This window comes from Lycium barbarum, chromosome 3 (genome assembly GCF_019175385.1).
Source record: "Lycium barbarum isolate Lr01 chromosome 3, ASM1917538v2, whole genome shotgun sequence".
NCBI lineage: Eukaryota > Viridiplantae > Streptophyta > Magnoliopsida > Solanales > Solanaceae > Lycium > Lycium barbarum.
Window position 1 is genome coordinate 144388583 of NC_083339.1, and position 144179 is coordinate 144532761.

Here is a 144179-nt window from a genome sequence, read left to right on the forward strand (position 1 = left end):
TTAAAATAGACTTACTATTCATCAATTTCAACTTGTACTTCCTTTAAGATTTAATTTATTGTTTACTTACATGTTTTACTGTTATTTGTATTGTGTTAGGAAGTTTGTGCCGATTAAGATGGACTTACGTGCTATGTGCGTGCCCAAAAATTAGTTTCATTATAAGTTCTAGTGTTTTTACTTTTTTCAATTGTGTCATAATAAGTGGTGTTTCACGTGAAATTTTATGTGTTAAATTAGCACAAATTTTTTATGGAGAAGGGTGGAAGGTTGGTCCTACTATTCTCCAAATTTCGAGCCATGCGCTAGCTTGCACTCGACGATTTATCGGTTATAAGAAACAAATTGCGGCAATGTTTCTGTCTTATGGATCAACTAACCAAATGCAACTTAATCCACTGGTTGTGAATTGTGTTAAAGAGTATTTTGTTTGATCTTTATTCTTAAAGAACTTAATAATCGAAAGGTTTTTTTTGGGGAAAAAACTGGAGAGAGGAAGGGAATTAAAGCTAAAATACTATCCTTAATTAGTTTTTAAAAAAAAAATCTCAGAACACCTCACTTTCCATGTAACATTATTTTGATTGCATATCCCATTACCTATCCCGATGTACTTGTATGTGTATAAAGCATTTGTTTCTTTCCAATTTAAGTATGCTGCCTATTTCAACTTATAACCTGACTTATTAGGGAAGTAGTCCGCCGAATCCCCGAGCAAACTATCCGAAAAACCACCTATTTTTTGTTGTCATCATCTATTTGTCAGAAGCGACGACACTTATTTCCATACCTCACTTCTGCTGTAAGTTCTCTTCTTTCTTGGGCGATCAAAATAATGTGGTTCACGAAGCGCCCTCAGAGTACTCACTTTAACTATAAGCCTCTTCTTTAGGAGTAATCAAGAACTTGTGTTGTAGGGTGCATAACATTTTATTTACTAGCTTCGTAAAGTGTGAGATCTATGAGACGAAGTGAAATTTTGAAAATGAAAACGAATAAATCTACAGCAAAGCTCTGTCTTGTCGTAGATCTCGCACTTTGTTTCTTCAAATTTAGATTAAAGAAAAAGATGCGACTTCATATTTATATGATGTTACGTGCTTGTCATTTGTAGGCCATTCTATGGAAGATTTATTAAAAGAAGAAGCTCTAGCAATCAATTACATTTAGAGAATTTAAATAGAGAAGAAAATTGCTCCATAAAAAAGAAGATAGTAAAGAGAAGTCACTTTCCAAAAACTAATGAAAGCTACTCATATTTACTTTTAAATTATGTGGTATATCAAAAGTGAGGAGCTGTTAACTTGAACAATATCTGATATATTAAAAAGGTTGCATCAGAAAAGGTTACACTAGTTCATTCGATTGTGTATAGCTACAAATTATAATAGTGATCGATGATCAAGTCGTTTAAATAGACTTGCTAATCATCATGTTTTACTATTATTTGTATTGTATTAAGAAGTTTGTGAAGATTGACATGGGCATACGTGCAATGTACATGCTCACTAGTTTCTTATTAAGTTCAAGTGCTTTACTTTTGTTGACACCCAATTTTGTCCCGCCTCTCTGCCAAAATACCTATTTTAAGCTTCTAATATTTTTTGGAAAATAAAAAAAATATACATTATGTTTACTATAATTATTAGCCTCTTATCAATACCGACACTTTATTATTCTATTATAATAATAATAATAATTATTATTATTATTATCATTATTATTATTATTACTATTTATTAATATTATTATAATTCACAGTTCTTATCATTTCGGCATTTTACCAGCTTACGCATTTATCTTTGCATAATTAAATAATAGTATTTATTTAGTGCGGATTTTCAAAGAAAAATAACATATATTATTACACGGCTATTATAACACCATATGATTTTATTACCCGAGTCTAATAATCACACATTTTTTTTTGGTATTAAGTAATATTTTGTCACCCTCGGTATATTCATTAATTAAAATGGGTCTCTTATTCAAATTTAGAAGTCAAACTATTTCTTGCACTCAGTCCGTATTTTGACTTACCGGACCCCAAATCAAAGTCCGATTAACTCCTAAATATTTTTGGACTAGTCCATATCTCTTATCTCAATTTTTAGAATAATTCGTGTTTTAATTTATTAGCCTATTCTCTTAATACCCGGTCTAAAAAATTGACACAGTCCACAAATGGACCGGGTCTGACTCGTTTTACTCAAAATAAGGGGAACCTTTTAGGGTTTCCCCTCATTTTTCTTCTTCCGCCTCATCACCTCCTCTCTCTCCCTTCCTCCACCGCCGCTTCCCCTCTCCACCGCTCTTCCATCACCGCCATCTACACCATCACACCCCACTACACCCATACCGCTATTTCTTTCTCCAACTCCACCACATCTGTCACCCCACTTCACTGTTCGCACCCATACCTCTGACACCTCCACTAACCCACGCCTCTCCCATACCGCTGCCATTTCCACTCACCTTGTCCCCCACCACATCACACCCCCACGCTCCTCTGTCACCCTCACGCCTCTGTCACCCCGCTCCTCTCTTTCCTTCTTCAATACAAAAACCATAAGAACCCTATAAATAGTGGGGGAGTGGGATCGAAAAGGGGAGGATTTTTTGGATTCAGGAAGCTCCCCAAGGATTGAAACCTTAAAATCGAGAAAACCCCCAAAAGAACGAAATCCTTGATTCTGAAAGTTTCCTAAATAACTGATTTTCGGTTCAAGGAATCCTTTGCAAAGTAATTTCTTTTAGCTGTCACAATATCCCGAAAACATCGAATCAAAAAAAAATATTTAAACAATTTTTTCGTCTACTCTGCGTTTGTCGCGAATTCGAGTCTCGCGGCATCAAATTTGAAGTGTTCGAGTGTAAATCGAAGACTCGCACCCACTTCGCTGCGCCCGAAGAAGGTAACCTTTTCTCTTTAAACCATTTTGCTCATAGTCTGGTCTACATATGTGTGTGCTCTGTTTGGCGTTTTAGAGGAACTCGTCTTAATTTGTCTTGTGTACTGATTTTATTTTTCCTGTTTATTATGTGTTTGTTAATGTTTGTGATTGATTGTTAAAATTAATGGCTAGTTTAGCATTGTTAGCAGCTTTAGCATTATAAGTCTGTTCTGTTTAGTTTAATATAGTGTCGTTTGCTTATATGTCAGTTTAGCTGCTATTGAATTATTATCTTAATGTAGTCCAGTTTTCAGTCTGGTGTTAATTTTGGTCGTTATGATTTGTCTTTAAATATGTTGTTAGCTCTTATGTGAGTTTGGATATCACTAAACCATGTGTTTATGGATGCTGTCTAGTACCTTATTTGAATGATGCTCATGTTTAATCCATTTTAGTCATGTATTCTCATGTGATCAGGTCATGCTTAAATGATAATTTCCTCACATGCCTACTAGTTTTGAGCCTAAGTTTGCCTGTACATTTAACTGTTGTCACTTGTTATACTACATGTTTGTTAGTATGTTTATTAGCTGATAGTTTCGTCTACCCTGTTTGGTACAATAGCATGCTTAAAGATCAGTTCGCTATGAGGTTCTCTCTTGCTCGACCCTTGTTTGAGTTTAAACCATTACAAAGGGGAACTCATTAATCCATGTATCTTGTATGCGATTAAGAGTATTTTTTTATTGCGCATGATACATGTCTACTGCTTTACATGAATTAAAACTGCTTGCATCTCACCATTAATAGACTTTAAAGTTAATACAGGTTTGTTTAGGACCTGTCTGAACTAGGACTTCGAATCATTTTGTGATAGTTTGTTGAATAAGATTTCACTAGTAGATGGCTAAATAATGGATTCTCTTCTTTTCCAAAAGGGTCAACATGGTTCTTTGAAACTGTTTGGATTGCCCTATGTTCAGTTAACTTGTTTGCATTACGTTTGATTAACTCCTGTAAAAAATGAGTTTCAAAATAAAGGATGAGACTAGGAAAAGGGTTAAGTTCAATAATGTTCTTGTTGTTTGATTTTCTCGGTATGATTTGGTCTTCTTAGTCCTAATTTCTCTTTTATTGTCATCTGGACACATCATTTAATTTAGATTGTTGTTGGATGTGGTTCCTAATTAGCTCGAACTGGATAACGACTCTAAATAAGCATGCTTATAGTCTTTTTTTTTTCCCTGAATCTGTTTGTTGGTATTTTTGTGTTTTTTTCCGAATCTATTTTGTAAGCATTCGTGAGGAAATTGCATTCCAGTTGTGTGTTATTAAAAGACAAAGTTGCTGACCCATTTTGATATTCTTCAGCAGTGTATTATCTAAATTAAAAGAACATCCCTCTTACATAAAAGGTTTTAAAATGTACCTCCAAGTTTAAAACAGATTTTTATCATATGATCTTTTAACAAAGGGTACAAGTTTCTTCGATTAGCAAATGTCGTGATTCTGATTTCATCGCTAGATATAACGGAAGTACGTTGTATCTTCTATACTTGTTCGAAATTTCATACGCTTTCACATCATAGGCATACATAGTATGTATACATAATTTACTGATTTGTTTCAAGTTTGCGTTTTATATGGTTAAACTTACTTATTGATCATGTATTAATCCTTTTCTTTCGTTTTTTTTTATGCATGACTATCGCGTACGAGTTCGCTCGGACTCGTCTCCTTCCACATTGGGCGTTGGGCCAAAAGCCCAGCATGATCTCTCTCTGTCCAGCCCCCTATCCGCAGTGAAAAAAATGAATTCTAGGCCAAGCCCAATAGACGTGAACAGCCCACAGCATGTTTAAAAAATGGGCTGAGCCCACTCCCATCAGCAGCCCAGATTACAGCAGTCTTAAAAATGGGCTGAGCCCATTTAACTTATTTACTCCTCTATTCTATCTTTTTGCATTTTAATTTGTATTATGCAACTAACTCTTTGCTTGTTCTGTTAATTTAGATAAACCTTAGCAGAATTAGTGGGTTAGTTGAATGGGACGGGTAGTTAATATTTCATTTTGTTAGAATACTTGATTTTTTTTTATAGCATACTCGGAGTAAAAGGAATCATATTTGGCTACTGTAGAATATCGCTTTGAGAAATGTCACTAATATGCAAACATGAACTCTAGTATATGTTATAAATAGCTCTTCAAGTTTGGAATCAACCATATATTTTTTAAATTAAGCATAGTTAATAAAGGGTAATGGAAAAGAGAAAGAAAACTCCATCTTGTCTAAACTGCAAAATCAATTCGTTTCAAGTATTAAAACGTCGCAACCTGCATTTTCTTCTGTTTATGTGCAAATTATTATATTTTGGCAAATTTATTTTAAATAACACTTTTTAAAGCCATAGCAATATTTATAAGATTATTTCTTTTAAATAGCATTATCATATTTTTAAAAGCATTAGTAACATACGTAAGTTTATTTCAAATAACCTTATCATTTAAAGCTTTAGAAATATTTACAAACCTTATTTTTAACAGCTTATATTTTCCTTTTAAAACGTTAGCCCTATTGCAAACCAATTTCTTAAAATCCAAATGCCACATTTACATCTTTAATTTTAATTAATTAACCTAAGTTTGGTCGGATAACCGTAAGTTAACGGATTCTAAAGGATGCCTAACCCCTTCCCTTTAGGATAATATAGAGCCCTTACCTAGAATCACACTGGTTAAGCAGACTATTAATTGAGGTTTAGTTTTAACTTTGCCTTAGTTAACATTTAGGTGTCCTAATTCACCGTTAAATTAATTAGGTGGCGACTCCTTAAATAAAATAAACAGGAATCACCAATATGTCATACTCCTTAAATCGAACCCGGTTAAAATGGGGTGTGACAACTTTTTCATTTGTTTCTTAATAAGTGATGTTTCACATGAAATTCTATATGCTAAATTACCACAACTTTTTTATGAAGAAGGGTAGAAAGGTGGTCCCATTATTCACCAAATTTCGAGCCATTCCAGTTGGCCCTCGACGATTTCTTGGTCATGAAAAAAATTACCGCAACGTTTTTGTCTTATTGATCAGCTAATCAAATACAACTTTTATCCACTCGTTGTGAATTGTGTTAAAGAGTATTTTATTGTATTAAGAAGTCTAAAAAAAACGCATTCTATTTTGGACTATCAGCTCCAAAAACAAATCATTTTGGCTCCGGACCCAGCAAAGAAAAGTCACTTCCAAAGATTATGAAAGCTACTCATATTTACATTTAAATTACGCGGTATATCAAAAAGTGAGGGAACTGTCAACCAGAATAATATCTGATTTATTAAAAAAAAAATTGCATCAGAGAAAGGTTATACCAATTCAGTTGATTATGTATAGCTACAAACTATAATAATGATCGACAATCAAGTTGTTTAAATAGACTTACTATTTATCCATATCAACTTGTACTTCCTTTTCGAATTTTAAATATTGATTACTTACATGTTTTACTATTATATGTATTGTATTACGAAGTTTGTGCAGATTGACATGGGACATACGTGCATCGCACGTGCCGAAAAATTAGTTTCATAATGAGTACTAATATTTTTACCTTTTCATTTTATTGCATAATAAGTGGTGTTTCACGTGCAATTCTATGTGCTGAATTACCACAACTTTTTTATGGAGAAGGATAGAAGGGCGGTCCCATTATTCTCCAAATTTTGTGCCATGCGCTAGCTGGCACTTGACGATTTATTGGTTATAAAAAAAAATTACGGCAACATTTCTGTCTTATGGATCGACTAATCAAATGCAACTTTTATCCACTGGTTGTGAATTGTGTTCAAGAGTATTTTGTTTTATCTTAATTCTTAAGGAACTTAATAACCGAAAAGCCCAATTTTTCTTCAGAAAAAACTGGAGAGATGAAGGGAATTAATGCTAAAATACTATCCTTAATTAGTTTTTTTTTTTTTTAAATTCAGAACACCTCACTTTTCATGTGACGTTATTTTGAATGCATATCTAAATGCCTATCCCAATGTACCTGTATGTGTATAAATCACCTGTTTCTTTCCAAATTAACTATGCTGCCTATTTCAACTTATAACCTAACTTATTAGGCAATTAGTCCGCCGAATACCCAAGCAAACCATCATGAAAACCACTTGTTTTTGCTGTCATCATCCATTTCTCAAAAGCGACGACATTGTTTGCATACCTCACATCTGCTATAAGTTCTCTTCTTTCATGGGCAATCAAAACAATGTGGTTCACGAAGCGCCCTCAGAGTACTCACTTAAAATATAAGCCTCTTCTTTAGGAGTAATCAAGAACTTGTGTTGTAGGGTTCATAACATTTATTTAATAGTTTCGTATAAGTGTGAGATCTATGAAAAGAAATTAAATTTTGAAATTGAAAAATAATAAATCTACAACAAAGCTCGATCTTGTCGTAGATCTCGCACTTTGCTTCTTCAAATTTAGATTAATGAAAAACAGGTGACTCCATAGTTATATGATGTTATGTGTTCGTCATCATTTAACTGGGAAAAATTCTCTATGTTGTAACATTTGTAAGCCATTCTATGGAAGATTTATCAAAAGAAGAAGTCTAGCAATCAATTACATTTAGAGAATTTAAATAGTGAAGAAAATTGCTCCATAAAAAAGGAGATAGTGAAGAAAAGTCACTTTCAAAAGACTAATGAAAGCCACTCTTATTTATATTTAAATTATGCGGTACATTAAAATGTGAGGGAATTATCAACCTTAATAATATCTGATATATTAAAAAGATCACATAAGAAAAAGGTTATACCAATTCATTTTATTGTGTGTAGTGATAAACTATAATAGTGATCGATGATCAAGTCATTTAAAATAGAGTTACTATTCATCAATTTCAAGTTGTACTTCCTTTAAGATTTAATTTATTGGTTACTTACATGTTTTACTGTTATTTGTATTGTGTTAGGAAGTTTGTGCCGATTAAGATGGACTTACGTGCTATGTACGTGCCCAAAAATTAGTTTCATTATAAGTTCTAGTGTTTTTACTTTTTTCATTTGTGTCATAATAAGTGGTGTTTCACTTGAAATTTTATGTGCTAAATTAGCACAAATTTTTTATGGAGAAGGGTGGAAGGGTGGTCCCACTATTCTCCAAATTTCGAGCCATGCGCTAGCTTGCACTCGACGATTTATCGGTTATAAGAAACAAATTGCGGCAATGTTTCTGTCTTATGGATCAACTAACCAAATGCAACTTAATCCACTGGTTGTGAATTGTGTTAAAGAATATTTTGTTTGATCTTTATTCTTAAAGAACTTAATAATCGAAAGGCGCAATTTTTTTTGGGGAAAAAACTAGAGAGAGGAAGGAAATTAAAGCTAAAATACTATCCTTAATTAGTTTTTAAAAAAAAAATCTCAGAACACCTCACTTTCCATGTAACATTATTTTGATTGCATATCCCAATACCTATCCCGATGTACTTGTATGTGTATAAAGCATTTGTTTCTTTCCAATTTAAGTATGCTGCCTATTTCAACTTATAACCTGACTTATTAGGGAAGTAGTCCGCCGAATCCCCGAGCAAACTATCCGAAAAACCACCTATTTTTTGTTGTCATCATCTATTTGTCAGAAGCGACGACACTTATTTCCATACCTCACTTCTGCTGTAAGTTCTCTTCTTTCTTGGGCGATCAAAATAATGTGGTTCACGAAGCGCCCTCAGAGTACTCACTTTAACTATAAGCCTCTTCTTTAGGAGTAATCAAGAACTTGTGTTGTAGGGTGCATAACATTTTATTTACTAGCTTCGTAAAGTGTGAGATCTATGAGACGAAGTGAAATTTTGAAAATGAAAACGAATAAATCTACAGCAAAGCTCTGTCTTGTCGTAGATCTCGCACTTTGTTTCTTCAAATTTAGATTAAAGAAAAAGATGCGACTTCATATTTATATGATGTTACGTGCTTGTCATCATTTAACCGGGAAAAATTCTGTAAGTTGTAACATTTGTAGGCCATTCTATGGAAGATTTATTAAAAGAAGAAGCTCTAGCAATCAATTACATTTAGAGAATTTAAATAGAGAAGAAAATTGCTCCATAAAAAAGAAGATAGTAAAGAGAAGTCACTTTCCAAAAACTAATGAAAGCTACTCATATTTACTTTTAAATTATGTGGTATATCAAAAGTGAGGAGCTGTTAACTTGAACAATATCTGATATATTAAAAAGGTTGCATCAGAAAAGGTTACACTAGTTCATTCGATTGTGTATAGCTACAAATTATAATAGTGATCGATGATCAAGTCGTTTAAATAGACTTGCTAATCATCATGTTTTACTATTATTTGTATTGTATTAAGAAGTTTGTGAAGATTGACATGGGCATACGTGCAATGTACATGCTCACTAGTTTCTTATTAAGTTCAAGTGCTTTACTTTTTCATTTGTTTCTTAATAAGTGATGTTTCACATGAAATTCTATATGCTAAATTACCACAACATTTTTATGAAGAAGGGTAGAAAGGTGGTCCCATTATTCACCAAATTTCGAGCCATTCCAGTTGGCCCTCGACGATTTCTTGGTCATGAAAAAAATTACCGCAACGTTTTTGTCTTATTGATCAGCTAATCAAATACAACTTTTATCCACTCGTTGTGAATTGTGTTAAAGAGTATTTTGTTTGATCCTTATTCTCAAAGAACTTAGTGAAATGTAATCGAAAGGCCCAATTTTTCTTGGGGAAAAATTGGAGGGAGGAAGAGAATTAAAGCAAACATAGTGTCTTTAATTAGTTTTAAGAAAATCTCCTAAAACATCTCACTTTCCATATGACATTATTTTGAATGCATATCCAAATACCTATCCCAAGGTACCTGTATATGTATAAAGCATTTGTTTCTTTCCAAATTATGTATGCTGCCTATTTCAACGTGTAACCTAACTTATTAGAGAATTAGTCCCTCAAATTCTCAAGCAAACTCTCCTGAAAACCACCTGTTTTTGCTGCCATCATCCATTTGTCAGAAGCGACGACACTTGTTTGCATACCTCACATCTGCTATAAGTTCTCTTCTTTCTTGGTGATCAAAAGAATGTGGTTCACGAAGCCCCCTTAGAGTACTCACTTAAAATATAAGCCTATTCTTTAGGAGTAATCAAGAATTTGTGTTGTAAGGTTCATAACATTTTATTTACTAGTTTCGTATAAGTGTGAGATCTATGAGAAGAGATTAAATTTTGAAATTGAAAAAGAATAAATCTACAACAAAGCTCGGTCTTGTCGTAGATCTCGCACTTTGCTTCTTCAAATTTAGATTAATGAAAAACAGGTGACTCCATATTTATATGATGTTATGTGTTTGTCATCATTTAACCGGGAAAAACTCTTTAAGTTGTAACATCTGTAAGTCATTCTACGGAAGATTGATTAAAAGAAGAAGCTCTAGCAATCAATTAGATTTAGAGAATTTAAATACTGAAGAAAATTGCTCCATAAATAAGAAGACAGTGAAGAGAAGTCACGTTTAAATTATGCGGTATATCAAAAAGTGAGAAGTTGTTAACAAGAATAATAAATGATATATTAAAAAGGTTGCAGCAAAAAAAGGTTATACCAATTCAGTTGATTGTGTATAGCTACCAACTATAATAGTGATCGACAATCAAGTCGTTTAAATAGATTTACTATTCATCAATTTCAATTTGTACTTCCCTTCCGAATTTTAAATTTGATTACTTACATGTTTTACTGTTATTTGTACTGTATTAAGAAGTTTGTGCCGATTGACATGAGACATACGTGCAGCACACGTGTCCAAAAACTAGTTTCGTAATAAGTTCTAGTGGTTTTACCTTTTCATTTTGGTTCATAATAAGTAGTATTTCACATAATCAAAAAGACCTTAATTTTCTAGGAGTGAGTAATTTTCTTAAAAGGTGTGCCCAACCTAAAACATCACTTATTACGAAATAGGAGTATGACTAATGATTTAAGCCATTTTGGTAACGATGAGTGCATGAGTAGCCCCGACTATTAACTAAGAGCAAAATTGTTCTATTTCACATGGTTAAAGTGCAAATTGGCTATTTGCCCTAGTTACTCCGACTATTAAATAAGAGCAAAATTGTTCCATTTCACATGGTTAAAGTGCAAATTGGCTATTTGCCCTTGTTTGGTCATACATAGAGGTCCATTAATTTTGATGGGTATAAAAGGGCTACTTGCATAACAATATAAGAGGTCCTTTTGTTACTGGTCAAAGTTATACATGTGTTAGTAATACAGGAATTAGTTATGCACGGATTAGTTATGGAGGGTTTAGTTATTTTGTTTTCTACCCTATATAAAATAATATATACATTGGCCTATAATTTATACATGCTTTAGTTGAGCACGATTGTAAACTAGTAACCAAACACCATATTTTGTGTGCTGCATTTTATACATACAGTAACAATTAAAATGCTACCAAACATGCTAATTTTAATACATGAATAATTCACTTCCTAATCAGTAACCAAAAAGACCCCTAAGGTCTTTAATGACACCAAAATCAAATGATGATATTTTTTTCTTCTATTTCCAATAACTGAGGAGCAAAATTAGCCAATTTTTATTTTATTAATGATGATTAACTGCCAAAATAATGTAAAAGCGTAATTCATACATTTATTATTCCATCCGTCCCCCTAGGCAAGAAGTTTACGAAGGAAAAAAAGAGTTTTGAGATTTGTAGTCTAATACAAACTTAAAATATTTTTGTGATCATGAATCATCTCATAAATTTAAATTATTTTTTAATATAGAAAAGTGATATTCTTTTTTGAATAAATTAAAAAGAAAAATGTGCCCCATATAACAATGAGTAATTTTTTTACGAATATGAAAAAGAGGGAAAAGGAAACCAAAAAAGATACTACAGTAACCAAAAAAAAAAAGGAAGTTGGTACTGGGTGCGTGGTCTCGTAACGACCTTTCGTGACACTGGCGCTTAAGATATCGGTGAAGTCATAGTTACACTCTCTAACTCCATCCAATGGGTTGCTACTGCAGAGCCGGTTCTTCATGGCTGACTACACCCAGGTTCATCACCAACGCCACCACTCATAACTTCCATCCTATATTCAACTTGTGCTTCCATCGTAACAACACCTCTTCCCCAACGGCTTCCTACAGCCGTCGATGGTACAACCCCGAACAGAGCCGTCGTTGTGGACCGGACACTGTCCGTCATTGGGTGGAAGGGGATTCTCTTCCTCCTGGCCCGCATCAGGGTCAGTGTTGCATGTTTGATTGTGTTTCTTGTAGGAAAAAAGTGTAAATATACCCCCTCAACTTTATAATTTAGAGCAGATATATCCCTCGTTAAAAAAAAAGTGCATATATATAACCATGTCGTTACATAAATGGCGCAAATATACCATTTTCGCTGACATTTTTTTTTTTAAGTTTCTGGTGAGATATTATGTTTTCCGGGCGCGTACCGAGCGGGTTGGATAAGTGAGAATATCGGGTGGGTGGATATATACGTTTTGTTTTTTGGTATATATGCACCACTTTTTAATGAGGGATATCTCTGCTCTAAATCGCAAAGTTGAGGGTATATTTGCACCTTTGTCCTTTTTTGTAACACTGGAGTTTGAATTAGTGTATGGAATATTGATGCAGCAGAAAGGTTTACGGTTGTTTCATATAACATATTGGGAGATAGGAATGTTTCCAATCATGGAGATCTATATAGAAATGTTGCCCCAACTTACTTAGATTGGGACCACCGTAGAAGAGTTATTTGTGACGAACTCCTCGGATTGAATCCTGATATAATTTGCCTGCAAGTAATTAACAATTTCCCCTTTGGATACTAGTACCTTTATATATGTCTAAGTTTTGGAGATGAAACTAATGAAGAATTTTATTCATATGATTGAATAGGAGGTGGACAAGTATTATGATCTACTAAACATTTTGGAGAAAGCTGGATATCTCGGTTCCTATAAGGTTACTTTACTCTATACCCGCCGTGGCCTCGACTAAATTACAATAAAAGGAAAATTGTAGTATTATTATTCATTATACGTCTGTCTCTTAGAAAAATATTCACTGTGTTACTTTGACTATGTAGAGGCGCACTGGCGGTTCTGTTGATGGCTGTGCTATGTTTTGGAAGGCTGAAAAGTAAGAGCAAGAAGTAAATGTTATACCTTCCAGTTAGTAGCTTGATACTTGTTTGGACTGAAATGAATACTTGCTCATGCCAGGTTTCTGTTGTTAGAGGGTGAAAGCATTGAATTTAGGCAGTATGGTCTTCGGGATAATGTCGCTCAACTCTCTGTTTTCGAGGTAGTAATTGTGAATTGCAAACTTCTCTTTTTATGTTCTGTAACCTCATCTAGCCTAATGGGATCAGTGGTGATGAAAGAATGCTCGAAATTTGGATAATAGGCAGGGTGGGTACAAACATGTAAAAGGAGATATGAGACTAAAAGAGAACCAAATTAAACTGAAAAAACTGGGAGAAACTGGGCAACAACCTAAATGTGAGCATTTAACTAGTACACAGTGATTAATCTAAAGATCATCGAGCTTCAGGTTCTTCAGAACATGCGTATGTGATGGACAATGGCTTAAATGACCTCTTATCTAAGACTTCCTGCTTGCATAAGCATAAATATGCAGATTACTTCTAGTAGGTCAAGCTCTGTACCAATAAAAACATCTGCAGGTAGTTGAGATCTGGAGCATTTGATTTAGCTGTTATTGGAAAGCATGTCTCTATTTATTCTGAACTGGATGTTTCTTCTGGTTTCCAGGGTGATTTGTCTGGACAATCACAGTTTTTCATAGTTTCATTCTTATTTAGTCATATCTGTTGCAATTTTGTATGTCTAACTTCGTCTGGTACAGACAGATGCGTGAAGCCCAGTCAAGGAGGCTCGTAGTTGGGAACATTCATGTGCTATATAATCCAAGCCGTGGAGATGTTAAGCTTGGTCAAGTAAGATCCAATATGCTGAGTTAACTCTCTATTTTTTGTATTACATAATTTGATAGACAACTGATTGTACATGTCAATTTACCTTGACAAGGTTTAACAGTTAGACAAAGAACATTAGTATTTCTTAGGGATGGAAATCTCCCTTTTGTGTTTTAACCCTAAACTGCTTGTTCCAATGCATGGTTTAGTATTGAAAAATACATTTGCTGCTGATTGTTATAAACACTAGAATTATTTGAAAGGCATACTTCAATGGATATCTGTCAGAAAATAATTCCTTTTATTATTATTTTGTAAATTTTATTAGACTGGAAATTAAATTTATCATCTGTTCGCATATTGGCTTTAAATCTCTGGGGGTTTCTGGATCAAATGGCTTTCAAATTGTCCGAAACTGGAACAGTACATCCTATTTGGTTATTAGAAAATTCAAGTGAAAATATAAATGGAAAATCAACTTATCAAATTGTTATTTCCCATAGCTCTTACTACTTAGGCACATGGATAGGGTATGTGTTATTCTTTTGGACTTCAAATCCTCTTTCCATCACCATACCAATTGACATCTGAACAGTCTCTCTTTGTAAAGAAAGAGATCTTCTCAATCGTTGTTCATGCTCCATGATAAAATATGTGTCCAATATTGTGGTAATAAGATTCTAGCTCTTGCTACAAAATGGGTGCTTTTCCTCTTCTGGTAGCATGCTTAACTTTAGACATAAATTGTTCAAATTCTTCCATTCAGATTCGCTTTCTTTCATCAAGGGCTCATATACTTTCAGAAAAGTGGGGCCATGTACCTATTGTGCTTGCAGGTGATTATAATAGCACTCCCCAGGTGCGAACCACTGAAATTTATCTTTATCAAGTATGTCATTGACTTCTATTTTCAAGACTAACTTGCTGAAACAATGGTTATTTGTTTATCCCTTGTGACAGAGTCCAATCTACAAATTCTTGACATCATCTGAGGTAATATGCCCGATCCCAATTCAGTATGCTTTATGCAATATTGAGTACTTACAAAAAAAAAAATATTAAGTACTTCTTAAGTCATATGAACTACATGTTTTTTGGTGGAGTTGTTTGCTTCTCAAAGGATTTATTTTTGATATTGCAGCTCAATCTCATGCTACATAACCGAAAAGAGTGACGATGCCATCCCTCCCAAGTTCTTGGTCTTAGAAGAGAAAAGGGAATTTTGTTTGTTCTAATGGACAGGTGAAGCAAAGATCTGTCAGTAATTTTGTCATTTGAAGGTCTATGCGCTCCTGTAAATCAGATAGCAAGAGTGTTCATAAAACCTAAGGGGGGGGGGGGGGGGGGGGGGGGTCATAAGTTGCTTCGGTTTGTGTTTTGTGAGAAAACAATGTGGTGTTTTCTAACAACGTGACGTCTTCTCTATATCCTCATTCTCAGTATCTCAACTTCACTATAATAGTATAATGTATGGTCAAACTCTTGATACTTAGTATATATCAAACTCGGAAACCAAAATTATTTATGGGCATAAGATTTTGTTACATTGACAGAGTAGAACAAAAATATAGGTATGAAGTAACTAGCCATTTACATAAGGCTTAAAAAAGTTAGGACTTACAAGTAACTCCTCTAACTGTTTATGTTGGTTGTTGCTGAATTTATTTTGGGTTCATCTATTGATGCCTTTCATAAATTGTCAAGTGTGTTTGATTCTTAATCCATAGATATTTGAGATTTCTGATGTCAACTGGTTTACTTGTGAGAAAACTATATTTGTATTACCATGTGATTCTGATGAAGATTTTTTGTTGTGTGCATGCAATTGACCTCAGATTTTTTAATTCTCGCTGGAGCGAAGAGGAGATGAATGTTGCGATTGGCGCCCCTAAATGCCACATAGCTATGCACCCTTTGAAATTAAATAGTTCTTATGCGATGGTGAAGGTACGACTTGTCCTTCCTATTCAGAGTTGATGTTTATTCCCTTGTATATTCCTCTTAGGCGGAAGCTACCTCTTCCTTTTTCTTAGGGATCTCTAATAACAAGGGATAACGGTGGTGAACCATTAGCCACATCTTACCACTCGAAGTTTCTGGGAACTGTTGATTATTTGTGGTACTACTGCTGTTGATTACAACTGCCACTTGTATTTTTCTGCTCACTTGATTGACGGCGTTAAGCACTAATAGTAAAATCCACCACATGCAGGTATTCTGATGGTCTTGCACCCACAAAAGTTTTAGATACTTTACCAATTAATGTCTTGAAGAAAACAGGTGGTCTTCCTTGCAAGGTATTGTTCTTCTGACGTAGTAGCTTGATGTTGTTAACAAGGACACGTTAGATTATGCCAAAGAGACGTTAATAAGGTTGTTAAAACATGAAGTATTGTGCCAGAAATAGATTCAACCCAATATATTGAAAAAAAGTATCAAGTTGATTTGGATTTGGGTCCTTGATAAAATAACCTGGTGCTTGATTGCACATTTGGGATAGATTTTTCCATCAAGAACCGTAGGCTCCCCAAATCTTGTCACAACATCTTTTCTATATGTTGAACCATTAAACTTTTATTTGGTATGCCGGATAAGAGCACTTCTTGATCTGATTATATTTGATATATTCCTTGAGATGATTTTTGCGTTGACTTCTTCTGTAAGCTAATTTTGATTTGAATTTCTGGGGCTGCAGAAATTGGGTAGTGATCACTTGTCTTTGGTTTCTGAGTTTGTGTTCTTGGAAGTTGAAGGCAAAAATGAAGCAACTGAAGACCGTGCTATCAGTTGAAGGTGACATCTGTTAATAGTGATGCACCGATCATCCATACAACAAACTCATCATCATCCTACAGTTCTATAGGACACAGGTTCAAGACAACATGGAAAACAAACTGGATGTTGCATATGCATTGTCAAAAAAAGTTACATGAATCAAGTTGAACGTAAGAAATGACAAAGTTTAGTTTGTGATTACTAAGCAGTTGCAATGTGCTATTCGCTGTTGAGTAGATTTATAGGATGAACTAGTTAATCAATCCGCGCTTCGCGCGGTCAGACATTTGTTTGTGTAAATTTAGTTGATAAAGATGGGAAAAAAAAGTTAAATATATATATATATATACACATATAATGCATTGCTTAGCATTTTATAATTTTATAAAGTTCTCGGATAATGTTTCTCTCAATTGGGGAATAGAAGTTACACTTACTTTATAGGGAAAAATTACGTAATATAAATTTTCTCATCTTCGCTTCGTTTTTAAATGTTGAAGTTCATAAATTAGGCATGTATTAAGTTTCTGCAATAAACCGAGTACCACTCTTCATCTTTGATCACCGTCTAAACACCCCTGTTCCGTCATTCAACCACCGACAATTCTTTTGCTAACAGATATACATAGCCACCGTCTGACCCCTAACTTATCTTTTACCACAATTTTTGAAAACTTCCCCGAGAAAAATAGGAAATCCCGCTTACAAAGCCCATATTGATAAGGTTTTAACCGCTACTCCAAGCTAATAAATAAGGAAAAGGGGAGAAGTGTGTAGTTTCAAAATTCTATCAAACGCAAAAACGCTTGTCTTATCAATTTCTTCATTCTCGGGTATCATATATAGAAAGACTTACATAATGTGTCACCAAAACGACGATGATGCTAGAGGTTGACACAGACTCTGTGCCAGCAACTGCAGTAATACAGAGTATGTAAGCGTACATTATCCGAAATTATTAGATGTAAAGCATTTGTAGAGACTTTTTAATTGTAGAATTACTATTTCAATAACTTAATGTACAAAACGGAAAAAAAAAATTTAATTTTTAATAGTTATTTTGTGCCCAGGCTTAACGCAGACCAAATGGTACTAGTAGATATATAGATTCATTTGTGTTCATACTACATACAAATGATTGTTGTACGTAGCGCATACATGATAGGGACTCCTGCTTGGGAGTTTGGACGTGTGAATATGTTTCATGGATCATCTGGTACCTTTAATGTCGTCCCAAGTTTAGGTCGGCATTGCAGTAGGAACATATGTTAAACACAAAACCAAGTTTGCAACATTGTGATCTCTAAATTTTCTTCCTAATGCGATGCTATCAAGACTTGGCTAACAGGATGAGAAGTATTTCTTCCTGGGTTTGCAATTTTGCATCTAGTTAGCTGGGTGGACAACAAGCCGACAAGTTACATCCAGTTCAAACGTGTTCGTCGATATAATGTTTTGTTCCTCTGTTATTCATTCCTAAGTCTATTACACCCTTTAAAAAAAAATGTTTTGTTCCTCTTAAATCTAAAATATCAAAAAGAGTATAATTTTTAGGGATGATTTCAGAAACTACCTCTCACGTTTCGCTCAATCACACTGACCTTCTTGTGGTTTATGATATTATGCTTACCTCCGTTATTTAATTTTTTTTGTAACCATTCTTTTTACCTATTTTAATTAATATAAAAGAATTATAACTTGACTAATTTACCCTTACTAATATACTCGTATGTTTAATTAATTTTATTTTTTAAAATTCACTTAATTTTACTACATTTTAATCTTAGAAGACATAGCTACATTCAAACTAGGGTTTTGATTGTCCAGTTATAAACATCTTTATATTAGAACGCTGCTTTGCTTCTAATTAAGAGTTTAAAAATCCTATTGTTGTTTAATTCCCTTGTGGGTAGCCAAAATTATCCCGGGATTATAATCCCGGAACTAATTTATCCCACTTCTTGGGATTATTTTATCCCATCTCCCAGATGAGATCAAATAATCCCAGGATAAGTGGGATATCCCACCCTAGGATAAGGCTTCATTTTGTACCGTGTTTGGTAGGAGAGATAAATTTATACCTCCTACCAAACACGATACAAAAAATTAGTGCTGGAATATTCCAGCCTATACCATGCACCAAACGACCGTAGTCTATTTGTACAAGCTTCCACTGATAATGCCCTCTTTGAACAAGTACCCTCTTGGGTACGTTGTTGTTGTTGAACAAGTACCCTCCTGAGAGTTTATGAGAATAAAATAGATCCGTTCCGTTTGTACACATTTTTATTTACATTCTTGCACCTTTTCTTGTTTGTGGGTTACGTTTCTTAAAACTTGGTTACAATCAGTTTCACTGTTAGTTCTTCGATTGGTATCAAGAACTTCACCAAGGGATTTAACTTTTTTGTTAAATATGATAACAACAACAACAACACACCCAATGTAGTCCCATAAATGGAATCTGGGGAGGGTAGGGTGTATACAGACTTCATCCCTACGTCAAACTATGAAAATAAGTAAAAAAAATCAAAATAAGGGAGGTCACTGTGATAGAGCAAAACCTGATGGGGTCTTTAAAATTATCCCAAATTTTTATACATGGATAATGTATTCCCGACTTTTATCTGACATGTATTCTATTGTCAATGTTCCTAATTACCCAAGGAAACTTTTTTAGAGATTTTCTTCCATACTGCCTGACCTATAAAAGGAAGCTTGAACTTTCAAGACAAGATGAAAGTAATTTTCAAAAAAAAAAAAAAAAATTGAAAAAAAGTTTATCATTTGGTGTTTGGTGTCAAAAGAAAATATTTTTCACCAAAAGGAGAAAGATTGAAAAATCTTCACATCTATTTCAATGTTTACTTTCTTACCACTGTTCCAAATCACTTATAAGTCATTATTATCAAATTTAAAGTTATAAGTTCCATCGAAACACTGTACAACAACAGCAACATACCCAACTTGATCCCATAAGATTAAAACACAATATGATTTTTTAATTTATTATCAATTTTTATAAAAAATAAATAAATAAAGATTTCCAGAACATCACTAGGAAACACCAGAACTTGCTAGTTGCGGGGGTACAGGTATAATTTATAGTAAGGTGGGGGTCCTCGTCAAAATGACAACAAACTCAGGGACTGCATTTGCAATATGAAGAACTTTTTAAATTTTTCGTACCTAGAATGGATATAAACACAAACGTGTAGTCAGCGACACGTCACCTCAATGAACTTTGAAAACGACTGAAATAAATCCTATCCAATCAAAAAATGCCAAGTTTGCAATTTAGGAACCACAAATCAACTTCCTCTGGACGGCAGGAATCGAGCGTGTTATAGCTTAGACCGACTTTCCTAATTCACCGACCTCGAACCCCCTTCTCTCTCATGTGCATTTTGGGAAATAACTTACAGTTTGATTAATTTCGTTTTTTCCAGGAGATATATATATATATATCGATTGAATCGGTTTCCATTATTATTTACCAAATCTAATCGAAGTTATCGTAACCGATGCAACGGCTTGTTGACCATACCCTCGCTGTCACCAAAGAGTAAGTTCTTCATCTCTCCTTGCTTTATTATTATGTGTATAAATATAAACATAATATAAGTTTAAATACACATGATGCACCTGATATAACTATATGGATGTGCATCTACATGCATACCTGTATGCGTATTCTCGTTTCAATTGGATTGAAATGGATAAGCGGAATGTATTGAAGGTTTTATATAGCTGATCCAAAACTGACATTGGATTGAGGCTTATTTGATTGATTGATTTGTAATTCTACAGTGAAGTGGTGATCAAATATACTATGTATAGCTTCTTTTTCCGGTTCAGATAATCACCCATTGCTTAAGAAAATAGAAAGTAGACTAATGGGTGGATTTGTTATTTGCCTTTTAGTCTGAGATTTGGCTTAATACATTGACAGCCCCTTAAACTTGTCAATAAATTTCATTTAGACACTTGAACTACGGCTTGTTCCAATTGAACACCTAAACATAGGATAAGACTTTCCTCTTAGGCACTTTTGGTTCAAAGCTAAGAAAAAACTTTGACGCGTATTCTCATGTGGGGCAGTGCGTAAATAAGTTAACCACTTAAAGTATGTCACATTCTTTAATTATATGCATTAGCCTCAGTAAGCCGTAAAATCTCAGACATTTTCCAATTGATGCTGATGTGTATAATTAAAGGAGGTGACATGTTTTATGTGGTTCGTTTAACTACCTAATAGACGTTTGAGAACTTGTGCAAAAGTTTTTCCAAAATTTGAATGGAAGTGTATAATAGGAATATTTTATTATGCGTTCAGGTGCTCAATTTGAACAAACCGTAGTTCAAGTGTCTAAATGAAACTTAATGGCAAGTTTAAGGGGCTGTCAAATGTATTAAGCCCTGAGATTTTGCGTTGGTGTAAAGTTGAGGTGAATGTGCAATTGAAGAAATAAGCATTTATGTTATATGTAAGCAGATGCGCTTGTGGAAGTGTACTGTACTCGTACTAAGTTTCTGTATAATATGAAATAAGTTGAATTAGAACAAATAGCCACAGGTGGATAGTTACATTAACAACTTATTACTATTAATTATGCTATGATCTTCTACATGAAGTATGTGCCAAAATAGTGACAAAACTGTAGTACTGGTTATCCAAGAAATAGAATTGTGATGACACGTATCTGGTTATTATAGTAGAAGGCAAATTAAAACAGGTTATTAGCCCCACCAGACATGATAGCATCAATCCATCATTTGCATAATAAATTCATGATGAACGAGTTTGAGGACATTATCGGATGGATTTAAAGGTTACACCTTCAAGAGAGGAATTGGCAATCGAAATTTATACAAAGGTAACCATATCAGATATGTGCGATAGAACACTGTGGAGGATGTTATTGGGAATAAAATGTTGCGCATTGGCGATGGCGACTACCCTTTATGTCTAAGTATCATGTTGAAGCTATTCCCAGAGTTTCATTTAAATCTCGAAGAAGTGAACTTGATGTGGCTTGTATTTCATTTAATGCTTATTAGCGTAAATGGATACTAGGTTAATCACTCACATGAAAAGACAATTATCATAATCGAGAGAAAAAGGGGGAGCTAGGCAAGATATTGTTCTTACCTCTAGTCAAGAAGATCGCCTTGGTGTATTCAAAGTGGTAGCTGTCTATCTCCTAAATGTTGACACTAAAAATGTTGTTATTCAAAGTAGATAGTTGTATTTATGATCTGGAATTCTGTGCTTGGTTATGCTCTTGCTTCCTTAGCTGGAAGGAGGAAAAAGTTGTGTCTATATGTATTCTTTGCCTGTAGCTGCTTGTGTTTTACTATTGATGCCATTTTTAAGGGTAATTTTTTAGCAAGAAGCAGGATCATGGAAGTCAAACCAATGTAAAAATTATTTTGCTGATAGATTCTGGAATAAACAGGAAATATTGCAAAAGTTCTCTTTTTCATTATAATGATTGGCGTAAGGGCATTGGTTGAGTGCATGGCAACATAATAAGCTCAATACCTATAGATACATTTCCTTCTTTTTGTTTTTAATGATATGAGATAAAGCACTCCCACTGCTTTACAAGTGAGAACTATTACTTTGGCGGATGGATTGGAATGAGCTCTGAAGTTATTATTCATAAAACTAGCTCATTCTCAGCTGTATCATCTCATTCCTATGTTGTAATGTCTATCCAGCTTGAAATCCTTAGGTAAATTTTTGTCTTAACTTCCTTCAGCAAGTTTTGTTATTGATCCGTCATTTAATGTTTCTGGTGCTTGTCAACATTTATTCAGGTCAGTTAAGACATTGACTTATGAGTCACTGAATAATGTTGTGAGATTGATTAATGGAGTGTCAGCAATATTATTGACGATATTGCCGGGGAAATCTTCTATTCTTGAAGGCATACATGGTTGGGAACTTCGTCCATCCTTTCGCGGACCTCGGCTTCCACAGTGGATGGAGAAGTGAGTTTTTATATTCTTTCCTATTTTACCCCTGTTTTGGCTTTTCAATTTTAGTGTATTTTTTTATAGTGCTATTGTATTAATATCTACCTTCTTGGTGATCACAGTGGCGCCTCATCTTTTAACCAGTTCATTCATGAGCTTTCTATTGATTCTGATACCTCGTCCTCGAGTGTAGATTATTCATCATCAGAAGAAGAAGAATATACTGATGAAACCATTTGTCCTCCATCTCCACTGTCACAAAGTTCTCGGGTATCTAGAGCTCGCAGTTTTTCAAGGCGGAACAGGCATTGGTTCAGATACATCATCTCATGGCTCCTATTCCCAATCAAATTTATGTTGGGCCTACCTTTGTTTATATATGCTTTGGGTAGGGGCAGTAGAGCCTGTCGGACATCTGAGAGTTTCCAGTCTTCCCATGTACAAGCTAGGAATAGACTACAGACACTCAGGGTTCAGGTTATCCAGCGTGCGACTGACAGAAGACGTGGTGTTGTTGAGGTTTGATATTTGCACATAGCATTACTCTTTATCCAGGTTTTTTTTTTTTTTGGGGGGGGTGGTTGGGGGATAGAAATTACCTGTTCCTGTACATGCTAGTCTATTTTTTGTTTTCTCCTCGGTTATAACTTTTTATTAAAATGACTTGGTCTTATTTTGTTACACGTAGGATCTCCATCTAGCAACTGAGATCACCATAGAGGCTGTTTTTGAATTTTTTCACAAGGCAGCACACTGTCTTCTTTCACCAATAGGCACCTTAAAGAAAGTGGTGAAGTGGTTCTCTTCTGACAACAGTGGTCATGGGGATGGTCCCCCTGTTGGTTCAGGTGTCTCTGTTCCTGTGGACACCCTTTCAGAGAATGATCCTACTCCTAGAGAACGGAAGATGGGCTTTCATTCCCTCAATACAGATGCTCGGACATGTCAAGATGTCATTACAGAGCTTGGGTGAGTATTTTTGCTTGCATGATACCTCTTCTAACATGTGGCATACACATTTTTCTTGTAAAGAAAATCTTGCATACACAGTTCAAGGGATTGGAAAAAGCCTTTGAAAGGCAACTAGTGAGAGGGATTACTTGCTAACGTATCCCTAAGGGCATATCGGGGCGCCAAATCAACTATTTCGTTTTTTGGAGCTCCTTCCAAAGAGGTTGGGATTAGACTTGCAATTGGATGTGTCCCGGTCAAATCGTTAACAACAGATCCCTGCAGACGTACTACTTTCGAAAGATTTCTGAAGTTCCCTTATTAGTCTGAGGATTTTCTCAAGTTTGGATCTAAAAAATATTTCACCAGGTTCTTTAGAGGTCTGTAAAGTGCTGGATAAGAATAGCATAATATGTGTTATAACTTATCCAGTGAGCCTAGAGACTGCTTATTTCCACCCTTTGTATGCATAACTAACGTGTATTGGTTTTCAAATAAAATTTAGAGCCTGTTTGGATGGGCTTAAAAAAAACAGCTTATAAGCCAAAAAAAAAATAAGTTGGACTACCCCAACTTATTTTTTTGGGCTTATAAACTGTTTTCAACAACTTATAAGCCAATCCAGACGGGCTCTTAGCATTCCAGTTATTCTCAGCGTGTGTCCCTTTCCTGTGTAGATACCCATATGAAGCTCTTCGTGTTGTTACTGATGATGGATATATTCTCCTTTTGGAGAGAATTCCAAGGTTTGGATTCCTTTACATCATCACCAAATCTTCATATCTGCAGCTTTAATGTGGATGCCCATTTATAGATGTTTCTTGATGTTTCTAACTTGATTTTGCAGACGTGATGCTCGGAAGGTTGTTTATCTACAACATGGGGTTTTTGATTCATCCATGGGGTGAGCCTCGCATCTCTTCTAACTCTTCAAAACCATTTTCCCTTTCTTATGTATAGTATTCAATTTGTTACATACTAGGGATACTGAGCCTCGCATCTCTGCTAGGTTTATAAGTTCTCACTACATAATATTATTGCTGAAATGACAGTCGATCGAGTAGAAGGACTTTGGAAGTACCTAACTATTGGTTCTATTCCAGTTGGTTGTCTAAGCGACACTTCCAATCTATGTCTTTTCCCCTTCACGGATTTCTCTAAATAGATCTAACTATGACATGCATATGTGCTAATTAGTTCACTATGGAGTTGGGATAAAGGACTAGAATTATGGAATGTTGTCAGCAAGGGAATTCAGTACTGGGATTTTCTCAACTTAAATACTCATAATGTCAATAATTTGTCACGCAACGGTGTGCCCTAGTGGTGAATGTTGTGGGAGGAGAAACATGAGGTCTTAGGTTCAAATTCCCCGCTAGGTGATTTCTTGGCATCTGCGAGCCTTGGTTGCCATAGTTAATGTGGTAACTATGATGGTGGGAGGTAGTAGGTACCCGGTGGAATAGTTGAGGTGCGTGCAAGCTGGCCCACATACCACCATCATAAAACAATAATGTCAAAATTGCATTGTAATCTTGAAAGCGGGATAACTTGTTACTATGACTGGATTACCTTCTGGGTGAAGCCAAGTAGTTTCAAGATACTCAATTACCTGGAGATGGTCTATTTTTTATATGGGCATTGATATAGGTGTAGAACTGGTACAGGCTATCAAGTTAGATCGTCTGAGGATGAGATAGACATCTGTCTTTCATTGAGACTTAGGTCTTTCCGTTCTTAGTTCTTATTTCTCCCAAGTCCTATCTTGCTTAAATATCGTCAGATCAGTCCTGACTTTCAATTTTGTCGTTAAGATTTACTGCGATGATCTAATTGTCGATTGCATCATTATTTATTCCATGGTTATTGATTTACAGTTGGGTATCGAATGGAGTTGTTGGTTCCCCAGCATTTGCAGCCTATGATCAAGGTTTGCCCTTTATACTTTTTGGTCTATAATGTATAGGGTGTGCACATACGATAAAAGTATAATTTGCCCTCAGATAGTTTTGTAGTATTCATACTTCACTTTCTTGATTACAGGATATGATGTTTTCCTAGGAAATTTCAGGGGATTGGTCTCGAGAGAGCACATTGACAAGAATATATCCTCACGTCAGTAAGTGCATTACTTCATGCAGCTCTCACCATGTCTCAAATGTCATTTCACCTACTTTTGGAAAGAAAATAGTAAAGTTCTTTATATTTTATGTATTTGGTGATTGCTGAATTCCTATCAAGTTACTTTAATAACTGAATGTGGCATGTTCATGCAGGTACTGGAAGTACTCTATAAATGAGCATGGGACACAAGATATACCTGCAATGATAGCGATGATCCACAAAACAAAAGTTACTGAATTGAAAAATAGCCAAAAAGCTGTGGAGGGAGAGAACGACAATGATCAGCCTTACAAACTTTGTGCAATTTGCCATAGTTTGGGAGGAGCTGCTATTCTAATGTACATCCTAACACGTCAACTTGAGGAAAAGCCCCATAGGCTATCAAGATTAATCTTATTATCACCTGCTGGCTTTCATCATGATTCCAATCCTGTATTCACAGTGATGGAATACTTGTTCCTACTAATGTCTCCTCTGCTTGCCCCCTTTGTGCCAGCTTTCTATATACCCACTCGGTTTTTCCGCATGCTGTTTAACAAGTTGGCCCGGGACTTCCATAACTTACCAGCAGTTGGAGGCCTTGTGCAAACTCTCATAAGTTATTTGGTTGGTGGAGACAGTTCAAATTGGGTTGGAGTCTTGGGGTTGCCACACTACAATATGAATGATATGCCAGCTGTTTCGTTCCGCGTGGCTCTTCATTTGGCACAGATCAAGCACACTAGGAAGTTTATAATGTTTGACTATGGCAGTGCAGCTGCGAACATGGAAGCTTATGGTTCTCCTCGGCCTTTAGATTTGGGGGAGTACTATTTCCTTATTGATATTCCTGTTGATCTTGTTGCTGGGCGAAAGGACAAGATCATCAGGCCATCTATGGTAAGGAAACATTATAAGTTGATGAAGGATGCAGGTGTGGAGGTGTCATATAATGAGTTTGAGTATGCTCATTTAGATTTTACATTTTCCCATCATGAAGAACTATTGGCGTATGTTATGTCTCGATTAATTTTAGTAGGTGCTTCTATGAAGCAGCAACCTGATCAGAAATCGTTGAAGATTAGGAGAAAAGAGGGGCAAGCCAGCAGCAGCTGTTAAAGTGTAGCACTAATGAGAGCCTGACACGTTTAATAGCTTGGATGTTCCTTGTAATACATGTATGCCACTTATACAGAAAAAATATAGAGAAGGCTGAATCAGGATAGGGTTTGTTACAATCCGAAATCCCATTCCAAGGGAATAGGATAGTTGTTGTGTCCTAGAATGTTTGATATGGTTTTTGTGTATACTGACTGTATATTGTAACTTGTAAAGGTGTAGCATTGGTTTCTCAAGACTCGTTCATTCCCTCTCCCTCTTCCTTGACCCTCCCCAGAATATATATTTTGATCACTATTTCCTTTTTGAGATGCCTGATATTTGCTATCCTTATCGCAATGTAACCATGCCAATTTTCGTGTATAGATTGATATGTTTGTATTGTTGTGTGCCTTTTTTCTTAGAGCTGAGGCAGTGTTTTATGTTTGTGTGAATCCTCATCTGCTGTATTGCAGCTGTTCTAGCCAAAAACACCGAGAACTAGCCAAAAACACCAAGAACTATTACGCTCAAAGGCAGCAGGCTATCGTATAATTGTATACTGAAGTGAGCTTTCTACCCTATAATAGAATGAGAAATGAGAAGAATGCAATGGATGACTATGAATTCATGCTAGTACTATACGAAAAGATGCACACCTTTCATAGGACAGAAATGCGTGAGCTTTCAGGAATGAATCGTTTTTGTTTTTGGATGTTCTTATAATACCAATTAATACCACAATTAAAATGCATAGCAATCACTTCATTGAGTAATGTTTTGATAGATTATTATGAGCTGAGTATATATTTAGTGGTCAGTAAAAGTGTGTATTTTGTTTCAAAGTACCTTGCAAGAGCGGTCAATTATTTGAGCCTGAAGTAACTGCACGGGCTGATGTTAAATTTTGCCCTTCAACGTCGAAATTATGCCTAGCGGGGCTTAAGTTCTTTAAGAGAGCTGGCATAACTTGTGGATATATGATGTATAACTTATGCCTCTCTAGGCATAAGTTCAATTTTGAAGGGCAAAAGTTAAAGACCAGCCCATTTGAAAGACAAACTTTAGTATTTCGATCTGAACACAACTTTTTGATACTTTTTTTTTATCCTGTCCAACTGCAGCTTGATTGCCACCAACTGCTACAACTTTGTTTATCTGGCGGTATTTCTGAGCCAAGGTGCATGATCTTATACTTTAGTACTCTATTTTCTTCCTTCTCGTTCACTGCTTGTAATTCCTTGCGGAGATCTTTAAATGCCTCAAAGACATTTGATTTGCCAATATCAGCATGATCCCGTTGGCGATCGTTTTGTTTCAATTCAAGAAAATTTTCAATATGTTTTCTATACTTGTGGAGCCATAGGAATATGGTTTTCCACTTGGTTAAATGAGCACTGCTACAACTTTGTTTATCTGGCGGTATTTCTGAGCCAAGGTGCATGATCTTATACTTTAGTACTCTATTTTCTTCCTTCTCGTTCACTGCTTGTAATTCCTTGCGGAGATCTTTAAATGCCTCAAAGACATTTGATTTGCCAATATCAGCATGATCCCGTTGGTGATCGTTTTGTTTCAATTCAAGAATTTTTTCAATATGTTTTCTATACTTGTGGAGCCATAGGAATATGGTTTTCCACTTGGTTAAATGAGCAGAACACCAACATCTGCACCGGTTAGAGTTGAAAGCTCATCCGCTTTTTTGAACAAGCTCTTTTTTCTTTTCGAGAAAAAAATAATGGGTGCTCTCTCAGACTCAATCAACTTCATTTCAGTCTTTTGCCTGCCCTTGCCCATCCTTTTTTCCATTGCAAAAGCAAGTAAATAAAGAATGAAATAAGAAGATGTTCTGGCCAATTAAGCCTGAGCAATTTTAAGATTAAGGTCTGTGTAATTTATAACTGGTGTGCAAGTCTATTTGTCACGTGTATTGTCACATTCATTTAATGTTTTCATGTTATTTGAATCTATTACTAGGTTACCATGAATCCCAACGAAATTATCTTCTTATTTATTCTGCTACAATTGCAAAGTAATAAAGCCGAATTGGATCTAAAACAAATTGAAAATAATAATGCTTTTAATCTATTCACATATATAATGTTAATTTATTTACAAATAAATTATAGCATTGTTATTTTTCATTTGTCTTTAGATTCAATTCGACTTAATTACTTTGCAATTGCAGTGAAATAACTAAGAAGATAATTTCGTTGGGATTCATGGTAATCTCGTTATAGATTCACATAACATGAAAACGTTAAATGAACGTGACAAATAGACTTGCACATCAGCTATACATTACAGAGGCATTCCTCTCAAAATTGCTCTGGCTTATTCAGCCAAAACATCTTCTTCTTTATTTATTTGCTTTTGCAATGGAAAGAAGGACGGGCAAGGGTAGGCAAAAGATAGAAATGAAGTTGATAGAGTCTTAGAAAGCATGTATTGTTGCTTTCTCGAAAAGAAGAAAGAGCCTGTTAAAGAAAGCGGATGAACTTTCAACTCAAACCGGTGCGGATGTTGGTGTTCTGCTCATTTAACCAAGTGGAAACCATATTCTTACGGCTCCACAAGTATAGAAAACATAATTGAAAAATTTCTTAAATTGAAACGATCGCAACACGATCATGCTGATCTGGCAAATCAAATGTCTTTGAGGCATTTGAAGATCTCCGCAAGGAATTACAGGCAGCGAACGAGAAGGAAGAAAATAGAGTACTAAAGTATAAGATCATGCACCCTGGCTTAGAAATACCATAACTTGTAGCAGTTGGTGGCAATCAAACTGCAGTCGGACAAGATTAAAAAAAATTATCAAAAAGTTGTGCTCAGACCAAGCTACTGAAGTTTGATTTAATTGTTTGTCCCTGATCCAGAGGAAGCGTTCTTGAACTCATAATTATCTTTACGATTGTAATTGGATTTCTTAAGGTTGAGTTGTGATGTCCAAACGGCTTGTGATTTGTATAGTATAGTTTTTTATTTGTTTGCTAAGTTGTGTTTTGTGATCCCGGGCTGCTAGCAATTTTATTGCAACTGATTCCTCTGTTTTCTAGTAATTTTATTGCAACTGATTCCTCTGTTTTCTTATTGTATTATGGATTGAATTGATTCCTCTATTTGTTGAAGGTGCTGTTAATGTATTCAGATTCTTGTGATCGTTCAGAAGTCCCAATGTTAATACGAGAACTAGCACTAGATAAATTTATTGGGTTGAAATAATTTTTGTTCTGACCAATAGAATACCTGTCTAGTTATAGTATAGTGCCTTCACTTGGTATTGCTTGGTAACTAGAAAGGTTGAAGTAATTTTGATGCTGAACCAAGAAATCCATTTCTAGTCTTTTATTTGACAACAGTTTCCTGTGGCTTGTTATTAGAACTGTGAATTTAAGATGGATGGAGACATAGAAGGCTGCGCAAGAGAATATATATAAACTTTCTTTATCCCTATTCCTTTGTAAAGTACCTCTTTTTAAAGTGAATACCATACATGTCGGTTTTTAAGGGTACAATATTTTGTGAGTTGAAATTTATGCATTCTGTGAAGTTAGTGTAGAGATATTAGTTATGCGGAGATTGTAATGCATGGATTATTTATGACTCAATTAATTATAAAGGAATTGTTATACAGTGATTAATAATGTAGAGATTGATATTCATGAATTACTTACTTTAAAGAAGCACCTTTGTCTTTAAATAGTAATTACTCACATATTTGTATTCGTATTCTTATTCCACAGTCTATTCCACGGTCTATTCAGCATAAAATAATACTAACAATCAATGGATATCGGATAAACTCATATTCCACCATCGAACCTCGCCGAAGATGGAACCATGAAAGAATACTAATGAGTGCACAAGAGTTTTCTTTAATCCATCACGTCCACATTGTTCATTAGTTCAATAAAAGGTTTCAATTGATTTACCGATCTAGACAACACAAAGAATCATCAAACATTAAAGATGGAAAAATGGAAAAAACTGTCTTAATAAAACACAAGAACTCCATAAACTTCTTTTTTGTGGTTTAAAACCTTAGATAATTGGACGACCGAAGACTAATAACAAAGTTAACAATTGACCAAATTAAAAGGCTCGTTAGTTGGTATAGTCTTCTCTAAACACAGTTCCAAATTCAAGAAATATAATTATCACTGGCACAATAATTTTGCGTTTAAGTCAAACTTGAGTAGCTCGGCCTAAACACCACTTTTTGTTACCTTTTTAATTTTGTCTAAATGCAACTTGATTGCCACCAACTACTGCAACCTATGTTTATCTGGCCGTATTTTTTGAGCTATGGTGCTTGGAGACGGCATCCGACATAGGTTGTCTTATAAGACAGACTTTTAGTTATGCCTTAAAGCAACCTATGTTGGATCCGGCATAACTTTAGTTATGCCTTAAGGCAACCTATGCCGCATAAGACAGATTTTTCCCAAAGCTTTACCTTGCGATTTTTTTTTTAATTTTTGACCTAGCAGGGATTGAAATTCAAAATCTCGGGATATTTTCGGCCACTTTTTTAAGAGAAGGATAAAAATTAAAGACCAGCAATTTGAGGGTCGAAAATTAAAGACCACTTCGAAAGAACGATAATCCGCGCAAAAAAATGTCATTTTTTTGCGCGGATTGCCCTTCTTTTGGGGTGGTCTTTAAATTTTGCCCCTCATATTTGTGATCTTTAAGTTTTGCCCTTTGCTTGAAAAGGTGGGCGAATACATGAAGTTCTAGGTTCGAACCCCCGCTCAGGCATAAAATAAAAAAATAATTTCATCAGGCAGGACTGGGGGAGTGTATGTCGGATCCAGCATACAATCTTTAAGGAAAAGATAAAGTTATGCCGGATCCGGCATAACTAAAAGTCTGCCCCATAAGGCAGAATTTTTCCTAAGACATAGTTTAGTTATGCCTTATGGGGCAGAATTTTAGTTAAGGCATAACAAAATTATGCCCCATAAGGCAAGAACTTTTCTTAAGGCATAGACTTTGCCTTATAAGGGAAAGGATAAAAATGGTCCCTTAACTATGATAGTAGGTTCAAAATAGTCCCTTAACTATGCACTTAACGGTTTTAGTCCTTTAAGTTTGTTACAAGTTAACAAAAACGGTCCCTTAACTATGAGAGTAGGTTCAAAATAGTCCCTTAACTATGCACTTAACGGTTTTGGTCCTTTAAGTTTGCCATAAGTTGACAGTTTTAGTCTCGACAAAATATTCATCGAACTCTATTTGTTAGATTTGACGAGAACTATGAAAAAAAGGGAAAAATTAGTGAGAACTTTAGATCGGTCAAATAACTCGGGACAAAACCGACGGACGTTAGTCGGTTATAGGATGGACTTCTGCGCATTTTTCCTCAAAAATAACCGATGGACTTCCGTTGGTTTTCGTAAAAAACAATAAAAATTAAAAAAAAAAAATAGTGTCCCTCGATTTTATCCATCGGTTTCCGTCCATCATTTTTTTCGCTTGTTTTTGGTAGTGACAACTTTTTTAGTTTCTGCTATTTCTAAAGTCTAGTGGATTTTATTTAGTCGATGGATTCCCTCAGTTTTAATCGATAGAATTCGTCGGTCTTTGTGTTTCGAGACATCATTTTCTGACATTATCAAACCGTTAAGTGCATACTTAAGAGACTATTTTTAACCAACCCTCATAGTTAAGGGACCATTTTGTCAACTTATGGCAAATTTAAAGGACCAAAACCGTTAAGTGCATAGTTAAGGGACTATTTTGAACCTACTCTCATAGTTAAGGGACCGTTTTTGTTAACTTGTAACAAACTTAAAGGACTAAAACCGTTAAGTGCATAGTTAAGGGACTATTTTGAACCTACTATCATAGTTAAGGGACCATTTTTATTAAAGGACAAAAATGGTCCCTTAACTATGATAGTAGGGTCAAAATAGTCCCTTAACTATGCACTTAACGGTTTTAGTCCTTTAAGTTTGTTACAAGTTAACAAAAACGGTCCCTTAACTATGAGAGTAGGTTCAAAATAGTCCCTTAACTATGCACTTAACGGTTTTGGTCCTTTAAGTTTGCCATAAGTTGACAAAATGGTCCCTTAACTATGAGGGTTGGTTAAAAATAGTCCCTTAAGTATGCACTTAACGGTTTGATAATGTCAGAAAATGATGTCTCGAAACACAAAGACCGACGGACTCTATCGATTAAAACTGAGGGAATCCATCGACTAAATAAAATACATTAGACTTTAGAAATAAATTAGAAATAGCAGAAACTAAAAAAGTTGTCACTACCAAAAACAAGCGAAAAAAATGATGGATGATGGATAAAATCGAGGGACACTATTTTTTTTTTTAATTTTTATTGTTTTTTACGAAAACCAACGGAAGTCCATCGATTATTTTTGAGGAAAAATGTGCAGAAGTCCATCCTATAACGAACTATAGTCCGTTGGTTTTGTCCTGAGTTATTTGACCGATCTAGAGTTCTCACTAATTTTTTCCTTTTTTTCATAGTTCTCGTCAAATCTAACAAACAGAGTTCGATGAATATTTTATCGAGACTAAAACTGTCAACTTATGATAAACTTAAAAGACCAAAACCGTTAAGTGCATAGTTAAGAGACTATTTTGAACTTACTTTCATAGTTAAGGGATCATTTTTATTAACTTGTAACAAACTTAAAGGACTAAAACCGTTAAGTGTATAGTTGAAGCAGTATTTTGAACCTAGGGATCATTTTTGTCCTTTTCTCCATCAGATTGCGTCAATCTCCTGAGAATTGGGATTCGGGAAACAAAGGGAAGACAAAACAGAGAAAGCAATGAAATCGCCAAGATGGGGTTATGTTCGAATAATATCAGGAACTATTTTTGGAGGCATTCTTGGTTTCTATCTTATGCATCGTGCTGAACTCAAATACAAGGTTTGCGATCTTCTTCTTCTTCTATGTTTAATTGCTTACGCTAAACGCTATTAATTTGTATAAATTACTGTTATATGATTGTAGGAGATGTGGAATGAGAGATTGAATAAGTATGAAGAGGAGCTCAAAATGAAACAAAGTATGGAGACGCATACCCCCACTGAGTTATCTGGAGATTCTCTTGCGAGATAGGTACTTTTTAACATCGACCTGCTATTTTTTTTCATTTTGTTGATTATGATTAGGGAATTAAATCCAGACTAGACACTACAATATGTAGAGTGGAATAGCATGAATTGCTGGTATGGAATTGAATTCCAAGAATTTGGGGTGACTTTTTGTGTCCATCTAATGTCTTGTGCGTAATAGTTTATGTTTATGCTGGTAGTTCAGTGAGTTTAGTAGATATCTGAGCCGATGGTCATAGAACTCGAGGTTTATTTAGAGTTTGTTCATGCTAAATTGTTGACAATTGTGAACTATACAGCAGCGTACCTAGGATTTTTGAGTCGTGGAGGCTCAATTGACCTTAATCTAAAATTACTTTTGAAAATTGGGCGGGGGGAGTGTTAGCCAGCCAAGAACACTCACGGTCATAAGATGAAGTTGTGGAAATGAGGATGCTGCGGTGGATGTGTGGGCATACTATGAGAGATAGGATTAGAAATGAAGATATTCGGGATAAGGTGGAAGTGGCCTCGATGGAGGACAAGATATGGGACGCGAGGCTGAGATGGTTCGGGCAGGTGAAGAGGAGATGCGCGGACGTCCCAGTGCGGAGGTGTGAGAGATTCACTATGGATGGTTTCAGGGGAGGTATGGGTAGGCCGAAAAAGTATTGGGGAAAGGTGATTAGATAGGACATGGCGCAGTTGCAGCTTACCAAGGACATGACCTTAGATAAAAGCTTGTGGAGGACACGGATAAGGGTAGAAGGTTAGTGGGTAGTAGAGTGTTGTCTGGTTTATCCTTCCTAACTCGTAGTTTTAGTATTTCTCCTGTAGTTTCTTGTCCTTTGACTTTTGTTCTCTTGTTCTTCGTTTATCATACAATTTTGTTGCAATTAATGTTCCTTTTACCTTTTTGACTTGCTTTGATATTGCTTTATCTTAAGCCTAGGGTCTTGAGTAGTGGAGGAGAAGGTTATACATTAGTAATTATTCCTGTTTCCTCCTAAAACAGTTTTTTAACCACCTTCTCCCTACACTAGAAGCTTCAAGTATGTCATGAAAATGAAACAATTTATATATACACACAAAAATTATACATACCTTATTTATGTAGCATAATTTTCTAAGTAACTTAGATACACAAATCTACAGACACTTGAAGAATGCAACTTAGATACACAAATCTCAGATAGATTACTTTGGGGCAACACCAAGCAAGGGGTCTACACTGTGAAAGAAAGTTACAAGATTGGGTGTGCCCAGAATGGCATCCTTGAAGACTTTCCCTGGAAACATATTTAGAGGACAAGACAAGCTCTTAGGGTCTCCTGTTTTACCTGGACAACCCTTCATAAGGCTTGCCTTACTCAAGACAATCTCAGGAAAAGGGGCATCATTCTCATCAATAGATGTTTTTTCTGCAAACAAGACAATGAGAGTGTCAATCATCTTTTTTTGCATTGCCCCATAACAGCTAACATATGGCATTTCTTCTTCTCTTTGTTTGGCCTCCAATGGGTGATGCCCTTTTCCATCAAAGATGCTTATGTTAGCTGGATATGCTGGAGAGTTGACAAGACCATCAAAAGGATCTAGAGGATGATCCCAGCAGCAATCTTTTGGAGTATTTGGAAAGAGAGAAACTGCAGATGTTTTGATGGAATATCAACTTCCATAAGTTTCATTAAGGCTAGATGTTTAGTTACTCTTTTCAGTTGGCACTTTTTCTCCCCTGTAGACAGTGTGGATAATTTTTTGGATTTTGTTAGCTCTCTAACTCTAGCATAGTAGGGTCTTAGGGGATGTCTTTTTGGATCTTTTGACTGGTTTACAGATTTTTACTCAGCTAGCTTCATGTTAATTCTTGTTTGAAGCAGCTCTATGCTTAGTTGTAACCTCTGCATCTTCTTGATGGCATTCTAATACATTTTAATTACTTCACCAAAAAATTTTCTAAGTAATTAGGATTCAATTGAACCCTTTCATGCAATGTAGCTCCGTCCCTGCTTGCAACAGTTCCATACCAATGTCTCCAAAATCTGCAGAAACATGTAACTCCTATTTAAAGATACACATATCAATGGCACCCAAGAGTGTGGTCTAGTGGTCAATGAAGTGGGTTAGAGCACCATGAGGTCTTAGGTTCAATTCCCAGCAGAGACAAAACACTGGGTGATTTCTTCCCATATGTTCTAGCTTTGGTAGACAGAGTTACCTGGTACCTGTTGCTGGTGGGAGGTGGCAGGTATCAGGTATCCCGTGGAATTAGTTGAAGTCCGCGCAAGCTGACTTGGACACCACGGTTATATGTATTTAAAGAAAAAAAAAAGATACTCGTTTCAATGTTCCAATAGTTATTTGCTAAAGTCCTGCTGATGATGAAATTTTTACAAGAGATCTTTCCTTAAAACTGAAGTGATTAATCAATTACTGAGCAGGCATGAGCCTACTGTACCAATGATCCAGCAATAACTCAGAGGGAGAAGGTTTTCCTTGCTTCTTAATGTTCTCATCATTTTACACTACGTTCTTTGTTCATGCAATTTTTTCCATACCTTTGATTGTCCAAATCTTATTCTTTTTTCCTTCTGCTGCTCGGTCCATTTCACTTGCATCGGCGTTATATAAACTTTTAGGTTCCGGCGACCAGCTAAAGGCACACATTGGTCCAATCACTTAATATCATTATTTACTAGTACTAAATAGCTCTTGTATATGGAGATGTTAAGGCTTACTCTTAGTCAATCAAGCGAAAGGCACATCGGTCCAATCACTTAATATCATTGTTTACTAGTACTAAATATGTCTTGTATATGGAGATGTTGAGGCCTACTCTTAGTCAATCAAGCGAAATGTGGATAGATTAGTAGGTACAATGTATTCGTTTCTCTCTTAAAATGCTTCACTGTGCTATTATTACATATAATTTTGTTTCAACTAATATAGTTGATGCATGTAAATTTTTCTTATGAGACATAGCCATACCGTCTTTCCATCCCTCGAATTGTACATTCTGCTCTTTTGGTTTATATTAAGATCCAGGAAAAGAAAAGCTTTTTGGCCTCATGTTTACAAGTCCAGATCACTTCAACCTCATTGTCAGTCTCATTGTCTAACATTATGTATTAGTCAGACATACCATCCACATAAACACCCCTTCTTTTATTTGCAACTAATGAGATGTTTCTTACATCATATCTTTAGGGGCATTTCCAAAAAGGTTGCAACTTAAATTTAGACTGAAGATATCAATTGATTCAAGTTCATTTTTTTTTAGGATTCAAGTTTCATAATTTTACCCTTAAATGTGTGGTGTTCATCTAATATGATTACTTCCTGTTGGCTCTTCTGGATGAGCTCTACTTTATTGAAGGATAGAAATATACTGCACATTTTCATGGTATAAACCAACGATCTATTTGTGTTTTAAGTAACTGGGACAGGAAGGAGTTGAGGTAGTAGAAATTGGAAAAGAGGAGGATGATAATAAATCAGGAGTCCGGATATTGATAAAAACTTCATTTAATGAAGAAAGTGAATGTAAAGAAAGGTCCCTTCCACATTCCTGTGGCTTCTTTTATCTTGCTTCTCGAAATTATTTCTGTGGTTTTTCATGGAATTCATCTCCTTTTCGATTACCCAAGCATGTAGGACCATTGGATTGATCACTTGTGTCTGTAAATCTAATCCAAACGCAGTGGAGTGTATGCTAGATATCTCCATCTAAATCATTTTTTCCAGCTAGAGATTGCTTATAAAGAAAGCTGAGGGCATTTGCTTTTAGCTTGCCCTACCTGTGGCTTCTAATTTGATTTCCTCTTTCTGGGGCTTGTATCCAAGATCATTTACTAGCTTCAAATCGTTAGTTGCAGTTACCTGTCTTTGTTATTGATTAATGCCAATGACATGTGCAGATGGAATTCTTTGTGTAATTCTTCAAAGCCGTGATCCGGGTTTCAACCTCAACTGCTGTTTCATATGTCCAAGGAGGTAGACAGGGAAAAGGCTAGAGATAGTTGCTGTTATCATGTGAAGAGATGATCGTAGAAGAAAAACCCCCACAGGAATGTAGTTTTGCGAATTATATTATTTAAATCAGATCTTTGGAGAGGAAAATGGCCTTCACCTTATTTCACAGACGGCCCCCCCCCCCCCCCCCCCCCCCAAATTTTTTTTTTTTTGCCCGTGGATTGGCTTGAATTTAAGTGATAAGTTCAGTTTAAGCTTTTCTGCTTTGGTAATTATTGATTCAAATTTTCGGTTTTTATTTTCTTTGATATGGGCCGGAGATGAGTTTATATGGAGTAACATGGTTAGCGATAATTTATACAGCCGATTCCAACTTGAGGCTGAGTATTATTATTGTTGTTGTACTTCCTTTTTGATATGGTTTGACTAGACCTTTTTCAACAGACGCGAATTTTAACCCAGTGATCTCATCAGTGTGTTCTTCAAATATACTTTCTTGATAACCTAATGATTTTCAATAAAAGAACCGCACAAATCATGTTTCTCAAATAATGCAAATTAGACATTCAGTTTTCTCGCGCTCATTTCAAATCATTGTTGAACACCAGGAAAGCTGTCTCTCTTTATGTGGAAGAAATAGTTGAAGATAACCTTTTTACAATTACCCTTTCTTAGATGTAACAATCAGGACTGGTGGATGGACGTAATTATCATTTATTTTTTTTTTTTAACTCTTATTCAATTTCACGTCTCAGTCAACAAATAGACATTGTTAGCAATTTTGTAATAGCAAAACGAATCACAAAAGCTTTATCCCCATGGCCATATCTATCCTACGCTTTTTATAATTACGGCGTATATGTTATCTATTTTTACTTTACCAAATACTCAGAATGAACTAACAAATATTGTTTTTAGGAAAAATGCTGCTCTCCGTCTCATTATGCGATGATGTTTAACTGGACACAGAGTTTAAGAAAAAAGTTTTTTTTTTAAAATATGGTCTAAGATAAGCTGTAGATATTTATGGGTTGTAAATCATCTAACTAAGGGAAATTTGGGCATTTTCAAGTTAATTTTTTTTTTAATTTTTACCGAGCTCGTCGCACAGGGCTTGCCTAGTGCGGGTTACCTCTCCTGTGTGGTTTGCGAGTTATTGCACAGGAGCTGGGTTTACCCTATGCGCATCCAAAGGGTAGCCGCTGCGGGTTCCCATGTCATCAAAAAAAAAAGTTAAATTTTTATGAAATGTAAAAAAAAAATGTCATGATTCTTGGGACTCATTAAAAGTGAAAGAGTGTAACTTAAATTGGGACGGAGAGAGTAGGTAAATATTTTTCATACAAAACAGTTTCTTCCATACTAAAACAATAATAACATACATATATGCGGGCCAAATTCTGTTTATTACTGGATTCCATAAACAATAAATACTAATTATATTTGGGTAATTACACTTTAAATTCGTGACACAAAAGGGGGAACGAAGTGCAACTTGACATTTAGTAAAGGGACAAAGTGTCCTAACTAAAATGTTTGAGGGAGTCGAATTTTGAATTCTCGAAAAATCGAGCACCCTTTACTTAATGCTTCATCTACGTGATCTCTTAAAACGGCGGGAAGTTTACAGAGCTTCCATAAAACACACACACACAAAAAAAAAAAAAAAAAAGGAGTTCGAATTGAAACAATGGAGGACTCAGGTGCAATTTTGTGTCAGATCTCTTTACTCAAGGATATGCTTGATCAGGTGCATTCGCACACTTCTATCCTATTCACTGTGTGTTTAAATACATGCTCTCTTTCTCAATTTATGTGATACTTTTCGTTTTCCGAGATTCAAACTTTATAAACTTCATAGATTTTGAAGTTAAAACTTGAAACTTGAAAACTTTTGAAGTTATGTTTGGACTTGCATTTTACTTGAAATTTTTTTGAAATTTTACGAGTGAAAGTGAAATTTCTTTCAAAATCTGGTCTGAGCCTCCATTTTTTGGAACTTGAAAATATTTTGAAGATAAATTTCTCAAAATATGATCAAATTTCATGGCCAAACCTATACGTGAACATAAATTTTCAAAATCTATGGCCAAACGCTAGCTTTTTTTTCACCAAATTTATATGAGAAAAGTTGTAACTCATCGGTAGTAATTTTCATGTAATTTTCAAATATACAAACATTAACCTTTAAATATTGAGTTAATCTAATATACAATTTAGCTTCAAAGTTTAGTCAAATTGAATCTAGAAAAGCGAAAAATATAACATAAATTGGGACCGAGGGAGTATGTTTCTCTGAGTTATCGTGTGTAGGTGAATCTCATGGTTCAAATTAGTTGGAATTTTGGATTTCCTTCAGGTAAACGAAGAAATTGAAGCGAATATTCAGGCTACGAGAGAGATTGAATCGCAAATAGAGAAGTGTAGGGAAATTGAAAGCTCACTGGCTGCACGAGAATCAGAACTGACGAGAACCGCTTATACACTTCAATTTGAAATTGTTGGATTGATGAGAGTTCATGGTATTAGTAGCTTTACATAGCATTCTGTTTGTTCTAATTTTTTGAGTGTTAATTCGTTCTTCGGGTTCTGTCAAATGCTTTCTTAATTTAAGATTTTTACTTATATATCTTAATGCGATGATCTAGATTTCCTCAATCACTATGAATGCCAAAATAATTTACTGGTAATTCCAATCCGTCAGTTGTTTTGGGTTATAACAAATAATGGAACATTTAAGTAGTGGTTTGACTTACAACAGATAGTTGAAAAATTCATTGTTTTTTTCAAATTGGTTGTATTCATGGAGTGGTTAGATTTAACTCTTGAGTAACTCATGGTTATAAAATAGTTAAAGCTCTTCCAAATTGGATTTACTCATGGAGTGATTTGATTTATACTGGAGTAACTCGTGGTTATACATAGTTCTAGAGGCTACTATGGTCTCTTCTCATAATTTTCTTGTACAGGGACCAGTGCTGTCATTGGTTTTCTAATTTCCTCTGCTGTTCTTTTAATTGTTTTTTAGCTGATTCAGTGACCTCTCTCGAACATTTGGAGGAAAAGATATGTAATCTAAGAAGGAGGCGTGATGAGATACTTGAGAGAATGAATAACAGAAGGTGCTGATCATAAACTATGTGATACTTCGTGTGTGAACTGCTCAACGATATTTAATAAGGAAGCTTCTTTCTGTTTGCAAATTCTACTTAAAAGTTAATTGTTAGTTAACTTTAGTGTTAACATTTGCAGGGATGAATTTGTGGCTTCGTGCCTAGCTTTTCAAAATGAAGTTGCTGGTAAAGATAATGATGCAGTATGCACTTTGCTCGCAGAGAAAGAGCTGCTTCAGAATGAAATTCATAGTTTGAACAAGAAAAATAAGGCTTTGGAAAGCTCAACAACAGCTTTTGTGGAAGAGGTTCTTGAAGATCTTCAGCAAACTAACTCTGGTAATTTTGTCTTGCTGTTATATACCTTTCCATCTTCCTTCTATCTAGTGTTTCTCACCTTTCTTATTGTTCAGTATCCTTTATTGGTGATATAACGTTCAATAGCTCTGTATGCGAGAGGTAGTTGCATAATAATTTAGTACTATATCATTTTCTTCTTCGTACATGTAGTCTTTCCAGAAGTTTCTTGAGAATCATCTCTTTCTTGTATCCTTATTGGCCAACATTGATGTGGTTTTCTAGCATAATTTCAATCACGTGTTATCTGCAGAAATGATATATCCTTATTTCATACCTTTATTAAAATGACACTTCTTTGTCATTTTAAAAAGTTAATAGAAACTTGTATACAAAGAGCTATGTTTTTTAAATGTTAACAAATATCTGGTTGAGAAGATAGTATATGAGAAAAATGGTGGATTAGTTTGGAACGAGTACACGTTTTCTTTGATATTGTTCCCTATTGGTTTTGACTGCCTTTTCCTTTCTCCACATTTTGAGCTATTATTACATAATTTTGACAAATTGATACTTAATGTCTACCAAGCTCTTTTCCCTTTTCATCTAGGCTTCTATTATACGTATGACCAACTTGAACTATCATTGCTCTATTTATCAGCAACTCTACCAGTAATTTAGATTTTGTACTGGTTAAAAGATACAACAGTTGATGCTTCATTTCAAAGTTTTTGGTTGTTCTAAATTGGAATCTGATGTGAATCGCAGCTTTAGACGTTGAAATAAGATGTGGCAATATTGAGAATGAGAAATTGCTCAAGGATATTGCTGAATTAAAGAGGACTTTGTCGGCATTTATGTTGACAGGATTGCAAGAAATGGTAATCTACCTCTGCTTTTCTTTCAACCTTTCATTTAGTAGTGCCATCTCTGACTCTGTCTTTCCACATCTTCAGCAGGTATCTGGAGTTGGTAATGTTTTTCCAGCCGCTGACCAGTGATTGATGTTCATGTTACTTGTGTGCTGAAGTTACAGGTACATGAATCTGTCAACCGGTTAGTTCAAATTATTCCAAGACTCCATGCTTTTAGCTCCAAAGTGAAATGTGACATAAGACAATGCCATGATGCATTTTCTGACTCTTTTAGTTTAGAGTGTTCAAAGTAATTAAGTAAAGCAGGTCAACATGTAAAAGATTCAGCGAACAGTTTAGTGTGGAGTACAAATCTGATTCTCATTGATGTGTTCTTTTGCACGATATATATACAGGCAATGTAAAATTTACTCAGGTGACCACATCAGTAACATATGTCTGCACATCAGCAGCACATAGTAAATATCTCAAAAGGTCATTCAATTACGAGAAATTATGTAGCAAAGTTATTTAACTTATTTTTTTATCAATAGAATCACTCAACTTAAGATTTTTCTCTTATAAAATTACTCAACCAACTTTGTCAAAAAAAAAAAAGGGAAAAGGGCTAAATATACCCCTGTACTATGAGAAAAGGTTTAAATATTCCCCTCGTTATACCTTAGGTGCAAATATACCCCTACCGGTATACTATTGGATCAGATATACCCCTTCTTTAAATTTGTTCAAGGTGGACATCTAATTCTATGTGACACTAACATTTGATGAGTTGGATATCACGTGGCATGCCACCTCAACGCCCCTAACCCATTTTACCCCCTCCCCTTTATTTGTTCTTCCATGCTAAAATTTTCTTCCCCTCTGCCACCATCACTTTGCTGTTTTTCTATGCATTCGGTGATTATGTTCACTGAATAAAAAATTATAATAACTCAAAAGCAAATCTTTTTGGAATTTTGTTTTCCCTATTAATCAAGACGGGATCTATGGTCTTGCTTTTCTGCTGTTAATTTAATGCTATGGGTGGAACTGAAATCTCGTTTTGGGTTATTGTAAGAACTAAAGGATTGAAGGTTGAAGTTGGAAGAGTCTAATGTGCAAGCCAAAGCCCTTCCAAAATAAACAATTACTAGTTATTGGTATTTAGTGGTCTCTTGTAATGAAGTGTCATGAAATGTGGTGCAACAAGCAAAAGAAGTAGCACAATTCTGTTGAGAAGTTAGAAATTATTATTTTTACAATTTAGTCCCTAATTTAAATTAATTTTTATTTAAGTTCTCTGAAAGTTCTAGAATGTGTTAAACATATAAAAGCCTCTGTAAATCATAGCTATCTCCCTCTCTTCTTCGCTTCTTTCTCTAATTTCTCTCTTAATGAGCTCACCGGAGCTCTTCATATCGTTACAAATGGTATCAGAGCCGACGATTCTCGGCTTACATTCTGCTGCGATGACCGATTCCGTGTTTAGAAATAATGAGCCACATCCGTTTGCCTATCACTATTCGAATGACGTTCTTAGTTGTGTTGAGTTTAGTGACGGTTCTATCCGAACTCCATCTACAACAGACTTTCTCCTTGAGGCCCTCAGATTGCTGCGAGAACAACGTTGAAGACTGGACCAGATGCTAGCACCGACAGAATCCAAAGAGAATCAGCAAATGAGCAACGACACTGATGTTGTTGAAGATCATTTTCCTAAATCTAAAAGAGTGGACAAACTAGATAAAGAAGAACCATTTTCAGAGGGTCATGGTGCTGAAATTGCTGCACCATATGCTACCACTGTTAATTACACCAGCGAACATAATGTTCCCTCCTTGTTGGATTCGTTGGGACCTATTTGCCCTAATTTTGATGATGGAACACCACTAGAAAGTGATGTTGTAGAAGCTAACGAAAAGTTCGCCAACGAATAGGAAATGCTTGACCAAATTCTTCTGATATATGGAATCAATGCGACTAATTTGCAATGGGATGATGGTGAAGACGATGTTGATTCTAATGAATGCGCACTGGTTGGAATTAAAGAAAAGAATAAAGGAAACTCAGTAGAGGATCAAGTGTTTGATAAAAGTCTTCAAAGAAATGAATAGCTGTTCTTTGAAGGAAAAGTTCTGAACGAAGGACATGCTTCAAATGACGCTGATTATGCCAACATCGACAAGTTAGAAGAACCAAGCCAGCCACTTTTAGCAACGGTCAAATCTAGAGAAAGAGAGGACCAAAGAGAAATGGAGATTCAAGGTGCAAATGCTGCTCTTCATATTGTGGATCAGGTGTTCGACAAAATTTATGAGAAGGACAATGCTAAAATGCCAAATGAAAAGGAATCACTGTTTGATGGAGAAGCACCAATCGAAATCGAAGTTGAAGATGCTAAAACTTCAGAGAACAGTAGAGGCCAGGTGGTCGATAAATGTCCTCGTAAGGATGAAACTAATTTACCAGTATCCACCCTACTACTAGGTTCTGAAATTTCGGAGTTACAAATAACATCCCCTGCATTTTCTAATTGCAACAAAGACCAGGTGCTTCATAAATGTTACGGAGACAAAGTTGGATTTTCTGCTACTATAATGACATTGATTGATGGTGTTCTTACGAAAGCTCAAAATGAATTCAATTGTGAGAGTTATGTGTTAGCTGAACTCTGGCTATTTGAGGTAAGAGGAAGATTCTCTACTGTTATTAGTCACACCATGCAGAAGGAGTTGAGCGAAACTGAAGGACCTGATGTAATTACTCGCATGAGCTTCAAGAACAATGTGACAAGTTGGTTCATGACAAGCCTGGCTAGTCGAAAAGATGTATTTAAGGGTCCAAGTCTGCGAGAAATCTTTGAAGAAATGCCTGGTTTTATTCGATACGTTTGGGTCTTCCAACATGACTTCGGTATGTATAAAGGTAATTTGCTAATGGACAGGGCAATACTACTGGTGAACATGGACAGTAATTTTCTAGACACAGGGCAAGTAACTTTGTTACTGGTGAATGATTACTGCAAGGATTGTGGGGTTAAGGACTTCATTACTGATGTCGTAAGGTTTTGGATTCACTATCCAAATCTGAGAGGATTCTTTGAAGAACTGAAGAAGCAAAGCATAATGAATGGTGTTAATAGAGTTGCGTAGGCCAAAAGTTATTTTAGTTTAAATATTTGCGATTTGTTTGCCAATGGACAGAGAATAAATGTCAGTGGGTTATCCTGAGATGTTTTGGTCTGCAATGTTGTGATTGAAAAATGCAGTAAGTCTGGTAAAGTAAGGGATGTTCAGTTTGTTCTCAAGGAGGGGCCGCAGAGGATCACAGTAAGATGGAATGTAATTGTTGGTTATGCTTTCTATGGTTGTAGTTATTGTAATATGTTGCAGAGTATATCATTACCTGAAAATCTTAGTCTTTCACTCTATCACTCTCTATCTCTTATGTCCAGCTTATTTACTTTCATTTATCTGCGTTACTGGACCTTCCTTATCTCATTCTTTTATGGAGTCTCATTCTATTTCCCTCATCATTCTATTGTTATTATTTCCAGTTCTCCCTTCTACTCTCCCTATATTTCTCTATCTCTTTATTTTTCTGCCTCGCCATCATTTATCTCGGTATTTCTCCACACTCTTCTTCAGAAGTCACTCTTTTTGGCGAAAATTGTGGTTTGCGTATAAGCTCTTATTTTAGTGCATTGAAGGTATTTTGGTTGTTGGATAATGAGGACTTTCTCTCAAAAGTTTTGAAGGTCTTCACAGGAAGTGACAATTCATTGGCTAGGGCTACCCACAATACCATACCCAAGCCTTTGGTCCATACTGATAAGTTTAGCAAATGTGACAAGATTTTGAAAGCAGTGGAGGATGATGGTTTCACGTCTTGTCATAATCAGCAAGGGACAATTGCTTTTCATGCAAGTAGTGGTAGGGAGGATAAGGAATCAAATGACTATGAATTATATAAAATCATTGAGCACTACCACAAAGTCTACAAGATGGACATCTTTAGTTGAAGGGTATTGTATAGTTAGTGATCTGAATAAAGCTTCAGTGGAATTTGAAATAATGACTGAAAATGAAGAGTTTCCTTATGTTGGGTATGCTTTTGAACTGTTGGACTCTGACATGCTTATGGGTTGGTATTATTTCTCTGATATGAGAGCTGAAATGTTCAGCGGGAAGCTCCTCTTACAGAAATGTGGTTTGGTTGCCTGAGAATTCTCTGCCAGTTACCAATTTAATTTTCTTGTGAGGCACTTTGAAAAATCATTGGGAAGCACCTCGATGACACTCAAGTTAATAAGGGAATCCTCTATGACAAGTGGAGTACAACTATTTTCTTTGAACGAACATCAATATGTCAAAGTGGCAACCATTGCCTATGAATTAGAAGAGGAAATTACCGATGAATTTTATCCTGGTGGCAGCTCTTGGTTTGCTTATGGGGGCTTTACAATTGATCAAAGTCCAACAGGAAACATAGGATTACTCCTGGACACATGCTCAATTGTGCTAAAGGAAATTATTGGAGCGACACCATCTTTACTGTTAGAGGAGCTCTTGGGTATGATTTGCATCGCATACCTGCCACTTGAATGTTCAAAATCAAAAGGAAGGAAGAATAGGGAGTCATTCAAAATGCTAGAGGCCGCTGTCGAAGCAGCAATTTCTAATGCCAATATTGTTGAGATGAGTATTACTACTGTGACCAAGAATCTCACTCTTAATTGCTTTGGTGCAGTATTGAAGCCAACAAGAGCTATTTATGTGACCAAGCTGCTAAAGTATTTTCGCTTTCCTGTTGTCCGAATGATAATAAAGTCCTTGCCCTTGTTAATTTCTTACTTCAGCGTGTCCTCCTTAACTAGAAGTGCAATTCAAGCTTGCTTACTGGAAGGTGAAACTGCATGTGCTAAAATTAGTTATGGAGCATTTGCACCAGTGGTAATTTGCTATAATGCAGAACATAGCTACAAGTTAGAGCCAATTACTAAACAAAGGCCTGAAGCATTTTATAAGGAAAATGGTTCCTCCTCAAGGAAAGTTGCAGCACTCCTGCATAGACTTTTGAGGTTTCTAAGCTATGGAGCCTTCCATAATTGTCAAGAAGGATTGCTGGAACATTGCGGCAAAGTGCCATTGGCCTTACCCATTTCGAACTTCACATGTTCAACCTTGAGGACAAGGTTGTTTTAAGGGGGATGGATTGTCATGAAATGAGGTGCAACAAGCAAAAGAAGTAGCACAATTCGGTTGAGAAGTTAGGAATTGTTATTTTTACAGTTTAGTCCCTAATTTAGACTAGTTTTCATTTAAGTCCTCTAAAAGTTCTAGAATGTGTTAAACATATAAAACCTTCTGTAAATCAATCATAGCTATGAGATATGTTGAATGAAAAATATATTTATCTCTCTATCTCTTCTCTCTTTCTCCCTATCTCCCTCTCTTCTTCCCTTCTTTCTCTAATTTCTCTTTTGATGAGCTCACCGGAGCTCTTCGTATCGTTACATGAAGACAGAGAAATGTGTTGCTTTCATTGCTTTCTTGAGGTCTTCAATGGTGTTGTCCTCATTGCATTTTAATGGCACCTTCGCTAGAAGTGGTTGAGTGTCTTGTTGTGTGTATTTTTTCCGGTGACACTCATTTCAGGGATGGGTTGGTGGCGTCGAAGCCCGCCTTTGCATTTGAAGAAGATTGAATGGTTTTAGTAGGGAAAATGAATATGCTTTCACGGACAGGAAGTGGTGCATTTCTTACTTTTATTTTTAGTAATGCACGAACTGATGTGACTCTTTGGCTGTGATTTTAGGAGTTAAGGAAATTTTAGTGGCAGTAATGGTGGCAGTGGTGGTGGAGGGGAAGAAAAATTTAGAGTCGTGGAACAAATAGAGGGGAGGGGTAAAATGGGTTAGGGGCGCTGAGGTGGCATGTCATATGACATTCACCTCATCAAATGTTAGTGCCACGCAGGATTAGATGTGACACCTTGGACAAACTTAATGAGAAAGGGGTATATTTGATCCAATAGTATAACGTAGGGGTATGTTTAAACTCAAAATATAACGAGAGGTATATTTGACCCTTTTTGTAAAAAAAAAAAAAAAACTAACATGGTAAAATAAACAAATCTTTTATGCCATGTGGACATGGATCCAATAAATAAGTCAAAATTAAAGGAGGCCCATATCATAGACCCCACCCACCGACAAATCAAAATGGGTCTTCATTTAAACCCTTATTTCCTCTCTTCAGAATACATTTTAGCATCTTTGTTAGTCTTTCCAGTTTTACTAATATAGAGTTATGAATAAAAAATCTATTGATTACCTTTTCAAACATAATGTTTATTTGAGATATCCATTTGAAGATTCTATGTCGTGAAATATGTTTCACTCAAGATTCGAGATGTGAATTGATTTTCATGCATCAAGAGTACGAATGAACTAAGATTCTTCTTTTCTTTATATTAGGAGAAGATTTGAGTTTTTGTCCATAGATTAAACTAATAGTGATGCTCAGAATTAAAAATGAAATGTCTGTGATATTCTTAAGAAAGAGACTGGAAAAGATGGTATGGTTTTAATTATGTGCTATATAGTTTGTAATGATTAGTACTAGCCATAATGTTCGCATAAATTAAGAAAATAGGGGTGGTGGATGAGGAACCGGCTCCCCTCCAGTTCTCCTTCGGTCCAGCCCCCCATTTGATTGCTGACACGTGTCACTGGATGAAATTAATGGCTCAGATTCCTACATCCAAATATAACTCTAAACACACCCCTATAGTGAACTAAACCCAGTTTCTTTCTTCCTGCACTCTCACCAGACAAATGCCGATCGAAAAATTGGCAATATTATGCCCATGCTGAAAGAACGATGTATGAATCTTAAATTACCTTTTGCTATGTTCATGTAATCGTTAAAATTCTAAAGAAAACTCGTGTCACACTCCGAATCTGGGCCTAGACGTAGCACGACACGTGGTGTCTCGACCCAATATAAGTGCACAAATTAGTTGTCTTGGCCAAGTAAGTGCATCAATCAATGGTCTCGGCCAAGTATATGTATACATGAGACTGTGCCCTCGGGAAAAATACATATGTTCAATATTCATTAATTATTGTTAAGAAACTGAGATCACTGAAATAATGAACATTGTTAAACTGAGACATGTATTCAAGGACTAAATATGGGGTCTGAAGCCTTAACAGTTTCTATGCATGCTGAGTTTCTGGACTGAGACTCATCGGTATCAAATACGAGTCTATTTAGATTACCTTCTGAGTTTACAACATTCGAAATGAAAGTCATGAACGAATTACGGAGCTAGAGAATAGAAGTTCTGCAACTATTCAAGGAACTGAGCTTAACTATATTTCTGAAGCAATTCGTAACATTGTAAAAGAAACATAGCGTAGGGAGAACCATTAACATTCCCAAACATAGAAAGTTAGCCTCACATACCTTAATTCCAGCCTTTGAGCGTAATACAACGTTCATCAACCCTTTCAACCTTAATCTATAACAATACAAGTCAGAGGGATTCAATATTAATGAGAATCCTCATGTTTTGATCATCTTAGCATTTTATGAAACACTTTGTGGACATAAAGCTCCAGAACCTTCAGCAATGGTGTTTTTTCATCCAATTACCCAACCTCTTGCTTCTAGGTGATTTTACAATCTCAAATATATATAATTAACCTCATTCTCCATCACCCCTATGATTGCAACAAACTTAAGTCGACAACCCAAACCATGCAATAGTTCATACGTTTCTTACATACCTTAATCACTCCAAAACACTCAGAGAAGAATCCCAAAAATATGAACTTGAACCCTTGAGAAGGGTTTTCTTGAGAACCATAGGATTGTAGAGTAGAATCTTGTTAATAATCAGTATATGGGTGTTACTCCTTGTTAATATGACGGAATAATACTTGGGGTTTGAGGAAGAACCCACCTTAGGAGGTTTGGGGAAGTTCTAGGGTCTTTTCTTCTCAAAAAGTCGGCTAAAAACGAAGTGGAGTGAATAATTCTTGACAATTTCACGATATGCACTTATATAGCTGAGCACGACCTGCGAAACGCAAGCGTGACCTGCTGGACGCAGACCGAATGCAGATTGTGACAAAAGTATGATTTTTGGTGCTCAACCTGCGCTGCAGTCTGAACCTACGAAACGTAGGTTGTGCTGCAGGCCTGCAGCCTGTCGCAGGTTAGTAAAACGGTCATAACTTTTACTCACATGTCCGTCTGAGCTCCACCATACATCGTTGGAAAGGTATTTCAAAGGGCTACAACTTTCATGTTTTATGTTTTCTCAAATTCTCAACAAATTTTCACGAAATTGGGCTGGAACGCAGTCGTGCCATAGACTTAGCCGATTCTATCGAATCTTCAACACCTCATTATTCATCTTGATTCCGAAGCAATTGTTTCCACCCAAACTCATCTCAATAAGAATTCATATGGCTAAAATGTTACGTTAATACTCATTTAACACATTCACACCTAATCCAGATTTACGGAGTGTTACAACTCGACTCAAGTAAAATTGGCAATTGTATGCCCAATACTGAAAGAACAATGGATCATTTTTAGTTTGCCTTATTGCTTCTTTGGGCGTAATCACTAAAACTAGCATTAAATAAACTCGGGTCAGCCTTTTGTATATTTTGATGTGTTAATATTAGTGATTATCATTCATTAGCTGTTACAGTAGTTGTAGAGTGCACATAAATTACTAATTTTGGTCGGAGTTAAAGAGAACAGGAATTAAAGTGAATTGCGCATTAATTAACATTGTGCATAAGAAGAAGAAAAACATGGAGTGCACTCAGGGAAGAAGGGAATTGGGTTTAGTTCTGTGTGAAATATTGAATAATTAGAGAAAAATTGGAGCCATTAATTTCATTAAGTGACACGTGTCAGCAATCAAACGGGGGACCGGACACACTGGACCGATGAAGCACCGGAAGGGAGCCAAATCCGTTAGATGCTTTTGATTTGTGGGTAGGTGGGTTGGGTCTATGATATAAGTTTTTCTTTTAGTTTTGTTTTACATGTGAGATTCATGTTCATATGGCATAAAAGATTCATTTATGTCATGTCCATTTTTTGATGAAAAAGTTGACTGAGTGATTTTATAAGAGAAAAACTCTAAGTTGAGTGACTTTATTGATACAAAATTAAGTTCAATGACTTTGCTACATACTTCATAGTTGAGTGACCTTTTGAGATACTTACTCATAAGCAACACAATGGCACCAAATATTCTCCTGTACTATTAGAAATGATTTAAATATATCCCTCATTATACTTTCGGTCCAAGTTCCCCATTCATTGAATCATGGTTAATCGATATACTTTTTACCTTATTAAATTACTCAATTACGATAATTAATACTATTTAGTGTGAACATCCAAAGACACATGTAAGAAAATCTCAATTGAGTATAGAAATTATCCTCAAATATTCTGCAAGTATGCTATTCTAAATATTCTCGAATACTCCGCAAGTTATGCTATTCTAAATATCCTCGAATATTCCACAGGTTATGCCATTCAGAATAGACACTTTTACATTTAATCACACGTGTAAGAACATTCACGTTTTTTGTAGGTTACACTATTCATAAATAGGGCAGCTCAAGCCCTAATTATTATCAATTGAAGTGGAACTTTTATTTTTCGAATGAAATTGATCATCTTTGTGGATTTTAACTTCTTTCCTTTTGATGTGACGACCCAGAGTAAGAGCTGAAATATAGGGAGCAGCACGTTTAGCTAGCAATGTAGTACATTCCAGAGCTTTTAGAATTAGTTACGTATTTTAGCTCATTTCATTTCGACCCCTGTATTTCCTTTATTTTCTTTTTGCATTTTAGTCCCTTGTTCAGTTAGAAGGGGGTTATATGTAGCTCAATTGGCATTGAGCAAATCATCATTATGAAATATCAATCTTCTCTTTTCTTAGCTTAGTTTTCCTTAAATTTCCGCTTCTGTTAATCTCAGATTACATCACTTTTGTTCCTCGTTCATAAAAAAATTGATAGTCTTTGTGGATTTCATCGGTTGAAAATGGTTAAGAAGTACAAATAGTGACAAGATTTGCAGATTGAAATTTGATGATGAGGTTATAAAGGGAAGAAGTTCAAGTGAGGCGAAGTGGTATTTCAATAGCTTGTTCCTCATTCATGAGAAGTTGATCATCCACTCTTCAAATTTTGCATTTCTGTGTCACCTTTTTGTTCTTCTCGGTCATTTTCTTGCATGACCTCTTTTTGAGAAGCTTCAATAGCTTGTTCATCATTCATAAGAAATTGATCATCATCTTTGTGGATTTCAATTTCTTTCTATTGTTCTTAACTCATAAAAAATGATCATCCACAAATCTTTGTGGATTTCATTAGTTGAAATCTTTAGATGGTTTCATTCATCACCATCAAAAATTAGATCAAGCTCATTTAATATATATCGTTATATCATCATAATTATCCATCACTTTGCAATTAGCTAGCTAGAGGGTAAGAATTTAAGAATAAAAAATCAAACTTTTTCAACAAATAAAGGCTAATAAAATATTAATTTGAAAGTTTAGTGGTGTTTTTGCAAGGTTGTTCTTTTATACTCCCTCCAGATAAAAAAAAAAAAAATGTCCACTTAGCATTTTTTTAATCAAAAAGGGTGCTCACTTATCAAATTAAGAAATATATATATTTTTTTTTTAAATTTGCCCCTATTAAGCGTTACGTGATTAAATTTCAATACATATGTAATTATGGGCAGTATAGTCAATTATCTTTTTTTAACTAGAAATTAGCATTTTCTTAAGGGGTGTGCAAATGAATAAATAAACTTTTTTTTTTTACTCGAAAGGAGTAATTAATTTGGGCAATTTGCAGGATTGCCCTTCGTTGGAGGTGGTCTTTAATTTTTACCCCTCAAAATGGTGGTCTTTAAAATTTGCCCTTCAGGCAGAATTTACATAGGCAGATTTGTAAAAATTCTGCCTAGCGAAATTTTAGCTTGCGATTTTTTTTTTTTAGTTGAGCTGAGGTTCGAACCCACAACGTCAGGGCGTTAGGCGAAGGGCAATACTTAATGACCACCTATTTGAAGGACAAAAATTAAAAACCACCCCAAATTAAGGGCAATCCGCGCAAAAAAAAGATTATTAAAATAATCAAACCAAATGATTCAAAGACAAAAATGGAAGTAGTGGTTTTTCTATTTGTTTAAGCCAAACAATGGGCTGATTCAAAATCCATGTCCTTTTCTTTTCTTGAAATAAAACAAAACAAAACAAAAACCCTAGAAAATAACGCTCCCCTTTATTGCGGAAAAAAGGGGGAAAAATAAATAAAAAGAATTACATATAAAAAGGAAAAAACGTGGTTCAATCGAACTGTTCATCTACCTCGGCTAACACAAACCCTCACTGTCACAAATTACGAGAAAACATTGCTGTTTTGATTTTCAGGAATATTCCAACTTCATAGTATGCTTCAAGTGTTCCAAATTGCTCCAACGCCTTTGGTCTGATTAAACAGTACAGGTGCATATATTTTGACCTCTTATTGCCCTATTTACTGATAGTAGAGATAATTGGTAGTATATTTTATCCTACTGCAACTACATTGTACTTACTTTGGGTAACTTAGGAGAGGGCTCCATTTGCCCATTCTACTAGATTAGTAAAAGCTAAAAACATAGATTTATTTGTTACTGTCTCGTCTGAATTTATGTGATACTTTTCGCTTTTTGAGAGTCAATTTGACTAAATTTTGAAGCTAAATTGGATTAGATTAACTCAAAATTTTAAGATTAAAATTTATATATTTGAAAACTACATGAAAAATATTATAAGTTGTAACTTTTCTCATATCAATTTGGTGAAAAGATAATCTTAAAATATTGTTTAAAGTTCATGTAGTTTGAATCTCGGGAAGCGGAAAGTATCACAAAAACCGGGATAGAGGGAGTGTCAAAATTTGGCACTTGCTTAGAACTAAGAATTGGTTAAGCCACTAGGCGTTATCAATCTAAGGATTAGTATTAAATTGCATCAGGTGTTAAATCATACCTTGTGTATCTTGGATGGAATATATAAAAGGCATATGTATTTTTTAGAGATAGTTTCGGAGAACTCCTCTGAAGTTTTACACTATATCAAAATTTGGCACTTACTTCCCTTATTTTAATTTATTTGTAACAATTGCTTTAAACTATTAATCAACAAAATACCCATTGTGATCCCACAATTGCGGTATGGGGAGTGTGGGGTGTTCGCAGACTTTACCACTACCTTGTGTGAGGTGGATAGACTTATAAGCTATTTATCATTAATAAAAAATAATTTTAATCTTACCAATTTATCATTTATTTCACTCTTTTGATTAACTAAGCAAAATTACTTTAGAACAGAAAGAAAACGATTACCTTCCCTGTCGTTATCCTTCCTGTGCGAAGTTTTTACTCTCAACAACTTCGGACAACATCTTCATTCAAATCAATGTCATAATTCTAAATTTTATTATGCTTGTCAATTGTATGAGATTCATTGATATATTTAAATGTCTAAAGGCAAGTTAAACTACATAAAATTATCGATCAGTAGCTTGCTTTCTGTCTTTTCTAGTTTGAACTAAAGAAATTTGTTGATGTCATTTTAACTCTTTAGCATTAGTCAATGGCTGATGTTTGTTGCAAATTGCAACAGCTAGAAAAGTCTCAATTGATAAATGATAAGCCTTCAATTTATTGCTCTACAATCGGCGAATCCTATCACAATCCCATAATGGTACTCCCTCCATCCCAATTTATGTGGCCCCATTTGACTTGACACAAAGTTTAAGAAAGAAGGAAAGACTTTTGAAATTGTAGTCTAAAACAAACCTTGGACATTTGTGTGGCTATAAATCATTTCATTAAGGGTAAAAGAGGAATTTAAAGTCAAGCTGTTTGTAGTTATAGATAGGACAGAGGGATTACTATTCATTAAACTCTTCCATTAGTTTTAACTTTTTTGTGCATCAATCTATCCTCTCTCTGTCGCTTAATGTTGTTGATTTTTGTTTATTAGGCTCCGTGCTTGTCTTCTTTTACTTCTTGGTTCTGCTGCTTATTTTGATGGGTTCTGAGGTGGAGGTCATAAAGGAAAAACGTAGGAGTTGTATGCAATATGAAGGAGGGTGAATTTGAACAATTTCTCAACGGGAGCTAATTGAAGTTGATGAGAAAAAACTGCAGAGGAAAAATAACGATACGCTAGGTTTTAGTTTTCTTCTCTTCTAAAGAAATTCAATTATTAGTTAATTAAAAGAATACAGAAAAAGACAAATTGGTCATATTTTAATTATTTTGCATTAGCAATAATTAAGTTAGATAACCGTTAAAAAGAAGTCAAAAAGGGCGGTAAACGTAATATTGTAAACCACAAGGAAGGGTGGTGTTATAAACTCAATCTTGGAAGGAGGTCTATGAAATTATCCTTATTTTTTTTTGGAATAATCTAATTATAGGTCTCAAGTGAACACCATATAGGTCGGTTGTAAGGCAGCACAATATTATGTGATTGTAATGCATGCATTATGTGAATTTAGTGTTATTGATGATACAATTGCCGATATTACTTAAAGGAAATCTTGAAAGTAACAGCATAAATGAGATGTCAAAAAGGGAAGTAATTAGTTCAACAACTTCAATAAAGCTAATCAAGGTTAAAAAGTAGCAATAAATGTAACTAATTAGAGGTGTAAAATCATCTTATAAGGTTTTATTGAGCTAGAGTTCTAGAGATTTTTTCCTTGAATTACATTAGGACAGAATGTACGCATAAATGAAAAATAAAACTAGCTATTTGGCATGTTTAATTCTCATTCATAGTATAAAATTAACTTTATATATCTAAACAGATTAAAAGCACTGTTATTTTTCATTTGTCTTTAGAGACAGTTCGACATTCTTACTTTCCAATTGCAGTGAAATAAATAAGAAGACAGTTTTTGTTGGGATTTATGGTAATCTCGTAATAGATTCACATAATATGAAAACACCAAATAAACGTGACAATCAAACTCATAATATGAAAGCATTAAATGAATGGGACAATACACGTGACAAATGGACCTGCACACCCGCTATAAATTACACAGGTATTCCTCTCAAAATTGCTCAGGCTTATTCAGCCAAAACATCTTCTTATTTTCTTCATTATTTATTTGCTTTTGCAATGGAAAGAAGGACGGGCAACGGTAGGCAAAAGATTGAAATGAAGTTGATTGAGTCTGAGAAAGCACGCATTGTTTCTTTCTCGAAAAGGAAAAAGAACTTGTTCAAGAAAGCGAACGAGCTTTCAACTCGGACAGGTGCAAATGTTGGTGTTCTGCTCATTTCACCAAGTGGAAAACCATATTCCTATGCCTCCACAAGTATAGAAAACATAATTGAAAACTTTCTTGAATTGAAACTAAACGATCGGCAACGCGATCATGCTCATCAAGTTGAGTTACTCAATTTTGATTTAAATGTTGTACCCGAGCCAGATGAGGAGGAGAGTTCTTGAACTCATTAAGTCAGATTTTTCCTTTATGTCATCTTTAGTCTTTAATTATGCTTTATGTCGTCTAGATTGGTAAATCAATTAAACCTTTTATTGAACCAGTGAACAATGTAAAAGTGATGTATGAAAATACCCTCGTGCACTCAGCAGTGTTCTTTCTTGGTTCCATCTCCAACGAGGTTGGTGCATTTACATTTCACACCAAGGGCTAGCTTTTTGTGAGATGGTGGAATCTCTGTAATAAGAGTTTATCTAATATCTATTGATGGTTAGTATTATTTTTAGCAAAATAGAATGTGGAATAAGAATATGTGTATTAGAAATGTTGGTGTTAACTATTTAAAGACAAAAATGCTCCTTTAAAGTAAGTACGTCATGTATAACAATCTCTACATCATTATTAACCTGATAACAATCCCTTCATTATTAATTATCTCACAAACAATCCATGCAGTACAATCTCTCCATAACTAATATCTCTACTGTAGTGGAAGTTGTGGTTGCAGTAATGTATGACGCTACTGGTTAGCTAGGGGTGGCAAATTGGTAGTTTGGATTGAATTGGGCCGGTCAAATAAGGCTGAACCGGTAAGTGAGTCATTGTCCAACTCAACCCAAAAATTAGTTGGATTGAGATGGGTTGGGTCAAAATTGGCTAAACTTTGGGTCATAACGCAACCCCTCCAACTCTTACCAAGATCTAATATATATGTTTTCTTATAATTTTTATAATTACCAAGCAAAACTAATAATACTTCTTTCGTTCTTTATTATAGCTATACTATAACGTATCAAACAAAAAAAAGTTATTTTTTTAAATATTTGATAGTTTCTCATAGGTCAATTGATGCTACATACTTAAATCCAAATCAATCTCACTTTTAAATGGACTGAATTTGGGTAGGTCAAGATGGGCTGAGTAAATAAATATGTTGGTCATTAACTTACCCAAACTTGGACGGGTTGGGCAAATCATATTTTCATGGGATAGTTTTTTCACTCCTACCTGAAACATAAAGAGAAACCGTTCAATTGGATTAACATGAGCCGGGACTTCATCTTTGGTCTTTTGGTATGGTGGGGTATACTGGCGGACCTACATTGAGGTTACTGGGTGCTTGAGCAACTATTGTTATTTACCATACACTATATTTTTATGTTCAAAAGTAGTAATAATATACAAAAAATTTGATTCAGCACCCAACCTTAGAAAGTAGTTTTAGATTAAAGGCAGTTGAGCATCCCCAACTCAATAATCCTGTGTCCGCGGCTGGTGGAGTATTTCACATTTGCCAAACTAAATTTTTGTGGTTATATTTTGGTAGAACTGGATGTTATTTTTGGTTTTGGCAGGCTTAAGGAGCCTATAAAGATGTTGGTTTTTCTATGGTTTTATTTGGAAAAGGAAAATTATTTGTCTAGCTGGTTCTCTTGTATGTACCTCTATTTTTGCGGCCTTCAGTTTACCTAAAGACCTGCATATGGTCCTTTCTATTTGTGCATTACTTTGGTCTGGCTTTGGAATCTAGTTACTCATTTATCTAATGTGCTCTGTTACACTCATACAGTGCCAAGTGTCTATCAACTCAATCTTAATGATCAATAAGGAACCAAAAGTTAAAACAATACTTCAATCTACAGCTTTAACTAAATCCATACGCAACATACTAGCTTTGGATATCACTTATCAAGAAAAAGAAAAAATTTAGCTTTGGATATCTCAGTTCTCCTCTTTCAGATATTTGTATGATTTTGAGCCTACCACAATTTCAATCCTTATCTCTACGCTGATCTAGCTGTTGGAATTAAACAAATCTATTAAACTCTTCTTATTTAGGAAAGGTAACAGTGAAATTTATTAAACACTTTGTAGCTTCACATTAGTGTTATAGGGAATGTCACACTAAAGTGTTATAGAGGAAGCGGACTGCTTTGGCCTTTGCAGTTTGTAAAATTAGAAATGTTGGTCTAAACTTCATGGCTACTAATTAGTATTTGATATTTGTCACAGATGATTGTTATCGTTGTGGAGAAATGATCTTAGTGGAAAATTGTGTTATTATTTCTGAAGGCAACGAGGTCTCAGAGGCATCTAAAATGAGCAATTTAACTGGTGTAAAGACTGAAACCAATTTGCTAAATCAATCGGAAGTTGTTCTATGTCAAGATTTAAATGGAAGATTGAACGGGGATGGCTCTGCAGCTGTTTGTGATTATACTTGTCATAATGATGGACACTCTGGGGAGGTGTCACAACTTTCTGCAAGAGACTCAGACGGGATCTCCGGTTTGAACGCTGATCCAGCTGCTATAACTGTGAGGGAGCTGATATTAGTTTATTTTGTATATTCATTGATTTTGAAGGTGTGCATCTGATGATTGCTTACAGTAACTTTGTTGTCAACTTCAGAAAAGTGCTAAGCGCGAAAATGATATGACCTTGGAGGATATGTACAATGCTCGGTACAATTTTGAGGAGGAGGATGATGACAGTGACTGGGAACCATCAGAAAAGCAAATAGAAGTTCTGAAGTGGTTCTGTGTCAATTGTACAATGGTTAATGTCGAGGATGTTGGCAATTGTGAAGTAAGTTGTTTATCTTTTTGGCTATTCTCTTTGTGTTCGCCAGTCTCCTATTTTCTAATCTAAATAATTCTGAAGTTTTCACTTACTTTTGACATTCTATATTCCGTGGTTTATTTCTGGTATACTGCCTATGCAGATATGCGGAGAACATAGAGAATCTGGGATACTCAGGCATGGATTTTTTGCATCTCCATATCTGCCTGTAGAGGATGTCAACCAAGAGGAGTTGCCTGTAACTGAAAATTCTGAAGGTTGATAGTAATTTTTACTATAACAGGAGATAATATTTGGGCTTTTGATTGATTAAAAAATGACTTTCTCGTGCAATGAATTGTATCATGTATAATTGAAGTTTTATCCCATTATATGAAATATGCCCGTAGGAAAGGAATTGGCAACTGTTCTAGAATAGTCACAAGGAATCTAGCTGTGGATGACAATGAATCGATCATGTTAGCTGTGACATTAGTTTACTGGTGGAAAGAATAACGTTTGGAAGTTGAAATCCATTATGTATCTGCTATCTTATGGTTGAGCCCTCACCTTTTGTTTCGTCTCCTGCCCAATGCAGTACCCCTGTTTCTTGGTTCCATTTGATTTACCCTGTTTCCAGATATATTCATGGCAGCAAAAAAAGGTCAAAAATCTGGAAATGTAGAATAGAAGTCCAAAATGTAGCTTATATATTTATAACCTCCTATCCTGGAGTTTCGAAAGGCTAGAATAACGTAGTTGGTTCGCCCAAGTATATTTAAGTTTGGTATTCTCAATATATCTGATGACCCAGTAATTATGCTTGTTACACTAGCTTAGTGCTAATATTTATAAAAATTCTTATGTACCAATCAAAAACTTCCCCAGACCCACTTGTAGCACTATACTGGGTCTGTTGTTGTTATACCAATCAAATTTTTTTATATATTTGCTGACCTAAAGCAGATATGTATCTAACATTTGAAAAATATATAGTCATGTGGAAGCGAAAACCAAGGTCCATTGATAATGAATTAAGGAGAAGTGTGAACTGCGAAGGTAACAAGTAAAATTTTTAGCACATCTAGAAATCTATTAGAAAGTAGAAGTTCTGAATCAAATCTTTGGCCTTCGGGTGGTTGAATGACCTGAAGACTCGATTGCTGTCTCTTCGTGTTCAGTGGTAAACAGATGACATTTTATTTGTGATATTTGATCATTTTGATCTAGCAAATGTTATGAATTAGAAGTAATCCATGATCAGAGGGCTCTGAGTGAAGAGGAAATCCTAGCAAAAACTTCCTTACTGTTAGAATTTGAGGAAATTGCTAAATATGAAGAGGTGGAGAGGTAATTAGACACGACATGGCCTCGGTGGAAGACAAGATGCGAGTAGCGAGATTGAGATGGTTTGGGCATGTGAAGAGGAGAGACACAGATGCCCCAGTGCGGAGGTGTGAGAGGTTGGCCATGGATGGTTTCAGACGAGGTAGGGGTAGGCCGAAGAAGTATTGGGGAGAGGTAATTAGACACGACATGGCGCAGTTACAGCTTACTGAAGACATGACCTTAGATAGGAGGGTTTGGAGGACCCAGATTAGGGTAGAAGGCTAGTAGATAGTCTCGTTATCCTTTCTTATTAGTAGTCGCATTATCGCAGTATAATTTCTTGTGCTCTGATTTCTGTTATTATCTGTTATTTCCTGTGCTTTGATTATCTTATGTTATCTGTGTCGCTTGCGTTATTTCATTTCCATATCGCTTTGAATCTCTTAGCCTTATTTGACCTCTTTTTATGCTTTTTTATTGAGCCGAGGGTCTTTCGGAAATAGCCGTCCTACCTTGGTAAGAGTAAGGTCTGCGTACACTCTACCCTCCCCAGACCCCACGTTGTGGGATTTCACTGGGTTGTTGTTGTTGAAGAGGTGGCTTGGAGACAAAGATCAAGGGCTTTGTGGTTGAAGGAGGGGGACAAGAACACTAAGTTCTTTCATAATACTGCTAATTCCTAGAAGGTTTAGTAACACTGATGAGTTGAATGTTGATGGAGTGACTATCAAGAATCCTGAGGAGATTAAGAAGGAAATTGTCGACTTCTATCAGAATTTCTATACAGAAACTGAATCATGGAGACCAACTGGTGGTATTAGAGAAGGCCTCCGAATTTCAGAAGAAGACAATCAGATGCTACAAGGGGAGTTTGAAAATCAGGAAATATGGAATTGTGTTAAGTTATGTGCTGGAGACAAAGCTCCTGGACCTGATGGATATAACATGGCCTTTTTTATTCATTGCTGGGAAGTGGTAGGGGAGGAGGTGATTGTTGCAGTCAAGAATTTCCATGACAGGTGTTTCTTTGAGAAAAGTTTCAATGCCACATATGTGGCTTTGATCCCAAAGAAGGTGGGAGCCAGAGAATTGACAGATTTCAGACCTATTAGCCTCATAAGTAGCATTTACAAAATCATTTCCAAAGTGCTGACTGAAAGACATAAGAAGGTCATGCACAAATTAGTGGATAATCATCAAATGGCTTTCATCAAAGGTAGACAGATTATGGATGCTATCCCTATAGCAAATGAATGTGTGGATTCAAGAGTGAAGAGCAGTGTTCCAGGTGTCCTACGTAAATTGGATATTCAGAAAGCATATGACCATCTCAACTGGAATTTCCTTCTGAAAACACTGGCTAAAAGAGGTTTTGGGGCAAGATGGATCAGGTGGATAAAATTTTGCATCAGTTCAGTGAAATTTTCTATCCTCATCAATGGTTCTCCCACAGGTTTCTTCTCTTCTCAGAGAGGTTTAAGACAGGGTGATCCTTTGTCTCGTTTCCTGTTTATTATTGCTATGGAAGGCTTAAATGACATGCTAAGAACTGCTCAAGTTAATTTGTGGATTAAGGGTTTCAAAGTCTCAAACAGAGTGGGACAGATATGGAGATCACACATCTTCAATATGCTGATGACACACTGATTATTTGTGATGCTGATAGGGAGCAACTAAAGATACTGAGAGTGATCTTTATCCTGTTTGAAGCAGTCTCAGGTTTACACATTAACTGGAACAAAAGTTTCTTATGTCCTGTTAATGAGGTAACCAATCTCTCCTCTTTGATTGAGATTTTGGGGGGAAGAACTGAGAATTGCCAACAGTCTATTTAGGCGTGCCCCTTGGAGCTAAAAGTAGATCCATAGGTATTTGGAATGGGGTGGTGGAAAAATGCGAAAAAGAGAGGGAGACTAACACTGATCAATAGTGTTCGTGATGCTATGCCTACATACATGATGTCCCTTTTTCCCATTCCTAAGAGTGTTATTGAGAGGTTGGATGTCTTGAGAAGGAACTTCCTTTGGCAGGGGAACAGTGACACTAGGAAGTTTCATTTGGTTAAATGGGAGGCAATAATAGGGAGTAAAAAGGAAGGAGGATTGGGGGTTAGGAATCTAAAAGCACAGAACCAAAGCCTCATAATGAAATGGCTTTGGAGATATGCCTCCAATGAACAATCCTTGTGGAAAGAGGTGATAAATTTGAAATATGAAAGGGAAAACAACTGGACAACTAGGGTTGTGACAAGTACTTATGGAGTTAGTCTTTGGAGAGCAATCAGGAATCTTTGGCCTAAACTCAAGGAAAATTGCAGTTTAAAGATTGGAAATGGCATGAAGATATCCTTTTGGGAAGACAATTGGATAGGACAAGGTACCTTAAAATTTTTATTCCCAGATATTTACATTCTCAATCAGCAACAAAATGCTACAGTGGAAGAGGTATGGTCAAATCAGGGGTGGAATTTGAGTTTTAGATGACTCCTAAATGACTGGGAGATCCAGAGTTTAGCAGATTTCTGCAAGACCTTGGAGCTATATAAAGGTCCTGCAGATGTTGAAGATTGCCTATTCTGGCAGAATCACAACCAAGGCAAGTTTTCAATTAGGGAGGCCTGTAAGATGCTCAATATATTCAGGTACCAGATTGATCACTGGCCCTGGAAACTGATATGGAAGACAAAAATCCCTTACAAAGTGTCATGCTTTGTCTGGTTGCTAGCTAAGCAGGCAGTTCTGACCCAGGAGAATCTCATGAAAAGGGGTATCCACCTTTGTCCTAGATGCTTCTTTTGTGAAGAGGAGGCAGAAAATGTTTGGCACCTCTTCATTCACTGCAGGGTTACTTGCCAATTATGGAGATTATTTATCAATATGAAAGGGCTATCTTGGATTATGCCAGGGAGAATTGTCCAAGTTCTAGAGTTGTGGAATAGCTATGGCAGTTTCTCTAGCCACAAAGAGAGATGGAGAATTATACCAGCTTGCATCGGGTGGACTAGTTGGAAAGAAAGGAATCTCAGGTGTTTTGAAAACAAATATAATTCTATTCAGAAGATGAAGATAAACTGCTTAGCTTTATTCTATTTTTGGTGTAAACAGGAGTATATGGAAGATCTAGAATCATTCTTAGATGCCTTAGGTTCTATATAAGTTTTTGTTATCGGATTGAAGATCTTCTTCATACTCTTTGTAACTAGGGAGTTCTGTCAGTTTTTGTGACAGATCTGTTTTTGGATATAAATACAAGTGTTACCTTATCAAAACAAAAAACAAAAAAATGTTCGGTGGATGAACTGTCAGAGGTGATTTAATTGGATTGGTAGCTACTGCCTTTTTCATAATGCTTTTTATCGTATTTATCCTATGGTAGCTACTGCCTTTTTTTTCCAGCATGCTTTATCATGGCATTTTCGCTCTCGTTATCTTCATTTTCATACTGCTTTGATTTGCTTGTCTTTATCTAACCTTTTTGTCAAACTTTCTCTTGAGTCGAGGGTCTTTCGGAAACAGCCTCTCTACCTTCTAAGATAGAGGTACGGTCTGGGTACACTTTACCCTCCCCAGACCCCACATTGTGGGATTTCACTGGGTATGTTGTTGTAAAGTAAGGTCCCTAGGAATGTGAGCAGACATACCACTTCTAATTGTCTCTGACTTGTAAAACTCATTCTTGTTTCTTTTCCAATGGTGCACGTATCTCTTATTACCAGTTTGTACTATGTTTCTTTGTGTATTGCACGATATGGTTTACGCTCTTTCTCTTCTCATTTGTTTTGGCATAACTAGTATATTGATTCTTCTTCTGCTGTAGATTTGTGCAAGCAAAGTTCTTTATCATCCTCCACTGCTGTAGGGTTCGATGAGAGGATGTTGCTTCATGCAGAAGTATGGTGCTTCTTCAATTTATGATCTTCTGGGTTAATCTTTTATTGATTGTCCTTATGCCTTTTCTAGTCCTAGAGATGAGTTAAAGAGAAAAAGGATTGGATTATTGTTTTTGCATTTTGTTTTGGATATTAGTTATTGAATACCAGTTTCCTGTTATTGATAAAGGTTTAATTTATGGGTTATTTTTTTATTGAAAAGGTTGTAATGAAGTCTCATCCACATCCTGAGAGACCAGACCGCCTTCGAGCCATTGCAGCTAGCCTTGCTACAGAAGGTTTCTTCAGTTCTCTTTATCTCCAGGCCTTAGACAACATTACTGTGGTATAGCCTAGTATTGTCATATGGGCATCCACACTTTATGTGAAGTTGTAGAAATTTTAAGTGTTTTATACTGTCTAAAATCTATGATATCAGTTCGTTGAAAAATGATTTGTCTAGTCTTTTGTCGTTTCTTGACATGTAAGGTATATTCCCCGGGAAGTGCTATCCCATTCCTGCCAGAGAAATTACAAGGGAAGAACTCCAGATGGTGAGATGCTCTTAAATTCTAGTTGTTTAGTGGATAATTAGGTCTGCTCTGTGCTGTATACAGCATTACTTGAAATTCTGTACTATTGTGCCCTCTGAGACCAGTAGGTATTGCAGTCAGTGTAGATGCTAGACTTTTGCTCGCATATTTTATCAAAATTTCTAGATGCTTCTATTTTAAGGTGACTAGCTTATTATCTTTTTCAATTTAAAAGGTTGGTTAAGTGCCCCATCTTACCTTTAAGTGAAGAAAAGCCAAGACATGCATTTCTGAGCAGTAAAAAAAATTAAAAAAAAAAAGCCTAGACATTCATGGTAAAATTATGGCTTATTTGATCATTAGGGACTCCTAAAACACAAGTTTTCTTCGACGGTGAGACCCAACTATATTTAGTAGTATTATATACGAAAAACAGAGGAGGTTATATCCTTTACTTCTAGAAAAAAAATTAGATTTCTCATGTCTTAATTATTATATTTGGGTCTTTTAGGTCCACTCCGTGGAGAATATTGAAGCCGTTGATATCACTAGGCGTATGCTTGCCAGGTTTGAGAATATTGATTATTTACTTCACTTTTTTTATTTTTTTGATCAGGTATCATTTGCTTTTCATTCTTATTGGTTTTTGTTTAAAGGTAATTATTGTACTGGAAGTAGTCGAAGTACCCTCATGTAATAGACAAGCATATAAGTTCAGTATTTATCTTGATCAAGAGCTTTTTAACATGGCAGTTATTTTACACCTGATACATATGCAAATGAACATTCAGCATGTGCTGCAAGGCTTGCAGCAGGTTTATGTGCTGACCTTGCTTCAGCAATTTACTCTGGACGTGTCAAAAATGGTTTTGCTCTGGTAATAATTTGCATTTAAATCTCCATATAAGAAGGAAAACCACCCTGATATTTTCTTTGTAACAAATGAGTCAGGTTCGTCCTCCTGGACACCATGCTGGTGTGAAACAGGCCATGGGCTTCTGCCTCCACAACAATGCAGCAATTGCTGCATCAGCAGCTGAGGCTGCTGGTGCGAAGAAAGTGTTAATAGTCGATTGGGTAATCACCAGTGCTATATGTTTCCTCGATTGCATGAGCTTGCTGTTATCATGGGATATTCTCTTTTTTTTTTATTTTTTTGAGAATGGTAACAGGATATGATGGGATATTTAACAGATGTATTACACAAGAAATGCAAAAGTTGTGAACTAATTAGTAATTCCCGTTCTCATGTCTTGCAGGATGTTCATCATGGGAATGGCACACAGGAAATATTTGAGAGAAGCAAATCGGTAAGCAATGAATTGCTAAACTGAGTGTTTCATTATGATCAATCATTGTGCAGAACACTGAAATGGATCTTCGTATTGTAAGGGAACTCCTGGTTTTGCGTTTTGGCCCGTGTCATGTTTATTTCAGATTTAGGATATGTTTATGTTGCAGTATTTAGCCTTAGAGTTAAACAAACTCTACTGGAGATCCTCTTTTTTTCCTTTGATGCCGTCACTGTCCCAGTTTATGTACATATTTTATAAGAAAAATAGATTAAGAATTTTATATCTTTATATTTTTAATGAGAGCAGTAATCAGAGTACTATTGGAAATCCTGTAAAGTTAAATTATACGTAGAACATCTATATCATGGTCTATATTAGAATTATAAGAATTAGTATGAATTTACTTGGGAAAGTTGTATTTCCAAACATTTTGAGACATCCTAAAATGAGATTGTTTATCACACTACTTGCAAATTTGTTATTTATTTGGGAGAAATTGTTTACAACTGAACGCTGTGGTTCTATTACGGAGCAGGTTTTGTATATATCATTGCACAGACATGAGGATGGACGATTCTATCCTGGTACAGGAGCTGCTGATGAGGTACTCATTTATCATCTATATAACCCTTAATAGTGGTTTGGTAGGCTGAGATTTGATTCATTTTTGGCTCTTTCTGTTAAGGCCACCCATAAATCACGATTGTCTTGTGTTTCGTTTTGAAGTCAAAATTCATTGGAGATGCATTTAGATATCATAGTTTGTATTCCTTTTTCACAGGTCGGTTCTATGGGTGCAGAAGGATACTGTGTGAATATTCCTTGGAGTCGTGGAGGAGTGGGTGACAAGGATTACATTTTTGCATTTGAGCAAGTCGTGCTTCCTATAGGTAGGTATTTTATTTCTCTATGAAGGAACAAAGCTTACTAAAACGAAACTATGAAATAAACTAGTGGAAACAAAGTGAGCATACTTGGAAGCGGTGATTAAGTGAAGTGTTGTGCTCCCAAACAAATAAACTAGCTAGCCCCTGATTGCAGAGGAATTTGGTCATGCTGTTTTCCCTTTTCTATAGTTTACGACTGGGATGCCAAAAGCGAAGTCCTTACTTGCAGAAAAAGGACTCCATGAAAAACCAATGAATTTGTTCAGGACGTCTTTAGTTTACTTTTGTTTTAAAATAAAAAAATTGGTACTTATTGATAAAAGGAACCCCCTTGCACATTTTTCATTACACTTGGGTACTGATGTAATATGTGCCTTGTGAGCTCGTCTCAACGTATTTTATGTTGTGACGTTTCATCGCGAATTTACTAGGTTTATATTGGTTGTCAACATACTGCAACCTTCCGCTTTTAGTTGGGTTTGGGACCGGAAATGTGAGCAAGCTCACTCAGGCAGGAGGATGAATAAAATAAATTCTGTGACGAATGTTACATGAAAATGACACCACTATGCATTTTCTCACCTAATATGGAAAGAGAGAAACATAAAAACATTTGAAGGTTTGGAAGGACGAAATCCCCAGACCCCACTTGTGGGATTACACTGGGTATGTTATTGCTGTTGGAAGGACTAAATCATGTGATGCAGAACTCGCTTTTATTTCACTGATACTTTGGTGTAGAGAGGAAATACCATGTTGCATTGGTGGTTAGATTTTGGTGCTTAGTAATATACTTGTTGTATTGCACCTTTCTATTTCAAGTACATCTTGGTTTATATCAGTAAAATTATTTATCAAATTCTTGACCTTCTGTTTTGTTCATCAAATTCTTTTGTTATATTGTTCAACTGCGCTATGCATTATGCATGTAAAAAAAAAATTAGTGGTTGATTATTCTTAGCTCACCTTGATTGTTTGTGTTTATGAACTTATTTAGTTCTCTTTACAAAGAAGGAAAAAAACACAAAAAAAGAAGTGAACTCATCAACTTCTCTGTTTCCACCTTTGTGCAGCTTTGGACTTCAATCCAGACTTTATTATCATTTCAGCAGGATTTGATGCTGCTAGGGGTGATCCCCTTGGATGCTGTGATGTAAGGATTTCTTTATTATCAACTAGTTTAATGATGTACTTGTTTCTTTCTCTTGTATGTTGCCTGTGCTACTTTGTGTTACGTTTGGGGTCATCTTTGCAGGTAACTCCTGCTGGTTATGCATCAATGACTCAAATGTTGAGTGCATTGTCAGGTGGAAAATTGCTTGTTATTCTTGAGGGCGGGTCTGTGTCTTCTCTTTGCTCCTTTGTCTTGGCCATTAAATCACAACGAACTGGAGGTTTATATGTTTGCTTGTGTTTGAATGGCTATGTTTTGCAGCTACAATCTTCGTTCAATCTCATCATCAGCTACAGCAGTGATTAAGGTAAAACTTACCTCAATTACACAGAGGGAGTGGATGGTTGAGTAGGAAGAACTGATGAAAAGGGCATAAAGAACTAAAAAGAAGAACTTTCTGTGTCTCCTGTGTTCAAATTACAAAAAGGAAAAAGAACTTGCAGTGTCAGGAGTGTATTTTTAACAATTATGAGTATGGACAAATACGCAGGAGATTTTGGATTCAAGTACAAAAAGCCAAGACAGAATTATTTCCCCTCTGGTCCTACCTCACTTCTATCATGATTATCACTACTAAGTCTAGTGTGATGAATACTGTTACAAGTCTCAAAAAAAAAAAAAAAAGTCTAGTGTGATGAATCTTTCAACTGCTGACACTTATGCATGCATATTGCAATGGGTAGGCTTCTAGGTCAGACTAGGCGGCTTGATATTGTTGGTCTTCTTTTTAAGTTGCTTTGACCTATTTCTTGTTTCGTTTTCTCTAACAAATTGCTCTCTGCATCAAACACATTTGAAATCCTGGTTGAATAATGTAAGATTTACTTTCTTAGTTCTCAGTAGTCTTTTTGCTGTATGTATTTACACCTTCTTGGTGCAATTAATGAAATTTCACTTGTCAAAAAGAAAAGTTTACTTGTTCCTCTACCAAATGGGATTATCCACCCAGTTTCTTTTTCCAGTAAATAAACCTATAAGTTCTTAGTTTTTTTGGTAAAGAATAAACCTATAAGTTATTAATACGACCAGAACAATCAGTTCTTTGGATACTGTTAATGTTTCATAACTAGGAAATACGTCTCTTCGTGAAGTAAGCTTTTGTGGTATCAATTTTACGGAAATTTAGATTACATCTTTTTTTTTTTTGTAATGTTGCTTCTGACTAGAGTATTCAAGATCCTGAACATGGGTGATGCTGCATTCTTAGTATCAATGGTGGTGACATGGAAACTGTAGAACATTTTTGTTCTATAGTTTTATCCTTCAAACTGCTGGGTGTGCAGAAGTTTGATTGTTTTTTCTGATGTTGTCCTTTCTTTTCTAGGTATTGCTTGGTGAAAGTCCTGTGATTGACCTAGACAATAATGTACCTACCAAAGCTGGATTGCGAAGTGTTTTGGATGTTCTAAAGATTCAGATGAACTTCTGGCCTACGCTGGAGACAAACTTCACCAAATTGTATTCGAAATGGGGATCCTATGCTTTACAGGACACAAGTGAGTTTCTTGAATTTTCTTTGGAGGTCCCTATTTTATCTTCTGATTCTAGTTTGGACGATATTGCTTTATTCTCTCTTTTAACCTGTGGAGTTTCTCAAGTTGGTCCTTTCAATTCATGTCAACTATACAACTACTTTATAAATGTGCAACTAGTCAAAAGTTTCAGCTAAGTTTTGAGAAATATACAATGATTCTAAGAATCAGAAGCTGCACCATGACAATAGTGTACAAGAGGGTTTCATTTCAGCTTCACTGAAGTGGGGGCAAAAATCACCAGACTGTGAAGTTGACACCTAACTTCAAAAACTTTTTGAACATTGGGGATGATGAAAGATCCAAATCAACCCCAAATTGAGTTCCTTGGCACTTGGCAATAAAAAGATGATTCAGTGCTAGCTTCAGCTCTCTTACCTTTTGCAAGTTAGCTGATAAATTTTTAATGCTTGGATAATATATCTGTAGAATATTGATGCTCTACTGTTTATCTGTAGAATAAACAGTTAGCTTTTTATAAAGAAACCTTTATATGCTTTATTCTGCAATGATGTTGTTGAGGATTGGACTTCTGGTGTGTTGAACTATATCCTTGCTGGCACTGAATGCAGGAAAACAGAGTAAAAAAAGACGCAGGACTGGTGTACCAATATGGTGGAGATGGGGGCGAAAGAGTTTGTTATATCACGTACTGTCCAAGCAATTGCGTGCAAGATCCTGTTGTAATTACTCTTGTAGATGTTGATTCGTAAAATTCAGGCATTATGTCCAGACCATGCTCCTGTTTTGTTAACTGGCCTTACTGTTTCTTGTTCTTGTTTTGTTTAGTCATTGTACCTCGATCTAATCATTCCCTGGACGTACTCGGATAGTAGTTGCATTTTGCAGTGTTCTTATCTTAATATTGTCTAATTTTCTAATTCACCAACGTGAGTATGAGTGATTATTGGTTTAACAGAACCTGCAGCTATCAAACAAAGGAGTTGAAAAATGGGGAACTTGCCTTATCGATTCAAGGGTACTGCCGTTGCCATTTGGGAATTGAAATGCAGAAATAAAATACAATGTTATGAAAAATAAGTGTGGATGTCCACCACTCTAGAAATAAATTCTCACTTCCTCCATGATCTCAAATATAATGGTTCTTCCATTATCTTCCACCATCTTAATGGTTCTTTCATTATCTCATATATTGAATGACGTGTTTATTGTTACACTTTTGTATGCCTATATGTAGCACTATAAATAGAGGCATAAGTTTTCATATTGTATACACTTGAACACATTTGGATGAATAAGAAAGCTCTCATCTCTTGTCTCGCTTTATCTCTTTATTGTTCTTGCTTCATCTTTTGATATATTGTACTAACTCTTTTAGAATGATTTTACAACACGTTATCAGCACGAGTCTCTAACCTGTTAAGTTATGTAAAACAGTTTTATGACAATTATCAACCACAACTTGACAAGTTATCAGGCTATGTAATAGGTTGATTATTTATTAAATGTTTGGTTGTTTCCATTTCCCTGCCTGCTTGGCCCTTTGTCAACATTTTCACATTGAAAGATTTAGGATTTTTAAGTGGCAGTAGATTATATAATCTACGGAAAGAATTCTTTATCAATTATATATGTTTATTGATTTGTTGTCAATTACAAAGCTGATATTTTATTTAGTATACCTGGTAATATAAATATTAGTCTACTTATGAGTAAAAAAATTTTGTTGATAAATTTTCTCTCTATTTCGTTGATATAATTGAGACTGCTTATATAATATATGAGTAATAAGTATTTCTAATAATTGAGAGTGCATGAGTTACAATATTGATATCCAAAAGGATGCTATAACATCAAGATGATGAATAAATGCCAAATTAAGAGGTATGTTAATATCCACTATCTTCAATTAAATGTCTTTTACGTGTTAGTTTTCCAATCCAGAAAAATAAAGGCTAGTACTGACACCTTTTGATGTTTAATTTATTAATCTTGAAGTTTTATATTTTAATACAATTTGTGAACTTATGCGCATGACAATCTGTATAGATCTTTGTGTCTGGATAATCTTTCCTTCCGAAGAAATTATTGGTTAGTCTTCAAATAGTCAATTAGGATGTGTTAAATATTTTGTTCATTCAGTACAAATGTAAATGGTTATATATTTTATAATCTTTGTTTATGTTTATAATCATAAAGTGGTAATATTTTTAAAAGGTTCGAGATTGATCTCACTGTACTTTGGCCTAGTATGTCATTGGTTGAGGGTAAGACGGTGGATTCAAGTCCTACCGCACCATGAGGATAAGACATCGGGTTAAAGTCTCGGTGCACCATGATTATAAGATGTTTGGTTTGAGTCCGATCGATTTATGGCCTAACACGCCTTTATATGGATAAGACATTGGGTTTGAGTCCCGATGCACAATATTAATGATTTAGATGACTAAGGCAAAATAATATGTATTTGATGAAAAAAATCATAAAGGCCGTTCCACTAAGGGGAATGTGGTAGCAGTGCATAATAAGTCTAAAAGAAGACAAATGATTAAATATGTGAATGAATGTGGGCGTGCCAATGGACGGAAATAATAATAACCATCATTGTGATGATTATAAAAGGAAGAACATTATGGGTTCTCACAATGGTCCTAATAAAGGTGAAGGTAATTTTTGTCATCAATATGGTATGAAAGTTGGCTACGCGATTGTCGTGCGACCTAACTTGATGAAAATTTATAAATCCTCCGTCAAAGCAAAGGATACAATTTTAAAGTGATGTCGAGGTGGGTCTATGAACATGATAAAGACAATGGGCTTATACGAAAATTTATGAAGCACATATATATGACTATAGTCCATTCCTTGAACAGAATATTGTGACTTGTGATGAGCATCGTGAATGCTCGCCCATTTTGAAAGTGAAATGTGAATACATTATGGATAAGGACGTGCTCATGTATGGTTGGATAAATATCACAACTCTCCTCTACATGAGGTTCGAAAAAAATAAAGAAATTTTATATTGGCATAAACGGTCATTGATCACGTATTTTTAGTACGTCATAAATATTGTGGTATGCCTCATCTTGAATTGCTGAAGGGTAATAGCCAGAAATAAATCTTGCATATAAAGGTTTTGACCATGACCATAATGACAATTACTCTCTAAAAGGAGATGTTCACCAAATGGATGGTATTATGAACTATGTGGTAGTACATAATTAATTAGGAACTCTGGAAAAGCTAATATGTTATTATCCGGAGGAATGAAATTGTCCATAATATTGATGTTGTAGTAAGTCTCAAAAGAAACTTTTTAAGTTTCAAAGGCATTGGCCAAATATGAATTATATTGAGATTATGAATTATGAGAAGGTTTAATATCTTCATATTACTACAGCTATAGCGGGTAAACTAAATGTATGTGAAATGTTGCCTGTGTTTCCTCCGAATGTGTACCACATAAATACAAGCATGATGGAATCACATGCTACAGAAGTTGGCATGACCGGTTGACCATCCCGACTCAAATGTGATGCGAAAATAATTGAGAATTCATGTGGTTATATATTGAAGAAATAAAATATTCTTCAAGAATTCTCTTGTGCTGCTTGTTCTCATGATAACAAATTGGTTAATTTACTAGCTAATGTTGGTATTGTATCCCATGATTTTGGAACGTATAAAAGGTGATATATGTATGGGCCCAGTCACCTGCCATGTAGACCGGTTTACTATTATATGGTGTTGTGGTCACATGTGCATTTGGTATCAATTTATGATTTGGTTATTGCAAGATTGTTTGCTTAAATTATTAAATTAAGAGCACAGTTCCAAACTATGAAAATTATGTTGATATGCTGGTTTGTATCCAAGTTGGTTTAGCAGAAATTGTATGTCTCTATAGCTAAACAATTGGTTATGAGAACAAATCTCCCAAAAGAAAATTTGGTTTGAGATAGGTTATTTAATATGTAGTAGCACTTGTAAGCATCTAGCCAACAAGTTATAATAAGTTCCCCTATTATTGGTTCAGGATCAGGAACCAAATAATTCTCATCTAAGAGTTTGAATGTGCGTAAATGTATGATTTAATTGCTCCACCACAACGCACAAAGATGGGTCCCCAAATAAGGTTGGAAGGTAAATGTTAGATTTCCTAACATTAGGGGGAGGGATGATAGGTGGCTGAAAATAATGTATATTTAATGAATTATCATAGTTATGATCCTCGTTGAAAAGATAATTCAAGTTAACTGCCAGACGCATTTATTGACCCAAAAGACAATATTATATTCCAGCTGCAAATGCTCCAATTAGAACTAAAGTCCTTGAAGGACGTCTATGACGATAGACCAATCGGTTCCACGGATAAAACTCCTTGAAGAAGGAGAGGAGCAAATGATAAAGATGGTCATAATAATGAGGTAGGTGCTTTAAAAGAGCACCACGACATAAATACTTTATAAAATCTTGAGAAATGTTCAGGTACCTGAAATTGATGAAAAATGAAGAGATCTCGATAAATTATGTCACATTGGAACCGATATCAAATAACCGTCGACGGTATCTTTGAAATAATGTAGCGCTCAACATTATAATGGTGATGAGGATGTTGAATTCAAATCTGTCAAAGAATATGGACAGATATAATGATTGGTCAAATAAAATACGCAGTTCAAGTATATTTTGTTTCACTTCGAAAAGTGATGTTTTGGACCTATAGTCTAATGACCTCAAGGTATAATGTCAGTGGGGTACAAATGGATTCTTGTGCGAAAAGTAAAATGAGAAGTAAAAACCGTAAAAATAAAGTACGGCTTGTGCCTTGTGGCATAAAGATTTTTCGCAAAAGTCCTGACATTATTGTATGGAGACGTATGTATTCTCCTGTGATGGATGCAATGAGATTTCTTATTAGTCTGGCAATATATGAAAATTTTGAATGCGTATAATTCATTGTTGTCAATATGACTATATAGACAATGAAAGAAAATCCGTAGGGATTTAAATTGGTTTGAAGCATTTAAGGTTTACAAAAATAAAAGCTTCACAAATCTTTATATAGGTTAAAGCGATTCCATTGAGTACCCCCAATGATTGTGATGCCGCTAAATATAAATAAACATCATTTTGACCTAATGATAATGACGAGTATATTGTATTGCATACTGCAAAAGAAATTATTAATATAGATTTGTTTGTCCTAACAATTATTATCAAGGTTTTGTTGGTTATGTAAATGCAGAGCATTATTTGTATTATTACATGAAGCAAGTACTGATTTGCATGTGAGGATACTACCACACAAAGCAATTCAGGAATACGTGTCTGGCTGAGATCAATAATTCAATACATTTTGCAATAATATGATGTTTATTTGGAAATGAAGATTTCAATAATATTGTACGAAGCTTGCATAGCTCAATCGAAAGAAGGATATAACAAAGGAGACAAAATACAACACATTCCTCAAAGTTCTTTTCCAGACATGATCTTCAACAGGAAGGTGAAATAGGTTTTCAACAAATACGCTCGATTGATAAGTTGACGGACATGTTCAGTAAAGCATTGCTAATCTCGACATTTGAGAAGTTGATATACAAGATTTGGATGTGTTGTCTCCAAGAATTAAGTGATACTTTTATCAGGGGGAGTATAATACGCGCTGTACTCGTTTTCCCTTAGCTGAGGTTTTGTCCCATCGGATTTTCCTGGCAAGGTTTTTAATGAGGCAGCTAGCAATGCGTATTACGAGATATGTGTACTCTTTTTCCTTCACTAGGATTTTTTCCCACTGAGTTTTTCCTAATAAGGTTTTAACGAGACACATCATCTATTAAGACATGGACATACAAGGGGGAGTGTTATGAAAAATAAGTGTGGATGTCCATCACTCTAGAAATAAATTCCCACTTCCTCCATGATCTCAAATATAATGGTTCTTTCATTATCTTCCACCATTTTAATGGTTCTTCCATTATCTTCCACCATCTTAATAGTTCTTCCATTATCTCATATATTGAATGACATGTTTATTGTTACCCTTTTGTATGCCTATATGTAGCACTATAAATAGAGGCATAAGTTTTCATATTGTATACACTTGAACACATTTGGATGAATAAGAAAACTCTCATCTCTTGTCTCTTTTTATCTCTTTATTGTTCTTGCTTCATCTTTTGATATATTGTACTAACTCTTTTAGAATGATTTTACAACAAATGTCCAATTTTATGATGTAACAGAGCTAATGGCAAAAAATATCTATAGTAACGCGCTACCCCGTCATAAAAAAGAACTCTCGGAGGTTAAACGCTGACAGTAGAGAAAAAGTATATTCTAGAATTTCAAGAGAAGGTTCCTTTCTCTTCTTTATTCTCCACATAAACTTCATTTGTTCTTTTCCTCACAACCACGTGCCACTGTTCCCTATTGGTGGATCGGGACACTTGCCTCTATTCGTCGCTGCTTTAGTCCTCGAAACTAGAAAGAAGAAATCACAAAACTCTTCCTAAAATAATTTTTAATTATCTCTCTATTCTCTTTTATATTAGTTATTCGTCTTTATTAACATAGAAATACTTTTAAAGTTCGTATCCGGTCTTTCTTTTTTAGTTAGTCCAAAAAAGAATGACGTCTTTTTATATTTAATAATAATAATTTAATTTCGGAATAATTATTTTATTCTTAATGAGATATTTATTGACATATAAATATTTATGACTTATTTTAAGGGGGAATTTCAGTAATGTACAATTTGGCACACAAAATTACATTTGCATAGTCATATTTTTAAATTACAAACCTATGACCCAACAAATTATGGCCGCCGCTTGTATATAGAGCATTATACAATAATGTACAACTTTATACACTTACTGTAGACAATGTATAAACCTTGTATAAAAATGTATAATAACGTATAAGAGTTGTTTATACACACTTCTACAGTGTTATGCAGTGTTATACAAGTGTTTATACAGTATTAAAAGTGTAATATAATGTATGTGTTTTATACACACTTTACCCCTAAAAAAACACCAACATTAGAAAGAAATTTGGAAGGAAAAATAACATCTTGGAGCTTGATACGGGGGGAAGAGGAGTGGCTATCTCGGGTAATTATTTTTTTTAAAAAATGGGATGAAGGCAACAAAATGTACAAAAAAATACTATGGCCATTTCGGGTAAATACTTTAACCAAAATGCCATAGAGTGTTATTTTTCCTTATTTTAAACCACAAATTTCAACAGTCTTTATTTATTTCATAAATTCCGTACTAAGTAAAAATTCATCACATAAATTGAGACAAAGTAGTACTTTTTATAAATAGTTCAAAGGTTATTCCAATCATTTTAATATAAAAAGTGTATATTTATCACCTTTTTACGGAACACATAATTTACTTATTTATAAAATATCTTTTCAATCTGTATATTTTTCAGTGCTTAATATTTATCAACTACTTCTAATCAGAACGAGCACTACACTTTATTATGTAAAGAATTGATGAGCAATTGAACATCCCTTAAACATCCACAGACTAAACTCTAATATTTACAAATTTCTGAATCAGTCATAAAAAGAAAAGAAAAAGAACAATTGGAAGAACTTGAATACTTGAAACAACCCATAAGCCTTTCCAAAATTCAAAAGCATTTATGCTATAACTAATAACTCTATATAAATAATAAGAAGAAGAAAAATCCAGGAATGTGCACCATTCATTTTTTACTGATGGTGCATTGGTGGCTGTGGCGGCGGCATAGGATATGCAACTGGAAGTACATAAGGAGGATGATGATGGTGTCCATGAGGTAGCATAACCGGTGTTCCAACAGCTGATGCCATGTGACTAGGAGGTGCAGCGACAGGATGACCCATCGGAGCACCATACATGCCCATTCCGTGCATATTGGGCTGGGCCGCCCTGTGTTTAACAGAGGGCGGCCCAAGTGCAGCTGGATTTGATTGAATTGGGTTGACCTGTTGGCCTGTAATAGGAGGCTGATGAGTTGAAACATCTCCTCCATTGTTAATACTTGTAATGTCATGAATACTTGACCTTCTTCTATCTCGGTTCATGGAATTCAAACGAATAAAATATTTCTGAGCATGACTGGCCACTTGTGTTGGTGTTCGAGATATCACAAAATTACGCGAAATACTTCTCCAATCTCCTTTCCCAAATTTGTCTAAACCTAGCAAAAATAACCTGTAAACCAAACAAAGATATAGAATTCAGCCTCATGCATTAGATTAAAACTGTTTTTGGCTTAAAATTGAATGCTTCCTCTGTTCCAGATTATGTGATAATTTTCGTTTTTCGAGATTAAAACTATGGAATTCTGACTAATAACTTAAAATGTATTTTTCATCATATTGACACGAGAAAGATAATCCTGCATTAATTGTGCCGAGGGTCTATTCGGAAGCAGCCTCTCTACGTAAAGGTAGAAGTAAAGCCTGCGTACACTAGTAGGATTACACTGCATATGTTGTTGTTATTAACATGAGAAAGATTTGCATCTTATACTCCCTTCGTCCCAATTTATGTGAAATTGTTTAACTGGACACGAAATCTAAGAGAAAAATAAAATTTTTAAAATTTGTGGTCGAAAACAAGGCACAAAATTATTGTGACTAGCAATCACGGTGAAAATAAGAAGGGTAAAGTTAAATTATTACTACTATATATAAAAATATGTCATTTTTTTTTTTACTGAGTGTCACGTAAATTGAGACAGAATAAATAAGTAACTTTCGTGCCGTTTAACTCAGCCAAATTATCTTTCGAAACGCCAAAGTATCAGATAAATCAAGACTCAAGACAGGAAGTATTTAATTTACCTATGTTCTTCTTCAGTCCATGGTATGCCCTTTCGTCTTTCTTGTTCAGACCTTGAATTCCCTTTTCCACCATGGCCCCCAATTGGGTCATGGGTTGTACCCGAAAACCCATTTGAATAACCACAATTGACCCGCCTTCCCGCTGACCCGGAATAACCCAAATTACTTTCCTTATTTGATGAAGAAGCTTCTTCACCTTTATAATTAGGGATTGGAACTTGCCCTGCTTCAATTGCATTAACATCATCAACAAGTAACTGATAATGTCTTTTAAGTTCATCAATGTTTTTTGTAGGGACCATTGAAGCAAATTCTCCCCATTGTTGTTCAGTCCCTTCAATCCAGTGCACTGCAATTGCATTTTCAAAAGCTTTTTCTTCTTCTCTACTCCACAAAAGTAAATCTGAATTTGACATGTTTGTGTTAATTCACTTGTTTTATTGCTATGTTTGTGTTATTTTTTCTTTTTTCAAAGGGATAAAAAGAGAGTGAATGATAAGAAAAGGGGGTATCAATTATGTATTAATGGAGAAAGAGGACCACTTGTGTGAAGGGATGGGTTGATTTGTCACATTCATACAAAGTCATGCATTACAAAATTACAAAAAGTTAAAAGCCAATTGTATTCAACAATATTTTTTGGTTACTGTATTTTTCACTTAAGTTAAGAGTAGTCAATAGATAGGTATAGACTTTTGCTTAAAATTAGGAAGAAGAGAATTAAGAAGGAAACAAACTACTAAAAGATTATTATGCATAGAATTGATTAAGGATACTACTAACGATAAGGCCCCGTTTGTTAATAGAATTCTGTCCGTTAATTTTTATATATATATATATATTGTTTGATTATACATTAGATTTTTGATTGGTTTTGAAAATGAATTTTTCATGTTTGAAAAATTGATCAGTTTTTCAAGTGAAAAATCCTTTTCCACCTACAAAAATTCAATTTTTTTTCATAGTGAAATGCATATATACAAACAAACACAACTTCAATTTCCAAATACTACCATTTTTCAACTTCAATTTGAAAGCTCTTGTAAACGCCTAGTAAATTTCTACACACAAGGAAATTAATCAAAATCTTATAAATAACGAAATTAAGGAAAATAAAAAATAAAAGGAAATGAGATGAAGGATTCTATAAAGGAATCAGCTAAGAATATTAAGTAATCAAAATATTCTACATAAAAAAAAAAAAGGAAAATGAATACAAAATTCTACATAAAAAAGGAAAATGAATACAAAATTCTACATAAAAAGGGAAAATGAATGCAAAATTCTACATATAAGGAAATCAATGGAGGTCTTATATATAAGAAAATCAATCGAGATCTTATATACAAGGAAATTAATCTCGACCTATAAGTAGCTCGTGAAGACAAAAAGGTACTAGAAAAAAAAATTAAAGGAAAGTTTCCTTTCCAACACTTCCCCCTCCAACCACCAAACAAAATAAGGAAAGGTAGGGTTGAAAGTTACCAACTTTTGTCCAGCAGTAAAATCTTTCCTAGGTAGGAAATGGAAACTATCAATAAAATAATGATTAAGAGGGTGGAATAAAAAGATGAAACGTGGGAGTAAAAAATGGTACCTAATTTAGCAATCAAAGTGAAAAAGTGGCACCTTACTAGTAGTAATACAGTAGCAATGATTGAATGGGTGAATGGCGTTAAACGCAATAAGAGGCTCTTGTCTAACACTTCCCAATTTTGGGCCACGCACCATTGGCACTCGTGTCTCTTCTCCCTAGCTAGTGTTTTTAAACACAAGTTTTTTTCCTTTAGTTAAGTCTCTTGTTGTAACTTGTAAATTATAGAGTATTCAGTATTTTTTGAACGGACATGTTGATTTTTCTTTGCTTGTAATGTATGACATCAATGGTATCCGAGTGCACCTCTTCATGGGGATGATTAAAGTGCAACGAAATGCCTTATGGTAGCTAAAAGGGACCCAAAACTTTTTTAACCCAAAAAATAATTTTTGGAACCAAACTAATCCTTTAAAAAAAAAAAAAAAACTAAGCTTCATGCACAGAATCTGTGCGTGAAAGAGGGAGGGTACTTTTTTTTTTCCCTTCTTTTAAGCTATCAAAATCACTTTTTTCATACTTTGGGCAGAGATTAGTCATGTTTCAAAACTCCGAAATATCAATATTTTATATAAAACTTAATATATTTTTTGCGTACAATAACGTCGGCTCATTACATCAAGTATACCTAAACGTTTGGATCGTCGTTTTAGGGGTTGTAGAGTGCCCCGAAGTAAGTTTTGTTTGGTTGGAAACTTGTCATCTTTAGATCTAAGTGTCATATTTTATAAGGTTTTGATTTAAGTGTTTTGAAATAAAAATATTATATTAAAAAATAATTCATCCAATACGAGAGGTTCAATAAAGTTATAATATATCTCATTCAATGCTCCCACCAAGGTTTGATCCCATGTTGTTGGCATAAAAAAGAAGTACGTAAAAAAGAGAGGTTAAACCACCGAGCCAAATTGGTGAAAGCAACAAAGTAGACACTTTTTATTTTTTTATAATGTTCACTAATGCTATCTAACCCGTTTTCATAAATTGAATTTTGAACCTCGAAATTGACATTCAAAACATCATTACCACGGGATTAGTATCTCGAAATAGATTTTTTATCATTAGATTTTTACTAAAGAAGAATGAAATTTTTGCACAAATTTTGGGCAAAATTCAAATTGAATGGGATAACGAGCGTTTTTTGGAAAATCGGCTCGGCTTTCGGCGGTTTGTCCGCGTAGATCTGGAAAAAATACCCCAGATAAAAAAATTCACGTAAATCGGACATCCGAGCGCAAAGTTATGACCATTTAAAGTTTCGACAATTTACAACTAGTTTTCTACCTATGCTCCCGTCCTTTTTTTTATTTACGTGAGTGAAAGGCATATGTATACTTGATGTAATGAGAAAGGCATATGTATTATACTTGATGTAATGAGAAAGGCATATGTATACTTGATGTAATGAGCCGATATTATTGTATGCTAAAAAAAATATTAAGTTCTAGACAAAATATTTATATTCCGACGTTTTGAAACGTGACTAATCTTCGGTCAAAGTACGAAAAAAAACTTAAAGATAACAAGTTTCCAAACTTACTTCGAGGCACTTTACAACCCCTAAAACGACGATCCAAACATATATGTATACTTGATGTAATGAGCCGACATTATTTTACGCTAAAAAAAAATATGAAGTTCTATATAAAATATTTATATTTCGGTGTTTTGAAACGTGACTAATCTTCGGTCAAAGTACTGAAAAAAGCTTAATTTTGAGTTTGATTTCCAAAGAACAAAGATGACAAGTTTCTAAGCAAACAAAACTTATTTCGGGGCACTCTACAACCCCTAAAACGACGATCCAAACGTTTAGATATACTTGATGTAATGAGCCGACGTTATTGTATGCAAAAAAATATATTAAATTCTATATAAAATATTGATATTTCGGGGTTTTAAAACATGACTAATCTTTGCCCAAAGTATGAAAAAAAATGTAATTTTGATAGCTTAAAAAAAGGGGGGAAAAAAGTACCCCCTTACGCACAGATTATGTGTGTGAAGCCTAGTTTAATTCTTTTTTTTTTAAAGGGTTAGTTTGATTCTAAAAATTGTTTTTTTTAGTTAAAAAAGTTCCGGGCTCAGCTAAAAGTGGGAAGAAGTGGGATAGGAGTCACAATGTTAAATACATTAATTGCAAGTCATGAAGTTCTTCTAATTTCGCACCTAGCATGAATGTATGATAAAAGATCATAATCATATGATTAAATTTTTTTAATTTGGTTTAATTAGAATCGGACTTATTGAACCAAATTAAAGTTGTAGGTCCGATTCTTCTATTCTTCTTGTATAGAAATTGATGACCATACATTGTCATGATATTGATTGATTATACATCATCAATATCTTGATACTAAAGAAGAATACCTTTATAATTGATATGCATAGTTCAAAACTAAGTGAAATAAATCTATTTATCCCCACTTAACTATAAAACTTTATTCTACAACAAAGTTTGAACTCGTGACACCAAGAAGAGTTCAATACAATGCTTTAATTTTGTCCCAGTTGAAGCTGATTTATTAAAATTGAGTTGATTTTTCCCCAAATAATTGAATAATTTTATCTGTAAATACTGGATATTTTGTTCATGCATAAAAGATTTTCTTCCTTCAAAATCCTTTAAGTGGAGAGTCCAAAAGAATTATGTCAATACAGAAGACAGACACAAAGAAGCAAAATGTATCATACTCTAAGAAATGATGAAACGAAGACAAGGAGAATAAGGAGGAGAATAATGGCTATACATGGAATTCGAAAGACTTAACAGTTTTTGTCTACCTTTAGGAGTGTTGCTCAGGCAAAGCCACAAGGGAGTGGGGAAAGAAATTGAGTAACGATTTTTTTTCAAAATTTGTCACCTTTTGTCTTCAACCTCTTATTCATGTAACTACGTGGCTTTCTCTCCTTCTCTACTTCATGCCGAAGTATGCACATCTTGTCAATATGATGTGAATAAACATAAACAATCAAAAACGTCATAAGGAAAGAAAAAAAAGAGAGGAAAAGTTTGACTAAAAGTTGTGCCAACAAGTCTAGTTTATGTGGGAAACTTAGATATTACAAAATAATCATGCAGTTATACAGTTCCTTTTTCCTAGGAGGAAATTAATTTGAATTAGGATATTCCAATATGCAGCTGTGTCTTGAATGACTCTATACAACCTTTAATTGAAGGCAATACTCTCTGTCTCTGTCACATTTTGCTAAAAGTTTTCTTAAATGTACTTCCATCATTTTCATACGAAAAAGATGTAGGGTTGTTTGCTTGTAACTTTTATAGAATAATAATAGTAACTACACATAAATTCTACGTGAGTTCGGATCAATTATAGTCTTCACTGACAATATTTTTTCGTTTAAGCGTAAATGATGTTAAATCATCGTATCAAAACAATTAAAATGAAATATATTAATTATAATATGAATTAAAGTTACTCATATTTTTTCTGGTAATACAAATCTATGATAAGGTCAAAATACTCCTACAAAGCAATATGTGCAAAATCAACGTACTAACAAGATTAAAACCTATTCTCAATGAGTAGTAGATATCTAGTAATCTAACTATATGGATCTTTTTCTTCCATTCTACCCTATCTTTAGCTAATTTTTCATTGATTGCAGTACTGGTCTTTTAAGACAACTTTCTTCCGTATGATTTTAGATCTGTCTTGTCCTTTTTTTAACACCTCTCGCCATAGTGTCACCTCTATGGACAGGTGTATATATAGGCTGACACAAGATATGATCAAACCATCTCAAACAACCTTCTCTCATTTCATCCTTAATGTGTGCTACATGCACTTTCGGGCGGATGTAATATTGTATAACATTGCATGACAGCAAATTAGAAACTGTCACGGTTTATATTTATTTCAAGGATACGAGGCCAAAAGAAATTAAGGTAAATTAAGGAAAAAAGAAGTTATATATGTAAATCCGACGTCAGCCATAGATCATACACATGAATGATAATGATACCTAAATGACAAAGCCGATTTTTGCGTCTATTCATGACCTATCCAAGTCCGAGGCTCTTTGCCTCTCCTTCAAATACTCTCAAAGGGCAAAGGCTAATAAAATCTTGTGGCAGTTAAGAACTTATTATTGTTGTTGAAACGACAAAGTGTCTTTGTCATGCCATAATTTCACTTTCTTTGATAAGTTAAGTTGTCTCCTTGATATTTATAACAAGTCACAAGGACCGCAATACCAGCAGTCTTTTACCACAAGAAATTTCTGATTGCCATACTCATTCAATCAACTGTCATCCAAATATTATCTTTAATGGGATAAGGTTTATACAATTTTTTATCTTATTTAACTACTCTAAACATTTGGACTCTTTGAGTCCTAGATGGTTCACAGCAACAGGGCTGTTTCTGTCTTTTCATATTTGTAATGGACAGGCTAATCTGTAACTGAGCACAACTTTTGGGAATTCTTGATCAATAGAAAAACTGAATCAATAACTACCAGAACCAGAATATAATAATAGTACGTGGCGAATTGCAGCTTTGAAACTGCAGAAGGATGCTTGAGCCTTTACAGAAGAATCAACTGAGCTACAATTACAGATTTCAAGGAAACCAAATGACAAGAAAAGGGGAGGGTGATGTGCCGCAAAATTTAACCAATTAAAACACCCTTTGACTGTTTGACATGTTTTTATACAGGTTCTTCTTCCCTTGTTTCAATGAAATGATAACACTGACATTCCACTTACAACATGACTTGTCCAATCATGTGCTATAAGACATTGATGTCCTTGAGGGGAAACAGAAACCAAAGGGGGACCCCATCCTTAAAGAGAATTAAATTGAAAATGGAGATAAAACTGGAGTTTACAACAAAAGGGCTCATAACTTGTTTCTGTTATATCTAGACACCGCTTTCCCTTTCACTAGTAAGTTAAACAGACTTCTATTCATCCTGAAACATTATATAACAATCATTCTCTGGAAACATTCAAATACCAATTTAGAAGAACAATGTGATCTCAGCCCACCTGAACAGCTTCAACAGACAATGGTTCATTTGCCAAAGTTATCTGGAGGAAAGATAAAAATCATGTTCTCAATCAATTTATCTCATGAATGCGAAATAGAAATCTTGAGTCAAGCTATAACTGACCTTGCAGCACAACCATTGAGAGTCCAGCTCCTGCAGGAAATTGCAGTGGAGAAGAGGACATGACTGATTCTACATCTTCTAGCAGCATCCATAAAACTCTCAACTCAGCTGTCTGATTCTATCTTAGGTTTAAGCTCTTGTCATCTGATTGATTTAGAGGGAAGTTCACCATCTTCATGATTTCCTTGTACAAGTGCTGCCCTTTCAGGGTTCATTAGCATAAGCTGCTGCATGTCCTTTGGAAGGACATTGAACACCGCCTGAAGATCCCCTCTTAGTTTGCTGCTAGTGGCATCAGAACCTGCCTCGGTAGTGCTGGACTGCTGCAACAGAACATTGCCATCAAGAAAGATGTATTGTCATGCATAAATGCTAATTAACATAGAAAAAAGTGGTATATAAGTAGTCCCATGAAGGTAAAAGATGTGGAGCAGAAGAATAGATCACCACCTCAAGTTTGAAAAACTGTAAAAAGATCACATGCTGAAAATCTATATTTTTTATTTTTTATTTTCCAAGCCATCCACCCGGTCTTTCACTTCCCGTGGTGGTGGGGGGTTTGGCATGGACCCTAACATGTTTATTTTCGGCAAAAGAGACGTTACAGGTGGGAGGAGGACTTAAAGCCAATACCTTCATAACATATGAAACTTGATACACTGAAAAGATAAATCCTAAGGACCAACTAAATGCAATGATCAAGAATGGAATTTCGGGGACTCTCTCTTTACACAAGAAGATGAACATGTCATCCTGAGTAATTCTTAGAATAAAAAGCCCGTCTTTGTGCAAGAGAATGCCAGGTTAAGCATAGACATAATCCATGCTGAAAATCTATATAATATCGGTCAAGTCCTTTTCTTACATATTATTCGGTTACATTTTTTTAAAATAATTAATTCTGCCACATCGCTAACCAAATAAGTAAAATCAAAGCCAATAAACAGTGTACTTGTTGCAAAGATTAAATTGGAAAAAAGCCATCTTCAGCGAATATTATTCTAAAAATAATGGATAATGTGTGAGTATTTTCCAAAATTCTCAGCATGTTACAACTATAATTAACAATACTATCTCAGCTTAAAAAAATTGATACTCATGCTATGCCAAAAAATATGGTAATTGTGAATCTATCATTGGCCAAAGAAAAAAGGAAGGTGACAAGGAAATTGGATGTACAGCTAGAGTCTGCATTTATGCGTGCAGACAAATTTAAGATCTATCAGCAATACAACCGAAGCTAACATACTATTTACCTTTCACTTCTTTATTTCCTTTTCCTTTCCTCTATCAACTGACTCAGCTTATCAGGCCTGGAAGGCTTAAATGACAAAAGACTAAATAGAAGTTCATTTTAAATTGCTTAACTTCTAATAAATGCATGATTATTTTTCAGTAACTAAGATAAAGTAGAAGAGATTTATGATCGAGGAGAAATAACCCCCAAGTATAGGTAATAACAGTTTGCACAAAAGGTAGGATTTTTCTTCCTCTCTATTCCATAAAGGTAAGGTCTGGGTACATCTTACCCTCCCCAGACCCCACTTGTGGGATTACACCGGGTATGTTGTTGTTGTAAGATTTTTCTTGTTTAAGCGTGAAATGCAACAGCAAATAATTAGAAAATATGTCTTCACCCTCTATCCCATCTTAAAGATCTGCCAGGCTTGAGTTCTTTACAAGGTTAAACAACTAACTAAGTCCTTCCAAACCCTGTAAATACTCTCTTTAGATTTGTCAGTGCACAATCAAGCTGATCATGAAGCACTCTGTTATGCTAAGTTGGTTCCAGGAAAGGAAGGAGGAGGGTGAAGGAGAGAAATGACATGGTTTAATTCCCCAAGCTTGTTTCTGGTTGTTGATGTTTGCAAGGAACTGAGTAAGTGAAATATTTATATTATTCCTCCTTTCCGTCGCATTTTGTAAGAGTTGAAAAGTCGTCATGAACAGGTACCCAACCCCTTCACATTTAATTCCCCTCCTCTTTTACTCTCTTACCGAATAAAAAGAAACAACCTTTACCGCTCCACCTCCTCAAACCCCTCCTATTTTCATCTGAAGCAACACAGGATTGCCTACCACGATAACTTGTCCACTGGAGTTATATGGCCTTCCCTGTTTGAATGCTTCAAAATTTGTTTGCTTATACTAATCAACTTAATGCATGCTTTCATCTTTGTAATAGAATACTAAAAGATGCAAAAGATGCTACGACAGGATCAAAGTCATGCTTGAACATATTCTGCATTAACACTCAAATGGTATAGTAGGTTAAGAAATGACAAAGCCAGACACTGGTATTTACAGCTGAGTTATTTCTCCTCCTAGTTCAGCGACCAGTTCCATTACGGAATTATCAATCCACATGTTGCCTTTGTCATTTACATGGAGTTTTATCTACATAAATCAAATACGTCCATCATGGATGAACCCCTTCTCCCTCCTACAACCGAAAACTCTCACAGATGCTTACGCTTAAATCTTAACATGAATAAAATTGCTAAATTTACTCATACAGAAAGTGATGTTTCAGCCTAATATCAGTCAGCAAAAGATTAACTCAGAAAACAATGGTAGCAAAGCCTTCAGTCTCAGTATACAGAATTTAATATCTATTATATATTTTTTTTTTGAAACTGGTAAATTGTAATATCTATTATATATATATTATATTCAGTTGGACGATTGAGGAGAAAAATTTGACTGAGCAGTGATACCAAAAGCATATACTAGCCTCTAATTGCTTCTACATATAACAAGGACTTGCTATACTAGATTTGCCAATTTAAAAAAATGAACTAAGAAATAAAATAAACAGCACATCAAATTGAAAAAAAAAAAAAATTTAATGATTAAGACAGATAACTGTTGGTATTTTAAACAAAACGGATGGCTTTCTGTACTTGCCAATACATAATGAGAAGGGGAGAAATGCGCTGTAAATGGCAGAATAACTCCAGATATTTATCAGGTTTCATTTAATTCTTTTTTAGAAAAATCAATTCCTTTTGAGGTTTTGGGACGTTTCTGCCATCACATGCTTGTTCCAATTGGAACCACATACAAAGCTATGTCGCTTATTTCTACATTATTCCTTTATGGATCTCCGGAGCCCTGAGATGGGAAGGTGATTTATTATCCTTCATCTGTTCATTAACCGTTATGGAATTACTAAAGCTTCTTCACAGGCACACAAAAATAGATAAACAGATATAAACAAAAAGGAAGAAAAAAAAAACAAAGAAAAAAAACATCAAACAGGCATCATGGGAAAAAATTACGCGCCTTAAACGCAATGAGATATTTCAGAAAACAATGTGATAATGAAAAGTCATGTGTTAGAAAAGGAGTTTCCCATCAATGGTATATGGTAATAAAGAATCTATGTCTCTCTATAGAAACTAGAGATTTCAGTCTCTTTTTTTGGGGAGGGGGGTGATAAGCACATATTCTAGTCACTTAGGAAAGAATGCTCAAAGACCATCTCACGTCACTTATATTAACTCATGATCAAAGTTCCATTTTCTAGTTCAGTATATAGGCATTTCAATATTTCTGTATGCATCACTTAGAGGTGAAGAACTACTCAAAAGTTACTTTATTCTTTTCTTGATAAAAAATTACTCAAAAGTTAGACTACCCAAGAGAAGAAAATGGAACTGTCACCATAAGTTTAGGAAAGCACGTGCCTGCAGTTCTCCAAGAAGATGCCTTTCAATTGCATTGAAAGTATCAACTATCTCCAACTCAGACATTCTAGATATCAAATGTTGTATGTCGGCCCTCATTCTAGCTTGCCTCCACAGCCTATACTGTTCTTGTTCAGCAACAGCACGCTTTCGTTGAAACCAAGGCAAAAAGTTATGCCCTTTCAGAAACCGCCTGTACATACAGGTACAATCAATCATTTTATCTTGAGTCAGGCAATAATCCATTAATTACGTGTATAAAGTGTGCTAGTAAACATTGAAGAGAAAACCCCCAAGGGATCGTTTGGTTACTGGTTAGTTATGTATTAGTAATGCAAGGACTAGTTATGCAGGATTTAGTTATTCATGTACTCCCTCTGTCCCAAAAAGATTGTCCTCCTTTCCTTTTTAGTCTGTCCCAAAAAGATTGTCCCCTTTCTATATTTAGAAACAATTTAACTTTATAAGATGATTTACAGCCACACAAATATCTAAGGCTTGTTTTGGACCACACATTTCAAAAGTCTTCCTTTATTTCTTAAACTTTGTGCCAAGTCAAAAGAGGACGATCTTTTGGACGGAGGGAGTAATAGTTATTCCATCTTCTAGCCTGCATAAAATAATACATAGATTCCCTTATAACTTATATATGTATTAGTTATGCGGGATTGTAAACTGGTAAGAAAAAACCGTACTTAGTGTCAGGGGCAGATCTAGGTCCAAGTGAGGGTGTTCACCCGAACACCCTCGGCAAAAAATTACATTATATATATATATATAAAAGATATTTTGGTATATTTTATGTACATATGTAGATTTTGAATACCTTGAACACAAAAGTAGGGGTTGGTTCAGTCGTTTGGGGGGGGGGGGGGGGGGGGGGGGGAATTTATCTTGAGGTTCCAAATTCAAACCTCAGGCACAACTTTTTTATTTTCGAACCCCCTCAATGAAAATTCTAGATCCGCCGTGTGCTGAATTTTGCACACAATTTAATACATGAACAATTTACTTCCTAACCAGCAACCAAACGACCTGTAAGAGTTCAAAGATGAGCATGTGAGAAGAAAAACTGACCATTTTTTTACCTGTAAAAGTCCAGCCAGTTGGATTTCATCCTCTTCAACAGAAACTTCCCAGGACCCCTTGCAGATAAGCTAGTGAGGAAGTCCTCGGCATTAAATGTGGGTAGAGGAGGAGGATCAACATATGGGGAAGATCCTTCAGAAGGTGTTGTTGGTCTATAATATGGGCCAAATGGGGCCAAGAAGTTGGTTGTCAGCTCTAAGAAGTGCCGACGAAGTATGTCATTATTAACAACCGACATTGATTCCTCTACCCTGGGTGACATACCTGCATCAATTAGCCTATTCAAGATTGAAGTGTCTGGCTTTGTAACTGGACCATAACTACTCCACAAGGCTTCTTTGTGCTCAGTCATAAGGCAAAGGGGACCGTCTCTCCTCAACTTCATAGCATTCAAAAAATTGGATGGCGTAAACTTCTTCAAGGAAAGATTAGGAAGACTAAGTCCTTCAGGTCCGGCCGGAATTCTACCAGTTGAAGCTCTAGCAGAAAACGGAAGTCGAGCTGCGTTTATGGGAGGATTTCCAACCGACAAGACGTGTGGAATTCTTCGAAGGGATTTCAAGAAAAAGAGGTTTGTCACACCCAAAATCATTGGAGGAAAAGCAGCACCTTCTTGAAGGGAGTTTAAATGAGCAAAGTCGGGATCATGAATGGTAAAGTAAGGCCTGAAATCAATACTACAGAGAAGGGGAGCGACCAAACTAACCAAACCAGCAACAGCTTCACAGCACTGAGGTGGTGTTGGCGCTATAATAAGAATAGGTTCTCCAATAAGTAACAATTCCCATAACTTCCAAAGCTGCATTAAAAGCCCCCTAAATGTCCCAAAAAGATCCGCGTCATGGAAAAGACCTTGTGGAACTGATTGACTCGACGGAAGAAACGGGGCTATTGGAGAAGCCAACTCTTCAAAAAGCACTCCACAATCCAAAGGCATACAATGGGCAGGTGGCAAGTTCACCTTAAGAGTAGCATTTCCAATCGGAAGCTCCATTAACTGACCTGGTACAGGAGTAGGCCACACTGATACATAAGAAGCAATGAAATTAAGGGCTTTTTTCCCAATGTCAAAGTACAACGGCCCCATGATCTGCAACAAAGGTCTAAAGACACTAGAAAACGGGTTGTGAGAAAGAATTACCACTGACTTTTGCTCACCACCCCGTTTTAGCCTTTCATCGTGTCTCTGTCTATTAAACACAAACCCGTACAAATATCTTGAATTCGCCCCTGTTTGAATTTTACTCCTTTGTTTTAGCACCTTCTCACTGGCTGTCATATTATCTACTTCCACTATCTCGGATGAAGGCAGTTGAGGATTCCCCTGCCTCCGGACACGGAAGAAAAAGATACAATCATGAATACTCGATCGGTTATGATTCTGAGAAACCGAATCCGGAAATGAGCTAAACGCAACTTCAAGCTCCTCATTATGCGTTAGACAGCCCGACGGATAACATTCTTCAATGAGCTGTCCCTGTTCAAGATCAAACCTAATGATACAGAAGCCAACAACCCATTGTTGTAGAGATTTTTCATCTACTTTTAAATCAGCTTCTGATCTCACCGAAAATGATGGAGATCTGCTCATTTCCGGTTACTGCAAAAAACTACAACATCATCACTCAAAGAACACCTATTTTCAACATATCCATATAAACATTCGTCTTCTCGTGTCTCATCCAAATGTAGAAACTTGTACAACTACTTAAACCTGTAAAGTCAGACAGGAAACTAAACAAATAAATAACTTGAGGGTACATGTACTTGGCACAAAACTATAATGTAACAAACAGAAAGACGACTACTAGGACCATAAAGATCTAAAAAAAGATTATTGAAGACTTTCACTCCCGTAAAAATTCAAGAAACAATTACAATTCACAAAAACATGGGGTAATTGGGTTAAAAAACGAAGTAATAAATATTAAATCACAATGTATTCAATCCAAGAAGCATAGAATTAAAATATAAGAAATACCCATGGCGTCTTAAAATTGAAGAATCAACAGCAAAGAAACAAGGGATAATTATCACCTGAATTCAACAAAGATACATCTGCCCTGTAAATGGATCGAAAAAATGAGTAATAATAATTGAAAAAAAGAACAAGTGGGTGTCGATCCAATGTGCTTTGATATTTATCACCAAAGGGGTAAAAACAAAAACAGGAACAAGTGGGTCTATCTAAGAATTTGAATTTGCACAAATTATTAGTAGATTTTCGAATTGGGTTTTATATAGACAACAGAGGTCTCTATCATGTTTGGATTTTTCCCTTCTTTGTTTTTTCTATTTTCGGACCCAAAAACTCCTTTTTAGCTGGTCCAAATCTGACAATATAAGATAAATTCAATTTTTTAACAGGAGAAGCGCTCTTTTAGGAAGAAAATAAAAAGACTCTGCATATATAACTTAAAGAAAATGGTCAAGATTAATTAAAATTTAAAAAACCCTAGTTGTTTTCTTAAATGTTCTCTGATTTTCTCTAACCTTCAAAATGACAAAAAAAAAAAGTAATATTACTTCCTTAGTTTAATTTACATGAAATCTTTTCAATTTTAGGACATCCCAAAATATTGGCAAATTTAATTGATATTCTGTACGGCCTTTCACAAATTTGAAGAATTTAAACTGTTTTAACTATTCCGAGAAAAGAATTCTTTTAACTAATTAATAGTTGATGTAATTTTTTATTATTCTGTACGCCTTAACTATTCTATGTTGAGATGCTATTGTTCTTCAGAAAAAGCTCAAACTATGAACCAGAAATTTAAATTATTTACAAACTGGAACTACGGTTCTTCGCCATCTTTAGTTTAAGGGAAATCATAATGATTTTGTAAACAATTTCAATGACAACTTTTAAACAGAGATTAAGCATTCACAGTCGATTCACTTAATTTAATATTAAAACCTCACGCTCGATTTGCTTAATTATATTAAGCCCTCTCACTCGATTTGCTCAATTACTTTGTAAACTATTGACTGAATTGGTGCAGTTGAATGGTTTTATACCCATGGACTTTTTTTTTTCTAGGAAATTCCTAGAAAACCCGCAGCCGCTAAAAAAGGGTGTGTTGTGTAATCTGCTCACGATGCAATAGCTTGCAAATCACGCGAGAGACGTAAATCACATTAGACAAGATTGGTGCAACGAACTCTGACTGAGAAAGCTGCTGGTGAGAGGTATCATTCTCAAATCTCCTATGTTGAAAATCACTCTCCCAACCAGCTCTCGCGGGTTATACACATGGAATTGATAGTGGCCAAAATGTGACTGCGCGTCTGCTGTCAGCACGGGACAGTTAGCAACTAATTTTTTGGCGCACGTGAGCTGGGCAAAATTGTTTAAAACTTCTAAAGTGCCTTTTTGGGCATCGCTTAAGTAGCACAACATGAATAATCTGAATTGTAACTTATCCTATTGGGCACGAGACAGCTTAAAACAGGAAGCAATCTGGACGAACGTGAATAATCCGAATTGTAACTATATCCAGACATCGTTTCACTAAAAGGAAGCAATCTGATAGCCGTACACAACTTCAATATTGAAACCAAATATTACTTCAGATTTTCGAAGTCCACTAGACGATTGCTGAATAACCCAAAAAAACTCGGGAAACTATACTATTAACTAAATGAAAAAACCGAGAAAAAGTATATTATATTTACAGCTTCCTTCATTAGAAGGGACACATATTTACAAAGATTACGGTATTAGCATAGCAAGTGCACCCCAAATGTGTCCTACCTAATTTCGTTAGTTTAGTCAAAGCAAACTAACTGCCCAAAACTCTATAGAGCAACTATAAACTACCTTTCCATGTATCAACATCGGACATTTTGAAAGGGGACTAAAAAAGACAGAAATTTTATGGATTAACCTATACATCATATACAGGCAAGCGCTCCGCAATAGAGACACGGCAGATAGGGCATTTGTTACATCTCTCACAGCAAGAACTGCACCACATAAGAAAAGAATGAGCATATGTACTATTGGCAAGTAGCTAATATGCTTGCCCGTAATGGTAGAGAAAATTACCTGCATAGGACGCGATGCCTGCAAGGGAGTAGTACTGTGCTAATCTCTCCTTCAAAGCAAACCCTACATAAAACTTTTTCCTGCACAGTATTGAAAATTGTTGTAAGTTTAATGTGATGAACTATGCAAGTAGATCTCCTCACATAAACAATTGTAACATTTTGTACAGAAGAAAAAGTGAGATAATTCGACTTATCAAAAGAACTAAATGGTATGAAATCACACAACTACACCCACATCTCAAACAGCACTGTTATCTCATATCTCAAGCTAGACCAGTCAACGAAATCATAGTATTACATTTATCTATCTATTCATTTAGATTACCAGACATGAAATGTAAAATGTATTCTGAGATCTTCCAATAAGACATGAACTCCATGGGAGGTGAACTGTCGAGATAAATTGAAAAAATGTTGACGACATACAGCTCAAGGACTATGGCTATTTTCAAGTTAAACTTAAGCATCACAGCAACTCACTAGTCGCTACTGAGTGTAGTAGCTTTTGTTGCTGTTCTAACAACTTAAGGATTCCCATTAGCAAGTACTATTTCATGCAAGGGGCAGAAAAAGTTTATAGTTAAAATGTCACTTCAGCCATCAGTAACCTGTGTCAGTTTATCAGTCAAAAGTTCTATTTTCCCCTAGGAAGGCAGTGAAAGAAAACCCGTAATAGCAATAATAATAATCAGACATGAAGACGACAATATTTCTTATAGTCCAAGGGTAGATAGAAAAAAATAAGAAGAATATAAGAAGAAAGATGCAGACAAATTTAATTTCATAGCCTATTGGAGGTCTAGATAATTAACAAAAGAGAAAGATGCCACAGCCAGTAATATAATAAAGGAGAAAGTGCAACATATAGTCCATGCAATATACTAAAAATAGATGAAAGATCTTATCTCCTGCATCACAGAGTTGAGAAGGGGTAGGTGAAATTAAGAAGTTTACATTTTGAAGTCTTTCGTATTCCTGCTGGCTCAGTTTAGTAATTTCTGCTTGCTCACCCAGAGCAGCTTGAAGTTTCCAAACCTATGACAAAGCCAATCAAAAGACAATATTTAAAGAATTACAGAATGGGCAGAAAGTGATAGATCCCCAAAAGTGCAGAGAAAAAGCTAATGGCAAGAGCTGAATGCATTATATGAATAGAAAGCAACTTATGGTATGAACACAATATCAAAATTTTGTGGCATGTATGGTAAAAAGCAATATGATTGCAAGTTAACAGCAAGATTTATTATTACAAGAGTAACCGTTTTACAATAAAAAGCAAATAATCATCCAAAGAAAAGGGTATGGCCATGATACCAAATTTTTATGGCACTAACCCACCCCCACCCCCCCCACCCCCCCTCCCCCGCGCAAAAAAAAAACGATGAGATGTATTATTGCATAATGTGTTGGACAAATAAAAAGCAACTGTTCGTCCAACAGAACATATGAACACATACCAAATTTTTGTGGGCAAGTGTGGTCAGACGACAGGATTATGAGTAAACCTTCGAAGATATTAGCACAACAATGATACACACTGTATATATAGATTAGGCAGATAATTTCTTTGTTAATATAGGTATACCTGGCAGAGAATTATCAGATATCAGGAAATTATCATATAATTGATTTTAAAACATAAATTCAGGAAAGTTCATAAGCAAAGAAAACATGTACGATAAGCTTACCTCCTCAGCAAGATCCTTCTTGGGCATTTTCTTGACTATTTCAGGTGGATAACCACAAAAAGTATTATACCTGCAAAACAATAAGTAATTATTATAATGAAATAGAGTCTCATAATCCGCAGAAGTAATAGCACAGACTTCATTTCAGCCAAGTTCACTCCCAAATGATCAGGAATAGGTTGTTGAAGATTAAAGGATGAGATACACTGACAGGTGATTTCTTTGGGATTTGAGATTTAGAAGAATTGTAGAGAATTGGGAGATAGAGTTCCAAAACCTCATGAAATTACTCAAAAAGCAGAACATCAAAGTGTCAGACCACGAAACTTGGAACTGGAATGGAAGGGGAAGCGGAATTTCTCAGAGAAGTCCTACCATAGATTACTAAGAAAGGAGGAATAGTGTTCCAACAACAATATATATCCCAGAACTCCAAGAAAGGTATACTTTTTCACTTGCAAGGTGCAGCAAGGGGTAAGTTCAGGAAAAGAAAGATATAACATATATTAGCTGGTTTCACATGTCCAAACTCTCAGAAAAACACACAGACTACTTGTTGCATAGTAATTTTGAGGACAATGCTAAATTTGTTGGTAAGTGGTCAAAGCCACCAACAGCAGATGATGTAATGTTCAGCTGGGGAGGAAAGAACATGACGCGCTTATGGCATAGCCATTTGGCTTTTATTTGGCTGCGTTGGAGGGAAAGGACAGGAGGACCTTGAAGGATTTTAGTAGAACTTGGAGCACCCATGAGGTTCTTGTCAGTATAGATGATATGATATTATTTTATAGAGAACCATAGTCTTGTATATGTTTCTATAGTGTTTACCACTTGTATAGAAGTGTTTTCACCACGTTAATAGGATTGTTACAGAAACAAAAACAGATTTATCCTTTCTTCATAGAAATGAAAACAATGCAAAGAACTCAGGCAGATGAGAAGAGAAAAGAAACAGAAAAGGCCATTCTTACCCAGGAAATCCATCATGGAATAGTCGAGCCTGTTCCTCTCGACTTGATTCATCAATGGACCACCAACCAAGTAGCCTGCTTATTGAAAATACCAACACATACTAGCCATCACTTAATTGCAGTTTCAAGAATCACCATTCATGTGACAGTTAAAACTTACAAGTCATTGTGTCATCCATAATTTTATAATCCTTCATTTTGTATACTTCAATGTTTTACAGAAACGAAACCTGTAATAATTTATCTGCCTCATGTTGGTTCCTTATGACTTTACCTGGAACCTTGACGCATAAATGCAAAGCAGTCACGCACTCGTGAAGAAAAAACATGGTATCGTCCAACAGCAGCTCCACTTCGCAATAACAGAACAATTTTCTCAATAAATCTTAATGTAGCAAACAATACGCCAGCTCCTTGCAGTAGGAATATGGGTAAAAATAGAAGTGGAAGAGAAATGTGCCTCGCACCTTCAGGTGTTCCCTGAAATTCAGAAGCATGAATGTTAGAAGCATATGGAAGCATCCCCTCTGACCACTAGCTGGGCCGTAATTATATCTAGAGTAACTTACCTCCAGGTGCATACAGAGGAGAACTTGGAAAAATATAATTGGAATTTTCATTATGTGACCACCGAGGTCTGCAAGTCCACACATTCTACTCGGGGATTCTTCCTCTGAGGAAACCACTAAGCCACTATTCCAGTCAAGATATCTGATAGTAGTAGACGAAGAACTAGCTCCACGTGTCTCAGAACTTCTATGAATTGTTGGATTTGACCACTTAGTACAAACAAGAAACGCAAAGCACTCAGCAATACTGTCAAAACAGATGTTGGGCTTTGTTAGTTCTAGCCAAAGCCACTAATCAGAAGAAAGATGACTGAGAGCATCACACAAAAGAGTTACCCATAATTTATAAACAAGTCCCACCAGCCCAGAGAGCCAACATCGCCTGGAACAACAAAGAAATATTGTTAACATAGGTATTAGTGACATGGACAGGCAACAAAAGGCTTGCATACGCTAAAACCAGTCAAACACTGGATAACATTTAGGCTCGAAATAGAACTGTCCTTAAAGGAACACGAATTACAGGGTGTTTCAGTTTCTTTATTCCATTTCCATATTTCATCTACCAATGAAATAGTCATAGAAAGCAAATATCCAGAGACCTCTTTAGGCCACATTCTATCAGACCTAAAAGTTATCACATAAAAGCACTTTGTTCTAAAACACTGATCAATATTAATGCTTTGCTTTTCCTGAAGGAAATTTCTGCTATTCAGTATCCAGATAACGACGACAACAACATACCCAGAGTAGTCCCACGTGTGGGAGTATCCAGATACTATTAGGATAAGTTCTCAATGATGCAAAGAGAACCTGGTGGATTCAAAACTATTACTGGCCATAATTAAATGAAAATCATGAACTAGAACAAGTGTCTAGAATATCAAGGTACTGATCAGCCTAACATACAACAGAGGGTCTCACTTCACTTAATTGTTAAAAGGAACTTATTAAATTGCCTCCTGATATATTCATCAACTCATCCAACGATCCAATAGGATCAATTGCTGAGGCAGTTTAACCATCCCTCTTGCAGAAGTACAATGACCCAGCATATTTGAAAGAAAGAGCAATACTAATGCCCAGTGTTTATCCAATAGGATCAATTGCTGAGGCAGTTTGACCAATCCCTCTTGCAGAAGTACAATGACCCAGCATATTTGAAAGAAAGAGCAATACTAATGCCCAGTGTTATGAAAGGCACTCGCCTTACGCCAAAAGGCGTGAGGCGTGGCAAGGCGAGCCTGCCTCGCCATAGCCAGCTAAGGCGTGGCAGTTTCAGAAAGGTGAGGCAAGGCGAGCATGGCGAGGCGAATGCGTATGGCGGCCAAGGCGTCGCCTTTTGATTTTTTTTTTAAAAAAAGAGCTGCCTTTTTAAAAACATATTGAGAATAAAGAGTAAAATATTATTTCTAGGGTTTTATTTCATCATTTTTCCAGAGCAGCTGCGTCTCCTCCTTCTTCTTCTTTGGTTTCTTCTTCTTATTCCAACTTCCACCAGCAGCAGCAGAGCCACCTTCAGTTTCAGCCACTTTCAGGTAAGCTGCGTCTTCTTCTTCTTCTTCTTTTTCCTTCTTCCTTTTATTTCTTCTTTCTTTCCGGCCTCGCTGGCTTTTTCCGGCAGCAGATTAGCCTTTTCCAGGCAGATCTGACTTTCCGGCAGCCGGCCAGTGACCCAATTCCGGTAGTTTTTTTTTTTCATTTTTCATTAATTTTTGCCTCTTATTGTTATATAAACAGATTTCAATAATGACATCCCATTCCGATAGCAGAGATATATGGTGGAATTTTGGTAGAAAAGGTCCAACTCAGCATGAAGTTATATGTAATTTTTGTGAAAAAAGTAGCAAGGGTGGAATAACCCGGCACAAACAACATTTACTTGGTATCGGAACAAATTCTAAAGCTTGTAAAAGATGTCCGGAATCAGTTAAGGCGGAAATAAGAGCTTATATGGAACAAAAGAATGTGGCAAAAACCCAAATGAATTTCAATACATGTGTGGCTGATCATATGGATGATAGTGATGATGATATGGATGAAGTTAATGAAATGATGCCTCCTCCCTCCAAAACTCAAAAAAGGAAGACCGGGACGAAAGGTCCTATGAATCTTTATTATCCACAGAAGCCAAAGGAAGGGGCAGGTGACAGTTTGAGTAATGAAAGATCCCGGAAGCTTTTAAGGGATCGTGCTGTAGGTGCTTTTGCAAGATTGGTCTACGATGCAGGGCTCCCTTTTAATTGTGTCCAGTGTTGTCAAAGGCGCGGTTAAGCCCTGAAGTGAGGCTCAAAACATGTTGAGCGCTTCGCCTCGCTTTATGTGCGCTTCAGTGTCATCATCAAGGCTCTAAGACATACTTTTCCTTGCCAATGAGCCTCTCTTGAAGGGGTGACACTAGATAATTCATATTTAACTTTATCGTAATGTTTTTACAATTCCTTTGTCCGTATATTTTTTATTCATGCTTATTATTATTAGTCTTGGACTAAACATATATAGATTTGTATTTTTGCACCATTGCGCCTTTTTTCATTAAAGCCCACACTTTATTTGCGCTTTGCGCTTAAAGCCCCAGCTGATCGTAGAGCTTTTTTGCGCTTTTCGCTTTTGATAACACTGATTGTGTCAATGCCAAAAGTTTTAAAAAAGTCATTGACTACATAGGAGAATATGGCCCTAATATGAAGCCTCCAAGTGTACATGAGCTGAATGGACAATTATGAAAACAATACCAGGTGAAGGAAGAACATATTTTTGTTCAGATAACGTATGTAAAGCAAGCGTGAACACGAACGATGAAGATCTGTTGCACCCAACTGAATTTTTGAACAGCTTAAGATTCCCTGGCATCCCTACTCATGACATACACTTAAAGTAGGTACTCCAGTTATGCTTCTCAGAAATCTAAACCAAAGTGAAGGCCTATGTAATAGAACAAGATTGATCGTCATGCGTCTTGGTAAATGGTATGTCAGCACAAATATCATTTCTGGAAAGAACATTGGTTCAAGAGTAAAACTTTCAAGGTTTATTATGTCTCCAAGCGGACCTCAAATATTTAGCTTATTCAGGCTTCACCTTAAAGAAGTGTTAAGATGTCTTTGATAATTCAGCAACCAAACATTGAGAATCCTTCTTAGTTACTTTCTGCTAAAAATTATAGGTGCAACGTTCTCTTTTGTGACTTCACTTTCTGTATGACCTTGGCCTATATTTGAGTGTCTTTCAGTTTCTTCATTTACTCTATTTTTCTGATGATATCTACTTTAAGAACTAAAAAGAGGAAATGAGGAACTGTCATAGGCTTCTAGAAAAACTGACAAACAACCAAAAATGAATAGGAATTGTTTATTTTGCAAGCCCCTGCTTTCCCCCTAAACATGACTAAGGACATGTTGCACTGTAATCCTGTTACTCAAGGTAAACAAATATAATTCATCTACTCTTTGTCAGAATGAATACATATAACTTCCATGAATCCAATTGCACATCTGTATATTGTAGTCTCAACTGTCAAATAATAGATGATCTCTACGTCTAGGAAAGAGTACTGGAGGTGGAGAAATAAAAACATGGAGTGGAGATGCTTTAGGCTGTACCCCTCAAAGCAACAAACGTAAGTAAATAAATCCACAACAAGAGAGAGAGAGAGAGAGAGAGAGAGAGAGAGAGAGAGAGAGAGAGGTACATACCACACAACTTGAGAAGGGTGAACACTGTAGCAGCAACAAAGAAGACCATGGAGATTGCCACCCAAAAATGCTAGAAAGCATAAGATCGTCATTTAGTAACACCATCTTCTATATCCTCCACATTATTTAAAAACAAGAACAAAGGTTTTAAAGCTATAACCAAATTATTTTCCAATAGGTATCTATTTCTTTTTCTTTTTCTTTTTGATAAGTTATACTACCAAGTTACTTGTTTCAAAACCATAAAACTTTACACTGACACATCATAAAATCATTCAACCACAACCAAATCAATTACAAAATGCAATCATTGATAACAGTCCTCCAACTCAGAAGGCATGATCAAGTTTAACAAGCTCGCAGGTAACCTCTTTGAACAATCATTGTATTGAATTAGAGAACAAATACTCTCGGTCTCAAAAAGATAGTATTACTAACTTTTTTTTTTTATTATTCCAAAATGGAGCCCACTTATCTAAAAATGCAAATTTAAATATAGTTTATATGATAGCAAAAGATTTGAGGTACCATCTTTTGCTCCTTAAAAAAAAGAATTTTTTTATGAGAATACAACCTTCTTATTCAATACTTGAAGCACAGAAGAATTAAGAAATGGCCCTACATGTTCTCGAACAAATACTAAACAACTCAAATTAACTCTTTTCACGTAATCCTTGGGATAGAGGGAGAAGTTATGAAAAGGTAGAGTAGCTAATGAAAAAGATATCATCGAAACTTTGAAATAATAGAGAACAGTATTAGTTCCAGTTCCAAAAAAAAAAATAGAATAAAAATAGTTTATAGTTTAAATTACTGGAGGGAAATTTTTGCTTCAAAGAAAGAAGCTGAATCTTTTGCAATGAACAGAAGAGGACAGTATGTCCACTTTTGTGGAGGGATTAACAAACTACAGTATACTAATCTTCCAGTCACTTATAAGTATATGATCATTATTGGATCAGAGAAACAGATCAATATGGTAAGGTATTCCGGTATTTATTAAGATTAAGACCCCACTATCTTAGCTTCTTCATTTCTTATCCTTGTGACCAAGTGATGAATAATGCATACTCATAGTTAAGTGCAACGGCTAACGCTTAGGCGTCAACAAGCAGAAAAATAACAATGCAGTTACTGGTCAGTTATGTATTTGGTTAGTCTTCTCTAGAGAATTTTTCACAAAAAAGATTTTTATCTCCCGAGATTTCAATGTTACAAAGATCTTAATTCTCTATGTTGCATATTGATACGAAAGGGATAAAAACATAGGTTGGGTTACTATAGGTACAGATATGTCTCAAATGATTTCAACTATAGGTCGACTAGGATACATATCCTACACTAGGACAAATTAAATTGTAAGATGAATTCACAAAATCAAGAAATTCAAAATCAGAGAAATACGAATTCAGCTACGAAAACCTAAAGCATACTGTTACTGTATCTCCGAGGACAAATAAATGAACTTACAGGAAGTGTTTCCCATATTGCCTCATCATTCATGCTTTCTTCATCTCCAGGCAATAATGCCTTACACATTCTGCTCCAAAAGGTAAAAGGTACTTATCCACCAGTGAGACATGTCATATAACCGAAACGTGAATGTAGCATCCAAATCCCATGATTTTTGATAAGTAAATATGAGGAAGTGTATTACTATTTCCATTCCATTTATTGGTTATCCTTCTTTTCATTACTTTCCATACAACAGGTCATGCATGCACAAGGATTTAACAGCTAATATTGCAGAAAGCGGACTAAAGGGAAAGAAATATTAAAACTGATTAATATATTGAACAAATGACAAAATTCTACTTGGAGGCACAAGAAATGTTAACACTAACCCTATCAGAAGGCAAATGGTTCACTTGTGAAGCGATGATTTTCTAATTATCTTTAGAAATGGATGCTTATCAGTACACTTAATGTTTCGATGAAAAGCTATACAACAAAGGCTAGGTTCTAAGAGCAAGGGCATTTTGGAGATTCTTTAAAGAAATGTAGCACTACAAGAACCACGAGATTGTTTTTCATTGCAAAGCTTCATTGCAAAGCAATCAAACAAATAAGTCGAAATCACCAAAAACATGTCAGTACAGTACCTGAAATTGTCAATGAGAATAATTATTTCAAATGCTATCAAGGGGAGAAAGACAATTTTCAAATTCACAGCTGCAGAATGGTTGACTGCACAAAAACACAAGAAAAGAAGAGTAAGTAAAGGACAATTCAGGCTAACAAACTAATAGGAACCTAGACACACCACGAAACAGTACAATAAAACCGAGAAACAGGAAACTTGTAGACATCGTATTACAAGATATTGTAGAGTCTCTCTCCCTTTCTTACCATATATGCTCTCGAGATGTATACAGAGAAGTAGTTCAAATGCAATAAGCAAAGGTGTCGCAACAACAGCATGACATGGCGCCCACTATCCACAAGGAGGCAACAACAACAGTACATGGAATATAAAAGCAGAAGTGAAATTTGATTAGTAACTTTGTTTGGACAGACTTCCTTTTTCTTATCAAAATCAAAAAGTCTACTGCATAAAGTCATACATGGCGATCATGGGGAACTGATGGAGCGGGCAGGGAGAATCTTCCTCGGGCAACAACTGCATGAAACATCCATAGAGGGAAGAATATAATCCTGCATATCCAAAGTCATAGTGAGACATTTCCAAATCTAAACCTGGTAAAGGACTCTGTGATACAGATAAAGAACATCTCAGGGGCACTACACTATTTGCTCCTTTGTCTATAAAACAGATCTTTCGGTTTCTAATTGAAAAATTAGGTCCAATGTTATATATGTGCACCGTTTATCCTTGTCGCCTACTAAATGGCCGAGCCGCATAGGCTCAAGAGCATTAAGTTACTGAAAATTCTAATGTCTACATATGCCAAAGTTTATTCTTTACACGTATATACTTGAATGTTAGATCAAGTATTATTTTTTACACATATATATTAAATCTTAAACACCCTAAGCAAAATTCTTGGCTTAGTTGCTGTCCCTACTCCCTAGATTGCATAACGCAATTTCAAGGAAAGATTGAACCTTGGGGTTACCTGGCACAACAGTTTAAAATTAACAGACAAACAAAAAGAATGGTGTTCATTTGACCACTTCCATACGGGTACAACTATTATTTTAACGAAGGACAAAAATGTGATCTTTATATAGTAAAACAAACACTGATTAATTGAATCAGCCAAGGTCAAATCTGTTTATCAAAGTGCTTTCCGATTGCTCAAGACACCTCCCTTCAACCGAGGAACTAAACAAGTTCATTTTGTTCCATTTTTTAATAAAATAGTGAATGATATTCCATTAGTAATTAAAAAACGGGTGGAAGGGATCCGTACATGTGTTCAGGTTAATTAGAATGTGCAGATTGATCCAATTGAGAGTGCCGCGTAGAAGCCAGGTAAAATGACTATCAACAGACAAAAGCCTGTCATTATTATTATTTCACTTTTATGCTTCAATCAAGCCTATATACACATTTGATGATACCGATCAAGATGTTTTTTACAGGAACCAAATTAAGCTTATTTACACATATATATTGAATCTTAAACACCCTTAGCGAAATTCCTAGCTTCACTGTTGTCCCTACTCCCTAGATTGCATAACCCAATTTCAAGGAAAGATTGAACCTTGAGGTTACCTGGTACAACAGCTTAAACTTAACAGACAAACAAAGAGAAACATGTTCATTTGACTACTCATATAACCCAAAATTAAGCTTATTTATTACATACTAACCTATGAACAAATAAGTTCCCAAGAAAAAGAAAAAAAAAGATATTCAGACCAATATCAGCATCCAGGGAAATACAGGCACCAACAACATATCCAGTGTAATCCCACAAATGGGACCTGGGGAGAGTAGAGTGTACGCAGATCTTAATTCGGACAGACCCACGGCTCAAGTAAAGCAGAAACACAACAATTATGAAAACATACGTGGCAACAACAACAGGGAAATACAGGCATGAGAAACAATTACTATGATGACATTATTACTCAGAATATATAAATTAAATTAAAAATTAGAAAACTGACCACCAAGAGTAATCAACGAATTGATCGAGCTTGAGAACCAGTAAAACGGTAAAACACAAAAGTAAGATATGGGCTGAAAGTGTCTGCAAAGATTTACCCACTCTCCTCCAGCTCATTGTTTTTTCTTTCAGACACACACACACACACACTCTCTACTGATATACTGATCGCAGATATATATAATTATCTAGCTGTGTACGCAATATACGAAATGAATATTTAGGAAATTGAGTAAATTCAAAAGAGAAGATATTTATTTTAGGGTTTAGAGGAATTGAGAAATAGTAGAGACGACAGAGAATGTGGGAGTTGCGGGAAGGGAAAGGGGAAGTTTCATCTTAATTTGTCGGGGGCCATTAAAATATAACGTAGTAATAACAGTGTTTTAATTATTATATATTTAAGAGTGCAGTACAAGACAAAATCTTATCCTACTGGTAATTGAGTCAATCAATCAGTTCTTTTCCCCTTATCAATCATGCATTATATTTTCATCTCGGGTTTGATCAAGTTTGAAAGAAAAGTGATTTTTTTTTCTAAATAATAGAAACAAAAGATATTTTTAAGAATAAAAAAATTGTTAGGAGAAATGAGTTCTTGTAATAGCTTATATTTGTAAGGCATTTCCATTTAGAATGTTAGTAGTAATAAAATATTCTGTTATATAATTAGAGTAATATAAAACTAAGAAATATAGACAAAGAAGTAAAGAGGAGGAGAAGACTTTCTTTCTTATTTCAAGTATCTAATCCATGAGTCAAAAGTGCTCTATTTATAGCTACAAAGTACATCGTCGGAGGCAAGAATGAAGTTACATAATAATTAGATACATATGAATTCATGTATGTGATGTGTAAGAATTAAATGGACAGACACTTTAGTTCAGTGTATTCATAACACTCCCCCTTGGATGTCCATAGATAGTGTGACTCGTTAAAACCTTACTAGGAAAAAACCCAGTGGGAAAAATCTTTAGTGAAGGAAAAAGAGTACACACATCTTGTAATACGCATTGAGTGCTGCCTCATTAAAAACCTTAACAGCAAAACCCAATGGGACAAAATCACGGTAAAGAGAAAAAGAGTACGGCGCGTATTTATTCCCCCTGACTAAGATCAAAATTCAGATGTCGGAGTCTTCGCATTCCAATCTTGAATATGATCTTCTCAAGAGTTGAAGTTGGCAAAGATTTGGTGAACAAATCTGCGGGATTGTCACTTGAACAGATTTGTTGCACATCAATATCACCATTCTTCTAGAGATCATGTGTGAAAAATAACTTTGGTGAAATGTGTTTCATTCTATCTCCTTTTATGAAGCCTCTCTTTAATTAAGTTATGCATGTAGCATTGTCTTCATATAATATTTTGTGTATTTTTGTATCACACTTCAAGCCACATCTTTCTCCGATGAAATGTATCACTGATCTCAACCATACACATTCTCTACTTGCTTCATGAATAGCTATTATCTCAGCATGATTCGAAGCATGATTCGAAGAAGTAGCAACAATTGACTGCTTTGTAGATCGCCATGATATAGCAATACCTCCGCATGTAAACAAATAGTCTGTTTGAGATCGAGCTTTATGTGGATCAGATAAATAACCTGCATCTGCATAACCAACAAGATCTGTACTGCCATTGTTAGCATAAAACAGACCCATATCAATAGTCCCCTTTTAGATATCGCAGTATATGCTTAATTCCGTTCCAATGTCTCTGCGTAGGAGAAGAGTTATATCTTGCTAGCATATTAACAGAAAATGCTATGTCAGGTCTTGTAGCATTAGCAAGATACATAAGTGCATCAATCACACTAAGATATGGTACTTCAGGCCATTAAGCTCTTTATTTTCTTCTTGAGGTTAGAACGGATCTTTATTCACTTCAAGTGAGCGAACAACCATTGGAGTACTTAAAGGATGTGCATTGTCCATGTAAAATCGTTTTAAAACTTTTCGGTATAGGAAGATAGATGGATAAAGATCTCGTTTGCTAAATGCTCTATTTGCAAAATAAGACAAAGTTTTGCCTTTCAACGATCTTTCATTTCAAATTCTTTCTTTAAAATTCAATTGCCTTTTAGAGCTCTTTTGGAGTTCTAATGAGATTTATGTCATCAACATAAATAGCAAAATAGCAAGTATAACAAACTCTGATTTGGTTTTCTTAATAAACACACATGGACAAATGACATCGTTTATATAACCTTCATTTACCAAGTACTCACTAAGGCGATTGTACCATATGTGCCCTGATTTTTTTAGACCATATAATGATCTATGTAATCTGATTGAATACATTTCCCGAGACTTTTAACTAATTGCTTCAGGCATTTTAAATCCTTCGGGAATTTTCATATGAATTTCATCAAGTAAGCCATATAGGCTGTGACAACTTCCATCAGTATAAATAATGTGATATTTTTCTAATATCTGAACTGTTGGTCCAATAAACTTTACGTTTATTAAGATGCATCATATTACTTGATAATTATTTCTACGTCAACATGCTTTAAGAGATGTAGAATTTAGATCTTCACAACCTTATACAATATTGCGCACTATATTGTATCAAAATATCGTCGACAAGATATCATTTTGTATCGGTTCGCAATTCGACATAACTTATTGAGATCTCATTGCTTCATTATTTTCAGGTACCTGAACCTCTCATAAGGTTTCATGAGGTGTTATGTCGTAGGCTCTTCAAGAGCACATTGCCTCCTTATTATGATCATTTTGATCATTTGCTCCTTTCTTTTTTCAAAGATTATTACATTTGAAACTGATTGGTCTACCATGCTCCATGCATGCTGTAGAGTCTGTCCTTCAGGGACATTAGGAGCATTTTGCAGATGAAATATGAAATAGTTGGGTCAGTAAATGCTTCTAACATCTGACTTGAATTATCTGAGGATCATACTGATGATAATTCATAACATATTTCTTAGCAACATATTCTCTCCCCCTCATGTTAGAAAAACTAACACATATCCCCATTTTTTTTGAGAAATTCATCTGTGTGCATCATGGTATATCCATTAATTATATATCGCACATCAAAATCTATAAGATGAAAATATCTAGTTCCTGGCCCTGAACCAATTGTGAAGGGAGAATTTATCATAATTTATTGGTCTAAAGCATACAAGTGTCATTGTATGCAATATATCATATCTCAGATCAACATCTGAAGCTTTGTTCTTATAAGCAATGGTTTAGCTATATTATAGAGGCATCCAGTGCCAAACCAGCTTAGATATAAACCAGCACTATCAAGATGAATTGTCTTGATTACATATTCTAAAAATTGCGCTTCCAACTCAAATATTTTGAGCAAGCAACTTCGTAAATGTCAAAATGCCAGTTGACAATAAACATACATGTGATTGTCTCATAAATACATCTATTAACGCATCAAATTGTAGGTGAAGGAGCCCACATTCACCTTTTATATTTTTTAGAATTTAGGGAATTCAGTCTCAACATTAGCTAGTGTAATCGACTTATCATGAGAACAAACAACGCAAACAAATTCTTGAAGAATCTTCTAGCTCTTCAATATATTCCGAATAATCAGCACATCATATTTAAATCAGGATGGCCAAAATGGTCATATCGACTGATAAAATTATCTGTATTAGTAAACTTCAAGTTTACCATAACGAATGCTATTTCTTCTAATTTACTATTGCATGAGATTTATGTCAATAAACTTCTGATTTTATCATGGCATGTGATACCCTCATACTCGGGTAACTTTTCACATATGTCTTTCTTACCCATATTAACTTGGAGATATTCAATCTTCCAATCATTTATAGTCTCAATATGATAACCATCTTTATTGCAAATAAACTTCAGGTTTACTATTGTGTTCCGATCGTACCAATTACGATCTACGATGAATGGTATTACCATATATAACATCTTCAAGAGACTTCAATTTATTTATCATAATCAGATATTATTTGGACACTGTTGGTGTCATGACACTTGCAAATAAATAATTAGTTGTTCTGGAGCCTTTGATCATTAATTTCTATTACCAAATATTTCTTAAATACTTCTGGTACCATGAATGCAAATTTAGACACTACTGGTGTCACGAAATAAACATTGAATTCTAAAATTTAATATTACAAACATCTCCTTCAGGGAAATTCATCATTAACATATGAATATTTTGTATCTAAGCGTCAACCACATAATAATCACATCCTTCATAAAGAGATACATTAATTGTTATTTCCTTCAAGGAAATCAATAAAACTAACCATAATGTATCAATGTGATTATAGTAGAAACATTCTATTTTGCTTTCTTTTACCTTAAAGTGATACTTAATATAATTATTCGAGATGTTCCTAAGTACGACGGGTATGTGTTGCAATGATGTTTATACCACATCTATTCCCTTTGTTATTTTATCTTTCCAGGAGGTAACCTATGGTATAACTTCATTCTCTTCGGGAAATGAAACCTGATTGTTTGAATGTGCTTGACATACAACGTTCATCTATAGCTCATTATTTTGCTCAAGCACAAGAAATATTGCTTCAATATATTTCTCAGATATTTTCTTTTTGCTTCAGGAGTAATGTTTCTAAGTTTTACTACTTCAGGAGTAAAGTTTAAAGTTTTACCACTTCGGGATTAAAGTAATATTTTACTACTTCGAGAGTATATTTCAAAGTTCTACTACTCCAGGAGTAAATTTCAAAGTTTTATTACTTCAGAATAATATTTTACTACTTCGAGAGTATATTTCAAAGTTCTACTACTTCAGGAGTAAAGATAGAATATTTCTTCTCAATTATTCTACCTCTTCCGGAGATGAGTCGTGATAACTCCACAACCAAACGCATGTCCGTATATAAGCTTTACTAACTATTATCACATTCACTTCAGGGAATGGATCTATATTTTTAGCTTTTATCAAAATTTCTCATTCTTCGGGAATAGAATACAATCATTTGAACGTGCTTTAAGCATATCAAATTGTGATAGCTTAGAACCTTTTTTAAGATATTTTTACTTAGGGAGCAAATCGAGGCATACATATGATGTAGAGAATTGTTCTCTAACACATCGTCAATTGTAGCCACAACAATGCATAGGAAATATTGTCACTTCTGGTGATCATATATTTCTTGCAAACTCTCATTTAGCCATTAAGGGATATAAAATTAACATCACAATGACTCTTTATTGTTCTCCGGGAACAAATTTAAGGCATAAATAATCCAGAACTAATTAGGTTCCCGTGGATCCAAAGAACCCAACGAGTTGTACAATTAGTAGCAAACTCGTGATAGCCATATATACTCCTTGTGAGGCCGTCATCTCTATCATAAGCCATAACAAGCCTTCCAAAATGAATTTACAATAATAGAGAGACTTGCCTGCATCACTACAACCTTTTTATGAACAGTAGAGTAGTTCATCAATAATAAAATATAGTAAGCATTTGAAAATATTTTCACTTTAAGCGATCATAAGAATCAACCCTAATTAGTAATACCTTGAACGTATTGTCACTTAATTTTACAGTTATAAAGTTAAATGCTTAGTCCTAATTAATAAGACTTTATGAATATTTATTATCGATCTAATAGTCATATATTTCTTACAATTCTATAAGTAACATTTGCTAATGAAACGGACATGTATTTCATATTATTGCCTTTTGATATTTAATGAATATACAATCAAACCTCTCTATAACAGCATCGTTGGGTCCGAAATTTTTCAGTTGTTATAGAGAATGGTTGTTATACACCTATAACAGTATTAACATTTAAATAATACTTCGTTGTTATAGGCAAAAAATATGCATAAAATCCAATTTTCATTTTTAATAGTCAAATTCTAAGTTTAATTACACTTTGTACAACGAAGGAAAATTGTTTAATAATGAAAATATATATATATATTCATATGACATTTTTTGTCATAAATAGTGTATTAAATGATCAAATATTTGGTCAAAATCTATACACTTATTATTGGTAATTATAGATATTCTATTTTTATAAAGATGGTTAATTATTATATTACCAAAAAAAGAAGATAGCTATTATATGGGGGGTAATTTTACAAAGAGCGTTTTGTTATAAAGTTAGTTGTTACTGTTATAGGTGAAATTCTATTATAGAGAAGTAAAATATAACATAAAAAATCGGTTCCGAAAAAACTTGGTTGTTATAGAGAGGTGTTGTTATATGCTGTTATAGAGATGTGATGTTATATGCGGGTGCCGTTATAGAGAGGTCTGACTGTATATTTGATATTGATATTCAAATAAATGTGATGATCTTCACTCCCTTAATATGAATGACGAACAAGATGCAATTAATCGCCGACATTTACATTCACATGTTAATGAAAATTTTAGTCATGCATGAGTAGAGTCTTTTATCATAGAGAAAACTATTTTTCACACAAAGATTTCATGTGATCGTTAATTAAGCAGCTAATTCATTGGCTATTTAGCTACCGAATAAAATAATACATATGTAATCTCATATCGTAAACTGTCGTAGTTTACTTGTAATAAATAACTTTGACATTTTATGAATAATAAAATAACACCAAATGTGAGCGGTAATTTCCTTATATCGTACCACATATATTCAAACCCATAATAATGATCAAGGTAAGATTATTTAATGATAGGGATGTGGTTGTAATTATAAGACTAACGGCAATTAACCTATATCAAATTCATTTAAGCTTCTATAGCAACCACTGTCGTTAACATTATTTCGTGCTTATGTCTTGAGTATTCAAGATATAATTAAGTTCAAGGCTGACATAGTTGAATGTAATAAGAATGATAATTATGCATTCCAAGAACCAAATTAAAGTCAATCTTTTGGAAAACATACCTTGCTTGATGTTCGTAACACAAAAAAAAATGAAAATCATACTGAAACCTTCTCAGTTGATTAGAGTTTCGTGCTGATAACGTGTTATATAATTAGAGCAATATAAGACAAGAAATATAGACAAAGAAGTAAAGAGGAGGAGAAGACTTTCTTTCTTATTTCAAGTATCTAATCCATGAGCCAAAAGTGCTCTATTTATAGCTACAAAGTACATCGTCAGAGGCAAGAATGAAGTTACATAATAAATAGATACATATGAATTCAAGTAATTCATATATGTGATGTGTAAGAATTAAATAGACATACACTTTAATTCAGTGTATTCATAACATATTCATATTTGTTCTTGTATTGTTCTTACCTTTTATTATACTTTTGATTCGTTCTTATCCTTTGTCATTTTGCATGCAATTTCTTATTTTATTTTTTATGACAAGGCGACCCGCATACTGCTCGCACAAACACTCCTAAATCCATCTTGAGCCCTTTCTTCCACCTCTCCTCTCTGATCCTTGATCAAACTTGCCTTATTCAGGCGCTATGAAATGAGGGTCTTTTCTTTGCCTATCGTATGTATCGGCTTGGCTTCATCCTGAACCAAGGAGGCATTCTGGGGAGGCATGCGTGTTGGAAGGCCGACGACTACATACGTTGATGCTGCCCACAAACCATACAGGAGAGATAACCACACTAGGCAAGCTCCGTGCCACGAGCTCGACCCAGAAGGCAAATCCCCGGCTGTTGTATGCAGGGGTTTCGAACCTGAGACCTCCATTATATAAGCCTCATGCTCAACCAACTAAGCTACCCTTGCTGGTTAATTTCTTATTTGTATTTGTGATCGCCAAAGTTTAACTCGAAATGGGTGCACTCCACCTGTTCGAATCTTTCGAGAAAAGGTTAAAGTTACCACTAAAATTTTTGTCATTATTTAGAAGTAGGAAATTTGTCCACACTTCGTGCAAATTAGATTAATGAATTTTGTGTGTGCATATGTTTAACAACATTTAAATACATGAGTTTATGTTTGTACATTTAAGATATGCATATATAAGTATCCAACTTGTTTTTTTCTTTTGTTAAAGAGTAGAATATTGGTGCTTTTATAAAGTTCTCCTTAAATCAGCAAAGAGAATCAAAAACAACAAAATTACTTAAGTTTTGTGAAATATCTGCTATCTCTTCTTCCAACTGTAACAAATTACTAATCAACAGTATCCACAAACATCAAAATATTTTTCAAATCGGAAAGTATGTTCTCAAACATCCGTAGACAAAAAATTTCACTACTTTTCTAACTACTGCATATTGATCTACTTCAGGATAACTTAGAAACTCCTTGAAAAAGAGTAAAAAGTAGAAATTTATCCCCGGAATATGGTATAAATGAAATTTATCCCCGACATATGGTGTAAATGACATTATATATTATCGCGTCCCGAACCATGACCTGGGCGTAACACAACACTCGGTGCCTAATTGTATGTGACCGAGTGAACCTATAGGCTAGCTGAATCAACATGTGATATCAAAACATGCAATAATAAGGAAATAAGACTAACACATGATGATCTACTAAAAGTCTGACTGAAATGTATAAATGTGGAATTACTGGTTTAAGTTTAAAACATCTTAAATAAATGCCAACAAGGTTAACATATCAAGGTCTATTAATATTTGACTGCTGGACTATGTCTATGAAGCCTCCAACGAATACTAAAAAGATAACTGTCTAAAGTGGAAAGACCGAAAGCGGGATAACACCCTGGAGGAACTAGAGCTCACCAAGCAGCTGATATGAGCAAGTCCTAGCTAGCTAAATCGCCAACCTGCCCCCAAGAAATAACAAGGACGTCAGCACATTTGAATTGTACTGGTATGTAAAACAAACTGAAAGAAGGAACTGTAAGTATTGAAACTGAAACTGATAACTGAACTGAACGTATGAAGTAAAGATATGGATAATTCCTGTTTCTGAACGAAGAACCAGTCGTATAACTATAAATATAATCTATGGCCTATGGCCCAAATAATGTGCACAAAATTGTGGCCTCAGGCCTAAGCAATACGTATGCATAAATTGTGTCCTAGGGCCCAAAATACAGATACAGGTGTTCAACATTAAACAATTCATGTTACTGAGACTGAGATATAACTGATAGCATGATAACTATTTCTGATTATGGATTTTAAGCTAATAACTGATTATACACTGACTGAAACTCACGTGATGTCAATACACAAGTCCATAATGATTCCGTACTGAGTTCATGATATTCAAAATGATAACCATGAACGAATTATGAAACTATATCCCTAGAAGATAAAAGTTCTACAGTTATTCATGAAACTAGGGCTAAACTATATTCTGAGGCAATTTACTGATAAGTATGAAGAGCGAGGTGTAGGGAGAATCATGAACATCCTCTAACGTAGATAGTTAACCTCACATACCTGTATATGCTCTAAAACTTGTATCTATAAGTATAAACTTGAGAAGAATCCCCAAAAACTGTGTCTTAAACCTTGAACTTGGGTTTTCTTGAAAACCATAGGTTAAGAACAATGATTCCCTAATTAGGTTATGTAATCTTTTACTAGAATTGACTCGGAAGTGTTTGAGACGCTTACCTTAGAGCCTTGTATTGTTTGGAGAAGAGAAACTTCGTTCTAGGGATTAATGGATTATGAAAAACTAATTTTCTAGACTGAAGGGCCCAATTTATACTTTTTGTTGTCACCGTATATTGTCGGTTCACTTGACTTATGTTGACGGTTTGTCGTTGTGACCGTCCTTTCACAAAATTAGAAGAGTTTTCGAGGGTCTGCACTGGCTATGCAACTTAATGTTGCAAGTTGACGCGTCGTCAACATGTTGACGGGTCATCCTTACGCATTGACAGGCCGTCCTTGCGCATTGATGACCGTCTTTGCGCATCGGCTTGCACTGCAGGTGGTAAAATGGTCATAACTTCTAGCATAGGGCTCTGTTTTGGCTCTATAATATATCTTTGAAAAGGTGTTTCAAAGATCTAAAACTTTCATGTTTGAAGATTTCTCAAATTCCCAATGGATTTTCACAAAATCGGGCTGGAAGAAGGACCTATCAAAAACTCAGGCGATTCCATCGAATCTTAAGCACCTTATTATTAGCCACCTTGCGAGGATCATATCTCCTTGCTCCGATCTCCTATTGGCTTGATCCTTATATGCCTGGAAAGGTACTTCCACGTACCACAACTTTCATTAAGGAATCTTTTCAAAATTCTCAACTAATCGAGGGGTTATGGTAGCCCGAAGTAGGCCCCTCGGCCACTTTCGCAAAACGTTCAAACCTTCAAATTTCCTCTGAAACTCTAACGATACGGGTCTAAACTTTGTTGTAAGATACGGGGTGTTACATATATAACTTCTATTTTATCCAAAAGCACAAGAAACACACACTTTCCTACAAAAATAAAACTCACAAAAGTACATATAATTAACAACGGGAAACCAAAAAAAACCCTACCTTGAGAGCTTCTCTCTCCTGGTGACTAGAAAGCCCACCAGAGACAGGAGTTTTTTCGGCTGTTCATGGCCTCTCCGGCCAATAGACAACCTCCCACTGAGGTTGTACCCCCCAAACCTCCTTTAAATTACACGAATATTAAAAATCCCATGCACATTAATGATCCCAGGTTGCATACCAGTGCGTCACCATCAATTCCAACGAACTTGACTGCCCACAATTCGCATACAATTACTCCTCCACTTGATTTCTCGAAGCTGTTGCAGCCAACAAATCTTAATGCCAACAATGGGGGAAATACGAACAATGATACTATTGGTGGAAATATGAACAATTGCAATACTGCCCCTTTTATCCCAATTCCAATTAAGCCTATTGTTTATTTGCATGGTGAGCCAACTGTGCAATATAATATGGATGAAATAAATCAAATGATAATTCAAGAAGAATTAGAATATGTTGTCGTTGGGAAATTTAGTTATGGATGGCCAGAAATTCATGCATTGCGTACGTCCATACCGAAACAGTGTGAACTAAAAGGTGAGGCTAGGATTGGTGTTTTATGCAATAGACATGTTTCGATTAGGTGTACCTTGTTTGAAGATTACGTTACACTTCTCTCAAAACCAGCCTTTTATATTAAGGAAGCAAATTTGTTGTCACGACCCAACCCCATGGACCATGACTAGTGCCCGACCTGGACACTCGTATACGTACCTGTTAGATATAGTCAAACTGAATCTAAGAACAATATGAAAACTTGCAAAAGAACTCCAAGGTTCGTAACGTCATCATATATATATATATATATATATATATATATATATATATATATATCCAGATAAAATGTCTCCTGAGGAGTCACAACTAATCAAATCATAACATGACACGCAAGCCGATAAGGCTGCCAATACATATCGTCACCATACACAAGCCGACAAGGCTGCCATTATAGAAGAGCATATCCATAGCACATCGTATAGACACAGCTGAGCAAGCTTATACATAACTCATACATATGTATACAGACCTCTAAGAATATCGATAGTGAAATATGACGGGACAGGGCCCCGCCGTACCCCTGGGTAAACATATATAAATATATACATCATAAGATCTGTACCAAAAGTCTAGGCTCCGGAACAACGGAGCTCTCCAAGACAGCTGAGTAGAAGTCCTATGCTGAAGGGTCACCAAACCGACTATCTGTACCTGCGGGCATGAAATGCAGCCCCCCGAAGAAAGGGGGTCAGTACGGAATATGTACTGAGTATATAAAGCATGAAATACAATAAAGAGGATCATAACTGAAATAGAGATTACCAGAAACAAGTATGACTTTTAAAATATCAATACACTTGTCTTATGAAATGAAAATCATGCATATCAATATCATATATCATATCCGTCCCATTATAGGACTCGGTGAATAAGGTCTCCACATACCATCCTTGGCGCCATAATCACATCATCACACCATCACATCATCACACCATCATATCATCATATATATATATACACCGTACTCGGCCCTCTAGTGAGGGACTCGGTGAACAATGCAGTAAAACTGTGCACGAAAACATACCCGGCCCGGGACTTGGTGAAAGATATATTGAGGCATGCACGAGCAGAGTAGTGAGCAACCATATGCAAACTAAATTATATTTGAGACTCAATAGAATATTCAAACGAACTATCATTTGGAAATCAAGACATTAATCATATCAAGTATCCTTCGAATGTCACTACGGAACATATCAAATAGAACTTCAGGAATCATAGATACGTATCAAGACATAATAAAGAAAGTTCTGGGAATCAAGAACATTAGCCATCCTAGTGGCTCTAAGATTAGGAGCTTCTTTGGGGTCATATATATACGTCGTCTGTTTGTTTCATAAAGATCATGCCAAAAAGAAGGAAGGGTTAGCTTTACATACCTGTTATAGGTTAACCGTAACCAAGTTCGCTTCGTCGTCCCTTTAGCCTATTTAATATGAAAGTAACACTATCGTTAGTAAACTATACTTTCTAGCTTATAAATCTACAACCAATCATTTATAGGAATCATTCTTTAGTTCATATTTCCTTGATTAAGGTTTTGGTTAGTTAAGAACTTAACGGAAATCGGGAAGCATTTCCCCTATATAACTCGCCTAACCCGAACTTCCAATTAACCTCCTGTTATCACAGCAATATTAACAACGACAGTAATAGAAATATTCATATCATATCCTTACAATACATCCCATAAACAACTCAAACAACCCAATAACGTTTCTTAATCCTTTTCCAATCCAAATTATTAACAGTTAAGATCATATGCCAAACATATCAACATACGCTTTATATACGATACGTTATACACTTCTTTCTTCTAAATTTAGAAGCCATATCAACGTCAATACAATAACAACAAGAACAACAACATATGAACATAAGCCACACTTCTAGTCTTTCAACTCAACAATTCCATATAACAACTACAACTTTAGTTATCATAATTCCTTCACTTAATCCATGACAACAACAACAACAATACCAATTAAAATTAACCCATCCTTGCTAACTTAAAACCGTCCCATACACGGCTCAAACAAGGTTCCAACATCAACACACACAATTCTTGCAATTAATTCCACATTCACCAATTCATACGAAGACCAAATCACTTCTAAAACATGTTATGGAGAATTAAATCTTACCTCAACAAGCTTGAGTTGATCAAGAATCGCCTTGGCCGTGATTAATTATTTCTTGCTCCAATTGAACTTGAGAATTTAACAATTTAACTATGCAAAGGGAGCTGGCCGTGAGTTATTCACAAACTGCCATGGTCGTGAGCTTCATGAGCTCCCATGGCCATGGCCGAACCTTCTCCCCCTCTCTCTAGCTTAATTTCTCTCTCTCTCTCTAAGCCAATTTGATTGAAGAATAAATGAACTAAGTGACTAATCTTAGTCATCATTTGTAAATATATAGTTTGCTTATTGTGGTGACACGTGTCCATCCTTATGACATGTGTCCACTTTCATTCACGCCAATCAAATTCCGCCATGTGTTGTGGCGCCCACTTAGTGGTCTAATTAGCTTAACTAATCCTTAATCCCCATTTAATAATATAATCATGGTTAATTAATCCTTAATCTCCACTAATATTTCCACACCAATTAAATTTACAAGCAATCGTGCACTCATTAAAAATCGGGGATTAAAAGTTCTTGTCTCATATCCCAAAATAATCTCGTCCTTAACTTATGTCGATTAGCTTATGAATAATTCGACGTACAAAAATACGGGATATAACATTTGTATTATCCAATGCGCACGTTAAAGTGGGACCCATGGTTTTCCCCGGAAGAAGAAACAAGTATAGCAATAGCTTGGATTTCTTTTCCTACTTTGGCGCCTAATTATTTTGGAGAATCACAACTATTTTCTATGGCCTCTGTTGTGGGGAAGCCGTTGATAATTGATCTTGCTACAAAAAAATAAGACACGGCCTAGTTGTGCTCGTGTGAAAGTGGAGGTTGATTTGTTGAAATAGCATCCTAAGCGTGTTGCAATTTAAGTGGTTAACACTGCTACTGGTGAAATTAAAACAAGGTGGGTGAAAATCCAATACGATTATATGCCAAAATATTGTTTGGAGTGTTGTTTACAAGGGCATGACGTGGAAGGTTGTTGGAAAATTCACCCAGAGCTAATGCCAGAGAAGGAAGATGTAGAAGAGGTTGATGGAGCGAAAGGAAAGCAGGTTGCTAATCCTAATAATGCTACGGATGCTGGGCAAGGCAACACCAAGGGTAGAAATACTAATCCCAATGTTAACAAGTTCAATAATCATGCCATTAGGGTCTTACAAAGTGGGAAAGTTCTTGGCAACACTAAAGATTTATACAAATGGCAAAATTTCAAAGGTAAGAAGCAAAGAAATAACCCTGGAAATGGGCAACCTGTGAATGGATCAGATGCACAAGATGACATTGGAGGAGGGAAAGCTGCTACTACTCTTACTATTAATCAAGGAAAACAAGTTGCAAATGGTAATGGCGAGAAGAAAGATGCAGCACCCTGCAGTTGTGGATAAAAGAAAGGCTGGTACGGTCTCTAATAAAAGAAACAATGGTAAAGATGCACGAAAAGAATTAACTACTGGAAATTATAATTTTGGCGTTGTACAAACAACTAATAGTTTTGCAGCATTGGAAAAGGGTGAGTTTGATCAAGAAGAAATATTGGAAAATGCTAATGTTAATGAAGAGAAGCAGTTGTCTATAGCAAATTTCACTGGTGAAATTACTGTAAATGAGAAGACTGGATCAGATGATGTTGCAGACGATCAGGTGAAGGTTGTGGATATGGAGAATGATGCAGAGAAGCAGATGGTTGTAGCTGAGGTTGCAGTACCAGGTGTTCTAGTTACAGATGGGGTCAAGAGTGTCTCCAAGCCTCTTAATGTGAATGCATCAGTATACTCACCAAGGAAAAAGAAAAATTTTCCTATTACAACCAAAAAATGGGTGGAATCTTATTTTCCCAAAAAAGTAGTGAATCTTGTTAATACTAATGAAGCATATACGGAGGACCCTTCAACTACTCTTGCTAATAATGGCAATAGTGAGAGTAGAAAATTATGGAGTGACCAAGTGGAGGAAAGCAATGAAGAAGGTGAGGTTTCAGGAAAGAAAGATGATAATCAGGAATAGTTTAGTGAATCAGTCACTCCAGATGGTATTGAAATCATGTTTGGAAAGGATGCAGAAGAAGTAGCTGATAGTCAAGTACAAAAAAACTATTGATACTCAAGTTCCAAGTGAGAGTGTCAATGCAGTTTTACATGATGGTGGAGAAGGTCAAGAAATTGACAAGGTTGCTAAACCTGATACAAAGGCACAGGTTAATAAGTTTGATGGCAAGGTGGTAAAGTGCAATCAACCAGATATTGATTTACAGGAAACTTCAAGTACTGCTGTTAAGCAGGGTGAAACTTTTATGATAATGCCTGAAAATAAAAGCAGTTCCAAGAAACAAGAAAGTGCTACTAAACAAAGTCAAGCAGGTGGAAAGGAAAATGCAGTAAAACAGCAACAAAAGAATAAGGGAGATGCTAAAGCAACTGGTTCTAAACAGGTTGTGCAAACAAATGCACAAGCAAATCCTGGACAGTTGCAAGTGGCAGTGGCAGATGGGAATGATGGCAAGAATGATTTAGATGAAGAGTCTACTGCTCAGAATTTCCTTAATGCAGCCAGGGAGGGGGATTTATCTCCCAGATAAGTTGAAAAGTTATTGGCAGAAGGAGGAAACCTTACAAGGAAAACACAACATCTCAAGTTCCTGGGGTGCATACAAAGAGAACTGTATCTAAATCCCAATTGTAGTGATGATGGATGCACTAATTTGGAATATTAGATCAGTTAATACAAAAAAATCTTTTAAAAGGCTTTTGACAACGCATACAAAACACAGATTCTTTCTTATAGGCTTGATGGAGCCATTTCAACAAACTTATAAGTTGGAAAGTTACAGAAGGAGGTTGGGGCTAGAGACTGCTATCTGCAATGTTTTTGGCAAAATATGGGCCTTTATTGATGAGGAATATAAAGTTTCTGTGTTGATTGATAGTGTACAGCAGCTCACGTTGAAGTTGTTCAACTGGATCTTGATAGAGAGATGGTTGTCACACTAGTTTATGCTATGTGTGATAGAATTGAAAGAATTGAATTGTGGGACTCTTTGTACAATCTTGCTTCTGATATGACAACTCCATGGCTTGTAGGTGGTGACTTCAATGTTATCACTGATGAAGAAGAAAAGTATGGGGGGTTGCCAGTTTTATTGAATGAAGTAGAAGATTTCATACATTGTATACAAACCTGTAATCTCACAGATTTGTGGTATAAATGAAGTGTTTTCACTTGGTGGAATGGAAGAGGCGCAAATGATTGTATATTTAAGAGACTTGACAGGTGTTTGGGCAATTTTTCTTTTCAGCAGTTGTTTCCAGGATTGGAAATCACACATTTGATCAAGTTAGGATCAGATCATTCTCTTTTGCTGCTTGAGTGTAAACAGGAGGTTCAACAGTTTAAGAAGTCTTTCAAATTCTTAAACTTTTGGACTAAACATGATACTTTCTTGGATGTTGTGAAACAAAACTGGGTAATTGATATGGTTGCAAATTCTTTCATGACATTCAATGTGAAATTGAAGAATATGAAGAAAGTGTTGTCCAATTGGAGTAAAGCTACTTATGGTGATATTTTCCAGCAGATAACCAATCTTGAAGAAGTTATCAAGGCACATGAAGCACTTTTTGAAGCTAATCCTTCTTATGCCAATAGGGAGAAGCTTATGAAAGTGCAGGCTGATCTTACTAGGGTGTTATATCTGGAAGAAGAGTTTTGGATACAGAAAGGAGGCATGAGTTGGTTTCAAGATGGTGATAAGAACTCAAAATTCTTCCATGCATATGTGAATGGCAGAAGAAAGAGGTTGCAGTTGAAGAGAATTCAAAACAGTTCTGGCCAGTGGATTGATAATGAGCAGGATATGGCAGATGAGGTAGTCAGGTTTTTCCAGGCTCAATTTCATGAAACTGTGGTTCCAACACAGCTTGATATCTTGAAACATGTTCCTTCCATGATTAGTCATGAGCAGAATCAAGAACTTGTTGCAGTTCCTACTAAGGAAGAGGTGAAGCAGGCTATTTTTGGTTTAAATAGTGCAAGTGCAGATGGTCCTAATGGTTTTACAGGCCTGTTCTTCCAAACATGCTGGGATATTATTGGTGATGATATTTTCAACATGGTTTGAGACTTCTTCAGAGGTTTTGAATTTCCAAGGTACATTACTCATACTAATTTGGTGTTGTTGCCAAAGAAGAAGGATGTTCAGACTTTTAGTGACATGAGGCCTATTAGTTTGAGTAACTTTGTGAACAAGGTGTTCTCTAGAGTAGTGCATGAGAGGACGGTGCATTTGTTGCCTGATTTGATTTCACAAAATCAAGCAGGATTTGTAAGGGGTGGAAGCATTGTGGAGAACATCTTATTGACTCAGTAAATAATCACTGATATTAGACTTAGAACAAATAAAGGCAAGAAGAATGGCAATGCTATTATTCCTAATGTTGTGATGAGATTGGACATGACAAAGGCTTATGATAGGTTGTCATGGATTTTTCTTACAAATGTTCTGAGGAAAATGGGATTCTGTGAGCAGTTTATCAGCCTAATTTATGAAATTGTTGGTAATAACTGGTATTCTGTTCTTATTAATGGTCAGCCACATGGATTCTTTCATTCTACTAGGGGTGTCAAGCAAGATGATCCATTGTCACCTACATTGTTTATTCTTTCTGCAGAGGTGTTGTCTAGGGGCTTATATGTATTGCATAACAATTTGTGGTTTACTGGATTTGACCTGCCAAAGTGGAGTCCAAAAATTAATCACTTAGCTTATGCAGATGATAACATCATATTTTCTTCAGCTTGTGAGATATCCCTGGGTCTGACCATGAATGTTTTGACTGAATATGAACAAGCTTCTGGTCAATTGATAAACAAGGCTAAAAGTTCAGTCTATTTGCATGATAGAGTGAATGAAGAGGAGTTTCAGAAGGTAGAAAGAGTTACTGGCATTACAAGAAACGAATTTCCTTTGACTTATCTGAGTTGCCCTATTTATTATGCAAGAAGTAAGATGTCATTTTACTCAGAGCTCATTACTAAGGTGAGAAACAAACTTCAGGGATGGAAAGGGAAGCTGTTGTCATTTGGTGGAAGGGCCAATTTGTTGAAACATGTGTTACAGGCTATGCCATTGCACTTGATATCTACTGTTAATCCACCGTCCTTTGTGATAGAGAAGTTGCATAAAATATTTGCTCAGTTTTATTGGAGCAACATAATTGGTGAACGGAATAGACATTGGGCAGGATGGGATACTGTTTGCTTGCCTTGTGATGAAGGTGGTTTGGGTTTTAGATTGCTTAGTGACATGTCCACGGCATTGTTTGCAAAGTTATGGTGGAATTTTAGAACCAAGCCATCTTTGTGGAGTTCTTTCATGAGCAATAAGTATTTGAAGAAGAACAATCCTATTTTGGTGCCATGGAAGAAAGGTTCACATATTTGGAGGAAAATGCTTCAAGCAAGAGATTTGATCGATCATCAAATATGGTGGCAGCTTAGAATGGGGTCTTCTTTGTTCTGGTTTGATAACTGGACTGGTTTAGGCCCTCTCTATTTTCTTACACCTGCTGATTTTTACTGCAATGAGGAGATTAATAATGTTTTTGATGTAGTGACAGAAGGTAGGTGGCATGAGCCTGCTATCAGAACTAACTTGCCTGAAGATCTTGCTGATTATATATTGAATGATGTTCAACCACCTGCCAGAGGGGATGAATTAGATAGGCCTTGGTGGATGCTTGAAACTAAGAGAGATTTTACTGTCGAGTCTGCATGGGAGTATATCAGAAGAAAAGGGATGTTTACAAGAAGATATGGGTGAAAGGGTTGCCATTTAAAATATCATTCTTGATGTGGAGGGTGTGGCATTTCAAAGTGCCATTGGATGATGTGATCAGGAGTTGGGGATATCATATGCCATCTATGTGTTCTTGTTGTGTATCACCTAAAGAGGAAACTGTACCTCACATTTTTCTAAGATGTGAAATTGCTCAGAGAACATGGTCTTATTTCTGTGCTACTGCTGGTATCAATATAGAAGGGATGCATTTGCATCAAGTGATTGTAAAGTGGTGGTCTGCTGATGTGCTGCCTAGAATGAAACCTATTTTTTATGCTATTCCTTCTATTATAGTCTGGGAATTATGGAAGAAGAGGAATGGGGATAAGCATAGGAACAAGGTTTCCATCGGCAGAGTCATATATCAAGCCTCAAGTAACATTCAACAATTAGTAAGAGTGAGGAAACCAGGTATTAAATTTGTTCCTCATAGATGGTCTGATATTCTGAAGATTTTGGAACAATTTGTTCCAAAGTTACAAGTGACAAAGGTCTGGTGGTATTTACCTCCTAAAGGGTGGTAGAAATGTAACACAGATGGTGCTACTAGGGGAAATCCTGGTAGGAGTTCTTTTGCATTTTGTGTCAGAGATCATGCAGGTGATTTGGTGTTTGCCAAAGCAAAGGAAATGGACGATGCAACAAATACTGAGTCCGAAACATTGGTTGTACTTGAAGCTTCTAAATACTGCTTATCTAAACATGTTTACTGATTCATTTTTTAGACTGATTCACTTTTAATAAAGAACATTCTGGATAGAGAGTGGAAGCCTCCTTGGAATATAGCATTTGTTGTTGAAGAATTGCTAGAGATTATTGACAATGCTAATGTACAGGTTATTCACATCATGAGAGAGGGAAATCAATTAACAGATCATTTGGCTAATGTTGCCCTTGATCATGGTGAGGTTAATGTGCATGATTTTGCAGAACTTGACTCAAAGGGAAGGAAAATTCTCAATAGTGACAAATTGCAGTGTCCCTATTTGAGAATAAGAACTCAGAAAAGATATTGATGATGGTTACTGGTGATGTGAAGTGGAGAATGTTGTGCTATCATACTCAACTCCTATGGGAAGAGAGTAGGGTAGTATTTTTTCTATTAATTGCAGGTTGTTGCTTCACCATGGTATTATATGGGACCTGTACATGGAAGACTATGATCATCATGATCAATTTTATAACTGATGGTAGAATTTTCACTTTAGTGAAGTATGAAACCTCTACATGGAAAAGTAGGATCATCATGCTCAATGTGCTTACTGGTGGTTGTGCCAATGATCTATCTCATAGTGGAAATGAGTTGGTGCAAAACTGGTTCGTGTCTGAAGTTTTCAACTGTCTCATTGATCTTTGCACAGGAAATGATATGAGATTAGTTATTATGGTGTACTACAAGGTGTACAAGACAAATGCGATGAACTATAATCACTTGGGATATGATGTGGTGCTGGTGTTCATAACTGAAAATATTCTGTGGAAGGGTGGATGTACTATTGATCCAAGTCTTCTTGGAAAACATATGGTACATTATTGGTGGATGAGGATAACTGGTAATGTTGAGGTGCAAAGATGGCTGATGCAGGTTGCTAGTGTGTTTTATAAATACTTCAGCAATTCAGCAAGGCTGAAATATATTGTTTCTAATCAGTTGGGAGATGAGTTGGTTGGAGAGATAAGGTGTATCAATGATTCAAAGGAGTTGATACACAGGCGGTTTCTGATTGGAAGTAGTATAATGTATTTAACCAGAAACGGATTTTCAACCAGGGGCAAAGTGGTAATTATGAGCCAAAATTGGTTTTTTCTGTTTTTTGATAGGGAAGAGAAGAATATGTGTATCATGGATCCTGTTTATATAGGGAATGACATGGTATACACTAGGATCATCAAGATTAATGTAGGCGGAATGCTTGATATTCCAAGGATAACAATTTTCTGGTACAATTCAGAGTGTACAATACAGTTGCTGGACTGATGTTAACAATGACTATGGTTTTGTCATGGAAATTGGTTTTTGCTGGCTCTGATGCAAAAATGGTTTTCCTTGTATTTTTTACACTGTGCAACAGTGGTAATTTTGGATATGATGTGGGGCAAGTTTGGCTGTTGTTTACTGGTTATGTAGATACTTGTATTAATGATTCTGCTCAAGTAGGATATGATTTAATGCAAAGATGCTGCATGAGTTCAGTGGCTGGGAGAAGGTTTGTTGTAGCAGGTGGTTTGAAGTGTATTTATGTTCCTATTCACATAGGAGATGACTTGGTACAACAGAGGCTGCAGATTATTTGCCCAAAGATCAGGTGTAATGTTGGAAAGTTTGAAAAAAAAATGCATTTTGGTTGCTGGATTTTGTGTTGGTTTCAGGACCACATATAATTTGTGTTTCATTGATCCAACTCACTTTGGAAAGGACTTGGTGCATATTTGCCTTGAAGACACCAGGTTCAATTTTGGAAATAATGGACAGATCTGGTTTTTCTTGGCTGCTGGTGTGAAAAAAAAAAGAGAACTGATGGATGGATCACCATACTCAAATCCTTTTGGAGGAGAGTATAGTGGTATATTTTTCTACTAACAAAGTTTTCTTTTTTGCAGGTAACTTTCTTTATTTAATTTTAGAGGAAACCAGTGGCAACTTAAATAACAAGGCTATCAGGACTGTAAATTTTACTAATGCCTAGGTATATCAATGATCTAGCACTGATTGGAAATGAGGAGAAGTGGAGTTTTACAGCCTGTGCTAATGATCTTATTCACTTTGGAGAGGATTTGGTACAGGTTTGGGACATAGATAAAACTGATTATTGGTCCACTGATCCTACAACTATAGGAAATGAGGTGAAAATATCAGTAATTGAGGATCAAGTTTGTATGCTCTTTGCTAAGATACTGTATGCAGCAGCTGGAACAAATCATGGAACATATCAAGAAACATTCTATGGGAAACATATTTGGGACAGATTTGTTCAAGCTATGGATCATATGATTGCTGGTTTTTTTAATGGTTTTCAAGGAAATGGAAACAATTTGTAGCAGAACACTGGTTCTAGTTTGAAGTAAACTACATGATTTACATGATTGGATTCTTACAGGCTAACACTCACAAGGACATCAGCAATTCTAGAAAGCTGAAACTTGACTGCATCACTAGAAATAAGATGCTGCATTGTTGTTGCAGGACTTCAAAATCAATTCAGCATTGTTGCTGGTTTTGTGCTGAAATTTTAGTGCAAATTAGCTGCGATATGTTATTGATGGAAGCCAATTGGTGCATCAAGGGAGCAGACTTGGGACACTACTTCGCTGACACAAAATCTGATGGATTCAGCAGCTCATGTTATCATGTTTCAGTTTTTTTTATCATATTCATAGTTTGGCAATTTGTAGTACCAATTTAAGTCAACTTATAAGGCTTATTTTGGTAATTAGTATAATTCTTGCATTCTTTATTAGCCTTTTTGTAAGGACCTTTGGATCTGTTTTGAGAAAAATTTATAAAATTAGCCCTAGGCACCTAAATGCCTAGTGGACTTCATTTAAAAAAAACTTAACAACGGGAAAATCCCCCCTATAAAAGTAGTTGGTATGTGGCTAACTTCCGTTTTCTTAATCTACTTCCCCAAACTCGCAAAATTTTACCTAAACAGTCTAACTAAATAAAATGAGATGTTAGCGAATCTAATAAATAAGCAATAACAAGGAGGAGAAAAGTTTGGAACCTTAGAATTAAAACAACACATAAATGAATATTAAGAATTTAAGAAGAAAACTATAAAAATACCGATAGATCTTGATAAATTTTGAAACATCAGTTTCTTACACTGCACTTGCACATAACGTCTCGGCATTTGATCAAGTGTCTAAAGCATGTTGATAGCACAATTGAAGCGTGAGTTGTCAAGTGTTGAATTGAAACGACGCCAGCACAAATATATCCATACTTGCACCTACAAGAAAATAGAAGATTACAATTATTTCTAATGAAAAAACACAAAAATTTCTATGTAATAAGCATTTAGCTGGAAAAAAAAAAGCATCGAATTTTTAAAAAAGAAGCATGGAATCCATTTACACATATCAAAGCAAGTTGAAGGATAAAATTGTGCGTATATATAAAGGGCTCAAGGTTTCATGGTGAAGAACCCTTTCAAATTCCACAATTAAGTGGAGTCTTTTCATTTTCCCAATTAATGGTGAAGAATCTGTTATTTGTAAAATTCTCTCTACGTGGTCTGGCATGAAAAACTAAACGGCTCTTTAATTTGAGCTTTAAAGATGTTGTGGCTTTATTTTTCTTTATTGTTCCATTTAGTTGGCATAGAAATTGTTGGTTGTTTAATAGATTGAATGAGAAGAATAAAAATATATGTTAAAAAAAATGAGAAAAAAGATAAATAGGATTTTTGACAAAAGAGAGGTATCACATCACTTTTCTTTTGCCTAGCTTTATAATATACATAGATTGCCCTCATATTTGAGCTCTGTCAGAAAGTAAGGGTAAAAATGGAACTCCCTTTTCTAGCGACAAGTAATTTTAGTTCAAAGTCTAACGAATTATAAAGTTACCTATTTTTAAATAGTAATATAAGCTTGTGAGACCTAGAATTGGAGTATGTAATTTATTTACTGTGTGGATGGAAGGCTTGAATCCCAATGCTTGTATTCTTTTTCCTCCCTTAAATAATCATAAAATTAGAAAATTAATTAATATAAGACAAGTTGGGAAATTTTATTCTTAACAATTCAAGCAAGGTGATGTATTTTCCCACCGAAATGTGTTTTTTCTCATACCAAAAATATCTGGCAATATAAAAATCAAAACTAATCAACCCACTATGACTTAAAATATCATGTCATTAGTCTCAAATGGGTATTATTATTTCATCAATCAACATAAAAAGAATTATCTTGACTTACTATTCATTATCAGACTGTCACACATGCTATTCCATAACGAAAAAATGAAATATTTTGCCCTCTTATAATTTGAATAGAAGAAAATGATATTTTGAGAACTCTTATGTGTTTTTTCATATCTTTTATGTCTAAAAAATGAAGATCTCATGTAAAAAAATTATAAAATTTAAAAAAAAAAATTGTAAAGAACTTAAAAAAAAAAAGCTCCATAACTTTGGTTTGTCCAATTCTGCAATATCTATGAAGCAAAATATTAAAATTTATTGTGAAAATCCCAACTGAATATGCTGGTGGGAAAGTAGTAGGATGTCTACATCCTATTCCAAGCGTGTAAATAAAAACATACCCACCTCCAAAATATTCTTTCCAAGAAAAGACATTTTCGGTCTCCATCAAGAATTCAACATAGATTTTTTTGGAAGAATCTGGAGAAGATGTTCTACTTGATTTGGGCATAAATCTTACTACTTTGATAAATATTAGGCTGACACGTTTATCCTAAAACTCAACAAAAAAAATATCCTACCGAATCTATATTATAATAAAAGGAAGGTGGTTTAGCTTAATATTAAGTCAAGTGGCGTAATATGAACAAGCCACTTAGCAATAAATTCTATTTGCATTAATTTTAAAAGAAATTAATTGACATTATTAAATGTACTCAACTAATTTGTTAGATTTGATTGGAGAAATATAAGTAATTGATATTCTTGGATCTAATTTACAGTCAATAATACTTTTTTAAATGATAAGATATAATATTACATGATGGCATTCCCAATATATATATATATATATATATATATATATATAAAACGGTACAAGATATGCTTATTATTGTATTACAATCTTTAATAAGATTTCAGTATGTAGGATTTTCATTTGTTAATAAATATTATACATGAATGTTTTAACTCGACACTGATTACGGTATTGCAAAGGTAAATTTGATATTAACTAATTGTCATATTTAAATCTAAACTAAAAGTTATAGAAGAAAAACATTAAGTTAAGGAATTATGATAAATTTTTTAATATTACTAACCAAATGTCACTTTTAATTGAAAATGGTTTAAATGTTATTTTAGTGGATTGGAGAATATATCAAATAGATGAGAGATAAAATAAAGATTAATAAAGATTTGAAAGTTCAAATTAATATATACTAACCTAGTTTAGTGGGATATTAATCTTGAAATGAGATCCTTGCTCAAAGGTAGTAATTGTAGGACTTGCTCTAATTAAGATTATTGCCGCATAAGGAAATTACAATTATTGCCACATTTCAACAAAAATATAAAAATTATAATTATTGCCTCATTAATTGTAGATTATTATTCCTTTTATGTTGAAAGTAAAAGGTATAGAAAGAAAGAAAAGAAAAGAAAAAAGAGAAAAGAAAACGTAAGGAATGGTACAAAAATCTTCTTCTTTTTTGTATAGATTGATATAATATTTGAATTGAATTTTTGATAACATCTTTTATATATACCCCATCAGTAATACATAATGATAATGTTAGAGGTTCTCCACTTTTGATATTAATTGTTAGCTCTATTCGTGAATTTATATTTATTACATTCTTCATATTCTTCATCTTTCAAAATTTATTTAGTTTTAGCATTTCATTTCTATGCGCAGATGGTGATAGTTGTATTACAGGAAATTATGACACTAAAATAGGTTTTTTGCCTATCATTCCCAGGCCTAAAGTCAAACAGGAATTATTTCTAATGTAATTATTTTAATGTTGTTTGTTTGTTTTTTGATAGAAAATGGATACGCTCGACTACGTCAATAAGAAAATTAATTTCTTATTGGAAATTTAATTAGTCGATTAGACACTTTCTAATTGCTAACTTTTGTTACTATTTCAAATTATTATTTATTGAACCTAATGCTCATAGTATTATGATCTTTTGGTTTATTTTACGGTTTATGTTATTGCTTAATGATGATGATAGTTTATCTATTAAATCCTATTTGAGAGGAACTTTAGATGGATTACCCAGAGAAAAGAAGATTGAGAAATTGGTAAACTCAGAAGCTTTTGTTTCAATAGAAAAATATATTTTCTTGTTTATTATCCATTGACATACTTAAGATATTTTCTTCACAACTGTTTACATACATTTTGTGCCTGCTACTTCATTGATTAGCATGGGATTTTTCATAGTTCATTCTACCAGTTATGCTGCTTATGCAAGTAATTTTTCTAAAAGAGTATGTTTCTTTTCTAAGCTTGCTATCTATTATATTTGTTTTTATGGATTAGTTTTCTTTTGTTGTAGAATGTATTAAAATAAACTTAACTAGATGATAATTCATAATTTACTTTTTGAATATATTGTATGAAATTAACATTTTTTGCGATTTGCATGTGAATCCGAGATTTACTTGAATTTGAAATTGATCTTTATTGTAATTTTAGAGAGAATTTTCAAATTTAAATTGATGTAACCTCATTGTGTTTTGTGAAATTGGTTAACATCTGCATATGAGAATGCAAGGAGGAAACCTTAAAAGAGGGTCAAATAAAAATTTTGAATTAATATGTATTATAATATTTTAATGGAAATATGAAGATGATGCAATAATTTTTTTGAAATGATGTATTAAAGTGCGTTTAACTAAAATATTTGCTTACAAATACTAATTATTATTCAATCAAATTACTAATCTAATTGCTTCATACTCAATTGTATACATGTTTGAATTCTTTGGTGTAATTCTAAAGTTTTTTTTTTTTGGTAATTAACTGACATTTTATTACCAAAGTAGGAAATATTTACAGCTCACTCAAACCTCTAAAATGGTTAGTCATCACTAGACTGGACAGGCCCAGACTCAGTGAGACATAACATCTACACTACTATCCATCTTACTACAGTTACAAAGGGTAAAAGTTAAGATTTTGCAGTCTTCTAGCTAATTTTTGTATCATACTACCTCTTACAAAAATTTCCTGAATTATCAATCTGACTATTACTCTAGGTTGCCTCCTAATCTTCTGGAACACTATGTGATTCCTCTCTTGCCAGACATAGTATGTTGTTGCAGCTAGAGCCATTCTATAAGTTGTGGCCACATCATTGTTGCTTCTATATCTATTCTCCATCTGAAATATCTCCTCACTCCAGCTTCCAGCTTGTCGTTTTATTCCTTGCCAGGCCAGTATTGGTTCCTAAATCTGAGCAGTACAAGGGCAGGCAAAGAACAAATGTTCAATGGTTTCATCAGTCTACTGACACATTGGGCATTTTTTGTCGTCAATCGGTCCCCACTTTGCTAGTCTGTCCCTAGTGTACAGTTTTCCATGTGCTACTAGTGTTACCAAGAATATCCATTTAGATGATCCTGGATTACTGCAAGTTAACCTCCTCAATGGTACTTTAGGATGTTCTCCTAGCAACTTTAGATACATCTTTTTCACTGAGAATGTTCCCATATTTTTCAGGTTTGCTCTAGTCATGCCTGCTTTTTCCATGTAGCCCTTAGCCTTTAAAATTTTCTAAATAACCCAACAAAATTGTCTAGGGAGTATCTCCCATGTGTCTCCCGTATTCCCATAATAAGTGTGAATCCACTTTACCCACGACACGTATTTCTTTTTGGTAAGTTTCCAGAGGAGTTTGCATAGTGCAGCCTTATTCCATAAGTGCACATTCCTCCAGCAACTTTTGGAAGGCAAAGTGTCTCCCATGCTAACAAAGCCTTTTTAGACATCTCCACCTTTCCTGTCCACAAGAACAGCCTACATATTTGTTCTATCACTTTAATAATCTTTTTAGGGATGAGAAACAATTGAGACCAGTAGATTTGTATGCAAACAGGACTGATTTGATGAGCTGAAGTCTTCCAGCATAGGACAAAAATTTAGTGGTCCAAGACTTGATCCTTCCTAGCATTTTATCAAGCAGCGGTTGGCATTGGATTATTGAGATTCTTTTTGTGCTCATAGGGACCCCTAGATACCTTATAGGCAGTTCTCCTTTCACCATACCTGTTGCATCCAGTATTTGCTGCCGTACATTTATTTTTACTCCTCCAAAATAGATGCTACTTTTCTGCAGGTTAGCGTAGAGTCCAGATGCTTCTGAGAAGGTAGTAAAACATTGGAAGATGGCTTGGATGGAGTTGCTATCGCCTCTGCTAAACAACAGTAAATCGTCAGCAAAGCTCAACTGTGTGATCTTCATTCTGTTACACTTAGGATGATACTTAAATCTTGAATTCCCTTCCAGTGATTTGAGTAATCTGCTCAGATACTCCATAGCCAGCACAAAAAGATAGGGTGACATAAGGTCACTTTGTCTTAATCCCTTCTTTGCGGGAAAAAGTGTAGAAGGCACTCCATTAATCAAGATAGAGTAAGTGACTATTTTTAGGTAACACATTATCCATTTTATGAACTGGTCAGGGAAATGTAAATGTACTAATATTTGCTCCATATAAACCCATTTCACTGAGTCATAGGCTTTCTGAATATCTATGTTCAACATGCATCTAGGTGACACATTCTTCCTATTGTAGCCTTTCACAAGCTCATGGCTAAGTACTATATTATCTGAGATTACCCTTCCTGGTATGAAAGTAGCCTGACTAGCATCAACCAATACATCACTAATCCTGCTAGTAATAATCTTGGATATAATCTTGTAAACTACAGTACAACAAGATATAGGTCTATACTCTCTACTATTAGCGGGATGTTGTACCTTTGGGATTAATGTTACTGAAGTGCAATTGAGTGGCCCATGTGGCTCTACATTTTGGAAAAAATGAAGGACAGTTTGTATAACATCATCACCTATGATGGACCATGCTTTCTTGTAGAATAACGCATTGAAACCATCCATTCTTGGTGCCTTCTAGTCATCGATTCCTTTTAGGGCTGCTTCTATGTCCTGCCTTGTAACATGTGCAATTAGTTTGAGTTGTTGTTGCCTATCAAGTACTTTGCCCTTCTCCATGACTTCAGGATTGATGCAAGGGAGCTGTCTAGCTGAGGTGCCCAATAGTCCCTTATAAAAATCCAGGATCTCCTTTTTGACCTATGTGTTATCATATACCACTGTCTCTCATCTGATGTTACCAAGTGCTTGGTCTGGTTCTGAACCACCCTGTTCTTCATACTAGCATCGAAGAAGGTGGTGTTAGCATCACCCAGTTTTAACCATTGAATTCTTGATTTTTGTTTAATTGCACTTTCCTCCACCTTTCCCATTCTGTCTTTATATGTCTCTCTTCCTCAAATAATCTCTAATGATCTTGCACTGATTTCATATGGCTTTGTATTACTTCTAGTTGTTCTCTTAGCATCTTCACTTTTTGGTTAACATTTGCGAACTCCTTTTTGTTCAGTGCCTTAAGCTTTATTTTCACTAGCCTAAGTTTAATCCACACTTTTTCCATTGGAGCAGCACTGCTTGCATACCCCCAAGCTGCCTCAACTGTCCTTAGAAATCAGGGTGATCAGCTAAGTAGTTAAAGAATTTGAAGGGCCTGGCCATTTTAACAATAGGCTTTTCAATATAAATGCAAAGAGGTGAGTGATCTCAGAAGGAAGAATCAAGCACCACTGTCTCTAAGTGTGTCCACTTGCTAACCCAGGAAGAGTTTACTAGGGCCCTATCTATCCTACTGTATATATGGTTATTAGTCCATGTAAAGTTTCTACCCACATTCTTCATTTCTAGTAGGCCTGAGGACTGTAAGAAATTTTCAAAATCCTTTATCTCAGCTTCTTGTACTTGAGTGCCATTAATTCTGTCCTCCACTTATAGAACTGCATTGAAGTCGCCCATTATCAACCAGGGGTCAGTCATATTATTAGCAATCTGGCTCAATTCTTCCCAAAGTGACATTCTGTCTTGCAATGTATGCAGCCCATAGACTGCTGTAAACTAAAATTCCATCTCAACATTTGCCAATCTCAACTTCCCATGTAAGAACTGTTCATGTGTGTGTGTAATTGTTATGTCAGCTACATTGGGGTTCCATAAAAGCCATATCCGACCCTTATTTGAGCAATCATAGTTGTGTGTCCATTTCCAATTAGGGGCAATCTTTGTAACTACTGTATGTGCTGCATGCTGCTTTACTTTGAGTTCTACTACTGCTATAATCTCCACCTTATTCTCCTGTAGATATTTTTTGAAGTCTTTTTGTTTATAAACTTTATTCAATCCCCTTATGTTCCAAGTTAGCAATCTTATTAGCACTGTAAGGATAGTGGATTCCCTGTTCCAACTCCCATACTTTTTGATTCATCTCAGGCTGCACTTCTGGTTCTTGTGCATTGTGTCCATCCTTAAGCGGGCTGAATGTATTAGTGACTCCTACCATGTTGTCCCTGTTTGCTATAGTTCTAGCTGGTGTAGTACCCTTAGGTTTCTCCCACCCTCATTTAATGACATTTTGTGCCACCCCTGCTGTTGTCATTGGTGTGCTGGTAGAGGCCTGAGTTGTCTCTGCAGCTTGTTTACCTAGTATCAATTCGCCTGCCTGTGCTTCTCCCTCTTTAGGCTGCCAAGTAGTTACCACCAGGGCTTTAACCTTCGGCTTCTGCCTTTTATCCTCTCTTGTTGGAGCTTGACTGGTAGTAGTTATTTTGCACTTATGGCCTATCATCAAACACTTAGGACAATATATTGGTTTCCAATCATACTCAATAGCTTGTTCAATCATTTTACCACTAGGATCTTGCACTTTGACAGTCATTGGCATCTCCCTGGTAACATCCATTTCTACTAGGATCCTTGCATAGGACACCCTTTCTAGTTCTATAGTACAAGCATTAGCATAGAGTGGGCAACCTAACACACTACCTATCCTGCTCAGTGTCTCAGTTCCCCAGCAGTTCATGGGAAAGTTAGGTAGTCTTATCCACAAGGGGATTGTCCTCAACACTTCATTTTTTAAACTGAAATCAGGCGACCATGCTCGGGTAATCACAGGTCTGTTATTAATAGTATACGGGCCGGAATAGAGCACATCATCCCTATCTTCCATATTTGTAAACAGAACAAAACAATACCCCTCATTATGATAGTATATTTTTGGTTTAGTTGCAAAATTCCAAGTCGAGGTTATGAATCCATCAATTGTACCTATGGATGGTGAATTACCCACGACATACAATACAATTGAGTGCTTCCACCTGTTGGTGTCCTCAGCAATTTCCTCCGATTGAATTTGTGCAACTCTCTTACCATCAACAATCATAGGGGCCACATACTGTAGGCTTTTCCCTTTTGCAGCTAATTTGGGTCCATTGAGAAATGATGCCCATGATTGCCCTTTATCTGCACCTCCTCCCACTGGTATAGCTTCTGTAGGGGGATTTGGGGGTGTACTTGAACCATTAGTCTTACCTTGCGGAGTGTTAATGGGAGAAATCCTTATCTCCAACGCACTCATCTTCCCTTTCCTGGTCTTACTAGCATTTGGTTCCTTCCCCATAGTTGGGAACTCTTCCATTTGGACCACCGTCACATCGTCGATGCCCGACAGTGGCGGCGCTACTGTTTTACTGCCAACTACCGTCGTAGTTGCTTTGCTCGCAGATTGGTTTTGATTTCCATTCTGAGCAGCATTCGCCAGCTTCCCTGCTTGAGTTCATGTGTTTTCGGTAACTTAGCATCCTTCCTAGGCCGTCCCTTCGCCATAATCCGTCTAGTGCGCAAGATAGCAGCATTCTATCGTGCGCCGGAAGAGAGAGAAGAGAGAGTCGGACATCTAAAACTTAAAAGCATTCTAAAGTTAATTTTATTAATATCATTTCATATTTGATTTTACATTATCCGCCACTGCAAGTATATCATCGGCGGTACGTAACTAAAAAAATGATTGTGAATAGATATATAGCAAGTCAAAGTTTGTGAACCACATTGCAACTTTTATTCTTTTTGAGCCTATCATTTGTTTTAAGTATACATGAATTAACATGAATAATATGAATAGTTTCAAATTCCTCCCAACAAATTTGACCTCATAACACTAATTTCCCTTGTGACGTACGATATTATGTTTATCTCCCTTATTTTGTTTTTTTGTAACAAATCTTTAATCTATTTGTTGTTAATAATACAAGAAATTATGGTCTGACTAATTTATCTCTCTAATGTATGTTTTAATCTAATTAATTTTATAAATTGTCTCCTGCACAGAGGGAATGTTGTTGTTGTTGTTATAAACAGTGAGGAAGTTAAAATCTAAATATATAGCAATTATTAATGATATCTCCAGTTCTTCACCATATCCACATATATAAATAACGATTCTGGGGTAAAATGTATTGATTAGCCATCGGTGCTTCATGTGGAAACTTTTGGGGAGAAAAGTCAATGCTCAACAAGGGGTGCATTAGCATTATACAACAAAATTGAATTACATAGTAAGTTAATGTCGGGGTTGTTCGGAAATTATTTGAATTATTTATAGTGTTGAAAGTTGGTAAGTTTGGTGAATGCTTTATTTGGATACAAGAGTTTATACTCCCTATGTCACAATTTATGTATACTTTTAGCTTTCCTAGATTCAAACTGCATAAATTTTAACCATCATTTTAAGATGTCTTTTTTTTCCCCACCAAATTGATATGATAAAAGTTACAACTTATAATAGTTTTCGTGTAGTTTTCAAATATATAAATTTTAATTTTAAAATATTGAGTTAATCTAATTCAATTTAGTTTCAAAATTTAGTCAAATTAACTCTCGAAAAGTGAGAAGTATCACATAAATTGAGATGAAGGAAATAACTGACATGCAAGGCAATGAGAGCTTTTTAAAAAGGCAAGTTAATAATTAAGAAAAATCATCGCCATTAGGTTGTAATTTATCGATAAAGTGGTACCACACGAGGTCAATATATAGAAGCAATAAAGAAAACACAAGAAGTGTTAATGGAATAAAGAATATGATTATTGTAGAGATTATGGGAACTGATATTTAGAAATACAATATGGATCTTGCTTAAGTTTGATAGGTATTTTTTGTTTTAAAACAATTTAAATATTTTTCTAACAATTTTTATCTCTTTTTTCTTAATTTAGGTTACCTTTCGATTCCTATTTTTGGCTTGAATGTGAAAGTTAAAACTGGTGTAACTAAGAAGGTTAATATATTTGTTCTTAATAAGAGATGCTTTTATTTGTCTATAAAAATTGGTTCCAAGTTGTATTAAGGAAAAAAAAGTTGATTTAGAGTATGATGTGGTTCGTTGGTTTTGCAGGATAGGTTTATTTGTATTTGACAATCGCAGTGACAGGGGAAGTATTATACTTTGTAAATATAAAGAATTACTTGAACACTAAATTGGCTACCACATAAATCACGTTTTAGTATGATTAATATTCTTTTAATTTTGTCCGCGTGGGTACGTATACTAGTAGTAGTAAACAAAAGATTAATAATGAAGATTCGCTGATTAGATATGGTAAATATCAGGTGAAAAGTGATTAGGCGTGTTTGGTAGGAGGAAAATATCTCCCATTTTTAGTAATTTTTTGGTTGGTCAAAATATTATCTTACTTTAAAAAAAATAAGTTTCTTAAAATTCAGAAAAATAATTTCTTTGATGGAAATAGAAAAAACAAGTTTCATAAATCGCCCTACATGTTGATTGTTGCCCACTACCCCCCAACACTCCACATACCTTTTCTCCATACCATAGTGTATAACTAATTATAAAGTATATAAATATTCTTGAGATAATATTTTATGTTTTCTTGACTAAACACGAAAAAAGTACTTAAGATTAAAACCATTTAGTTTTCAAGATCTTTTTCAGGAAATCTTTTACTTGGAAAACATTTTCCTTTCATACCAAACACACCCTTAAAAATAGATATTTTGAGTTTTTGACCAGTGACATTTACCAAATTGAATAACTTAGGACCCGTTTGGCCATAAGAATTATTCACTTTTTTTTCGCAATTTTTTTTCACTTTTTTCAAAAATCAGTGTTTGGTCATAAAAAATTTCACAACCAAAACCTTGTTGAAAAGTACATTTCAACAACAAATTATTATTTGTAAAAACTATAGCCAAACACAACTTCAACTTAAAAATTCCAAAAAAAGTAATTTATTTATTTATTTTTGGTTTCTATGGCCAAACGCCTACTTAATTAATAACTTAAGCATGCTGAAATCAAACAACTTAACCGATAGTACTGCTATTCAGAATTATTACTTTGATGACTTGTTTGTTTGGAGTACTGTATCATGCACAATTTATTACTTTCCAGTTTCTACTTAAAATTTATCAGTTTTGAATAATTCACGAAAATTTACCTCCTTACATGAGCTCCCACGAGGAAAAACAAAACAAAATACCCCTAAAATGCAAAATATTTATCCGTTCATGTCTCTTTCTAATTTCATTTTTTATCCAGCCGGCCGAAAATATTTGCTCGAGTACTCCCTCGTCCAAAACCCTTCCTCCATAATATTATCTCAATATATTTATATACCATGATGGTATCATGGAGGACTAAGAAAGTGTCTCATTAAAGGACTGAAGTATTCCTCCATGGTACCATCCCAGTATATGGAATATATCATGATTGTATCATGGAAGACTGAGGAGTGTCTCATTGAAGGATTGAAGTAGTCTTACATGATACTATTTCATTATATTTATATGTATATAAGTTGTTGATATCATAGAGATTTTTTTTAAAAAAGTGTTTTTTTTTTTTTAATAAATGAACATGATCTTCTGTGATATCATGTTAGTATATTATATATACAATATGAGTTACAGAGGGCTGATGGGTGTTTTTGAAGAAATGAAAGAAGTCATCTGTGATACCATCATGGTATATAAGAGATAGAGTGATACCATGTTGGTATCATAATTTTGGAGGCATTTCGGGTAAATACTTTTGGGGGCATAAAAGTAAGGGTATGGGCATATAATCTATATCTATCTATTTATTTATAATATAAAGCTAGACATAGACAAGGTGATGTGACACCTCTCTATGGCCTAAAATATCATTTATCTTTTTTCTCATTTTTTAATGTGCTATATCTATAGAAAGAAAAAAAAAACTCTCTTAATTCTCTCAATTACACCTCTTAATTTTCTTAAATGCACCTTTTCCCTTCCCTATATAACCGTTTCAAAAAGAAACCTTACCGCTGATAAAAAGGGGAATGGCTATTGACGAGTGATCAAGCATCCTCTTTCTCTCGGAACTTTTGTGATAAATATCAATATTACGCATGAGTCATGATCAAGCACCCTTTTCTCTCAAGTTTCTTTCTTCCCTATGCACGACTGAGATGGAGGAGGTTTCTCTTCTTCTCCTTAATTAGTCCAATTCAAGATGTACTTATGCTACATAATCTATTTATTTGTAGACTATATATCTTGTCCTCCCATGTGTATTCCAAGTTGCTTTATCTAGCACCAATCTATAATTGGCTTTTGTTCTTTATTTAATTAATGAATTGTTTTTTGATATATAGGACACAATTTGGCTAGCAGATTTATTACTAAATTATTTTGTGGTCATTTTGAAGATTCCTCTTTTAGTACTCCTTTGACTATGCTTTACTTCCGTCACGTATCTCCACCAAAAATAAAATATACGGCTCGATAGAATTTACGATATGCAAAGGTATCTCTTTTTTCGTGTAATTTAGGTATTTATACGGCTTAATTTCAGTTCGTATGTATCATATATGTGCTCCCTTTGATTTTAAGTTTTCATTTCTTCTTTGTTCATTATTTTAAGTTTTCCTTTGTTAGTTTTCTTATATTTTTTTCGTGGGTGGTCATGGGGATGATTAATTGTCCGTGAATAGTAATGTCGAAAAGAAAATTTCTCATCGTATAGATATTAGTTGATTATTGATTTTATTGCTATTGTTTCTCAAAACATTTAAATAGGGGATGATCATTTGTCCATGAATATAAATGTTAGAAAAGAATATTCTCTTATGTATATTTATTAGTTGATTGTTTCTTTTATTGTCATTATTTCTCAAACCATTTAAATATTAGAAGGTTTATAAATCTTTATTTTTGAAAAATATTGTCAATAAAATCATGCGCAAAATACCTCAAGATGGGGAATTAAACTGCATATCGAAAAGGAATGGAAGAAAAAGAAAGAAAGAAGTGAAGAAGTAAAGAAAAGAAAAAGAGAGAAAGGAACAAATCTGAGAAAAGAGAAGAGAAGGGAAGAAAGGAAAAAGGAAAAAGGAAAGAGGCGAAATAGAAACATAACAAGGAAAATAGTGGTAAAAGTTGCTTTTCTATTCCCTTAATTTTGTCATATTTTTGAATTCGAACAAATTTATTTTCAATACAAAAAACAGAATTGTGTTCCAGTAGCTATTTTTGAATTCGAACAAATTTATTTTATTACGTAATGAACTTGTATTTTATATGGGTAGTTTAAATATGAGTTTATCATAGATAATTTTGAAAAATTAAAAAAATCATTGTTGAATTACCACCGCTAACTTGAATTTATATCGAAATGTGCAAGAACTTGAAATTTAATACTATCAAATTAAAACCGCGCTAATTCACTAGTTATTTTATTTTCAGGGGACATCTACGTTCTTTCCCCAAAATTAAATTGTTTGCATCTTTCCTTCATCTCTCTTTTGGGCCTATTACCTATCTATTGGCCCATCGCAAACCATGTGGGCCGACTTAATAGGCTGGACTATGACTACTGCCATGGTCCTGCTTGGTATTGTTTGGCATGGAGAAAGTGGAAGGGCAAGTTACACATTTGGCCGGTGGCTAGTTAAATATACACTATTATGCATAAAAATGTGTAAATTATGTATACTATAAAAAAACAAAAATTATATATTTTCTGGCTATTATTATAATCAGCAGCTATTTATGTCAATTTTCAAAGGGAAAAGCACCCCAATTCGAACTCAAATTAAAGTAGTGCTAATATTTATATTTCCTTCACCAAACAATTACTCTTTTAATTTCGTCCCGTAAATACTAAAAGATAAGTACTCATGTCTTTTCAATTTAGCTGCCACATTTATTTTGAGAAACAATTACTAGAACAATCAAAATTTAATTTAATTATATTTAAATAAAGTTAGTTAAAATGGTAACAACGCTGACTTTTACTTCTAAGAATTTTCAATTTTGGTTAGTATCAAAAAGTATATCTTAACCTATATTTGATAAATAATGTTAAATAAGTCTTGGAAAGTATAGAGAATTTTTTTTCCGGTAAGGATCAGAAAAAAAAAAAAAAAAATTGAAAGCAGACAAGTCAATTTTGGATCAGAGAGAATTGGCACATACAATTGTTGGATAACTGCTGCGAATTACCCTTCTTTTGGGGTGGTCTTTAAATTTTACCCCTCATATTTGCGGTCTTGCCCCTCATATTTGTGGTCTTTAAGTTTTGCCCTTAGCTTGGATACCTGAGGTTCTGGGTTCGAACTCCCGCTCAGGCATAAAATAAAAAAATAATTTCGCAAGGCAGAGCTGGAGGAAGTGTATACCGGATCCGGCATAAAGTCCTTAAGGAAAAACTAAAGTTATGCCGGATCGGAGGGGGCATAACTTTTCCTCAAGGCATAGTTTAGTTATGCCTTATGGAGCAAAAATTTTCCTTAAGGAACTATGGCTTATGAGGCAAACTTTTAATTAAGGCATAACCAAAAGTAGAGAAAAGGACCAAAATCATCCATAATGTTTGGGTTTGGATCAAAATCATACATATTCTTTCACATGGTGCACTAATAGTACATTATGTTTGCATAAGTGGTGCACTTTTAGTCACAATCCCAAATAAATTTAACGGAAAAGAACAAAAATGCCCCTGAACTTTTAGAAAAGGTATAAAAATACCCTTTATTCATCTATTTTGCTAAAACTACCCCTCAATTCAACTTTTTGGCTCATTTATTCCCCTAGACTAACGGACAACACTAATTTTTTTTTTTTTTAAAATTAAATTGCACATGACATTTTATTACTGAAAAATTGATTTATTCTTTTAAAAAGAAATCTGAAAAATCGTTATTTGTAGAATAAGGAAAAATAATTTTTCAACATCCATTTCTTTAAAAAAACAAATGTAGTAAGCCTTTTATATATATATATATATATATATATATATATATATATATATATATATATATATATATATATATATATATATATATATATATATAAAAACAGAATTGGATTTTCATTAAAACATGTGAAATTTTTTTAAGTTTGGAAAAAAAAAAATTAACGGGTGGAAACCCCATTTTTTTTTTAGAAAATTCAATTTTTAAATCTGAAAAACTGATTGTTTTTTTAAGTAAAATGTGCAAAACTAATACTCCATAATTTTCTTCTAGATTTAAAAAAATATAGTTTTCTGGGTTTTTTTTTTAAACACAGTTTTTCCATAAAAAATTTAATTTTTTCAGATTTTTATAAAAATTCAATTTTTCACATTTTGAAAAGAAAAAAAATTAGTGTTGTCCGTTAGCCAAGGTTTTACTCGTTAAAAAAAAGTTTTCCAAATTTAAAAAAATTCCAAGGTTTCAAATTTCTTTTTAAAAGAATAAATCAATTTTTCAGTAATAAAATGTCATGTGCAATTTATTTATTTATTTTTTTAAAAAAATTAGTGTTGTCCGTTAGTCAAGGGGAATAAATGAGCCAAAAAGTTGAATTGAGGGGTAGTTTTAGCAAAATAGATGAATAAAGGGTATTTTTATACCTTTTCTAAAAGTTCAGGGGCATTTTTGTTCTTTTCCGTTAAATTTATTTGGGATTGTGACTAAAAGTGCACCACTTATGCAAACATAATGTACTATTAGTGCACTATGTGAAAGAATATGTATGATTTTGATCCAAACCCAAACATTATGGATGATTTTGGTCCTTTTCTCACCAAAAGTATGCCTCATAAGGCAAACTTTTAGTTATGCCTTAAGGAAAAGTTCCGACTTATGGGACATACTTTTAGTTATATTTTATGGGGCATAACTAAAAGTATGCCCCATAAGGCGAAAATTTTCCTTAAGGCATAATTAAAAGTTTGCCTTGAAAAGTAAAAAAAA

The 144179-nt window shown here is 35.0% G+C and overlaps 6 protein-coding genes and 1 pseudogene across 15 annotated transcripts; 4 read left to right on the top strand and 3 right to left on the bottom strand.

Annotated features, from left to right (window-relative positions):
• Window positions 1–11838: 11838 nt before the first annotated feature.
• LOC132633296 (carbon catabolite repressor protein 4 homolog 3-like) lies at window positions 11839–17050 on the top strand (annotated as a pseudogene).
• A 2955-nt stretch (window positions 17051–20005) lies between these two features.
• Window positions 20006–27132, top strand: LOC132633297 (uncharacterized). Of its 2 annotated transcripts, none has more exons than XM_060349605.1 (9): window positions 20006–20233; window positions 22492–22665; window positions 22844–23169; window positions 23339–23619; window positions 24279–24347; window positions 24449–24505; window positions 25479–25531; window positions 25645–25720; window positions 25878–27132. In XM_060349605.1, exons 2-9 carry the CDS (start codon window positions 22608–22610, stop codon window positions 26821–26823), a joined length of 1866 nt encoding a protein of 621 aa, XP_060205588.1. In that variant the 5' UTR covers window positions 20006–20233; window positions 22492–22607; the 3' UTR covers window positions 26824–27132. The 2 variants fall into 2 exon arrangements, with proteins under 2 accessions (XP_060205588.1, XP_060205587.1); XM_060349604.1 differs by having other exon boundaries at window positions 20007–20233; window positions 22773–23169.
• Window positions 27133–39360: 12228 nt separating this feature from the next.
• Window positions 39361–42587, top strand: LOC132634346 (uncharacterized). Of its 3 annotated transcripts, none has more exons than XM_060350609.1 (6): window positions 39361–39598; window positions 40208–40370; window positions 40886–40970; window positions 41101–41300; window positions 42027–42139; window positions 42215–42587. In XM_060350609.1, the coding sequence occupies exons 1-6, from the start codon at window positions 39539–39541 to the stop codon at window positions 42257–42259; spliced, it is 666 nt and encodes a 221-aa protein (XP_060206592.1). In that variant the 5' UTR covers window positions 39361–39538; the 3' UTR covers window positions 42260–42587. The 3 variants fall into 3 exon arrangements, with proteins under 3 accessions (XP_060206592.1, XP_060206591.1, XP_060206589.1); XM_060350608.1 differs by having other exon boundaries at window positions 39367–39598; window positions 40877–40970; window positions 42218–42587; XM_060350606.1 differs by having other exon boundaries at window positions 39370–39598; window positions 40877–40970.
• A 9130-nt stretch (window positions 42588–51717) lies between these two features.
• On the top strand, window positions 51718–70749 carry LOC132633298 (histone deacetylase 15). Of its 2 annotated transcripts, XM_060349607.1 has the most exons (19): window positions 51718–52293; window positions 53606–53680; window positions 58698–59002; window positions 59097–59273; window positions 59410–59524; window positions 64392–64465; window positions 64667–64742; window positions 64933–64997; window positions 65488–65543; window positions 65730–65853; window positions 65928–66053; window positions 66236–66286; window positions 66807–66875; window positions 67053–67161; window positions 68232–68311; window positions 68414–68496; window positions 68594–68639; window positions 69657–69828; window positions 70437–70749. In XM_060349607.1, exons 3-19 carry the CDS (start codon window positions 58721–58723, stop codon window positions 70568–70570), a joined length of 1839 nt encoding a protein of 612 aa, XP_060205590.1. In that variant the 5' UTR covers window positions 51718–52293; window positions 53606–53680; window positions 58698–58720; the 3' UTR covers window positions 70571–70749. The 2 variants fall into 2 exon arrangements, with proteins under 2 accessions (XP_060205590.1, XP_060205589.1); XM_060349606.1 differs by having other exon boundaries at window positions 51718–53680.
• A 6593-nt stretch (window positions 70750–77342) lies between these two features.
• Window positions 77343–79224, bottom strand: LOC132633300 (transcription factor MYBS1). Its single transcript, XM_060349615.1, has 2 exons — window positions 78683–79224; window positions 77343–78047 (listed from the first exon to the last, which is right to left on the bottom strand). The coding sequence occupies exons 1-2, from the start codon at window positions 79096–79098 to the stop codon at window positions 77564–77566; spliced, it is 900 nt and encodes a 299-aa protein (XP_060205598.1). The 5' UTR covers window positions 79099–79224; the 3' UTR covers window positions 77343–77563.
• A 5665-nt stretch (window positions 79225–84889) lies between these two features.
• On the bottom strand, window positions 84890–92542 carry LOC132633299 (uncharacterized). Of its 6 annotated transcripts, XM_060349611.1 has the most exons (6): window positions 92231–92538; window positions 90193–91907; window positions 89105–89297; window positions 85416–85738; window positions 85291–85332; window positions 84890–85214 (listed from the first exon to the last, which is right to left on the bottom strand). In XM_060349611.1, exons 2-4 carry the CDS (start codon window positions 91782–91784, stop codon window positions 85556–85558), a joined length of 1968 nt encoding a protein of 655 aa, XP_060205594.1. In that variant the 5' UTR covers window positions 91785–91907; window positions 92231–92538; the 3' UTR covers window positions 84890–85214; window positions 85291–85332; window positions 85416–85555. The 6 variants fall into 6 exon arrangements, with proteins under 6 accessions (XP_060205594.1, XP_060205595.1, XP_060205593.1 ...); XM_060349612.1 differs by having other exon boundaries at window positions 84890–85332; window positions 85416–85735; window positions 92231–92540; XM_060349610.1 differs by having other exon boundaries at window positions 84890–85332; window positions 90193–91793; window positions 92231–92539.
• A 1298-nt stretch (window positions 92543–93840) lies between these two features.
• Window positions 93841–105618, bottom strand: LOC132633301 (uncharacterized). The gene is made up of 14 exons (XM_060349616.1): window positions 105247–105618; window positions 103734–103824; window positions 103519–103603; window positions 103272–103356; window positions 102640–102709; window positions 101170–101239; window positions 97811–97856; window positions 97475–97721; window positions 97180–97385; window positions 96906–96980; window positions 95932–96001; window positions 95198–95278; window positions 94242–94321; window positions 93841–94159 (listed from the first exon to the last, which is right to left on the bottom strand). Exons 1-14 carry the CDS (start codon window positions 105360–105362, stop codon window positions 94081–94083), a joined length of 1401 nt encoding a protein of 466 aa, XP_060205599.1. The 5' UTR covers window positions 105363–105618; the 3' UTR covers window positions 93841–94080.
• Window positions 105619–144179: the final 38561 nt, after the last annotated feature.

Bases quoted from the DNA above. Each gene is read 5' to 3' on its own strand.
- LOC132633297 (XM_060349604.1), top strand. From the start codon at position 20,193: ATGCAACGGCTTGTTGACCATACCCTCGCTGTCACCAAAGA. The intron at 23,620-24,278 runs GTGAGTATTTTT...TTTCCTGTGTAG, and splicing joins GATGTCATTACAGAGCTTGG to ATACCCATATGAAGCTCTTC. The intron at 24,506-25,478 runs GTGAGCCTCGCA...ATTGATTTACAG, and splicing joins GTTTTTGATTCATCCATGGG to TTGGGTATCGAATGGAGTTG.
- LOC132634346 (XM_060350606.1), top strand. From the start codon at position 39,539: ATGGAGGACTCAGGTGCAATTTTGTGTCAGATCTCTTTACTCAAGGAT. The intron at 40,971-41,100 runs GTGCTGATCATA...TAACATTTGCAG, and splicing joins GAGAGAATGAATAACAGAAG to GGATGAATTTGTGGCTTCGT. The intron at 42,140-42,214 runs GTAATCTACCTC...CCACATCTTCAG, and splicing joins TGACAGGATTGCAAGAAATG to CAGGTATCTGGAGTTGGTAA.
- LOC132633298 (XM_060349606.1), top strand. From the start codon at position 58,721: ATGATCTTAGTGGAAAATTGTGTTATTATTTCTGAAGGCAACGAGGTC. The intron at 65,544-65,729 runs GTTTGAGAATAT...TTAACATGGCAG, and splicing joins ACTAGGCGTATGCTTGCCAG to TTATTTTACACCTGATACAT. The intron at 65,854-65,927 runs GTAATAATTTGC...CAAATGAGTCAG, and splicing joins TCAAAAATGGTTTTGCTCTG to GTTCGTCCTCCTGGACACCA.
- LOC132633300 (XM_060349615.1), bottom strand. From the start codon at position 79,098: ATGTCAAATTCAGATTTACTTTTGTGGAGTAGAGAAGAAGAAAAAGCT. The intron at 78,048-78,682 runs GTAAATTAAATA...TTTGGTTTACAG, and splicing joins TGGACTGAAGAAGAACATAG to GTTATTTTTGCTAGGTTTAG.
- LOC132633299 (XM_060349610.1), bottom strand. From the start codon at position 91,784: ATGAGCAGATCTCCATCATTTTCGGTGAGATCAGAAGCTGATTTAAAA. The intron at 89,298-90,192 runs GTAAAAAAATGG...CTGTATGTACAG, and splicing joins AACTGGCTGGACTTTTACAG to GCGGTTTCTGAAAGGGCATA. The intron at 85,739-89,104 runs GCACGTGCTTTC...GTTCTGTTGCAG, and splicing joins ATCTTCTTGGAGAACTGCAG to CAGTCCAGCACTACCGAGGC.
- LOC132633301 (XM_060349616.1), bottom strand. From the start codon at position 105,362: ATGAGCTGGAGGAGAGTGGGTAAATCTTTGCAGACACTTTCAGCCCAT. The intron at 103,825-105,246 runs GTCAGTTTTCTA...TTGGATATGCAG, and splicing joins TTCGTTGATTACTCTTGGTG to GATTATATTCTTCCCTCTAT. The intron at 97,722-97,810 runs GTAACTCTTTTG...CTGTTTTGACAG, and splicing joins GACTTGTTTATAAATTATGG to TATTGCTGAGTGCTTTGCGT.